At 42.8% G+C, this 121896-nt stretch overlaps 1 protein-coding gene across 1 annotated transcript; it reads right to left on the reverse strand.

Moving 5' to 3' along the window:
* Window positions 1-77064: 77064 nt before the first annotated feature.
* VAPA (VAMP associated protein A) lies at window positions 77065-121524 on the reverse strand. The gene is made up of 6 exons (XM_056138025.1): window positions 121214-121524; window positions 103759-103911; window positions 100366-100469; window positions 99942-100022; window positions 83671-83844; window positions 77065-80322 (listed from the first exon to the last, which is right to left on the reverse strand). The coding sequence occupies exons 1-6, from the start codon at window positions 121290-121292 to the stop codon at window positions 80164-80166; spliced, it is 750 nt and encodes a 249-aa protein (XP_055994000.1). The 5' UTR covers window positions 121293-121524; the 3' UTR covers window positions 77065-80163.
* Between the last annotated feature and the right edge of the window lie 372 nt (window positions 121525-121896).

Here is a 121896-nt window from a genome sequence, read left to right on the forward strand (position 1 = left end):
CATTGCACCAGACATTCTCCTCTTACAGCCTCTTCACAGTGGCTTGTTAATTGTTCCCTTGTCCTGGGAACTTACAGAGTACTAGGACCTTGCCTGCTTGTGCACATTCTACCCTGACACTTCACACAAACTTCACATGTTATTGCACACATTCAATGACCGTGGAAGAATAGTGGTAGGCCAGTATTCAATTATTGAGTAGTATTAACTTAAGACTTCTAAATATTCATCATGTCAAACATCAAGAAACAAAACATTATCTTTCTTTATAAAGGGATATTCTTACTTGTGTGCCTTTTTATTTTTTAATGTCTGAAATTTTATTCAAACACTTTGATTTACAAAGTTGTTCATAATACAGTCATTTCAGGTATTAAATACTCCAACACCAATCCCACCACTAGTGTGAGCTTCCCTCTACCAATGTCCCAGTTACCCACTCACAGCCTGCCCCCTTAGCGAGCACAAAATAATTTACTTTATACTGTTTGTTACAACATATATCTACAATGGTGTTTCTAAAGTCACTGTCTTAGGTTTTACTGAACCACTAGGTTCTAGTTGAGACTTCTGTGTTATTGTTTTCACTCATTGAGCTGATGCTATGCAACTTTCCCATCAGATTGCTGGGCTGGCAGTAGTGTGAAATTTAGGAATGTCATGTGGAAACATATAGGGACATGTGTTCCAGAAACTGTAGCTATGAAGCTGAGCCATTTATAAATCAGAGAATGTTGTGTGTGGGTGAGGTTCTTGGTCTCTTGGCAGGGTGAGGACTCAGCCTATCCCAAGAAGGCTCCAAAAATCTCCTAACAAAGAACAAGATTATGATTGGGCAATTCAGTGACAGCAAGATTGCCATATTTTTATTTTTTTAATATAAAAGCAAATTTGCCTTGTGATATATTACAATATATCACAGAATATAACAATCACAGAAATTCTGTAAAGAATGTAAGCAACACATTATTGTTTCCATTCTGTACAGAAGGATATTGAATGAAACCAAATGGAAGAAAAGATTAAGGGAAGGATTACTACAACTGTCACGGAGAGAAAAGGGCCAGTTGCTCCCAAAGCATGGAAGCCTTGGACCATAGCCCTTGCAGAAATTTAGGTGGACAGGGGACAACACCTTAAGTGGGGATAAGTATAGTTATAATGGGGTTAATAACTAGCACTTGTTGGGATGTTCTACATTATTCTTACCTTGATCACTGAGACTCGAGGCTGCTAGGAAGCCAGATGGCTGGAGAGCCACAGAATAATGCATTGTCCTTTGGAGTACTTATTTCTTAAAGTTCTATAAATTTAAATTTTAAGACTGATTTCCACTTGATTTTCCTGGAATCTAAGATTAAAGATCCTATTCTTCCTGTTGATTTGACTTTAATTTTGTTTGATATTTTTAACTAACTGCTACAACACAAACAGCTAAAGTAGCTAGCCCCTGGATTTTTTGGGGAGAGGAATGAGAACAGCCACAACCATGTTCACGAGAGGTCAACAGTAACCTCTGCTCAGGACAGGGGCCATAGCTGCTCCATTTCAGCAGCAACTCTTCCAGTAGTAACTTCAGCCCAGCAGTTCTCCACTATAGCTTCTTCCCCTTCAGGATTCCAGTCGTCAGTGGCACATGACCTGTGCAGATTTGCTTTATGTTTCCCCTACCCTGATGATTGATTGGTTATGCCCAATTTTAACAAGGGTGTGGAAAACAACTGGTCTGATTGATTACTTTGCCTAGAAAGACCAATCAGCTCATCTCTTCCACCACCGAGATGTTATCTACAGAAGCTCATACCTCCTTCACTTGGATAACTTAACATTGTCTCTATTTATTGTTGACTAAACAATGGTTATTTGATTTCAGCAATTGTTTAGTAAATGTATCTGACTCACTCTCAGTTCCAGTTCACTGATCACCTCCTCTTTGTCCCACAGAGAAAGTATGCTCCTTGCCCACCACACCACATCCCAGACACCCTGGGCGGGACACCTTCGAAATCAAAGAACATATTGATGTCTCTTAAAGCTCGTGAATGGAATCAAAGAATACAAACTTCTAGCAATAAAAAATTAGATAATGGGGATGTGAGGTATGGGATAGTAACTATCATTACTGAGTTGCATATTTGAAAGTTGCTAAGAAAGAAAATGTCTAAAGTTCTCATCAGAAGGAAAGGTAGAAACCCTTGGATGAATGTTAACTATTAATTTGTTGGTGATATTGCAATATGCACAAATATCAAATCATTGTGTTGGATCGGCTCTTCACACGCTACCTGTTTGAATGCAAGTTTCCATCCCAATGGAAAACCAGCAGGACTGTACTACTGTACAAGAAGGGAGACATCCACGACATTGACAACTTTCACCCTATCTGCCTGTTGTCTGTCGTCTACAAGCTGTTCACTTGAGTCATCCTGAATAGGATTGGCAGAACACTTGATGAAGGACAACCATGCGAGCAAGCTGGGTTCCAAAAAGGATCGACCTTATCCATATGATAACCAAGCTCATTGGGGTTTCTTCAAGTTCAAGATGCCGCTCTGTCTAATGTTCACTGATTCAAAGAAGGCCTCTGATTCTGTTGAGACTGAAGTAGACATCAAAGCCCCAGCCAAACAGGGCATTCAAACTCAATACATCAGGATCCTCCGTGAGGTATATTGCGGATTCACTGCCAGGATCTCACCATTCTACAAGGAAGTGATCATCGATGTCAAGAGAAGGGTTCGGCAGGGTGATACCATTTCACCGAAACTCTTCAGTGCCACCCTCGAGAGCATTATGCGACGACTGGAAAGGGAAGGAATGGGAGTGAAGATAGATGGTCGGCAACTACACCACCTCCATTTCACTGATGACATCGTTCTAATAACACCAAACATTAGTCAAGGGGCACAAATGCTGGCCAACTTCGACCGTGAGTGTGGAAAGGTCAGACTACAGCTGAATCTCACGAAGACAATGTTTACGAGAAACGGCCTCATTCCTGACATTCCATTTGCTCTCAAAAGAACAAACATCTTTGAATGCAACAGTTATGTGTACCTAGGTCGAGAACTCACAATGACAAATGACCTGGCACCTGAGTTGCATAGGAGGAAGAGAGCAGCTTGGAACGCCTTCAAGAGCATCAAAGAAATAGCTAAGAGGACAAAGAATCTCCAGCTCCAGGCACATCCCTTTGATTCCACTGTTCTTTCTGCATTAACATACACCTCAGAGACCTGGGCCCTACGAAAACAGGATGAGAATGCTATTCGGGTCTCCCAAAGAGGAATGGAAAGAGCGATGCTTGGAGTATCACACCTCACTCAAGTGAGAGAAAGAATCCGGGGTTCCAACCTCCGTCAATGATCAAGAACCAGGGATGCTGTCTCATTTGCCAAGGCATCGAAAATCAGATGTGCTGGACATGTAATGCAATGTGGAGATAAACACTGGACTAGAGCCATTACCAACTGGATTCCATGGAATATCAAAAGATCACGTGGCCACCCGCCTATGAGATGGTCAGACTTCTTCGTCAAGATCCTGAACAATCGGTTTGAGGCTCTTCATGTTCGTAGAACGAGCAGACGTCATTGGGCTACACTGGCATGCAACAGGGATGAACGGAGACGTTACTGGCACCCACTAGAGCAAATCAATGAGTAACGAGATGTCATATGATCAAGTGTGTTGGATCCATAAAACAAATAGAATGTCATATGCCAAGTACATCTCATCAGGTAAAAGCAAAAGCAAGTGGTTTGCCCTACTTTGTTTGGCTTATTTGTTTTTTTAGGCATAGCTTCAGTGCTCAGGCAATACTCAGGCAACCATATGTGTTGCTGGGGATCAAACCAGGATTCAACTGTATGCGAGGCAAGCGCTTTAACCCCTCTACTATCTCTCCAACCTTTAAATTGTTTTCGACAGGCATTTAATTCAGATATTTTGTCACCCCAAACTTGAAGGCATGAATCAAAAATGGCCAAGTTTTCCTCATCTCCCCACATGCTTAACAATCTCTCCAGGGACTCTAACAACACTGAGATCAGGCCTTCCACGCAGATAAAGCACTTGTCTACACTGAACGAGTGCTGGGGTGACCTGTCTCTTGCTACTGAGCAGGGGACGAGCAATACCAGTTCAGTTGCAAGAGCTCACAGCACAGCCTCCTGCCTTCAGAACCACTCACTAGTGGCACTGTGAGGTCGCAGAGGGGTCTGGAGACATCAGGAGCAGTGAATAACAAGAATATGCCACCATCCACAATCTTCACAAAGCATCATCAAAGATTCTGAACCTTTTCTCTAGCAACCACACTGGCTTAGAACTACATGTTTGCTGGTTGCTAAACAGTAGGCTTTTTTTGGGATAGAGGCTTTTGGGGCGACCTCTAATCACCCTTGTAGGTGTTACCATGTTTGAACCCTATCAAATATGGTACGACAATTCCGGAAGATGGGTATTTAGTGTTTAGTGTCTTAATGATGTGTCGCGATCGACTGGTTCAGCACCTCCATGAATGTGCGAGGAATGCCAAGAGAGAGATAGCCACAAAAAATCGCCTGTCTTCGAAAACTCTTGAGCTAATTCGCCAGTGTGGTTTGGCGCATGCCTCAGGCAACCGCAAGCTAACGTCCGAGCTCGCAAAGCAGTGCAGAGATGCGATCAAGGAAGACCTCAAAGAGAGAAGAGCAGAAGTACTGGTAGATGCGGCAGAAGCCGGGAAAAGTATTCGTAACGCCCGCCTGTCCTTCGCCAACTACAAGACCAAGATGACTGCCCTCTGACGTCCTGATGGATCCATCACATCCTCCAGAACGGCAATGGAGAAGATTATCCATGACTTCTACTCAAATCTCTTCGATAGCCATGTCCACTTGCCGACATACCAAATTCCACAGGATGGGTATGTCGTTCCCAACATTCTCCCTTCCGAAATCCGACACGCCATTTCGTCGGTAAAGAAACAAACAGCACCCGGCCCAGACAAGTTCAGACCTGAACACCTGAAGAACCTACCGTCAGTACTCAATACACTGGCTCGGCTCTTCACTCGCTACCTGTCTGAATGCAAGGTTCCATCCCAATGGAAAACCAGCAGGACCGTACTATTGTTCAAGAAGGGAGACATCCATGACATTGGCAACTATCGCCCGATCTGCCTATTGTCTGTCATCTACAAGTTGTTCACTCAAGTCATCCTAAATAGGATTGGCAGAAAACTAGATGAAGGACAACCATGCAAGCAAGCCGGGTTCCGCAAAGGATTCAGCACCATCGACCATATCCACACGATAACCAAGCTCATTGAGGTTTCTCGGGAGTTCAAGATGCCGCTCTGTTTAACGCTCATTGATTTAAAGAAGGCCTTTGATTCTGTTGAGACGGAAGCGGTCATTGAAGCCCTAGCCAATCAGGGCATTCAAGCCCAATACATCAGGATCCTCCGTGAGCTGTATCGCGGATTCACTACCAGGATCTCACCATTCTACAAAGAAGTGATCGTTGATGTCAAGAGAGGGGTGCGGCAGGGTGATACCATTTCACCGAAACTCTTCAGTGCCACCCTCGAGAACATCATGCAACGACTTGAATGGGAAGGAATGGGAGTGAAGATAGATGGTCGGCAACTACACCACCTCCGCTTTGCTGATGACATTGTTTTAATAACACCAAACATCAGCCAAGCAGCACAAATGCTGGCCGACTTTGACCGTGAGTGTGGAAAGGTAGGACTACAGCTGAATCTTATGAAGACAATGTTTATGAGAAACAGCCTCGTTCCTGACGCCCCATTTGCTCTCAATGGAACGACCATCTCTGAATGCAACAGCTATGTGTACCTAGGTCGAGAGGTCAACATGACAAATGACCTGGCACCCGAGCTGCGCAAGAGGAAGAGAGCGGCTTGGAATGCCTTCAAGAACGTAGAAGAAATAGCTAAGAGGACAAAGAACCTCTGGCTCCAGGCACATCTCTTTGATTCCACTGTTCTTCCTGCATTAACATATGCCTCAGAGACCTGGGCCCTACGCAAACAAGATGAGAATGCTATTCAGGTCTCCCAAAGAAGAATAGAAAGAGCTATGCTTGGAATATCACGTTTCACTCAAATGAGTGAAAGAATCCGGAGTTCTGACATCCGTCGACGATCAAGAATCAGGGACGCTGTCTCATTTGCCAAGGTATCGAAAATCAGATGGGCTGGTCACGTAATGAGATTTAAAGATAACCACTGGACTAGAGCTGTTACCGACTGGATTCCACAGGATGTCAAAAGACCGCATGGCCGCCCACCTACCAGATGGTCAGACTTCTTCGTCAAGATCATGAACGATCGGTTTGAGGCTCTTCATGTTCCCGGAGTGAACAGAGGCCATTGGGCTACACTAGCACGCAACAGGGACAAATGGAGACATTACTGGCGCCCGCTCGAGCAAATCGACGACTAACGGGAAGTTAAGTGATTAAGTGAAACAGTAGGCAGGCATTCGAATAGGGCCTTGTACCCATATTTAACCCCCTTTGCTGTCAATAATTGAAGTAACTGCCTGGTGTCTTTTTCCCAGGTTTCAAGCTTTTATTTTCACACTGGATTCATAGTAGAATTTCCTTCACTTCACACCATGCTGAAAGTCAAACATTAAAAGAGAATTTTTAAAAATTCATTTAGGATGAAGTAAAGATAGCAATGTCAAGAGGTAGGGCTCTGGGGAGGTTTGCCTGAGCAATCCAAGAGGAAAATCAAGTCTCAGTGCACTAAATCAAACCTCGGCAGGACATTTGGGCCTGGACAGTTGGTGATTCAAGAAAAAGAAATCATTGTCAAGCCATTTAGATTCTGGGACATCCAGTGAGCTGGATCCCTAAAGACCAGGGAATAATCAACCCTTCTTCACATGCTTTTGTTAGCTGACCAAGTGTCTTTGGAAAAGGACTCCAATTCCTCTAGGAGAGAGAAGCACATCCTAAAAAGCTAGGGTTAGGGAGAGAACAAGTTTCTGAGAGGCCGTGTTAATTTTGGAGCAGTTGAAAAACTCCGCCCTTGACAGAGTTCTGAAAGCCCAGAAGCCTGAGCCTGGTGAAAAACAGAAGAGCGGAGAGAGCCTTCTCAAGAGAGCTGCCCACAAGGCAGAAGCTGCACACAGGCGCCCTGTTGCACGGGGCCCCTCCTCCATGGGGGGTGCCCTGGGTGCTGACCCACCCTCCAACTCTGCCCTTCTGCGGTTGTTCAACCCTGTCCAGCCTGTTCAACAATTTCTTTTCTGAAATAGTCTCTTTGATGCAGCCTCATTTTGTGCTCAGTGACATGAAAGAGATACTGAGGCTGATTATCAAAGGCATGCGCTCCAAACAGTCAGGCAGCTCCTGCCCGGGGGATGTAACTTTATCTCTTCCTCTGACTCAACCTCGGGCCTCTGTGCTGGGTTGTGGTGAAGTAGCACATCTTTTTTCCCCTCCTAATTTCACATCAGATATTCCTGGGAGTGGGGAGCATGAACTAATAATACCTTAAGCTTGTAGGTCACACTCAGGAAAACTGCTCTTCTGAACTCCATGAAAGTCAAGAGGCAACCAACACCGTAAGGGGAGCTTGGTTGACCTCAGAATCTGCTCTGCACTGGCCCTCAAGCATCCTCAAGCATCCTCAAGCTGCCCCACACTACCACCCCCACAAAAAGCCTTGGTCCCATGGCAGGTCAGTGACACTTAAAGTCTCTCAGGTTAATAACAATTTCATTATTGATTATTTTGTCATGATTGTGTTATTATTGTTTATTCTATTTACTTAAAATAGTGATTTTTTTATCCTGTGTACTAGAGCAATAACACAGCAGATAGGCTACTTTCCTTCACACAGTCTAGTCAGGTTTGATCCACAGCACCCCATTTGGTCTCCCCTTACTCTGCCAGGAGTAATACCTGAGCACAAAGCCAAGAGTAAATCCTGAACACCACCAGGTGTGGTCCAAAACCAAAATTTAAAAAAAAAATGGACATTCCTCACAAAACTAGGAATTGAATTTCCATATGATCCAGCAATTCCCATCCTGGGAATATACCCCAAGGGTCAGAAAAGCCATCTGCACTCCTATTTTAATTGTGTTTATTGCAGCATTATGTACAATAGCCAAAAGATGGAAACAACACAAATGCCCACAAACAGACGACTGGATGAAGACACTATAGTACAGATACACCATAGAATACTACTTAGTCTTAAGGAAAGATAGTCATGCAATTAGTTGCAATATTGATGATCTGGAAAGTAACATGTTCTGTGAAATCTGTCACAGGGAGAGAATCAGACTCAGAATGATCTCTCTCAAATGTGGGATACAAAGAAACCTCGTAGGGGAACATCAAATGCCCAATGACAATAGAAGTGAAGAGCAAAAGAACTGGTCTTTAGTAGGAACCTTGGCATAGGGGCAAGGGTGAGGGGGGTAAATTAGGGAAGGAAACACTAGGCAATGGGGGAGAGGATATGTACCTGCCACAGAGGCAGACTGGGGAGTGGGAGGGAAACTGGGTCTATTGGTGGAGGTTAATGGACACTGGAAACAGGATTGGTATCAGAACAATATATGACTGAAACTCAATCATAAATATTTTTGTAACTAACGGTGATTCAACAAAAATAAATTAATTAAAACACAAAAATAAATGAGTGCTGTCCTCAGGATGAAAGATTGAGCACAATTCTGCACTCCGGCTCTAGATATTCAAACCATGAACTAACTGACAAGGATGGGAAATGGATCTCCCCGTAAACTTCGGGGTCCTATGCAGCCACTTTCCATCACACTTAGCGGACTACCTCATGGAGGGAAAAATTCTCACCTTACATCATGAAAGGAGACAAGTGGAGTACAAAATAGTATGTGCACATTGCCATTCGTTTTGTGCACATGAAAGGCTTTGGGTTGAATCTGCACATCTATGTAGCACAGGAATTTTGAATAGAGACTGAAAGGAGTTTTGTGAAATCCAAAACAGTGGGGACAGCCGAGAAGCATGATCAAATAGGCCCCTCAGACTTTCTCTCTGCTTATAGTTGTTCCCTAATTTTTCCTCCAAGTATATATACTTCCATAAGTTTTAAACGTTTCAAGAGAGAAGATAGTTCAGCTGCTGAAGCACTTGCCTTGCAGGAGGCCTAACCTAGTTCAATCCCTTACACCACATATGGTCCCCCCAGCACAGCCAGGAGTGATCCATGAGCACTGGACCAGGGGTAAGCCACAGCAGTGTGTGTGGTCCCAAAACCAAATAAAAAGAGAAAGGAAAAAGCATTTCAGACTAGACGGATTGATGTACAGAAAGGAAAAGAATATCATCCTTTTAAAGATGTTGATCTCATGCACAGATAGAACATAGCCAGCCACAAAGGGATCATTTTCTAATTACTTTTTAATCTATCTTTTTTAAAGAGTCAATAACATAACAAACCTCCCTACACCTACTAATTAGACCGGTTGATTCACCCATCTTTGGCACCTGAAGCCAGGCAGAGAAATTTTGAGCTGTAAAAGTGAGGTGTCCAAATTCCTCTCACTATCTGCTTCAAAGTTCTTTAGATGGGAATCTTTCTAGAGGACTCTGTTGAGACCACACACCTTTGTTGTTTAGGTTCTGAAATGACATGAGGCAATGGAGAGAAAGCAGTGTATAGCTTAACTCCACGCACAAACATTGGTTTGTGCTTCATCAATTGTGCAGTATAAGGTGTGGACCTCACACCTCCCTGTCTAGCTTTTATGTGTGTGAGTTCCAAGTCTGAAGAGGTTTCCCCTTCTACCTGGTCTCACTGAAGGCAGTTGGACTGTGGAAGCATCTGAGAGGACTAAAATGTCACAACAGAAGGACCCCACATAGGAATCTTTGAGAAGGCATAAAGACTGCAGAGAGATGAGGGCCTCAGTATCTCAGAAGACCCACTGAAGTCATTATTATGCAGGACATGATCAAAAAGATGTTGGCTGAAACAGTAGGAAAGTCAAGTTTCAACCGGCATTTCTTGCCATCCAGAAACTCGTATGCTTTCTGTGATGACATAGCTACCTCCCAGACGCCATGTCTTCCCCATTGAAAGCTGCGGGGGAAGGCTGAGGGGAGAAAAGTGAGCTGGGAGCCTCCCTGATTTCCCAGGACAGAAACACATTAGAAGTCTCATAATCAGGCCCGGTACTAAAGGCCTAGTTAGCAGCGCACCTCGGTGTCAGCCTCAGTTCACGTGTGCACCGAAAGATTTACTGCAGTGGGAAGTTTCTCCCCCATGCTAAACTAATATTTGGTCTCAGGCTCTTGGAACAAAACCCAGTCTCGGTGTCTGTGGAGCATAAAAGAATAATCAAGTATAGAACTGGAGCTGAACAGAAAAGGAAGAAAACCACATTCATTCCTCCTTCTGTTGAGTTTGAGAATAACGCTTGGTTTTCTGATGCTCCTAAACAGGACCCAAACCCATGGTCTCTGCTCAGGTCCCTCAGAGTCCCACCCACACGGATCTGCACACAGACCAAGATTGAGGGTTTTCTCTGGTCTTAGAGGTGCATGTGGCTCTTCCTAGCCTCCCCCCCACTCCATCACAGTGTCCTTGGCTCCTTTCCTTGGAAGGGGATGAGTGACAAACTGGAAGGTGATCCCCCTCCCCACCTACCCTGTGATTTCAAGAGCTTTCCCTCCCTTCGCTGAATTCCAGCTCGGGGTCTCTGAGCCTCACAGAACTCAAGTCAGACCCTCTGACCATACCAGCATGTGGGTTCCCAGGAGCCCGCGAGGCTTTGTGTTCCCCAGCTCCTTCTGCCCAAGGCCTCCACGTGGGTGAGTGCTGCCTTCTGCTGCCCCCATGTGGCTGCCATCAGAAGCCCTGGGCGGGGGTGGGGGTGGGGGAGCAGACCTTCCCAGTGAGGTGGCATTGCTTGCTTCTCCACCCGTCTCCTCTGTGATGTGCTAACTAGGATTCCAAATCCTGAAGAGGCCTTAAGAGAGTAACTCACCTGCAGTGACATTCAGCCCAGCTCCCAGTCTTGTCCAAAGTACCAGAGACACGAGAAGAGTTCGCTAACAATCCGGGAGGGATGCCAGCTCCAGAAATCTTGAGTGACACAGAGAGCCAAGTGTGATGTGAGACTTGTGGCCTGATTTTTGGGGAACCGCTTGAACAAAACAAATCCCTCCTCACATACGGTTGCCCAGTGAAATTCACACTGCCCACCTAACGCGGAAGGTACACAGTGACTGATTTCTTCAGTGGATGGATATATCAATATCCTTCAGTGACATGCCCAGCCACTAAAAACGTTTCCATCTACATGAAACACATCACATACTTCAGTGTTTTATTCAACATTACATTTAAATTATAATGAGGTTTGGGAGTAGTTTTGCTTGTTTTCCTTCCTTTTCCTTTTTCAGGGTGGTTCCTTCATATTTTCCTGAAGCCAACAGATGGCAGGTGGCCCTGGCTGAGAAGAACAGCAGTTGTGAGGGTGCTTTGGGCACACTGCCCCCGGGAGTCACAGGGACGGGACCCTTGACCACATTTGCTGGCCTTTCTAGCGAGCCCAAGAGTCTGTGCATGGGCGGTCTTGCCCGACCCTCCTGCTTGTGACTGGCACCTTCAGCCCAGGGCACCAGCCGGCTTGAGAGCTGCTTCTTATCTGATTCCAGCTATTTTCTTTCCCAAATTCAGAGATGAAAAACACTTTGAAGGCCCAACATGTCCCCGACATCTGTTGCTCATTTGCTCTGGTCTTGGTTTGGTCTTAATCTTGCAGTAGGCATGCCTCTGACTATCTGATTTGGGTTCTAAACCTATGGTGTTCTGGAGTTGGTATTTCTCTCTTGATAGGAAAGATAACACCTCAATCATTTCCAGCTTAGTCTGACACCATTGCCTACTTTTTCTTCCTGCAGTAGAAGAAAGGAAGGTGCTGAGTGGTAGAACTCAAAACTCAACACTGGTTGTGCACAGGAAATTCAGGGGAAGATTTTAAACCCTTGGTGCCAATGAATACCCCTGAGCAACCGCCAGTGGCTCTGGAAAAAGGGACTCTACCTTCACTGCTTTCTCCAGATGCACACAAAATCCTCAGCAACGGTTAGAACTAGAGTCCATGAAGACATGGTCAGTGGGCCAGTAGCACGCACATCCTTGGGAGCTCATGGGAAATGTATGCCTTTGGGCTCCATCCCTAACCTACTGAATCAGACATTTGGGGCTTCGGGGGGAGGGAGCTCCCCAGGTGATACAGGTGCATGCTGACATCCGAGGACCAGGGGTGCAGAGGAAAGCGGGGACTTTGGCAGTTGAACTGACCTGGCCCCAGTGCAACCCCAGGGCAACCTCCCCATAGCCTCTCTCAAAGCTCAAATTTTGTATCTGAGATGGAGGAACAATGCTATTTATCTCACACCAAGTGCAGGCACAGAATCACGGGAAATGAGTGGATTTCAGTAAATGCTGGGTCCAGCCACCAGCTTGCTCAGATGAGCAAGTCCCTGAGACAGGATTTCAGTGCTGACACTGGATAACAGAACCAAGGATGTGAGCTACTAACACTACTAACCTATGTCAGTGCTCTCTCCCTCGGTCCCTCATAAGAACTTGGTAAAGGATGTCAGGCAGCAGCATGACCTCCACTTCACCAGTGAAAACATTTGAGGCTCAAAGAGGTTTGCCTGAAAGCCCACAAACTCATGACTAGACTCAAAAATGAGGTTTTTTGACCCTAATAAAGAGCCATTACTTTCATTTTTATTATTTCATTTTTACTTTTGGGGTCACACCCAGCTATGCTCAGGGGTTGTTCCTAGCTCTGCACTCAGGAATTATTATTGGCAGTACTCAAGGGACCATATGGGATGCAAGAGATCAAACCTGTGTCGCTGCATGCATGGCAAAGGCCCTAACCACTGTACTATCGCTCCAGCCCCCAATTACTTTTAACCTATGCATCAAACCCTTGATTAATATTGGCACTCTCTCTACACTCTTGTGTAATACTAATGCCTCCAGCTCACAACCTGGGAGGCATTAGCATCAGTCCCCTAACCTGAAAGAACTCCTGGCTCTGTGTAGCTGTGTGATCCAGGTGTTCATTTAGGCCTTCCCTGAGTTCAGTGCTCTCAACAATTTCTGGAAAAGGGCGCTGCATTTTAATTTTGTCTGGAGGTTGAAGAGTGTGTAGCTGATGCTGTTTAAGGTGGAGAGCAGTAATTCACACAATGCCACCCTAATGGGAAGCTGGCAGAGCCAGGTACCAAATCTGAGGTGTTGGCTCCAAGCCTGGGCTCCTGTGGAGAACATCAGCTCTCTGAGTGAACACTTCACCTAAAAACACTATACAGAAAAAGAATTTCACACATTGTTGCGAAGATTGGAAGAGCTTAAAGTAAGTCTTCATCTCAGAGGTGAAGAATATGGCTCATTCACATTTCTGACGTCTCTTGTAACTTTTCCTAAAATGCAAGTTTTAGAGCTCAGGAGATAACTTGTGGGGGTGGGGCACATGCTTGGCATGCCAGACAGAGTTTGGTCTCTGGCACTGCCTGGTACCCCTCGCACCATCAGCATGGCCTTGGTGGCCCCAGCACAGCACAGCCTGAGCCAGATTCCATGACCTGCCCAAGTACGAAACCATGAGGTCTGCACTGCGGGCCCAAATACTACAAAAAGTAATCCTTAGACCTCCAAGCACCACTGGGGAGAAGCCCCCCCAAAAAGAAGTGCTGACTTCAAAATGCTGGAGATATAAATCATTTCTATTTATCAGTAACATAAACTCAAAACCCCGCCATTTTTCTCCTCCTACTTCAACTCACTTCAAAACTACTCAGAATGGTCCCCAAACTTGAGGACTCCTGACACATTGGAGCACCTCTATTACAGTTAATTCTGTAAAATGTCATAGACTGGGTGACCTAATCCACACAAAGTTGTATATTATGATTCTAGAGTTTGTACAGTCAACATCAGGGTGTACGCAGAATGAGGCTCTCATGAGGTCTCTTCCAAGTTGTGGATTTTTCATGGGGTCCTTGCTTGAACGAAGCATGAGAGCCCTGGAGTCCAGGACAGGAGGGGAACTTACTGCTCCAAAGGACTCCACCCTCATGACCCAATCACTTCCAAAAGACACCTCAGTTACCACCCGACTAGGAACTAGGTACCAACATAGGAATTGAGGACGCACACGAAGGATTGCCATGTCATGACTTATCTTCCTTCTCCAGGCAACCTTCCCTAAACATTCATGCATTGAGTGTGAGCCCAAAGCCTGCGCCTATGTGTTCCCTCATCATACAGGGCGGCAAAACATACAAAATAAGCATGACCCAGATTCCCTGTCCCCTACCCATTCCTCCTCCATGACTGCACCCTAGAATTTCTGGCCCTACCAACCATAGCCAGTAGGACTGATTCAAGTATGTTCATACTCAACATGGTTCCAGTCAATGCATAATTCTGCAGCATTTTTCAACCAATGAAATGAACGTTTTTAATACCCACTAAAATGATTTCAGGTATTAGAAGCAAAACAGGGAATGTCCTATGCAGCTATCATTGATTTGAGTGAGATCCTGCCTTAAATCTGTGAATAAAATTCATGGATGCAAATGAGCCACTTTGTTCTTTTTTACTTATTTCTCAACTCTTCCTCATCCAATGCCTTTGTCATCTCTCTCATGGAAGATGTGGCTTCATGGTCATAAAGGCTCAATTAGGTTTTAGTGACCAGCAAATCGAATAGGAAAGAAAAGAAAGAGGCATAGAATCTTCTGAGATGAGACCATAAGTGACTCCACAGGAGTGTCCAAAAAGATTCAGAACTCAGAATGTAAGTCAACTCTATACAAGTGGAGGGATGAGTATCTCTACATATAAATTCCAGAGTCTCAGCTTATTCTGGCAGCATTGTTGGGAATCTACAAAACTACATTTAAAAAGACAATAGAGGGGTTAGTGTGATAGCACAGTGGGTAGGGCATTTGCCTTGCACAAGGCCAACCCAGGTTCGATTCCCAGCATCCCATTATGGTCTCCTGAGCACCGCCAGGAGTAATTCTTGAGTGCATGAGCCAGGAGTAACTCCTGTTCATCGCAGGGTATGATCCAAAAAGAAAACAAAAATAGAAGAGACACTACAGTTAGAGGTAAGAAATCATAGAAAAGTGGTTAGAAATTTAAATAAAAGAAGAAAATATATTAAGAAAAATCTCAGCAAGTACCTGTATTAATAATAAAAACACTCTCTCCACCATCACTTGATCACTTGATATCCCGTTACACATCAATCTGCTCGAGCAGGTGCCAGTAATATCTCCATTTGTCCCTGTCACGTGTTAGTGTAGTCCAATGGTGTCTGCTTCCTACAGGAACATTCACAATCAATCACAATCACAACCATCCTGTTATTCGTCGATTGCCTCAAGCAGGCCCCAGTAACGTCTCCTTCATCCTAGCCCTGAGACTTTTTTAAAAAATGCCATATTCAAGGCTCTTTCAGAGTTAGGAGAATGAGCCCCTTCACTGTTACTGGTATTTGGCATGTTGGGTACGCCATGGGGAGTTTGCCAGACTCTGTCATGTGGGCAGGTTACATTCGGTAGCCTGCCAGTTTGTCCAAAGTAGGAATGAGATGATAAGAGTCTCCTGCCCCCGCGCCTGGCTGTCCTCGCCAGGGTCCCTTGGAGGGGAGCGGGTTGAGTTTTCCTCCCCGCCCCGACCAGGGCTCCGGCAGCCAAAGACCTCCAGAACCAGCCACCACCATGCTGAGACCACTTTCCGCACACATGAAGGTACCAGCAGAGGAACAAAGGCACGCGGGTCCCGGGGCTGAGATCTCCAAGACTACTCAGATCGGGGCTGAGCATCCTTCACCCAGATCCTCCAAATTCCAGTAGGCGGGGCTCATACCCACCAACTGGCCCCCTGGTGCCGTGTAATCCCATCAACGGCCAAGACTCAGAGACTATAAAACCCAGCTCCCGGAAGCGCGTGGCCACGAATGCGGTTAAAATGAGGATTTGAACTTATTCTCTACAGGACAAAATTAATTTGCATTGTCTGCAGAGTAATCATTGGCATAGCATAGCAAATATAAGTATTGTGTTACTGCCCATTTTCCATAAACTTCTACCTCTATCAAATTGTAAATAGCCGATTTAAAAAAATGAAATCTCTAGGCTTTCTCGGAGTCAGAATGGGCTACCTTCCCTGATTTTCCTAGACCCCTGGAAGCACCATCAATAACTCCCATGAAACAACTCTAGCACCACTGTGTAAGCTCTTTTACTGGCCTCACTTCAGAGACCCATAAATATATCTCAAAAGAGATCAAAAGCTGCAGTTAATTTCAAACCTGTATTAAGGCTGAACAGACTGGGGCAGATTGTAGAGGAGCAGGTTTGCTGGGGCCCACACAAAGAGAGCTCCCAGCAGCCCCTTACTCCCACAATCCCAAATCACTGCTGTTCCCCTGCAGACTTCACTGTCTTGGGATAGACCTCACTGAGCTATTAATCTGCTGAAAATTTGGGTAAGCAGGTTTTGTGACTGAAATCTGCAGGCTTTTGGGGTTGGGATGGGCTACCTCTCCCACCTCCCGGTACTTCCAGAAGCCTTGGCAGTCACTTCGATACCCCAAAACCGCAGCCTAGTTTTGAAAAAAGCAACTCAACAAAACCACTACAGAGCACATTGCTCTGACTGCTCTGGCCTCTTGCTTTTGACACTGTGACTGGCTTTAGTAGTGACTTTTGTGCAGTCTTGCATGCACAGGACAGGACCTGATGACTGAAGATAGAAAGATTAAGCTAGACCCCAGCTCAGCTACTCAGGAATGCAAAAATTTTCTGCCCCACCCCAAGATTGGAACAAGAATCTGTATCTTAACAAGACCTCTAGGCAATTGCTGTTTCTATTAAAGGAGCACTGTTGTTTGCAGATAAAAACATAAGACTTCACATTCTTCTCCTAGCACTTCGCACAATGAGGGCAATGAAGAAAACAGGCAAATAGGTGAGAAGAAAAGAAACCTGAGTCTGGTCTCAGACTTCTAGCTTAACTGTTCATTCTGTTTCCCATGCATTTTATATTTTTCAGGCCTGTCTCTTCTCACGACTGCTGTGAAGAGAAAATGGGACCCTTTCTAACAGAACTCTAACATTAAGAACTTCAAACCATTTGTTCAGGGTCTTGACAAAAAAAGTCTGACCATCTCGTAGGTGGGCGGCCTTTTGACGTTTAGACGTCACATGAAATCTAGTCAGTAACAGCTTTAATCCAGTGGTTGTTTTCAAATCACATTACGTGTCCAGCCCATCTGATTTTCAATGCCTTGGCAAATGAGACAGTGTTCCTGATTCTTGATCGTCTACAGAGGATTCCTTCTCTCACTTGAGTGAAGCGTGATACTCCAAGCATAGCTCTTTTGATTCCTCTTTGGATGACCCAAATAGCATTCTCATTCTGTTTTCCTAGGGCCCAGGTCTCTGAGGCGTATGTTAGTGCAGGGAGAATGGTGGAGTCAAAGAGATGTGCCTGGAGCCATAAGTTCTTCATCCTCTTAGCTACTTCTTTAATGCTCTTGAAGGTGTTCCATGCTGTTCTCTTCCTCATGCACAGCTCAGGTGCCAGGTCTTTCATCATGTTGAGTTCTCGACCTAGGTACACATAACAGCTGTATTTGGAGATTTCATTCCATTGAGAGCAAATGGAAGATCAGGAACTAATGTGTTTTTCATAACATTGTCTTCGTGAGATTCAGCTGCAGTCCAATCTTTCCACACTCACGGTCGAAGTCAGCCAGCATTTGTGCCACTTGGCTGATATTTGATGTTATTAGAACGATGTCATCAGTGAAGCGGAGGTAGTGTAGTTGCTGACCATCTATCTTCACTCCCATTCCTTCCCTTTCCAGTCGTCACATGACATTCTCGAGGGTGGCACTGAAGAGTTTCGGTGAAATGGTATCGCTCTGCCAAACCCCTCTCTTTATGTCAATGATCACTTCCTCATAGAATGGTGAGATCTTGGTGGTGAATTTGTAATTTGTAATACAGCTCATGGAGGATCCTGATGTACTGAGTTTGAACACCCTGTTTGTCTAGGGCTTCGATGACTGCTTCAGTATCAACAGAATCAAAGGCCTTCTTTAAATCAATGAACATTAGACAAAGCGGCATCTTGAACTCCCGAGAAACCGCAATGAGCTTGGTTATCATGCAGATATGGTCGATCGTGCTGAATCCTTTTGGGAACCCAGCTTGCTCATATGGTTGTTCCTCATCAAGTGTTCTGCCAATCCTATCCAGGATGATTCGAGTGAACAGCTTGTAGATGACAGACAACAGGCAGATCAGGCGATAGTTGCCAATGTTGTGGATGGCTCCCTTCTTGTACAACACAATGGTCCTGCTGATTTTCCATTGGGACGGAACCACTGGTTGTTCAGTATACAGTTGTTTAATTTCCAAGTTCAATTTGGTTCTCTGTTTCTGTGTGTGATTAACTTCTATCTTCAGTGCATCATTGTCTAAAAAGATAGTTGATACAATTTCTATATTTCTTGATTCTATTGAGATATGTTTCATGGTCTATCTTGAAAAATTCTCCATGTGCATGGGAAAATGGGTGTATTTGGCTTTGGGGGATGAAATATTCTGTATAGATATATATGGATATATACATAGCTCTCTCTCTTCCATTTCTTCCTTTAGAACCAGTAGTTCCTTGCTGAGTTTTAGTCTTATTGATCTATCAAGAGATGACAAGGCGGTGTTGAAGTGTCCAGCTACTATTGTGTTGCTACCAATGTCCTCCTTGAAGTCTATTAGCAGTTGTTTTAAGTATTTTGCTGGCCCCCGATTGGGTGTGTAATGTTTAGGAGTGTAATTTCTTCCTGATATTCAAATCCCTTGATTATTAAGAAATGGCCTTGCTGCCCTTCTAATCCTTTTCAGCCTGAAATCTATGTTGTCAGATACTAGTATGGCCACCTGGCATTTTTTTGAGGAAGTTGTTTGCCTGAAGGATTGTTTTCCATACTTCGACTTTGAGTCTGTGTTTGCTCTAACTGTTCAAATGAGTTTCTTGTAGACAGAAAAATGTTGGATTCAGTTTTTTAATCCATTTTGCCACTTATTTCTCTTGATTGGTGCCTTTAGATCATTGACATTGAGAAATATTACTGTCGTGGGGTTTTGTGTTGACTTTCTGTAGAAGTTTATTGTGTTTGTGGGGTTTGTCTCATCAAACTACTACTTGACTACTTCCCTTCAGTCCTTCTTTTTTTTCCCCTTTATTTTATTTTTTTTTTACAGTTGTAGATTTACAATTCTTTGTGCTTGGGTTTCAATTATACAATGATCAGATGCCCATCCCTCCACCAGTGCCCATTTTTCACCACCATGGATAATATCCCTCCCACCCCCATCCCCCCATCCCCCCCATCTCTGTGGCAGGGCCATCCCCTGTGTTCTCTCTCTCCGTTTGGGTGTTGTGGTCTGCAAAAGAGGCATTGAGTGGCAAACATGTTCAGTCCATAGTCTACTTTCGACATGCATCTCCCCTCCTGGGAGGATCCTCCAAACATCCTTTATTTGGTGCTCCCTTCTCTATCTGAACTGCCCTTTCCTCTAGGATACCCGGCTGGCCTCTAAGTTATGGAGTAATCCTCCTGGTGCTGATCTCAGCTATTCTTGGGTATTAATCTCATACTTTGTTACTTTATATCCCCCAGATGAATGCAATCTTTCTATGTCTATCCCTCTCTTTCTGACTCATTTCGCTTAGCATGATACTTTCCATATTGTACCACTTGTATGTAAATTTCATGACTTCATCTTTTCTAACAGTTACATAGTACTCCATTGTGTAGATATACCAAAGTTTCTTTAACCAGTCAGTCCTTCTTTTAAGGTTGGTTTTGAGTCTATGAAGTTCCCGAACTGTTGTTTATCCATGAAGTAGTATATCAATCTTTTGAGTCTGAATGAGAGTCTAGCCAGATAAAGTATTTTTGGTGAGGCATTTATTTCATTGAGTATTTTTCACTAAATCCCACCACTGTCTTCAGGGCCCAATAACTTCATCTGATAATCTGCTGTAAATCTAAGATATGCTCCTTTATATGTGATTTCCTTCTTTAACCTTGCCACTTGCAGTATTGTGTCTTTATCTACGGTATATGTTGTTCTGATAATGATATGTCTTGGAGTCTTTTTATTAGGGTCTCTTTTAGCTGGTACCCTTTGGGCTTCTTGAATCTGGATGCCTGCATTCTCCAGCTCTGGAAACTTCTCTGCAATGATGTCTTAACTCTTACTACTTCATTGCACTTACCTCCCTGTCCTTCTGGTACTCCCATGATTCTTACGTTGTTCCTCTTGAATTCATTCTCTTACTCGCCCTTGAGCTATTTTGAGGTCTTTTCCCATATTCTGTTGTTGCCTCTATGCTTTCTGCAGCATATCTACAAGCTCACTAAGTCTGTCTTCAGCTGTTGTCATTCTACTATTGAAAGCACCTACTGAGTTTTTTATTTCATCTACTGAATTTTTTAATTAGTGACTCTTATGTTCATAGCTTTCTTATCTGCTCTCAATTCTGTATTTTATTGGCTATCTCTTCCACTGTTTCTTTCATATCCTCCTATTATGTGTGTTATTGAATGTCCGTTCCACTGTTTCTTTGGGCTCTAAACATCCTCACCATTTCATCTCTGAATTCTTTATCAGAGATATTGTATACGTGAGTATTCCCTGTTGAGGCTTCAGGGCCATCTGTACTATGCTTCTAGAAATGAAAAAAATAGCTTTGTTCTTTTAAAGCACATTTCTACATCAGCTGACCTCTATAAAAGTTGAAGATGATGTGACATTAAATCAAGTCTTTAGATACTTTCTTTGGAGAGCTAAGCTAATGAGGTCCAGGTACATAACTTTTGAATGATCTAACCCAGAGCTAAGGTGTCCATGCTCTTGCACAGTTTTCTGTCTCTTAGCCACTAATTCCCACAGACAGGAAGAACTCTCAATGCATAGGCAACTGACACCCCATAAACATCCCGGCTGAGAAGCTGCAGATGTACCAAGTCAGCCAGAAGTGAAGAAGCCAACAGAAAAGAAAAAGTGAAAATGAAGGGAGAAAATAACAAGATCTGTAAATAGAAGATTCCAGATAAGATTATTTCTTTAAAGTCTGTGTGAATGAATACAAACATATTCCTAGAGCCAATTACATCAGCTTCTTGAAGGTGCTGATTCTTGTATTCATTTGGAAGTTTCTACACTAATAGTAAGTTTAAGCGTCTGTTTATTTGTTTAGTTGGTTTATCTCCAATGTTGGAGTCAGAGAGATAGCACAGTAAGTAAGGTGTTTGCCTTGTATGAATCTTTGGCACTGCATCTGGTTACCTAAGTACCACAGAGAATGATCCCTGAATACTGTCAGGTAGGCCCCCCTACCAAATGTTTTTTAAAAGTCTCCAGTGATCGTTGTTTGGTGTGAGCCTCTTGAACCCATTTCAAGAACCAACTGCACCTTTCCTCCTCACTCTGGCTCTTTTATTCAGTAGAAATAAATTTCCTCTTCAACTGCAGCTGCTATCCATATCAACAGATATAATCTCTGAAAGAAAAAATAGGAAAGGAGATATGATGTGACTTCTGCTGAATGAATGTACAGTTAGTCCAACACAGTGATTGATCTGATTGAACCCAACACATTTACTGATTTGTTTAAAACTGGGCATTAATCCTTCGAAGATTAATAAAGCATGTCCTTACCACTCAGCAACCTCACAAATGAAAACAGAAGAGTATATTCATGGTGAATGAACTTTCACTCTTCAATTAATCCCTTAAGCATACATGTTATCACTTGAGGCTATTAGTGTTTTGATTAAAAAAGAATGGGGTGCAGGGACTAGAGAGTACCCTAATGATTAGACAAATGAGTACATTTTCAGAGGTACCATGACTTCCTTATGAAAAAAACTAGTCTACAACCTCAGCTCCTTGCTAATGGAACTCTATTTTGTTTAGGTCTCCATCCATCCAGAGTCTAAACTAGTCAAGGTAACTTCATTCCTTTTGCCAGACTTTTTTTAGGTGGGGACTTGGATTCAGGAGAAACAAGAAAAAGCCATCTCCTTTTGATAGCACAGCGGGTAGGGTGTTTGCCTTGCATGCAGCCAAAATGGCCGACCCGAGGTCAATTCCTCTGCCCCTTTCAGAGAGCCCGGCAAGCTACCGAGAATATCTCGCCCGCATGGCAAAGCCTGGCAAGCTACCTGTGACGTATGCGATATGCCAAACACAGTAACAATGTTACTGGGCCTGCTCGAGCAAATCGATGAACAACGGGAGGACACTGACAGTGACAGGTTTTGTTGTTGAGTTGCATAAGGTTTTGGATTTTCCCACACTCCTTATTAACTGTATGATATACAAATTCCTTTTCCATTCAGCACACTGTCTTTTCAGTGATCTTCCTTCATTATATATAAACCTCATGATATGATGTAGTTCCAATTGTTTCTTTTGGCTTTCATTTCCCTTGCTATCAGCATTCAGCCCCCAAAGACATCCCTGATGCAAATACCATGAAACAAATCACCTATATCTTCCACTCTGTGTATTTTATGGTTTCAGATCTTATATCCAGATCTTTAATCCAGTTGGAATTGTCTTTCTATATGGAGTTGATGAACATGTTTGGTATATCCAGTTTCATTCTTTCATAGGAGGCTGTCCATTATCTCAGCATCAGAAAGAAATGCCCAATTCCTCTACTCCTGCTGCCTGGCTCTGATGATGGGAACTGTCCACATGTGACAGTAAGGCATGCTGGCCTGATGGCACAGGCAGTTGGAGACCTGATATCTGGCTTGTGTGTGTGAAGGGGGTTGGGGGTTAAGAATGCACCTGGGTAGCCTTGGACACTTACGTGCAACATAGACTAGGTCTTACACATCATTTCTGTCTTTACATAGAAAGTAGCACCCCTGAATAAATAATATTACTAGAATTTTTAAAAACATCACCAGGCTAAAACACTCAATTTTATAGCTTTTTAAAAACTTACCAAAAAAAGAAAGAAAAAAAACTTAATTTAGATCTATATTATTCAATATGGTAGCTCCTGAACAAATGTGGCTATCTAAGTTAACTAAGTGTATTTCAAATACAGTTCCTCTGTCACACTAGCCATTTAAAACAAGTGACTACCACCATAAAGGAGAGTATAGAGAGCATTTCCATCATTCTAGAAAGCTCCACTGGACAGGCACTGTGTACCTTTGTACCGGATGCTTGTCTCTTCACAGGGTCTTGATATTTTCCTTGTTGCTGAGTGACTTAGCAAGTGCACTCTCCTCATCACTTCAGACACTTTCATAAGGGCAAGATAAAGTCTAGGGTCCAGAGATGTGATGAGGAATGAGTTGTGACTTACACATGTGAAGTCACTAGTTTGAGTCCTGACATGTCTCAATGCCACCACAGAGTGTGTGACCCGTGTGCACTGCAGCAACAATCTCAACAAAGGGAAGGGGAAAGTGATGCAAAACAATGAAATGGAAATCCTAGAACTAAATAAGACAGTGGACAAAACCAGTGCCCCATGTGCCATCAGAGATGCCGGAAGTACAGAAAGCCCATCACCCACAGTCTTGCCTTGCTGAAGGATTTCCACGAGTCCACCAACACTTGCAGTTGGAGCAAAAGCACAGCTGGTAGGGCATTTGCCTTGCACGCAGCTGACCTGGGTTCAATTATCAACATCTCATATTGTCCCCTGAGCACCGCCACGGGTAATTCCTGAGTGCAGAGTCAAGAGTAACCCCTGTGCAATGCCAGGTGTGACCCAAAAAGCAAAAAAAAAAAAAAAAAAAAAAGAGTCCACCAACCAAAAATTAAACCCAGGCTGAATTGAGGAGCTTGAACTGGACAAATTAGGGCCTCTGCTGGACAAAGTTTTGGCTCCTATGAAATTCTTTAATGGCTCTTGATGGGCTTGACTTCCAAAAAGGTAACTAGACCAGTGGAAAACTTATGCCTAATTTCATTTTCTCAGATTACATCAAGAAGTTTCACTAGAAATGAGGGAGCTGAGGGTTTCTCCACACTTCAATGGGTTTAATGTCGCTTCTGACTATAGAAGGCGGCTATTAGCACACGGATATGTAGGCAGAGAAACCAGCTTTGTCTCTAGCTCTGTGACCATGAGCAAGTGCTTTGGCGGCTCTTAGGCTGGTTTTTCCATCTAAACCCTGAATATTTTTTTAAGTTCTATCTAACAAGATTGTTCCAGAATGTGTCAGGCCCACGTGTGTGAGTTCCCGTGAGCTCTTTTCTCCATGCTATGTGGCCTGGACAGACAGTTGGTCAGCAGACCATCTCCCAAGAAGCACGCAACAAACCTGGGGGCTTCCACTTCCTCCCCTGATACAGAATTTACTGCCTGAAGTCCATAAATATGCACTCTTTCCCTGGGTTTGCTTTGTTTGTTTGTTATTCATTTTGGGGTCACAAACAGCAGTTCTTGGGGCTTACTCCTGGCTCTACACTTAGGGATCACTCCTGGTGCCCAGAATATCATATGGGATGCCCAGGATCAAACCCAGCTTGGTCACATGCAAGGCAAGCACCTTACATGCTGAACTATTGCTCTAGTCCTGCTTTTTGGAATTTGTGATTTTTTTTTTAGTGTCATAAACTTCAAACCACCAATCATAAGGAAAAAATATAACAACCTGATCTAAAGAGAAATCAGTCCCTGAAAACCAACAATCTGCCCTCAAAACCAACAACCTGGGGATAACTGCGTGAGCAGTAGTGAGGGGCCACCACCCCAAATCTGCAACTTTCTTTCAGACCAATTACCTTGATACAAAGACCCCACTCCTTGCTCGGGTGTGCCCCGAATTCAAGGCCATGGAAAGGTGCTCACAACCACTAGCATCTGGATGATACTAAAAGACACATGTCCCTCAGGGTCAGGGGCTTCTGCACCCTGGCTCAGGTACTGGGGTCTTGCCATGTCCCCTGATACTGTCAGTATTTTTCTGGCCTTGAGACGCTCTTCTCTGCTGGCTGATTTTACTCCTCGTGACTGTGTTGAGAATGTGCCTCTGATCCTTCCACTTCCACCACCTCACTTCTGTTCTCTCTGGCCAACTTCAGCCCTTTGCACATTACTCCATGGGATTCCTGAATCCCTTCCCTGAAAAGGTCACGTGCACTTGGGAGGATTTTTTGTATCTGAGAGGGAGGAACTTAAGTGGGTAGGGCCCAGAAGATAGGCCTGGACGAAGGGTAAGGTGCTTGGACGAGACCCTGGTTCAATTCCCAGCTCCATATTAAGTGAGCACAGAGCCAAGAATAGCCCCTGAGCATGACCATGTGTAACTCAAACCCACCACCCCAAAGGAGAGTGTGACATTGGAGCATTCCTCCTTAATTCCATGTTTCTTATCTCCAAGAGAGACAGGATCGAATCTGAGTTCGATTCCTCTGCCTTCGATTCCTCCGCCCCTCTCGGAGAGCCGAGCAAGCTGTCGAGAATATCTCGCCTGCATAGCAAAGCCTGGCAAGCTCCCAGTGATGTATTCGATATGCCAAACACAGTAACAAGTCTCAGAATGTTACTGGGCCCGCTCAAGCAAATCGATTTACAATGGGCAGACAGTGACATTGACAGTGACTTATAAAAATGACCATTAATAAGGAGGCTTAATTTTTAATCTTCTAGCAACAAATTTTAATATGTATCTCTCTCTAAAGTGATAGGAAGCTGAATGAATGTATTCACTCTTTATTTTTATAAGGGCTTTTGTCAGAGGTGTTCAAGGGCCCCAGGGCCCCTCCTACACGATGCTGACACCCAGTGGGGTGAGTGTTGACAGCTGGAGGTCACCAGGGCCATAGCCTAAAGTGCTCAGAGGGAGGATCATGAAGTGCCAGGGATCAAACTCAGGGTTTCATATATATCAGGCATATGTTCCTCACTTTTAACTGTTTCCGTTGCCCCTAACTCTTTTTTATATATTTAACAATTTGTAAGTCTTTTCAGAGATTAAACTTTTTTAATTTGGGGATAGATTGGGGTGCTGATGACCAGACCCAGTGTCCTTATGCATGAGTCATATGCTCTGTCACAAGCCACATGTCTAGTGTGTTTGCACTTGGAAACATCACACTGTTATAGAACTAGCGGTTCACCCTCACATTATTCTTTCACGTTCACGAAATTCATGAATGTTGCCCAGATGTAGATTAACATCCCTTCTTTCACCTTCTTGTTTTTATTCATAGAAATATGCTCTATAAAATACTATTTGGATGCTGGAGTTATAATACAGCAGGTCCGTCACTTACCTTATATGTAGCCAACCAGGGTTTAATCCCCAGCACCCCGTATGATCCCCCAAGCATTGCCAGGAATAATCCCTCAGCACAGAACCAGGACTAAGGGCCCAAAGCATTTGCCTTGCACACAACTAAGCCAGGTTCAATCCCTGGTATCCCAAATGTGTTGCTTGAGCACTACCAGGATTAATTCTTGAGTGCAGAGCCAGGAGTAACTCCCAAACATTGCTGGGTGTGACCTCCAAAACAAAACAAAGCAAAAGAACCAGGAGTAAACTCTGAGTACAGCCTAATATGACCCAAAACACACACACACACACACACACACACACCTACTCAGAGCTGATGGGATAGCATTGCAGGTAGGGTGCTTACATGCTGCACCACTGGGTGCAGCCCCTAAACAAAACCAAACAGAAAATTTAAATGCTGTTGAGTACATTTAAACATTTTATTAACCCTGAAATTGTCTTTGGCCTCCTAACTGAACATTTTCACAATTACAACTTCTTGTGATTTTGTAGATAATAGCCCCTACTTTTGTCATACTACATTTAATAATATAAACAATTTTATTTTACCCACCAAAATACAACACAGCTATTTTAAGATCTTTTCAAATATTTCAAGATGAATTCATCTTTGGACATTTATCTATCAAAATATATTCCACATATTTTTAGCTTGATATGAAAATTTTTAAACATTTTATTTTTATATCATGAAATTAAAGCCATTGGAAAAATACATGGAAAAGTACTGTGTAACATCTATCCAGTTAACCTCAACATGAGCATGTAATACCTTATGCAATACCACAGCCAGGTAATCGCATGAATATAGTGGAACTATTTTAGTCAGCTTTCTTGGGTTCCATTCATGTGTGTCACACATACTTTAAGGCCTCCTTAAAATTTTCAAGATGAATCAGATTTTCATTATTTTCATAAGATTTGTTCCATTTTAGAGCTGAACCATTTACTTCCCCCCAGTTTAGCAATACTGAACTACAGAGTACTTATTTGCATCATTTGGAGCACACCTTAAGAAAACAGACTTATTCACATAAAGTTCTAGTTTTTTTTTCTTTACATACTTAACTTATCTATTGATAGAGAACTTCACTGAGCCCTAGTGTTTCCCAGACTTAAGAAGATTTTTATTTGAGTAATCTCCCAGAACACAGCCAAGTTCAAATGCTCTGGGATCTTTTAGAAGTGAAGACAGCAGTGCATTCAATCAGCCATAGGCAAACTTTTTATCACCGTTAGGGGAATGATTGTGACCACTAAGGTTGGGAACACAACATCAGTTTTTTGCAATTCTTCCTGAGAGCAGAAACAGATAAAATACCATGCCTTGTCTTTTGCTGCTATCACCGCTGATGAAGACTGGATTTTTGCCAGCCTTGCAGCCCACCCTGTCTCACCAGGGTGGGAAGTTAACTTTCTTGTTTGTTATTGATCTATCCAGATCACTATTTCCTCCTGATCCAGGCATCAGAGGCTGTCTGATTCTAAGTATTCTTGTAGGCTCTCTTAACTTACTAGCATAAATTTGTTCATAGTAACTTCTTGTGATTCTCCGTATGTCTGTAGTATCTTATGACTTTTCTTTCATTTCTGATTCTATTTATTAGAAATTCCTCTTTGTGTGAAGCTGTCTAAGAGTTTGCAATCTTGTTATTCTTCCACATAACTGGCTCTTTAAAAAGGTGAACTAACTCTTATTTTCATTCATCTTTTAATTGTCTTTTTTGTTTATATTTCATTTATTTCTGCTCAAATTTTATTTACTTCTTTCTATTTACATTTGGTTCTGTTTATTATTCTTTTTTTAGTTCCTTAATAAGTGAAGGTAGATTATTTATGTAGGCCTGTTCTCCTTTCTTGGGCATGCATAGCTTCCTCTTAGTATTCCTTTGCTATAGGATATATATATCCTATATATAGATAGATAGATAGGATATATATATATATCTTTCATTTCACTTTTATTTCATCTTTATTTCCTCATTGACCCAAATGTTACTCAAGAGCATGCTGTTGAGTTTACAAATGTTTGAATTTTTTCCAGCTTTCTTCTTATGGCAATTATTTACCTATACAGATTGTGATCTGAAAATATAGTTGATGTGATTTCAATGTCCATGATTTTGATGCTTGTCTTGTGTTCCTCAGCATGCAGTCGGTATTGAAAAAAAACAATGTGTTCTAAGAATAATGTACATTCAACTTTTAGGGGGTGTAAAGACCTGCAAATATCTATTAAACTTAGCCCTTTCTACTCATCATTTGAGGCTATTGTTTCCTTGTTAATTTCCATCTGACTGATCTGTGCAATGGTAAGAGTGGAGTCTCCCCCAGTTCCACTACTGTGATGCTGTCAGTATCTGCCTAGTCTGTTAGTAGCTGCTTAATATATTTTAATGTCCCTCCATTTGGCAAAAGCATATTAATGAGTGTTACACTTGATTCATTGCTTTTTAAGTGATATAATGTCCATTTCTGTCTTCTAGAAGAACTTTTGTTTCATTTCTGTTTGGGGGCCATCTTGACTCTGAGCTCAGGGATCACCCCTGGTGGTGGTCAGAAGACTATATAGGGTGCTAGGGACCGAACCCAGACGAGTGCTCTGCCCACTGTACTGTCTCTTGGGTGCCCATGAGGAATTTTATATCATGAGCAAAAGAATGTCTCTTTCTTTATGAATTTCCACCAATACAACTGACAAAGGCCCACTAACCCCAGACAACATTGCCTTCTTTTCTTAGGAGTCTGATCTTTGCACAGTAGAATCACAAATCTGAATCATTCACCAGTCTAAAGACCTCAGTGGAAAAGATATGGGGGATTAATAGCATATGAAAAAGAAAAAATCTGTCAGGAAACAGCAGATAGAGTCCTGTGTCACTTCACAATGGGGTATGGTCTAAGATACGCATTATTAGGCGATTTTACTGACATGAAAATATCATAGGGTATAATTACACAAAACTAGATGAACTAGCAAACTACTCACCTAGACTATATAATAGAGCCTGTTGGGGCCACTGTCATGTATATGGTCTGCCACTGACAAAATCGTCAGTACCAGTGCCTGTGAGCATATGAATAGGATAAAGGGTGATTCTCCTCACAGTGTTCTTTGCTCTGATATTTGTTGTTCTCATAATAAAATCAGAAGCTGGGGTAAGAAAAGCTTATTAAACTTCCAGTTCCAGAACTTAAATCATCACCCTGGCTTTAGTTCTTAGCTCTCCAAATAAATAACTGAATTTCTTGGTGCCTCTATTTCTTTGTGGGTGAAATGGGGAGGGTGGAACAACACTTGTATTTAACCCATGCACCTCGCTAACCCTTCACAGCTAAGAGTATCACACATTCAACTGGGGGAATAACTTTTCTCTGCTTCTGGCCCTACTGCAACTCTGCGTTGGTTGTCTTGGTAGAATCATCCGTGACAGGCCCAGCCTATGCATGGGGGAGGTGGATTGTGGATATACTCTGGGCCATTAGTCTTTCCCAGACCTCCAACTCTTGACCACAGTGTCCCAAGGATGGACATTCTGAGTCATTTCATCTCAATCTAGTTCTTCAACAATTTCTTCATTTATATGAGTCCTCTCACACCTCCCAATAAATTCCTTTTGTTTCTGAATCCAGCCAAGATTGGTTCCTTTTCTTGCCAACAACCAAAGAATTCTAATTATACCGCATTTGATAATGGCTCCATCCCAAATTGTCAGAATCAAACAGACTATGAGTGCGGAAGCATCTTACTCACCATAAAGCTCTGTGTGGATTTAGGCAGTTTTGCTCCATAATTGGAGTGGGCATGCTGGCCAATGAAAACCCTGTGAAATTTCCATCACGTTGGTCTCATGGAATTCTTAGATGACATGTGCCAAGAATCTCCTGCCCCCACCACACCATGGATGAGAACATGCACTATGCGCTCCATGACATACTGCCCTGGCCCAGAGTCCCTGACCAGGCAGAGACAGCACAGTGCCCACTCCCTGCAGCCAGGCTGCAGACAACATGAGCCAGATTTACGGCACATGGCTTAGTCAGGATAAATCCTCCCTGTCCTGGGAGGCCAACTAAATAAACATGGGGAAATATCATGTCACAGAGAGTTTTACAGTTTGAAGAACTGGGAATGGGCAAAATGATGCTGCAGCTATAATTACCTTCACCGAGACACTTGTTTTAAGTGCTCAGCAGTTTTGATGCTGATAATTGAGCCTACTATTTGTCTGGGTTTCCCCTGCGGTTCTTTCCAGCCATGATATATGTGACCAGAATGGTAGGTTTGTTCTTTTAAAATATAAGAACGTATGGTGAGCGTTCCGGGTGGGCTCAGCCTGCCAATCCAGCTGCATGATCCTAAATCTCATTGCCAAAGTTAAGCACTTGAACCAGTGGCTTCTCTGTGTTGTAATAGGAAGAATTTTATTTTGTATTTCTTTTCTCATTTTTTTAAAATAAGGACGACTCCCAGCTGTGCTTAGCTCAGTGTTCTCTAGTTCTGCTGTACTTACGGGGTATCAGAGTCACACTAGTCACTCAGCCGGGGTGAGAGGAGTGGGGGTAGGCTCTGCCAGGGATCAAACTCAAGACTTCATACATGCAAGCTACGTATACCACTTGAGGAATTTTAGATCTCGGACTTAAATTTAAATGTTGGGATTTAAAATTTCAAGGGAAATTTTAAATTTTGAGTGAAACACAACCTTGAAGTGAGTAGAAATTAGCTCTCCCACTCTCCAGTTTTAGTTGTCCTTGCCTAGAGTTTTAAGGAATCAGCATCGCACCTTCCATTTAGTGACAAGAAGGGGTGAGGTGAGTCTTTTCATCATGGTCCCTGCTGGCCAGGCGAACAAAAACTTCAGAAAGCACTTTCATCACAGGTGGTAAAGCCAAAAGTGCCTATTCTGATCAGGGCCCTCATGGGTCATTGAACTGGAAATGCTGATGGTGGCGCAGCAGAGGCATTTAGACTGGAAGGACAGTGTAGGAATGGGAGCCCAAAATGTGAGCCAAAAATAAGTGGGGGATAAACAAAGCCACTAAAAATAAATGATTAAAGCCAAGTTTTGAGGCAGATCAGTATCACAGTGCCACGAACTAGATCGAAATTTCTCTGTTTCGCTTTGGAGTGTGACATGTCTATGCAACATTGCAAAGTCTTCAAAGGCCCAGGGCACTGCAGAGATGACTCCTGACATCTCACCCATACAACTTAGCAGATCATGCAGTGCAGTCAGGGGGATACAAGTAGCTGTACTTCCCTGCCAGCACCTCCAAAGGTCCATTTGTAAGAGAACGTAGAGTGTAGAACGTAGAATGTCAAGCCTCCAAGACTCCAGACATATCCAAATGAGGTGTTCCATGTGACAGTCTCCCTTCCTTACAGTTAATAATTTCAAAAAGCATGGCACTGTCACTGTCCTCCCGTTGTTCATCGATTTGCTCAAGTGGGCCCAGTAACATTGTGATTCTTGTTGTTACTGTGTTTGACATATCGAATATGTCACAGGTAGCTTTCCAGGCTTTGCTGTGCGGGCGAGATACTCTCAGTAGCTTGCCGGGCTCTCTGAGAGGGGTGAAGGAATCGAACTTGGGTCAGCCTGGTCGGCCGCATGCAAGGCAAATGCCCTACCCACTGTGCTATCGCTCGAGCCCACCAAAACATATGAAATTATATTTTGAGATATTCTATTGATTTTTTTCTAGAGTTTTATAAATTTATATATTATAAAAATTAATTAACTAATTAATTAAAATAGTCAAGATTTTGTACTAAAGGGACATTGAAGTTTACCTAGTGCAAACTTTGTCATTCTAAAAATGTAGCAACTGGTACTAAATAAGTAGCATGATGTATTAAAATTCACGGTCTGTCAGCCCTGGGGATTTCAAAGCAGACATTGCAATTTGGCAATAGAGAGCCGAGAATGAGCATGAAATTCTCATTTATTAATTCTTTTTGAGGTCACAGATGGGAAGAAAAGGCAAGTGTGCTGCTATATCAAGTGTTACTGCCCATGGCAACACACTAGTCTCTGTGGACTAATGAGTGCTCTGGAGGAAGTTACCCATTGAACACATCGTGCAGGTCATGTCTGCCTTTAGTCTTCAGGCAAAATTCTCTTTTGATTTTTGCCACAAAGCCAAATGGAAGGATATGGCTGCTGAGACATTAAGATTCATGTCTCACTCAAGGATAAAGAAATTGTGAGCATCTCGAGCAGTTCTCTTTAAGCAGTTCTCCCTACTCTGACCTTCACTGTAAATTATTGCAGAGATTTTCCCAATATATTCAATAAAAACTTCCTCAAAGAGCCAACAAGACCTTGTGATGACTCTTTTCTTTTTTGAGTGTACTGCTATTTATTCAGCCACTGATTAAGCTGACTGAAGCAGGCATGAACATTACTTTTTAAATATATATATATATATCTTATTTTCATGAAGTTGTTCATAATAATTGTTTACATTTCAACACCAAACCCACCACCATTACACCTTCCCACCACCTTATTTTAAATTTTCCCACCATTACTCAAATCTGCCCCATAGGCAGATGCTAAATAATTTATATTATATTGTTTGTTATGAATAGTATGAGATGTTGTGCAGCCACAAAAGCAGCCGTGCACTCCTGGAATTCTAAACTTTTTAAAATATTTGGGATCTTGAGGCATCTCTGCAACAAGCTGTTCTCTTGTGAGATTTATTTGTGAGTCTCTGGATCGTGGCCATTAATGAGCTTAAATGGCGCCCAGAGGCAGCTCTAGGCATGCCTGCCAGAAAACCAGAAGGGTGGCAAGATGGGGGGAGGTAACCCATCCACAATTCCATGAAGCCTGGAGTTTTCTGTCACTAGTCCCACATACCTGAGTTTTTTTCAGCAGATTCATTCTCATGTGGGGTGGGGAGGGGGGCTCAGGATAAGCCTATGAAGGTCTGCTGTGAGTGTGGCAGCAATTCGATTCTGGAGGTTTCCGGCTGCCAGAGATGATTTGGGGCAGGTGGAGGGACACACTTGCCCCCTCCGAGGTTCCCCTGTGAAATCAGCCTGGCATGAGTTGGGGAGACATGTCTGTAGCATGCTGCTCTCTTCTGAGATTCATTTGTTAGTCTGTGAATCATGGTCATTAATGCACTTAAATGGCCTGATTTGGATCTCTTTCGAGATTTATTTATGGGTCTCTGAAGCAAGGCCAATATATGAGCTTCTACAGCTGAGCCAGAGGTGGTTTATTGGCATGGCTCCCACATATCTAACTTTTGACCATTTAATTTCTTGGGAAACTTGGTCCCAAGTTATTGGGGTCCAGCCAGAGGCACAGTGGCAATTTTTGGGTATCAGGAAGCCTGAAGGCACCATCAGGCTGCTGATGCAAATGGAGGTTGACTGGCTCGGTAGCACCATACCCCCCGTCCCCCATGATGACTCTTAAGAGTCTAACTCCTGACCTTGTGTTAGTAAGGTAGAAATCAGCCCAATATAGTGTTGTCATATACACAACCACCCTCCACCAGGAGGTTTCTAAACATAAACTCCAGGGGAGCACAAAAGTCCTGATATTCTCCCATGTCAGGGCTACGGAATGGCTTCCATGATCCTGGAATACACAACCAGGTGGAATTGGGAGTGACCAGCTACATATGAATCCAAGGGTCACTAGAGCATTTCAGGAGATTGTGAAGAAATAGAACAGCAAAAGTTTCCACTTGCCTAAACTAAGGGTTCAGGTGTGACATATGGAAGCCTAACTGCCTGCAGTATTTGGTTTTTCCTCTGCTCACCAGCATCTTCAAAGTATCATTTCCAGCATCATTACCAGCACTTGATTACTTTGCCCCACAACAGTGTTTCAAATAACAAATTAAAAGAGTTGAGAACAGTATGCAAAATAGTTAAAATAAATTCTGGACAATGGATCACTCAATTAAAAAAAAAGTTGAGAACATAGATCAAATTGAATTGAAGCCAGTGCGCAAGTATACTTCTTACTATGTGTCTCACATTATGCTGCGTTGGGTGTGCAAAGATAAATATGATAGCTGTATAGTCTTGAGCAATATCTTTGCTGTCTCAATAACAAGTTTTATAGTGTCTGAAAAGTAGCCAATAGAAATGAAGGCATAGTTTAAAAGGACATGAGGTGATGAAGATGAAAAACTTGGTTATCCATGCTAGGAGTTGAGCACTGTTGCTTTTGAGCTCATCACAAACTGGACCCATCACTCTCTAGATCTTTTCACAGCCTCTTCCCTTCCCTCTTTCCTTGGAAAAAAGCACTGCACCAAGTTCCATGAAGAGTGAGGCTTCTCACAGCTCCTAAAGGACAATTGCAGATGCCCAAGACCTGAATGGTGGAACTGACCAGACCCGTTCTGATGTTATGGGGAAGAGGAAAGGCCTGGTTTCCCAGGTATTTAGGCATGGCATGCCAGGAGGTAAGTGGATCCTCTGATGAGTGAATGGCACAAAGGAGACCTGCTGTGGTCTACAGATCTTATGTCTCCATCAAGGTTAGAAGCCCCATTCTCAATAGAGAGCTGGGCCTTGTCTAACTAGCCCCAGCATTAACACTTCTGGTTGATAAGTCAGATGCAACACTCTGGAGTATCAAACAGGCAAGGGTTTCAGACCCTCATCTTGTATGTGTCTGGTCAAGGAAATGTCCCTCGATAATAAACAGGCTCTTCTGTAGAAGTCACTCAGCACTGACCTAGACCTGACACATACCAAGTACTGGGCTGCAGCTCTCCGCAGCAATCAAACCCGATGGAAAGCTCCACAGAGCATGATTCAGCTATACTACCAGAGAAGTGTCATAAAACAATGCAAGGCATTGTGCAAGATTTTGTTCAGGTGGGGCATGTCATGTCAGCTGGGAGGAACCCGTGCGCTTTAAATTGCATCAGGTTTGTAGTTGGAAATGATCACTCTGGATAAGAACTTCATGCTGAAAGTAGGTAAAGGAACAAACATGACAACCTCTCTGTATCTGTATTGCAAACCATAATTCCCAAAAATAAAGAAAGAAGGAAAGTGTCTGCCATAGAGACAGGCTAGATGAGGACGTGGGGAATGGGAGGGAAACTGGGGACATTGGTGGTGGAAAATGTACACTGGTTAAGGGATGGATGTTGGATGGGTGTGTGACTGAAACCCAATCATGAACAGCCTTGTATCTGTATATCTCATGGTAATTCAATAAAATATATAAATAAAATAAAAAATGAATAAATTGTATCAGGTTTGGTACTATTAAAGCCCCCATGAATCCAGACTGCCTAGTGTGCACCCACCTGCATGGACACTTGCAGCCATGAGTAAAGAATCTGGGTCATGTGGATGCCCCTTTCTAGAAAACACTCACTTAAACTAAGACCTGCTATTAATACTCCAACCCTCACTCATCCCCAGATTCAAAATTTCTTTGACTGCAGCCCACACATCAAGGCCATCTGACCTCCACAAAACATTCTCTTAGTTCTGCTTCTTAAAGATGCTCTTGGGACGGACTGGAAGTGAACACCCCGGCCATGCTAGCTCCCTGCACAAAGAGCCTTGGTCCTGCAGAACCCCTGGAACTGACAGAATCACCAGTTGTGGTTTTAAACCACATTTGTACAAACCATAATTTTCCCTTCTCAGATTTCGAGGCTCTGTTCTCATACACATGCCAGGCTTATGAAGTTTTGCAAAGCTCAGGAAGTAAATTCCTGTGTAAGAAAGTGATTTATAACATTACAGTTGTAAGCCCGGATGCTGTCAGAATAAATCTAGTTCAATTTTTCTCCAAGTTCTTCTTCATCATTTATCTTTTCCTTATTCCCCTTCCCACCTTGTCTAATCCACTCCAATCCACCACACACATGCGTGCACGCGCTCACACACACATACACAGGCACACACAGGCACACGTGAACATGCATGCACACACAGAGACACATGTGTGCGGGCACATACACAGGCACATGCGTGCACACACAGGCACATGCATGTGCACACACACAGGCACACGCATGCACACATGCACTCCACATGTGCATGAAGTCCACAGCAACTTGGGATTTTTTCCATGCCAGGGGCTGAGGAAAATCCCTCCCTGGGGACTGCATTCCCAGTGCTGATGTCCCACTCACTAGCCAGGCATGTGGCTCAGCTGGAAAGCCTGGCCTGAAATGCCAACCGTGAAGTCTCCTCAGACAGATGTGGTCCGTGCATTAGTAGCTTGGCTAAGCAGCCTGAAGCGAGCACAGTCTTTCTGGAAGTCTTTGAAAAGACCCGACAGGTTTGTTAATTACTTGCCTTAAATCATGAAAAGCAACTAATAAACAACCATGATATATCACTCCTACAGGAGAAGCATAGCCAGATATCACGTAGGCAGTGCAACAGCAACCAAGTGCTCAGCACTATATCCATGTACACAATACTGATGGGTTCTGATGGGTCCATACTTGGATGGGCTTCACCATGAGGATAAGCAAAGAGGTCAGGGGAATAACACATATCTGATATATTTTCACATATCTGATATATTAAGTTTATGGCAAAGGAGCCAAGAGCATACACCGGTGCAATGAAAGTTTTTCAGTAAAAGATGTTGAAAAAACAGGACCACCACAGGCAAAAGAAAGAAACTAGACCACCATTTAACCCATACACAAAGTGATGATTCAACTTCCTTGCATGTAAAATCCAAAACCATAAAATTTCCAGAAGACAGCCGCAATCTCTTCTGGGCTTTAGTTTGTTTTTTTTTTTAATTCCTTTTAGCTTTCTATTTCAATATTACTTTGCATGCAGTTCAGGCCCCAGTTCAGTTAAGTTCACCCAGGTTCAGTTCCAGCAGTGTGGACCCTCCAGTACCACCAGGTGGTCTTTGAGTCTTGAATCAAGTCTAGCCCCCAAAACTAAAACCAAAAAAAAAAAATTAAAAGGAACTATCATCCAAAAGAATCTATCTTATGGAGTGGGTAAAAAAATACATGCAAATACATATCAAACAAAAGAGTAATTTCCAAAATATATAAAGATTTCATAAACTTCAGCAAAATAAAATAACAAATCTATTGAGAAAATATCTGAATAGATACCTCTAAAGAAGACATATACATGGCAAATTTTAATGGCATGAAAACAACATTCATCATTCCTTATTTCCAGGGAAATGCAAAAAGAAAATCGTGATAAACATGTCACACCTGTAGCTTATTTTGAAAGGCAAGAAATAGTGAGATGGGAACGAGCCTTTGTACACTGTTGGTGGAATGTAAAATTAGGACATCCATTATGGAAAATAGAAAAAAATTCTTCAAAATAATTGAAAACAGAAATTCCATTTTAAATTGTAGGGGATAAGTATAAAATTGTTTTTCTAGGTCAGAAAGTGAATATTACGGGGACTAATGCACTTGCCTGGTGTTCAGTCAACCCTAATTCAATTCCTGGCACTGCAGGAATTGAGCACCTGAGCATCCCCGGGAGTGATTCCTGAGCATGTGGTTAAGAGATAACACTGAGCATCACTGTGTGTAACTCAAAAATGAAGTAATAATTTTTTAAAAGTCATCAATTATTCCTAAGGCAACGTTTCTCCTAGCTTTTTTAGGCATAAAATAAAACTGTGTTGCCTTGAGAGAGGTCCCTTAAAAACTAGAACTGACTTTCATTGAACTTGCTTGCATTTGCCTTCAGAGTTCAAATGAACTGACCTCTCACCTTGTATCAGAAACCTGGGCTGTCTGGGTTTTCAATTCTGTGTCGTTGGTTGGGTTTCTTAAAGACTATGTATGAGGATTAAATTGCCAGTGTGTCAACCAGGAGAGAAGCGCTGGCAGAATCTGTTGCAGAAACATTTTTCCCTTTCAATGGTAAAATCAAAGGAAAAGAATTCCCTAGCTTCTGTTATGTGTTTCCCCACAATTGCTCTTGCTATCCAGTGAACATTGTGCATAATGAGTCCTCTGCTCCAGTGAGTTTAGTCCTTCTCAGGAATGAACAGGACCTATTAAAGAGGACACTCGCAACAGTGGGGTGTTCCACAGCTGATTGTCCTACTCATCAAAAGACCACAAGAGTCAGGCTGGGAAGGAATCTCTGAGGCACGGGAGGAGTTAAAATTCTATGGCATGTTGTCCAGGGAACATTTAAGAATTGCTCAAGAGTTTGGTTCCTTACAATTTATCAAACTGACTGCTTCAGGGGGCAAAGAGACAATGCAGGGATGAAGGCATTTGCTTTGCATCAGCCCTGGTTCAGTCCCTGGCACACCATATGGGTTCTGCGCACAGAGCCAGCAATAGCCCCTGAGCACTTGCAGGTGTGGCCCCAGGAACAAATCAATTCCTTCATACTTTCAAAAGTCACTTAAATCTATTTTAAAAATAAAGACTTGGAGCAAGGATACAGCCCAAAGCGTTGTACATGCCCTTCATGGACAAGACCCCTGAGTTCAGTTCCTGGTAACTCATGGCACCCCAAGTACCACTGATGTGAACTTGACGGCTCACACACTGCAGTACCAGCCCAGATCATCAAGATCACAGCCTGCAGAGCGGTTCCCAGCCTGCCAGCATCACAGGGGGCGGCCGCAATTAAAATCTATATAAAATATCCTCGTTCACTTGAAAATCATAACCTCTCACTGTTGGATAATACCTGTATTAAACTCCTGTCTGATGCTCACAGATAAAGTGGCCATGCATTATTCTGGGAATAGGATGTTCTTGGAATGGGCACTACTACCCAGAACTACCCTCAGAGCGCTGCTTCGGGCCAACCGCCCTCTGGGGAAGCACTTCTAGTCACATGGGACCGGCCCCAAATAGTCCAGGCACCATTTTCAAGTCTCGTAGCCCATCCTTTCTTAGTCGGCATGTGTGTCTTCAACCCCCTCCCGTTCCCTGTGCGTGTCCCCGCCCCCCCGTTCCCTGTGCTTGCCCCCAATCCCCCCTCCCCTGTCCTTGTGTGTCCCCAGCTCCCTCTCCCCTGCCCTGTTTATCCTGCTCAGGACTCGTGGTACTCGCAAGGTTCTGAGTGTTCTCCTTTCAGAGTGCTCCCACTTGGTTACGCTCCTCCCCCGCCCGTGAAAAACAGGTGCCTCTCACAGAACCTAAGATGAGGGCTCCACGTAACCTGAGCAGCAGAGGCTCACCCCTCCCCGCTGCTAAATACTGTTCTTTGATTTACACCCCGGGCCCCCACTCTTGGTGGCAATAGCAAGTGAGCACTGTGAACTTTCTCAACCAAGCTTCAGCCACTCTTTTGCAGGTTCTCCTCTAATCTCCTCACCCCACCTGGATATCTGCCATATTTTTTCCTGGACCCAAGTGCCCAGTCTTTTGTTTTCCAGGTATTTCAATTTAAAAGCAGACAGCTCAATCACAAATCAAACGTAGGCACCGCCCGCCGTATCCTTTTTAAATTACTTCAGAACCAACAACTATAAAGAAATCTCCAACAGACAAACAGGAACTGTCAAGTTGAAATGAAGCCTGGACCACATTTCACTTAGACAATTACTGGCCTATTAATTTTAGTCGATTATTAACCTAAGGCCCTGGGTATCCCAGCAGCCTGAAAGAACAAAGGCGACTAGCAATGCCGCTGCCTGGTGACAACAGTGAAGACCTCAGTCTGGGCACAGACTCAGGGCAGAGAGCGCAGGGGGGTGAGTAACCAGGGGAGGCCAGCATGCCCCAGACAGCCTTCGATAACCTGGGGGCTTGAAGAGAGTTGGCAGGGAGCCAAGTACCTCAGCGCTGCCCCACACAGCCCAACTCACCCCAGGCTCACACACAGAAGTGGGCACCTCTGCCAGTTCCCACTAATACGATAGGGCTTTCCTGCTACAAGTGTTTAGAAGCACATTCCCTTGACTTTTAGTGTGAGAAGTAATATACAGAAACCCTATTTCTTCTCCATTTTAAACTTTTGTGTTGAATCGCCGTGAATCACAAAGTTATTCATGATTGTGTAGGCATACAATGTCTCAATCCCAAGTCTTCACCAGCGTCCATTTCCCTCACCAGTTGTTTCTCTTCCTTACCGCCTCCCAGCCTGCTTCTATGGCAGGCACTTTATTCCTTTTCTCTTTTCCTTTCAGGCACTGTGGTTTACAATACTGTTGCTGATAGGGGATCGTGCACATCTCTTTACCTTCTTTCAGCACCCAGAAACCCTGTTTAAAGGAGGTCAGGAGACTAGAAGACAGAGTCCACGTACATGCCATCAGAAAGCTACAAGACCCAGCAGGCCTTGCATTTCTAAAGGGAAGTGGCAGTACCTTCCCACCCAGCCCCCCCAATCCCCCACTTCCTTGAAGAGAGACAGAGGTGTCTCTGCCCAGTAGGTTCTCCAAGGAGGTGATGAGTGGCACTGGTTGTAGCTGTAGCACACACGTGTGTCTGGCCTTGAGACTGCACTTTTTTTGTTTTAATTTTTATTAGTGAAACACCATGAGGTACAGTTGTAGATTTACAAATTTTTGTGCTTGGGTTTCAATTGTACAGTGATCAAATACCTATCCCTCCACTAGTGCCCATTTTCCACCACCATGGGTCCCAGTATCCCTCCCACCCCCCACCCCCCCATCCCACCCTGCCTCTGTGGCAGGGCATTCCCTTTTGTTCTCTCTCTCCTTTTGGGTGCTGTGGTTTACAAAAGAAACATTGAGTGGCAATCATGTTTGGTCTATAGTCTACTTTCAGCATGCTTCTCCCATCCTGGGAGGATCCTCCCAACACCCTTTATTTGGTGCTCCCTTCTCTATCTGAGCTCCCTTTTGCCCTAGCATGTGTGGCTGGCCTCCAAGCCATGGAGCAAAATTCCTGGTACTAATCTCGGCCATTCTTGGGTGTTCGTCTCCTATTTTGTTACTTTATGTTCCCCAGATGAATGCAATCTTTCTATGTCTATCCCTCTCTTTCTGACTCATTTTGCTTAGCATGATACTTTCCATGTAGTACCACATGTATGTAAATTTCATGACTTCATCTTTTCTAACAGCTACATAGTACTCCATTGTGTAGATATACCAAAGTTTCTTTAACCAGTCATCTGTTCTCAGGCACTCAGGTTTTTTCCAGATTCTGGCTATTGTAAACAGTGCTGCAATGAACAAACAAGTGCAGATGTCACTTCAACTATACTTTTTTGCCTCTCTGGAATATATTCCCAAGAGTGGTATTCGTGGGTCAAATGGGAGCTCAATTTCTAATTTTTTGAGAATCGTCAATACTGTTTTCCAGAAGGGCTGAACCAGTCAGCATTCCCATCAGCAGTGAAGGAGGGTCCCTTTCTCGCCACATCCGCACCAGCATCGGTTGCTTTTGTTCTTTTGGATGTGGGCCAGTCTCTGTGATGTGAAATGATATCTCATTGTTGTTTTGATCTGCATCTCCCTGATGATTAATGATGTAGAGCATTTTCTCATGTGCCTTTTAGCCATTCAGATTTCTTCTTTGAGAAAGTTTCTGTTCATTTTGTCGCCCCATTTTTTATGGGGTTGGATGTTTTCTTCTTGTGGAGTTCAACCAGTACCTTGTATATCCTTGATATCAACCCCTTGTCAGATGTGTATTCGGCGAATATCCTTTCCCATTCTGTAGACTGTCTTGACTGTCTTTGTATTTTGGTCATTGTTTCTTTGGAGGTGCAGAAGCTTCTTAGTTTAAGATAGTCCCATTTATCTATCTCTTTTCTCACTTGCTTGGCCAATGGCGTGACATCTTTGAAGATATCATTAGCTTCAATATCATGGAGGGTTTTGCCAACTTTTTCTTCAATGTACCTTATGGATTCCAGTCTGATGTTGAGGTCTTTAATCCATTTTGATCTTACTTTTGTACATGGTGTTAGGCAGAGATCTGGGCCCATTTTTTGCATGTTGCCACCCAGTTTTGTCAGCACAATTTGTTAAAGAGTCTTTCCTTACTCCACTTCACATTTCTTGCTCCTTTATAAAAGATTAGATGATCATATGTTTGAGGGGAGATGTCAGTATATTCAACCCTGTTCCATTGGTCTACAGCTCTGCCTTTGTTCCAGTACCATGCTTTTTTAATTAATACTGCTTTGTAGTAGAGTTTGAAGTTAAGGAGTTTGATTCCTCCCATTTTCTTTTTCCCAAGGATTACTTTAGCTATTCGTGGGGCTTATTGTTCCATATAAATTTCAGGAGTGTTTGCTCCATTTCTTTGAAGAATGTCATGGGTATCATAATAGGGATCACATTGAATTTGTACAGTGCTTTGGAAAATATTGCCATTTTGACAATGTTAATTCTCCCCATTCATGAACAGAGGATATTTTTCCATTTCCTCGTGTCCTCTTTTATTTTCTGAAGTAGCATTTTGTAGTTTTCTTTGTACAGGTCCTTTACTTCCTTAGTTAAGTTGATTCCTAGGTACTTGATTTTCTGGAGCACAATTGTGAATGGGATTTTTGTTTTCCAAATCAACCCACTTTGTTGACTTGGTTTTTGAGGTCAGCTTGGCTTTAAATTGGAGTGACAGGAAAAGGAAAAAGGAGACAAGGAAACGAAGGGTTAAGAGAGAAGCTAGTTAAAAATCTGTGTCCTGGGTGACAGACAGATCCCAGCACGTGCTCTGCCTGAGGGTTTGATTGCTGCATGGTCATGAGCACCCAACGGTGTGGGACTCCCAAACGGTTCTTGTAATAAGATGATGTGAGTCTCGTTCTCCTTTAAAACAAGGACAGAAAACCTCCACCTCTGCTGTTTCCTGGGAAAGCAAATGTGCAAAGGGAATAATACAGCAACCTCCAAACCTGGAAAAAGGAACCCCTTTGACCCCTCTGGCTTGCACTATCAGGACAGGGCTATGCCCACAACACCCACACCATGACCAACTCTGAGTCCTAAAGGATAATCACCGAGAATGTCCCGGCTGGTGTAAATTTGAGCCACCCCCTTTCTTGGAGCACACACACAGGTTCTCATTCACTGTCAGGGTGAGCCAGAGTTCCAGCCAACTCCCCAGGGCTTATAAATTGATCACGAAAAAGATTCTCCTTCCTGGGGATTCCTTTTGCTCGTCCCTGGTCCATAAATCACTTAATTACCAGCCCAGGAGTTTGCCTTTGGGTTCCCTTCTCTGACATGACTTCTGGTTACAAGGGAAGGCGAGCAGTGAGCAGCATCGTTAGAGCTTTATGCCTTGCACATTTCCATGACTTTGTTGTTACTCTGATGTGGGGCCTTGTTGGCCGGAGGCACCAACTCCACTTACACACAGCTGGCAAATGAAAACAATATCAGAGCATCTCCGTTCCACAGCAAGCTTTTATACGGTGATGGTTCATATTTTACTGCAGTTTCCTTTGGAAATGCTCAAAGCAATGACATCTGTTTCCTTTCATTGGGATTTTTATGTTCCTCCAGCCAAAAAAAAGGAGAGGATAAAGTTCATTAATTCAGTGTAGTAATAATTACAATGTCCACATAAATTTTGTTGGGCTTGGTGCTTTTAAATATTGAATCATCTGCTGCCCCCTCTTCCTCCAGCTTTCTTAGTTATGAAGTGAAGATGACAGGAAACCTGCTCAACCACTGCAGGAGACCCCAACACCATAAAGAACTGGCCGAGGACTTTGCAGGGTAGGGTGACATTCTCATCCTGCCATTGGGGCTCACTCTCTCCCTCTCTGTCTCTCTCTCTCTCTTTCTCTTCTCCTTTTCTCTCTTCTTCTCTTCCTCCCTCTCCTTCCTTCCCTCTCTCTCCCTCTCTCCCTTCCCTCCCTCTCTCTCCCTCTCTCTCCCTCTCTCTCCCTCTTTCTCTCTCTCCTCTCTCCCTCTCTCCCTCTCTTCTTCCCTCCCTCTGCCTCTGTATTTTGCTCTCTCCTCTCTCTCTCTCTCTATCTCTATCTCTATCTCTCTCTCTTCCTCTCCCTCCCTCCTTTACCCCCGTCTGTCAAAGCACCACAGGCAGAACATTGACTGTTCCACACTTTATTTCTTTATTTCTTTAAAAGGGTCAAAATCTGCCACCAATATGAGAGTAGAATGAGGCAGGAGTAGAATGAGGCAGGACACAAAAACTCTCAGAAATGAAAGAAAGATTTATTTCTTCCTAAAAGCACAAAATCTACTGAAAGTTTTATCAGAGGGGCCCCAGCCATGAGCCCGCAGGCCTGCACAGCTAGGCTGAGTATCACCCACAATGGTATCCCGGACACCCTCAGAAATGGTTGGGATCCCCTGAAGATCAGTACTGGAATTCTGAAATCAAGGCAGCTCCCCGAGGTGAGAACATCCAGTCCCTCGGGGAAGACCCTCAGCATCCCCTTTTACACCCGGCAGTGAGGTGGGCTGTGCCTGCCTCTTTCCAAAGAAGCGGGCAAAGTCTCCCACCTCTCCACAGCTCACCCCACTACTCTCCAGCTTCAAAGGGCTGTAAATTAGTTCAGGGTGTGATAAAATAGCAAACTTCCATTTACGAGTCACGTTAAAGAAAACCAGAGCAACCTCCCAGCAAGTCCTCAGCCAGAGAAGGATCCAGACAGATTTCCAGAGATGAGTGCCCCCTGTTCTCCCTCAGGGCCCCAATCCCGAACTGCAATTTATTTTCCAAACTGGAGGAAAGAGGGCAGAGTGTTTCGCTGCCTTGGCCAGTCTCTCCAGGGTGTCAGGGTGCTGTGTGGAGCCGTGCTCCCTGCTTCCTCCATTCTACATTTCCAGCTCATCAGTTCCTGCGTGGCTCCGTGCAATAGCAGGATCCCGCAGGCATCCATGTTTTGTTCTTACACATAGCATGGGTTTGGACAGAAGCAGGCATGCTGGGCTCTCATCGAACTCACTCAGCAGCCAGGAGTGGGGGTAGAAATCAGGGAGGGACACGGGCCACTTGGGGCTCCCCAGGGGGTCCTAGGCCACTCGGCAGCCAAGCCAGGGTCTGAAGAGGGAAAGTCGGAGTGACCACCAGAGGAATTACAAGGCGTCTCAGAGAGCTAAGGAGTCACTTCTGCCTGAGTCGATGGGTCCATTTGTCACATATATCAGGATGGGGGCGGTCATGGGACCTATGACCTCTGAGCACTGCCAGGAGTGATCCCTGAGTTCAGAATCAGGAGTAAGCCCTGAGCACTGCCGGGTGCCACCCCCACCCAAAACAAAACAAGACCAAGCGCCTTCAAAGCCAAGCAGTGGACGCCTGGTGCATAAAGGTGGTGAGCTGGGGCTGAAATGTGGGGCTGCTTCTTCTCCCTAGGTTAAATGAAGTGATGGCAGTAAGAAATGGCAGTAAGAAGGCTGGCAGCACAAAAAGTGAGCCGGCAGACAAAGAACTGGGCGGTTCCAGACGGGATCCGGGGAAGGGCCCTAGGTTATTGGTCCACGAACAGAAAACATGCTTGGCCAACACGGGGTGGGGGTTGCGCTGCCCCCACAGCCCCTCTTGGGAACTGTTAGCAGCTAGCGTGGCACCTGATAGGGACTTGGAGGCATAGAGGCCAGGTGCAGCCAGCCTCAGCCCCCAGCCCATGCGAAATTTAGCCCTGGTCTGTGGTCCGGAGGAGAGAGTCTCATCCATTTGCTCTTCCCAATTCAAAGCTGCATTCAAAAAGAGGAACAGAGACAAGCTGTGAGCTCAGGGATCATTCTAAATGCATTTTATAATTTTTAAAAGTATATGATATGTATATGTCAGCATAATATATGAATTTCCTTCTAACTGAATGATGCTAATAAGTTATATAAGTTTAATTATAAATTACATAATATGAGAATCACATATGCTATATTACAAGGTATACATCATCAATGTACTTTATATATTGCTAATATATGCCTTTATGCTATCTTTTATAAAGCTATATTCTATAAACTACCATCACATACATTACATACAGATGCACATGTACATGTATATGCAAACCCTTGTGTTAGCAGTATACTAAGCCCAGCAACCTCCCATTATTTTCCATTGACTAGAGAAATGAAGCCCTAATCACAGTAACTTCACTGGGCAAGGGCAGAGAGAATCGCAGAGACACTCAATGTCCACTTGGCCTCTCCTAGAGACTGGCTGCCCACCCAGAGTGGTTGGAAAGTACAGGAGCGACCCTGTCCCCACCCCAAGGCTCTAGACTTGCTGGGCGTACTCTCATCCTCCTGCTCCTCCCCACTCTACGGCCCCAGGGGCAGGCTCTTGCCCCTTTATGGAGCACTGGAGACTAACCTCATTCTTCATCCTCTGCACAGAGCACATCCTGTGCTGACCTCTGGCCTTGGCCCCCAACTTAGCATTGTGAAATCCCTCTCCTTGCCGCTTCCCTCGTGAAACACCCTTTTATGTCCTTCCCTCTTCTTTCCATCTGTCCAGATCCTACGAGTCCCTGTAGACCAGGATCTTCTGAAGTCTTCCCCACCCTGCCCCAGCCCACATAGATCTCTCTTTCCAAAACCCTCTTGTCCCACATAGGCCCTACATGCTTGATTTGCCAAACTGCACAGAACTTTTGCTCCTCCTGCTGATTTCAGTTCTGTGTGCTGGCAACTGAGTCACCCCAGAGGGCACCTGGGCAAAACTCCCCAAGGCTGATGGCACTGATTGATATATTTGGGTTAAGCAGCTGGTTGGGCATGGGGAGGGATGGATGAATGGATACTCGAAAGCCTGGTAGGTGTTCCACATGGGCTTCCTCTGAACCAAACAGCAATACTAATTTTCTCCTGAAAGCATCAGTGTATACATTCTGCTGCTTAGCACAGAAGCAATCACAGATCAAAAAAGAGATGAGTTTCCTGACTCCGTGGGTCAATGAGTTCCCATTTGCTGGTCCGGGATTCCTGGCTGCTGCCACATCAGCAGTTATCACCCACACCACCGCCAGTCCTCAGGCAACACATGCCCTCCCTGAAAGTCACCCCTTGCACTAATTTCCTGAGAAGTCAACAGGTGAGAAGACAACAATTTTCTCTCTGTGAAACTATTCCATGTAACTCAACTGACACGTCCCTACAAAGTTAGCGATTCTGTAAGTGGACTCGAATAACAGAGCCTCTTCCTTTACCTTTTGTAGATATCTTAGTGCAGGTATGTCCTTCCAGATGCTCCAAGCGGAACCTTGCCTTGTTTCACTGTTCAAAACCTGGGTCCAGAGCCTGTTAAGGCTCTTGTCTTGTATGTGGCTAAAACCAGTTCAATTCCCACACTACATGTGGTGCCTGAAGCATTACCAGGAGTAAGACCAGACCACGGCTGGGTGTAACCCAAAAAAAAACAAAACAAAAAAATAATAAAATCTCCTGGTCTAGAAGGATAGTCAGTTTGACAACATCCTCACACAAAAGGGCTTCCCAGGAAAGCCCAGAATATTAGCTGGAAGTTTTTGCCTTCGGTGTGTGAAGTGATGGTAAGGCATGCTTGCCATGACTGTGGTATCTTTGTTTCTTCTGTTATTTTCCTGGGAAACGGTTATTAATTATAACCTCAGAAGATTTGTGGTTTCTTCTCATTAGATGTAATAATCATCAGCTTTGTTACATTCAGAACACAAGGTTAAAAGGAAAGGCTTGAGAATGGGAGTGTGGCTCAATGGTAGAGCCCCTGTCTTGCATAGCTGAGGTAAGAACAATCTCTGACACACCCCCTGCAAGTCCACCTGAAAGTCCACTCTCCTGAGGTTAACACCACTATTCAACTGGCAACCATCCCTGTACACAATCCTCTATGTACACACATACACACCCATAACTATACACACACATCATGTCAACAAATCACATCATATTATACATTGCAACATATAAAGGAAACCCTCTTTAATATCCCTCTGTCCTTTGTTTATCATTTGTTTTTTTGCTTTCTTCCTTCTTTATCAACTACCTCCCTTCCTGAGTCAATACCACAATTTTGTTGGTGGCGTTTTTATAATATATTCTGATATTTGGCTAATGAAGTCACACAAACACCCCAATTCTGTCTTTTAACAATTTCTTACAATTCTCATGTTGTTTCCTTAATATAATTTTTGAAACTGATATTTTTTTAAATTTATTTATTGAATCACTGTGAGAACAGTTACAAAGCTTTTGTGTTTTTGACTCTCAGTTGTACAATGATCAAACACCCACCCCTTCACCAGTGCACATTTTCCACCACCAAAAACCCCAGTATATTCCCCCATCCCACCCCTACCCCTGCCTGTGTGGCAGATCATTTCCACATTACTCTCTCTACTTTGATCACATTCAATATTTCAACACCAATACCACCATTGTTATTTGGAATTATCCCCCAACACTAAGACCTGCCGAAAAGGCGACATTAGGCAAATTGTTTTCTATTGCTGGTTATGAATAGCATATTATATCGCGTGACCACAAGAGCGCTCACCCAATCTTGGAATTCTAAAATCTTAACAATTAGGTCTGGAGAGATTTCTACCCAGAACTGCTCAGTTCCAAGATTCATTTGTGTGTCTCTGGGATCATGGCCACTAAGGAGCTTAATAAGGAGCCAGGGGCCATTCGTGGGCAGCATCTCAGGTCCCATGAATGTGGTATTTTTGTCGGGGCAGGGGAGGAGAAGGACTGGCTCCTCCCCTATCCCATGAGGCCCATGGGTGTCATCACTACTGGTTCATACCTGGATTTTCCAATGAATTCTGGAAGATGAAGGCTGCCGGGGTTCCTAGGGAACAGGCAGAGGGACAGCACCTGCTCCCATCTGGGGTGTCCCAGCAAAGGTGGCCAATGCAAAGTCCAGAGGCAATTCTGCCAAGAGCCGCTTTGTTCCAAGATTTGTTTGTGTGTCTCTGGGATAATTGACTGTTAAGTGAAACTGATATTTTACTTATGCACTCTTTTCATCTTGGGATGTCTTTCCATTTGTTCAGATCTTGTTATTCCTTACATAAATACATTGTCTTTCTAATTAATTCCAATCCAAATCATTTCACAGCATAATTTTTTACTGCTATTTTGAACACTCCCAAGTTTTACAATCATGTAGGATTTTGCTTTCTGAAGGAAGCAGGAGAAAGAGAAAATAATTGACTTTACCTATCTGTCTTAGTCAATCACTTGTTTATTCAATCATTTTCATCAAGTTGACCTTTAAATCCCTTCATTTTTTCTAATGTTTCTTGAATTTTCTGCATACATGACTGTTTCTCTTATTTTTTCTCTTATTTTCCCCTTATTTGACTAAATATTTTGTTTTCCAACAGTTACACCAACTAGTTCAATTTCATGTCATATTGCACCAACTCACCTTTTAAAATAGCGTTACTAAGTGGCAAGAGTGACACTGAAACAAAACCTTTCTATTACTATTTGTAATAGAAATAGTTTAGGATTTTATTGCTTAGTATTGCATTTTACTGTTTAGAATAATCTATGAATAGGAAAAATATTAGTGAAAAATCGAGATATGTAAACTATGTTCTATGAGTCAAATCTGCCACACATTTTTGTAAATAAAAGTTTCCTGGAGAGACTGGAGCGATAGAACAGAAGGTAGGGCGTTTGCCTTGCACATGGCTGACCCAGGTTCAATCCCTGGCATCCCATATGGTCCCTCAAGCATCACCAGGAGTAACTCCTCACTGCAGAGCCAGGGGTAATCCCTGAGCATCTCAGGGTGTGACCCAAAAAGAAGAAGCAAAAAAAAGTTTCCTGCAACATAGTAATAGTTACTGACCGACCCATTACCTGAAAGTACATTTTTTTCTACAATGGGAATGTTAAGTAGTTGTGATGAACATCATCTGACCGAAAAGTTTAAAATATCCATTATTTGAACATTTGCAGTAAGTTTTCCAACAATTCCAGTGAAGAAAGATTTAATTGTAGTAGTAAATATCTCCAAGATGGTAGTTTTTGTTTTTGTTTTTTGTTGTTGTGGTTGGGTTTGTTTGTTTGTTTGTTTGTTTTGGTTTTTTTCCTTTCTTTTTTTTTTTTTTTTTTTTTTTGCTTTTTGGGTCACACCCTATGATGCTCAGGGATTACTCTGGGGGACCATATGGGATGCCAGGCATTGAACCTGGACCGACCATGTGCAAGGCAAACACCCTACCCTCTGTACTATCACTCTGGCCCCTGTAAATGACTCCAAAATCTCAGTGGCTTAGCTCATTTATTCCTCAGTCCTACAAAGACAGCTGTGAATCTGGACAACCTCCAGATGTGCAGTTCTCCATAAAGTGACCCATGTGGCTGTTTATGTCCTGTGACTCTGCTGTGACAGCATAAGACTATCCTGGATCACCACAAGAAAGCTCATCCCCTCACACCCTCTCTTCCATGCTTGGGAGCAGAGGTGGCACCACACTCCACACTCAGCCTATTAACCCCAACTATTCACATGCAGCCTGGATAGGCACCAGGAAATGGAAAGCGTAATCATCTCTGTGCTTGGAAAGAGTAAGAAAGCAAATTATCAGTAAGCAAACAGACTATTACATCTTAGTAATTATTTTCCACACCTAATAAAAAAATTATTTTGTTATTAAAATGTCAACATCAATTGATATGATCCTATGAGTTTCCTCCAAAGAAATGAGTAAATCAAACTCATAAAATTTCTGTGGGGGGATCAATTATTTGTTGCTGCAGTAAAGTCTATTTAGTCAAAGCTGATCATTCTTTATTATAGATGAAGTCTATAGGATAATATTTTGCAGCTTATATTTGTATTTGGTTAAGTGATTAAATTATTATTTCCCCCTTTTTACTATCTTCATCATATTTTATATTAGGATAGTTGTCAATCAAGGCATTTATTAGAATAACTCGGGAAGCTTTTGCAAAATAATGAAGCCCAGACCAAACTCCAGACTAACTGAACAATAATCTTTGAATTTGAATCCCAACCAGCAATCATTTAAGATTCCAGTGATTCTAATTATGTAGAATATACTATGGTTATATTGGTTGACTCATAATCTCATTACAAGATGATAAGTCATTCTAGGGATAAGTTTCTTGGCTGTTTTTTTCTTATACAATACCTGACAGTAAGTCTAAATCAAGGCATACTAGAAGACGAGAAAAATTAGAAAAACGACAAAATAGACATTTATCCTTGGAATTGTAGATACTTGAAGTATAAAGCACATGGTGTAAATCACTATCCTTAATATGTTCAAGAACACAAAAGATAAAATTCTCAAATCTTTCAGAGAATGAGAAAGTATTTTTTTTAATTTTTATAATTTACTTATTTATTGAATCACTGTGGGAAAAGTTACAAAGCTTTCAGGTTTAGGTCTCAGTCATGCAAATATCAAACACCTTTCCCTTTACCATTATTTATTTTTTCCCACGAAGAACCCCAATAAAACCCCACCCCCACCCCTCTCAATGCCTGTGAGGCAGATGAATTCTAGTTGACACTCTATCTGCTTTGATTACATTCATTGTTGCAATAAAAGATGCACCACTATTATTTAGAGTTTACCCCCTCCCCCCAAATCAGACATGCTGAGAAAGCATTGTGAAGTGATTCGCTTTCTACAGCTGGGTTCAAGAATTAAATGTTGATTTTGGATTTCCGCTATTTTGCTAATTAACCCTGGAAGTATTTCTACTGAGAGTCAGATAATTAAGAGATTGGTTTCTGTGCTCTGGAGTCATGGCCGTGCTGGAGAGCCGCTCGTGGGGGGCAACTGGTGGCCTCAGTAGGGTGTGAAGGACGGACCGGAACGCCCCCCTTCCCATGAGGTTTTAGTCGCCCCCGCACCCCCGGCTCACACCTGTTCTCCACAAGGCTCCCATGCGGCCACCATCTTTCTTTCCAGAGAGGAGAGGGCGAATGGGGCAACACCCTTTCCCCTCCAGGCAGACATAATGGCCTGGATTAACGCACAGTCCATTCACTTTTCTGCTCCAAGCTGCTGGTTTCTGCATTAAGTCCTTGTGCTTCTGGGGCTGTGGCCGTGCTCCAAACTTAACTCTGATTTTCAGGGAGAAACGTTGGGTGATTTACTTCCCATTGATCACTTTGGAGGAAAAGTCCTAGTTCCCACATACTCAAGCTATGCTTGTGGAGGCTTCTGGTCACCGGGGTTCCATCTGGGGGAGGCAGGATGCGGCACCTACCCCATCTGGGACTTCTCGGTGATCTCGGCTCTTTTTAGAAGCTGGTGCCTTCTCCGGGAGCTGTGGAGCCAGCCCTCCATGTGGCCCTTCTCTGCGGCTGTATCGAGAAAGTATTTTTTAAAAGAAAATTCTAGACTTAAAAACACAACAATCAAAAAAAAACACAACAATCAAGACAGAGAGACAGACCAGTAGGCCAGTGTCCAGCTTTGCATGCTGGAGGGCCAGGTGCAGGCTCTGCACAACTCCAGATCTCAAGCACCACCAAAAGGACCAGAGAGCACAGGGTCAGAAGTAACCCCTGAGTAACACCAGGTGTGACCCCAAAACAAAACATTTTAATTTATTATTTTTTATTAATTTTTAATGAAGGCACCATGATTCACAAAGTTATTCATAGCTGAATGTCAGACATAAAATTTTCCAACACCAATCCCACCACCAGTGTCAACTTCCCTTCACTGGTGTCCTCAAATTCCCTCCCATCCCCACTCTGCAATATATATATATAAAGAGAGAGTTATATATATATATATATATATATATACATATATATACACACACACACATATATATATATATATATATATCATGATTCTACACCATTGATGTACCCAAGGCCCCAGACCCCTGACATTGTTACCTCATATCCACTCTACTTACTTTCCCCAGGCAATTTCCCTCCTTCACTGTCCTTCTCATTTCAAGTGTCAAGGGTAATCTAGGTTTCCCCCTTTGACACCGTGCAATCCATCCTAATAAAAAAACTTTTTTAAATGCAAAATTCAAAAAATTATAGAAGCTCAGCATAGAAGCTCAACCCCAATCAGATACAGCTAAAGAGAGACATTTTAAAGTGGAAATTGGAGCTCAAGAAAATACCCAGGAATAAAGCAAGAAAGACAAAGAAAGTGAACAGAAAAGGCAAATAAGATACACAAGAAAAACAAGAAATCTAACATATAAATAATTGGAAAGCATTAGAAGAGAAAAGGAAGTTTGTAAAAAGAAATATAGAAGGGATGAGCTTGGAATTTGTTTCCCTAAATGCTTAGAAATGTCAAGTCATAAAATTAAGACATCTTCTAAACCCCTAACAAAATAAACCAATAACATAGTAACACTGGCGGCAAGAGGCATGTACAGAGGGAACAGCGAACTGGAAGGTCCCTAATAGCCCAAGGTGCTCAAATGAGCGCCTAGGCAAGACGGGACACCTGCGGTTTTAGAAGTGCACCGGAAGTCACACTGTAACCCAGGATCTACGTAACTGCGGGGCCACTCCCCCACAGATATAAGGAGGCGTGGGGCCTGCCTCAGGGGCAGTGGCATCACACAGCCGCCAATTAATTTCCCTTTTCCTAGTGCATTGGACCCATATCTCAACCTTCCATACCAAACTCTTACGGAGGCAGCCTGGCTATCCCAACCACATTAGGCCAACAGTCCACTAGCCTATTCCAATCAAAATACCCCCAATCTCACCCATATAACGGTGAACACAAGAACCTGCACAAATTCAATCTAAAAGAACACATCCCCTCAATCAGTGCCAGGAAAGATACACAGGAAAAACAAGAAATCTCACATGTAAATAATTATAAAGCATTAGAAGAGAAAAGGAAGTTTGTAAAAAGGAATATAGAAGGAATGAGCTTAGAATTTCTTTCCCTAAATGCTTAGAAATGTCAAGTCATAAAATTATGACACACAAGTCACACAGGAGCATCAAAGAGGAAGGTAATATCCTCAAAGGGGAAAGAGGAGAGCAGCATCCACTGAGCTCACCCAGAGGCCTCCCTAGCAGTGAGAGAGGGGGACACTGAAAGTGAACTGGAAAGGACCCACCTCCAGACCACCACAGCCTCATGGGGAAACAGTGCAGTTCCCCGCCACAAGGAGTGTATGAGAAAAAGAGCCCTGAAGCTTCCATGGGGAATAAACATACATACACAACCTCTCTGGTAAAGAATTCAGAATTCAGAGATGAAATGGTGAGGATGTTTAATGAGCTCAAAGAAACAATGGCTCAAACAGACAGCCAATAACATACAGGAGGATATGAAAGAAACAGTGGAACGGATAGCCAATAAAATACAGGAAGAACTGAGAGCAGAAATAAGAGAGCTACAAACAGAAGTGTCACTAATAAAGGATTTGGTAGATGAGATTAAAAACTCAGTGGGTGCCCTCAACAGTAGAATGACAACGGGCAAAGACAGACTCAGTGAGCTTGAAGATGTGCTGCAGAAAGCATACAGGCAACAACAGAAGATCGAAAAAGACTCAAAATAGCTCCAGGGCAAGTAAGATGTGTATGGGATGAGTTCAAGAAGAACCACATTAAGAGTCACTGGGGTACCAGAAGGACAGGACAGCACCCCAAGGAGGTAATAACCGTTGCGCCTGGCTTTGACAGCAGAATGGACTGGATGCCTTCAGCCAGTTGTGAGGGCTGGAGAGGGTCACAGATCTGGAGGCCTGAAGAGGAAAAAATTGCATGTGGGGGACAAGTAAGGACACATGGCGGTTGAAGCGTTTTAATAATGACACAGCAGAAGCTGAGGTGTGGAGTTCCAGGTCACTTTAAATCTCCGCCCATGGAACAGGCAGCAGGAAAGCCAAGGTGACAGGAACTGCTGGGTGACAGCGGGGAGACTGAGCAAGAGTCCAGAGCACAGGGATCACGCCCACCACAGGTGCTATGGCCAGAGACTGGGGGAAGGGATACAGGATAGAGAAAGCGGCACAGGGACAGGACCTGGCCATCGCTCGCCAGAGGCGAGGTGTCAGGGAAGGCGTTCAAGGGTGAAGGAGAAGCCTGGACATCTGGGGAGGGACCCGGCCCCATCTTCTTTGTATAATAAACTAATTTTCAACCTTCTGAGTTTTGTATGCAGATTTTTCATACAATTCTCAAGAACCCAATAGCCCAGGGAAAATCTGTTCTTGCGCTAACAATAGGAAAAAACAAAAGTAGCATAATTATATTTATACTGGTGAAATAAGAGATAAATTAGAATGCAAAAATATGACCATGAGTCACTTTAAATAAATTAGGGCTTCCCTTTTTCTCAACAAGCATGAAATCCAGGAGAAGTCCTATTGGTCAGTCCTATTCAACAGCTCAAGTGTGTCAGGGCTAGAGGTCTCCTTATCTCTTGACCTTTAAACGGCTGCTAGTGGAAAAGACAACCAAATTCACATTTCAATGCAGAAAAAAAAAGAAAAGGAAAAAGAACCCCCCAAAAAAGATAGTGGGAGTAAAAACAAAAGAGAAGCTTCTAGAAATTCCTAGGAGTCTTCTGTTTGTTCATCTGTTTTTTCAGAACAAGATCACATGATCGTCCTCCCAAACACAACGAAAGAACTATAACTCATGTCAGGGCCGTGCTGGGGATCGAACCCCAGCCCTCTCCAGCCCCTTGAGCTATCTATCTCCCTTGCCCCAAGAAATACAATATTTTTCTTTGTACTACTCTGAACAAAAGCAGAAAAGGGGGAATGGAAATGGGGTGAGCCGTGGCCAGCTCTCCCCTCACACCTGAAATTCATTAAGCTAACCTCTTAAAGCCTTGGATTTGCAAAATACTTCCCTTCCGATCAGTCAACATCTTCATAAGACTCACATTTTCTTGTCTAAACGTCTGTAGGGTGTTTCGGGTTTGTGGGGGGAGGAGAGTGTTTGTTTCTTCCAGAGACTTCCAGGCTGACACGGTGGGGAAATAGCTTGAAAGCCACAGAGATTGTTTGATTCTTTGTGCTCCATGCAAAACATTCTCTTAGATGTCAAAAAACATGGTTAGAAATGCCCTGTAAAGGAGTAAACATAAAATAACTTCCCCAAATGCCACAATCAGATTTTTTTTTAATTGAAAATGTCCTACGGCTTTGTTGGCCTCCACTGAGGTGAAGGAAATGCATTTATTCATCCTGGGGATAAACGAGCTAGGGAGGCTAATGAACTCCACCTCGCCCGATCCCACCGCCTAACAAGAAGCAGCCCATCCTGGGCCAGTCTCCCTGCTCCTGCCCTCAGCACCAGGGAAGCAGCCAGCCCTGATAGCAGGAGGAGGTACCTGGAGCTGCTGACCAGCCCCACCCCAAGCCCCACACCTGGGCTGTTCCACCCGGAGGATTCCCTTCCAGCAAACCTGGGGAACTGCACTGCTCCAGGCTGACTCCTTGACGCCGGCTCCGCTGTCTTTGTCCTTTATTTTTTAGGTGGTGGAGTGGGGTCATACCTCATGGGGTTACTCCTGGTTCTGTGCTCAGGAATCACTCCTTGGTGGTTCTCCGGGGACCATATGGGATTCTGGGGATCGAACCCTGGTCTGGAGCCCACCCCAACTCTATTATCTTAAGTCAATCATCTAGAGAGCCCCAGGTTGGTCGGCAGCCCCCACCCTTCAGCCCCGCTGCATGGCTCCCGCCTGCAGAGCCCCCTCCAGGACGAGTGACACGAGGTGACCATGTCCCGATGTGTCTGCAGAAGGCAGGCCTAGGGGACAGGCTGAGACCAACACAGACCTCTGCCCTGGAGACATGAGGGCCAGTCATCAGCGGGCATTGCAATGGTCCCTGTTGAAGCACAGAGATAGGACAGTGGGAAGGTGCTTTCCTGGCAACTGGCCCACCGGGGTCCAAATCCCTGACACCAGGCCCAAGAGGTAGTAACAGGAGTTAAGGCACTTGCCTTGCCCACAGCTGACCCAGGTTCAATCCCCAGCAGCATCCAGGGTCCCCTAGCCCCCAGGAGTAGGCCCCAAGCACTGCCAGGATACAGCACAAAAAATAAAAACCGAAATGAATAAATAAGTAAATAAATAAATAAAGCATGGTCTTCTGGGGACAAGAGCCTGGGTGCAGGTTTACCTATTAATTCTATAATTCTACAACTATACGATTCTTCTACAATTCTATAGTTCTTCTACAATTCTCTACAATACCCACTGCTTCTACAGTTTATCTGGAAAGGGTCGGAATGGGGGGACTAAATCCATTTCACTCCCTATGCATCAGCAGGACTAGACCAAGTGTTGAGGGAGGGAAGATGTGAAAAAGAGGCCGGAGGCTCTGCAGGCCCTTGGACCCTGAACAAGTCCCCAGGAAGTCGCTGTCTATAACTTCAGACAGCAAGGCAGAGGGCAGGGCCCTCCTGAGGGTGCATGGGGGTCCTGGGGAGCAGCTGGAGTAGCACAGCTGGGAGAGACCAAGTGCAAGTGTGCGGGCTGGGCTGGGCAGCCCCTCTTCTGGCTGCCGGGACGGGGAAACCAGACCTCTGAGTCCTCACTGCCCTGCACCAGGTCAACTCACAGACCTCAAACCCATGCAGGAAGCCATGGAGAGAGAGAATGAGCCAATCCCCAAAGCCAGAAGCACCACCTGGCCTGATTTCCCAAAATGATTGTCTGGACTCAGGGTCAGACGCAGCAGAACTGAAAGGGTTATTCGGCCAAGAGTTAAGCTCGAGATTCCCACAGACTGGGAGCCATCCTGGATCCCTGGAAGAGAGCTGGCGGCTTTGCCTTTCCCAGAGCTGAGTCTCCAGCACCTTCCTCTGACCACAGCCCCCTTCCCAGTTCCAGAATCATTGACCTCGGTCGGGGCCAGCCACGTTGCCCGCTGGTTGTTCTTTCATCTCCCTCTGTGAAGACCCTGGGAGCTGCTTCAGGCCCACCAGGATGATCCACACAACCTCCCTGCATCACATTAGCTGACACAGGCAGGTGGGGAGGGCTGAGCGGGCTGCACACTCCGCTGGCTGGAACCCCAGCTTCAGTCCCTGCCACCACCTAATCCCCTGAGCACTGTTGGAAGCAATCTCAAAGCACTGAGCCAGGAGTAGCTCCTGAGCACCACCAGACATGGCACAAACCAGAAACAGCATAAAAATTTTTAAAAAGCAGCTGATTAACAGATTTAATTAATCTGGAGCGATAGCACAGCGGGTAGGGCATTTGCCTTGCACGCGGTCGACCCGGGATCGATTCCTCTGTCCCTCTCAGAGAGTCCGGCAAACTACCGAGATTATCCTGCCCGCATGGCAGAGCCTGGCAAGCTCCCCTTGGCGAATTTGATATGCCAAATACAGTAACAACAAGTCTCACAATGGAGATGTTACTGGTGCCTGCTCAAGCAAATCAATGAACAATGGGAGGACAGTGCTACAGTGCTACAGATTAACAACCTTAATCCCATCAGCCACTTTGAGGCACCCTTGCCACGCCCCATCACACAGCCCATTTCCAGGGAATTCAGCCTAGCTTGGAGCTTGGGGGTCATTATTCTGTTTAGCACACCAAGCAAATCTTCAGCTCCCTACGAAAGGGGAGGAGGGCTGTAGGAAGGGTCACATGGGCTGATGCCAACTCAGTGACAGTCCCGGCGGGAGGTTCTCTCAGTCAAGGCAACTAGACCCCAGCAGCTGAAGCCCGTGCTCTAGCCCTGCCCACCCTGATTCTGGCCAGGCAGGGGTAGAGTGGTCTTGCTTCCAGGAGCAATCCAGATGCTATGGGATGATCCTTCTCAGCAAAAGGAAGCTATCACCTCATTCTTAGTTTGGTGTTGGTGGAGGGGAGTCATATAGAAGTAAGATCCACTTCCAGCAAGACTGAATCCAGACAGATGGAGACACTGCCTGCCCAAATGCAGCAAAAGCAAAAGCTATTGGAGACCCAGAACAGTGTAACTAATGAGTGTTCTCATAAGATTTTCAAAACACAAGAATAATTACATTGGGGGGAAAAAAAAAGCAGGAGTCGGGGCTAGAGCGATAGCACAGCGGGTAGGGCATTTGCCTTTCACATGGCCGACCTGGGATCGATTTCCAGCATCCCATATGGTCCCCCAAACATCGCCAGGAGTAATTCCTGAGTGCATCAACCAGGAGTAACTCCTGTGCAATGCCGGGTATGACCCAAAAGGCAAAAAAATATATATATCAGGAGTGTTTCTTTTTAATAATGTTATTTTTAAGTCCTCATTGGGAGGATGGGGAGGATAAACCTAAAACCCAGAATTTACCTATTTTGATCACTGTATCACTGCATCACTGTCATCCTGTTGTTCATTGATTTCCTCGAGCAGGCACCAATAATGTCTCCTTCGTCCTAGCACTGAGATTTTAGAAAGTGCCACATTCGAGGCTCTTTCAGGGTGAGGAGAATGAGACCCATCATTGTTACTGGTTTTTGGCATACTGAATACACCACGGGGAGTTTGTCAGACTCTTCCATGTGGGCAGGATACTTTTGGTAGTCTGCCAGGTTCTCCAGAGTAAGAACTAGATAATAAGACGTCGCTTCCAGGAGCTGGGTTTTATAGTCTCTGGGTCTTGGCCGTTGATGGGATTACATGGCGCCGGGGGTAGTTGGTGGATGTAACGCCAACATGCCAGAAGATGGAGGATCTGGGTGGAGGAGGCCCAGTTCCAGTCCAAGCAAGCTTGGAGATCTACGCCCCGGGTCCCCACCCTTGGGTTCCTCTCCCAGTTCCTTCATGCGTGAGGCTCCTCCAAACATGTGGAGAGTGGTCTTAAGCATAGCTGTGGCTGGAACCGGAGGTCTTCAGCTGCCGGGACTCTGCTCGAGGTGGGGAGGGAAATTCAACCCACACTCCTTCAAGGGGCCCCGGTGTGAATAGCCAGGCGTGGAGGCAGGAGACTCTGCTCTGCTCTCTTCTGGGAGCTGCTCTCTTCGTAGACGACCTGCTGGAGGCATGGCCGGAAAGGTGGCCACCCCCTCACCCGTCACGCAACGCACATTCGTGGGGCACCTGATGATAAACCCATTTTGATCATTACATGGAAATGTTATTTAACTTTCAAGTGAAGGATCCTTATGCAACTCTAAGACATTACTAAATAGATTCATGCTTTCAGCAGAAGTCACACAAATAAAGCTTGTAAAGAAAGTAAAGGAATAATTCATTTTTCCTTTTCACCAAAGAGAAATGATTACTGCAATAAAGGTAAAGGTAAAGGTAAAGGCCCTCCCGTTGATCGTCGATTTGCTCGAGCGGGCCCAGTAACGTCTCCATTGGAGACTTTTGTTGTTACTGTGTCTGGCATATCCAATACTCTCGGCAGCTTGCCGGGCTCTCCGAGAGGGGCGGAGGAATTGAACTCGGGTCGGCCATGTTGGCTGCGTGCAAGGCAGACGCCCTACCCGCTGTGCTATCGCTGCAATGATTACTTCAAATTTATAGTGGAAAAGCAAACTTTATATCAAATTATTTCATATCTTCTAGGAAGAGGGAAGTTTTCTCATATATACTTAGAATGAAGATAAACGCTTCCTTTAAGTGATAATTAAAATTTTAATAAGAAAACGTAGTTGTGTGACTTTGAGACCTGTGTTTTTAAAAGAATTCACCTGTCAGCACAGAGGACTAGAACTCAACCCCGGTTCGCGAAAGCCTCAGAAAGTAAGACAACATTGCCACCTGGTGGCCACATCAGATTTTACAACAATTTATTTAGCGAACTTGGATATATTGAAAAAGAAATTGCTCACATTGGTGGTGGTGATATAGTATTAGCTTCAAGAAAAATGAACGTGTGTGAGAAACAGGGATCAAGGGGTCAAATTAAAACAAATATTTGGGCGCCCAAGCTCCTGAGGAAAAAGTCATTAGCCTAACTCCTCTCGTTCACAAAGCCGCCTTCCTAAGCACCTAGGGCCTGGTGCGTTTATTCAGTTACCCAGAGCCGCACTCCAGGGGGCCTCCTTTGCTTCCCACCAAAATCAGCTCAACATTCAGCCAAAATAAAATCATCAAGGCTTTGAACAGCACAAAACCAAATAGGCCTAATACATTTATCACTCGAATAAACGCTTCTGATTTCCACTGCAAGCACATAGCAAGTGTTGGGGAATTGGAGCTGAAATAGTAAGAAGAATCTCAGACAAACAAGTGAGTCAGGGCGCTGTGACCAACATTTTGTGGCAACGAGAAGATGCCAAGTGAATCTTTTAGTGAAGCTTCCGGATAGGCCTCTGAAAGGCGTCTGGGGAATGTTTTCTGAGAGGTTAGCCAGGAACTAGGTCCTTCTCAGTTATATGGAAGCCCTGTAAGTCTGAAACCTCAACTATATGATTCCTAAATTCTATTCAAACTACATAGCCGCATAACTATATGAACATGAACCCAAATTTTTGTTTTGGGTCACACCCAGTGATGCTCAGCAGTTACTCCTGGCTCTGTACTCAGGAATTACTGCAGGTGGTACTCAGGGGACCATATGGAATACCTGGGATCGAACCCAGAACACCTGCGTGCAAGGCAAGTTCCCTATCCATGGTACTCTCACTCTGGCCACAAGACCAAACAACTTGGTCATCGACTTAGGAAGTCAAGTGTGGCAAGACTTACCTGGGCTCACTCGTCCCCCTCTCCCTAGAAGACTCTGGGTGGTTCCATACACTCCACATCTCCTATATCCACCTCCTGAGGGAGTTTGGAGTCACTTCTGCTCATCCAGGTGAAGCACTTCCATGCTTGCAGGACTCAGTGTCCCTTCGACAGCAGAGTCTGAGGCTTATCTACCCATGATTTCTCCGGTCGTGAGGGCAAGTGGGGGTTTCCCTCAGTACAACTCCTCAGGCCTCACACTGGCAACCATGTTGTCCTCGCGGGCCGTGTGCTCTGGTGGCCTTGCAGCAGATCTCAGCAGTAACATGCCCTGTGGGGAGGGGTGAGACCTGCTCTTCCCGGTTCTTCTCACTCCCTAATAGTGTTGTGGGGTCACAGCACCCCACTAGGTTAGAGTACCCACCAGAGATCTGCCCCCACCGTCTTCCCTGGTGGTGAAAAGCCAAGTTCCACACCGTGCAGACGAATCCCCTCCAGCTGGCCAGGCCTGCCTCCCTGTTCTTGGGTCTAAACCCAGAGAGCAGCGGAAGTTCCCCTTACCCAGGGCCCGACACTTGCTCACACCCAAATAACCACTCCCCTGAATGACAGTGCACACAAAATTCTTTGCAGAAAAGTTTCACCCACCCAGGTCCCTTACTACCAAAAGTCACTTAGAGGTCATATGGGACTAATTTTCTAATGTCTATGCTTACATGTAGATGTTCATTATCAATTCGATACTGGAAAGGACTCAATTAAAATGCCAGCACCCCATAGAATCCCCTAAGCCCCACCATGAGTGATCTTTAAGTGTCTGCAGCCAGGAGTAAGTCCTGGGTATAGCTCAAACGCAAAAAAAAAAAAAAACCTTGTCACTTGTCACTTGTCATCCTGTTGCTCTTCGACTTGCTCGAGCGGGCACCAGTAATGTCTCCATTCATCCCTGTCACGTGCTAGTGTAGCCCAATAGCATCTGCTCGCCCCAGGAGCATGAAGAGCCTCAAAGCATTCGTTCAGGGTCTTGACAAAGAAGTCTGACCATCTCGTAGGTGGGCGGCCACACGTTCTTTTGACGTCTTGTGGAGTCCAGTCGGTAACCGCTCTAGTCCAGCGGTCGTCTCTGAATCTCATTACATGTCTGGCCCATCTGATTTTCAACGCCTTGACAAATGAGTCAGCATCCCTAATTCTCAATCATCGACGGAGGTCGGAACTATGGATTCCTTCTCACTTGGGCTAAACGTGATGTTCCAAGAATAGTTTTTTGGGTTTCCACTTTGGGAAAAGTGGAACAGGATAGCGTTCTTATCCTGTTTTCATAGGGCCCAGGTCTCTGAGGCATGTTAATGCAGAAAGAATGGTGGAGTCGAAAAGATGTGCCCGGAGTCAAAGGTTATTCGTCCTCTTAACAACTTCTTCAATGCTCTTGAAGGCGTTCCATACCGCTCTCTTCCTCCTGCACAGCTCAGGTGTCAGGTCGTTCATCATGTTGAGTTCTCAACCTAGGTACACATAACTGCTGCATTCAGAAATGTTTGTTCCGTTGAGAGCAAAGGAATGTCAGGGACTAGTTCATTTCTCATGTACATTGTCTTCGTGAGATTCAGCTACAGTCTGACCTTTCCACACTCATGGTCGAAGTCAGTCAGCATTTGTGTCACTTGGCTAATGTTTGGTGTTATTAGAATGATGTCATCAGCGAAGCAGAAGTGGTGTAGTTGCTGACCATCTATCTTTACTCCCATCCCTTCCCATTCCAGTTGTCAGATGACGTTTTCAAGGGTGGCACTGAAGAATTTCAGTGAAATGGTATCACCCTGACGAACCCCTCTCTTTACATCAATGATCACTTCCTTGGAGAATGGTGAGATCCTGGTGGTAAATCCATAATACAGCTCGCAGAGATTCCTGATGTACTGAGTTTGAATACCCTGTTCATCTAGGGCTTTGATGACTGCTTCAGTCTCAACAGAATCAAAGGCCTTCTTTAAATCAATGAACGTTAGAGTGGCTTCTTGAACTCTCATGAAACCTCAATGAGCTTGGTCACCATGTGAATATGGTCAATTTTGCTGAATCCTTTTCGGAACCCGGCTTGCTCGCATGGTTGTCCTTTGTCTAGTGTTTTGCAAATCCTATTCAGGATGACTCGAGTGAATACCTTGTAGGTGACAGACAACAGGAAGATCAGGAGATAGTTGCCAATGTCGTGGATGTCTCCCTTCTTGTACAACAGAACAGTCCTACTGGTTTTCCATTGGGACGGAACCTTGCATTCAGACAGGTAGCATGTAAAGAGCCAAGCCAGTGTATTGATGAGTACTGACGGCAGATTCTTCAGGTGTTCGGGTCTGACCTTATCTGGGCCGGGTGCTGTACGCTTCTTTACCGATGAAATGGCATGTTGGATTTTGGAAGGGAGAATGCTGGGAACGACATATCCATCCTGTGGAATTTGGTATGTGGGCAGGTACACGTGGCTATTGAAGAGTAGAAGTCACGGATAACCTTTTCCATTGCCCTTCTGGAAGATGTGATAAATCCATCAGGATGTCAGAGGGAAGTTATCTTGGTTTTATAGTTGGCAAAGGACAGGTGGGCATTGCGAATACTTTTCCCGCTTCTGCTGCATCTGCCAACACTGCTGATCTTCTCTCTCTCTCTTTTTTTCATTAGTGAGACACCATGAGACTTACAAATTTTTGTGCTTGGGTTTCAATTATACAATGATCAAATACCCATCCCTCCACCAGTGCCCATTTCCCATCACCACAGATCCCAGAGGTCTTCCTTTATTGTTTCTCTGCCCATCTTTGCCAGCTCGAACGTTAGCTTGTGATTGCCTGAGGCTCGTGTCAAACCACACTGTTGAATGAGCTCGAGAGTTTCCGAAGACAGGCATCTTTTTATGGCTCTCTCTCTCTCGGTATTCCTTGCACAACCATGGAGATGCTGAACCAGTCGATTGTATTCCTCGTCAATGTCATCAACGACAGCATCTTCCCATCACAATCATGATCACGATCATCCTGTTGTTCGTCGATTGCCTCGAGCAGGCACCAGTAATGTCTCCTTCATCTCAGCCCTGAGATTTTAAAAAGTGCCATATTCAAGGCTATTTCAGGGTTAGGAGAATGAGACCCATCATTGTTACTGGTATTTGGCATATTGGGTATGCCACGGGGAGTTTGCCAGACTCTACCATGTGGGCAGGTTACATTCGGTAGCCTGCCAGGTTGTCCAAAGTAAGAACTAGATAACAAGATGTCGCTTCCGGGAGCTGGGTTTTATAGTCTCTGGGTCTTGGCCGTTGATGGGATTACACGGCACCAGGGGGCCAGTTGATGGGTGTGATACCTGCCTACTGGAAGATGGAGGATCTGGGTGGAGGATGCTCAGCCTCGATCCGAGCAGGCTTGGAGATCTCAGCCCCGGGACCCGCATGCCTTTGTTCCTCTGCCGGTACCTTCATGCGTGTGGAGAGTGGTCTCAGCATGGTGGTTTCTGGTTCTGGAGGTCTTCAGCTGCTGGAGCTCTGCTCACGGTGGGGAGGGAAATTCAACCCACCTCCCAAGGGGCCTCGGCGAGGACAGCCATATCATCTTCCCATATTGCCACTATAATGCCAAAGAGCTCCCAGTTGGTGATCACTCTAGGAGTTCTCTTCTTAAACTTTACAGCCTTTTCTCCCTGCTCCATAAAAAGTAGAATTTTGCATGAAGGAGATGATGGTCTGATCCTGTTTGGAATTTTGGTACAACAGCAACATTGGTCAGACAAAACCATTGATTAAATATGATGTGGTCAATTTTGTTGTGGAACTGTCCACCAGGAGACTCTCACATCCAATGTTTAGATTCAAACTTCTGGAACTGCAAGTTACCATGGATGGTCTTAGTCAACATGATTGAACTCAGACAGTCTCTCACCCTGTTGGTTTCATTCTAGGCCGTGGGTCCCAATGTGGAGTTCTTATGGCGACCTTCTCGATCCTATCTTGGCATTAAAATCACTGACAAAAACCTTGTAAAAGGTGTGGTCAGAAGAACTGTGGTTATAGAACTTCTCCAGCTCCATGTAGAACTTCCCAGTTTCTTCTTCATCATAGTTGGATGTTGGTGCGTAGACGACAAAGACAGAAACTGCCAGCAATGAGCCATATCTATTCAAACATAAGCATCCGATTTGGATTGTTAAGCATTGGAACGAATCAATGCTCATGGCCAAGTTTGTGTTGAGGAGGACATGGACACCACCAACACCTCTCCTGTCGCATGTTCTGAGGAAAAGTTTTTCTCCAGTGTCGAAAATGGTGTGATGTGATGGATGCCTTCTCGTCTCGGTCAGTCCAATTGCATCGTACTTGATCTTCTATGCATGCACCATCAGGTCCTTGATGGGTGCTTCCGATGCCAGAGTACGTGCATTAAAAGTGCAGACAGTCATTTTTAGTCCTTCTTCATTTTGGCAGCCTAGTTCGGCCCTGAAATTTTAGCAGCCTCTCCTTGCTCATTCTTTTCAATGCTGCCATATTGGGGGCTCTTCCAGGGTCAGGGGAATGAGGCCCATTTTTGTTACTTTTTTTGGCACATCGAATACACCACAGGTAGTTTGCCAGGCTCTGCCACGCGGGTGGCATGTTGGTTTGCTTTTCACAGGTTGGCACCAGTGCCCCCCCCCACTCCATCACAATGAGGCAGTCAACCATCGAGGGGGTGGGGGTAGAAGATGGAACCAGAATGGAGAAAAGTACATGCTCACGGCCAGATTTCACTGCTCAGGCTGAGCCTCATGCAGAAAGTGATCTGTTGAAAAACTCAGGTATGCATGTTCTGTGACTGAAATTTCCAAGCACTAACAGAGTCAGGGATGGGCAACCTCCCCCTATCTCCCTGTTCTTCTGGAAGCCTGGCAGCCACACTCATAAGCAGCCTCTGGAGCCATAAAAGCTCATGAACTGGCCATGATCCAGAGACACATAAACAGATCTCAAGAGATCAACAAGTTGCAGAGATGCTTCTGAACATCACAACAGTGCTCTGTCATCCTGGGCACCCAAAGTCACCATCTAGTTAAAAATTTAACTCCAGCTGTATCACCCCACTCAAAATTTTAGAATTCCTGGAGTGCCTGGCTGCATTCACAGACATGTGACATTTCAAACTCTACACCACTGATACTGCAGGAGCACCACAGCACACTGGATGGGATGTAAAGTAGAAGGCAACCAATCCCGATTAAGAAAATATTAGCACACAAGGCGTAACCTGTAACAGCATGTTAGTAATCTCTTATACAAGGGCTTAATGGCTCCAGCGTGAATACAATATTTATATTCACAAATATTCACACACTTTCTTCTAAGGAAATACTTTTTATCATTTTTGGCGAATTATAATAAGCAATATAAATAAATTATTCAGGGCCTGCTATGGGGCAGGTTTGAGGAGTGGTTGGGGAAATTTAAAATAATGGTAGTGGGGAGGTGCAGTGGTGGTGGGATTGGTGTTGGGATACTGAATAAATAAATCATAAAAACTTTATAAGAATAAATAAATTTAAAATTAATGCATTAAAATAAAATTTAGGAATCAAAACATTTTTTAAAAAGTAATGGCAGGGCTGCCAGTTTGTCCAAATGTAACCTGCCCACACGGCAGAGTCTGGCAAACTCCCCGTGGCATACCCAATATGCCAAATACCAGTAACAATGATGGGTCTCATTCTCCTAAAGAGCCTTGAATATAGCACTTTCTTAAAAATCTCAGGGCTAGGAGGAAGGAGACGTTACTGGGGCCTGCTCGAGGCAATCGACCAATAACAGGATGGTCCTGATTCGTGAATGGCAGGGCTGGAGTGATAGTACAGCGGGTAGGGCGTTTGCCTTGCACGCGGCTGACCTGGGTTCGATTTCCAACATCCCATATGGTCCCCTGAGCACCGCCAGAAGTAATTCCTGTGTGCATAAGCCAGGAGTAACCCCTGAGCATCACTGGGTGTGACCCAAAAAGCAAAAAAAAAAGGGGGGGAGTAAAAAGTAATGGCAGTAACAGATTATATTTTACAGTGCACTGCTCAGAAAATGGCCCGCTCGAGCAAATCGATGAACAACGGGAGGGCCTTTACCTTTACCTTTAGGCTGGAGCGATAGCACAGCGGGTAGGGCTTTTGCCTTGCACGCGGCCAACATGGCCGACCGGAGTTCGATTCCTCCACCCCTCTCGGAGAGCCCGGCAAGCAACCGAGAGTATTCGATATGCCAGACACAGTAACAACAAAGTCTCCAATGGAGACGTTACTGGGCCCGCTCGAGCAAATCGATGATCAACGGGAGGGCCTTTACTTTACTTTTATTAATATTAAAACGTTTTGGTTTTATTTGGGGGCCACACCCACTGTTGTCCGGGGCTTAATTCTGGCTCAGGGATCACTCCTGGTGAACTCAAAGGACAATTTGGGGTGCAGAGAATTGAACCTAGGTTGGTGAGTGCAAGGCAAATGCCCCCTACCTGCTGTACTGCAGCTCCAAAACAGGAATTCTTTTCTTTAATTGTGTCAAGAGTGAATGTTTCTGCTATTATGATGAAAGGCTAGAAAGCTGTGGCTGGCAATTGACCTGTCTTCAGGCAGACTTTGTTGAGGTGGTGGCAGACTCCACGGACGCCTGGGGAGGGTGTCAGAGCTGGGGGCGGGACGGGGGGCCGGGTGGCCATGAAGGAAAAGCCCCTACTCAGGCACTCAGGCCAGACCATGGGGGCGAGGCACGGGGCGGGGGGCGGGGCCTGGAGGGGCGCAGGGCGGGACTAGGAGCGGAGGAGCAGGGAGGGGCACGGGGAGGCGGGGCTTGGCTTGGAGGGGCGGGGCTCCGCTTGGAGGGGCGGGGCGCGGCTAGTAGTGGAGGGACCGGGGCTCATTGGAGGGGCAATGAGTGGAGGGGCGGGGCACAGGACGAGGCGGGGGCGCAGCGAGGGGCGGGGCGGGGCACGGTGCAGGCGCCCTGGCGGGCAGCATTCTGAGCCCACCAGGGCTAGCTTGAGCGGCCTTGAGACCTCCTCCGTCCTGAGAGCAGGCAGCAGGTCCAGCGCAGGGCCCGATGGAAGGCGCGAGGCCGGGCGGGCAGCGAACGGAGTCCCTAGCCGCTCCTATGTCCGGCCCGAGCACCCCGCTGGGTGTGAGCCAACAACAGAGCAGAGGGTGGACAAGTCTTGGTGATGTTCTTTATAGTTCAACCGACGTGTTCGCAATAGTGCTGACGTGGTGCAGGGATCCGGTCACATCGGCGTCCCCGAGACCCTCCCCGCTGCCTGCTGGTCAGTGCTGTGACCCGAGGTCAAGGGTCTGTCGGTGGACCGGTACTGTGCAGGAGCAGGACACTGAAGCAAGAATGCCCCGCCGAGCCGCTGGGCCCCTCAGCAGAGCTGCAGCACGACCCCAGTGTGGAGCTTGAGCTGGAGAGGGAATGCCTATAAACTGTGTCTCTAGCCAATGTGAGTTAAGAACTTCGGGGGCTGTATCACACATCGGTGTTCAATTTGCTGATTTATTATTGTACTATCTTTATGTAAAGGAATAGTCTTCAGGAATTACACACTTAAGTTATGGATAATGTATGCATGAAATATAAACCTTAGTCTTGATTTAAAGCAAAAAAGATGGCTACACATGTGTAAAGGTATATAGGCACACATGTGGATGTGTCCACATGTACATCTGTACACGTGTAAACATAAGGACGTGTGTACATATTTATGTGCATAATGAGTGTGTGGAGATATGTCTCTGGAGGTCAGAAAGATAGTACAGTGGGTACGATGGCTGCCTTGCATGCAGTCAACCCAGGTTTCATTTCTGGCACCCCACTTATTCCCCCAAGCCCTCTAGAAATGATTCCTTTGCACAGAGCCAGGAGTAAGCTCTGAGCACCAGAATAAGTTTCTGGGAAATGGGATAGTGGGCTTTTTCCCTACTACATAATTTTCAATAATTTCCAAGCCTCAGTAACATCAGTGTAGTTGCCTCATACTCAGACAAATCTGACTACGGAACACTTAACATTCACAGACCATTTACCTGCAAGAACCTCCATCTTTAAAGAATCTTTACTTTTTTGTTTTGTTTTGGGGTCACACCTGGTGATGCTCAGAGGTTACTCCTGGTTCTATCTCTCAGGAATTACTCCTGGCAAGGTTCAGGGGACATATGGAATGCAAGGGAACAAACCAAATTAGGCCGCATGTATTGGGATAGTACTACCCACTGTACTATCACACCAGCCCCATATTTACATTTCTAACTCAATTGATACAAGGAACTATTAAAACCTACACTTTGTCCTTATTTTGATGCACAATTAAAGGAGAGAATGAAAAGAGGCAAATGCTTACTGAGAACCAGAATCATGCCTGGCTTTTAAAAATGTCTTACATTTCTCACCTGAATTCATACAAAGTTACAAGACTGTAAAATTAGATGCTATCGTGGAAGAGAAAGATGCACATTCCAAGAAGCTCCATCATTTGCTCAAGGATGTGGTCTCGTCAAAGGCACAGCTAGGAGTATGTGTGCCCTTGTCTATCATCTGAAACCACCGCTTGGCTTTCTGCCTCTTGCAGGTTAGGTAAAAGGTTATCGCACAGGACCAGCTAATCCGAGTCGTCAGCCTTCAGAGGAACAACTGGCCAAAGACTTCAAATATTAAACTCCCAGCTAAATACCATGGCCAGGATTTCTCATCTTCACCCAAATGTGCATTTTTTTCCCTCACGGGTACATGTACAATCATTGCTAACAAGCTCTGCCCATGAGACGTACCTTTTGGGTGTAAGTAGGTGTGACCCTCTCCTACCTTACAGAGAAAGCTGGGCCAGAGAAATAAAACGCCCAAGGAAGGTCCTAAAGTGACTAAGCTAGAATTACAAGCTCCAGTGTCAATCCAGAGGCTTATAATGACTTTGATAAACTTCCTTCACAAGCTATTCATGCTTAATATTTGCAATTAAATGCATATGGTGCCATCTATATGACCATTATGGTGCCATCCATATGACTAGCTAGGTAAGCTGGTTAGCCAGCTATACAAGCAGCTAAATAACAAATGCCATCAACTCTGCAAACACATCATAGCAACACCCCAGCATCTTAACCGCTGCAGCAGTGGGAAAGAACCTTCAGAGTCTTCTCGAGGCCAAGACCTGCCAAAGTAATTCAGAGACCAGGACTCAGTGACCACCAAGAGCTGAGTAAGCTCACATTTTTATTGGATCAGATGTCATGAAATCAACTTCACAGTATCATTCTTTTTTCAAAGACACAGTGAAGGACAATCGATGGAACCAGGATGAGTTCATAAACTTGGGTAAATTCATTCCGCCAAGTTCTCTGAAGAGGTGAAATGGTGGTTCTAAAAAGGAGAATGTACAAGAAAGTCCCTGGGATCCAACAGATACTACTTTCAAGTCATTTTTATTCTTGCTCCTCAGACCAGCAATGCTTTGGCATTTCTGGAGCATATTCCCTGCTGACAGCCAAAGGAACTTTTTGTTCCCTAACAACAGGGTCCCTGAGGGCCACTGCTCAGATCCATGACGTGTTGTGATCTTTCCAGTTTCCACCCAGCCGCATCTGCACCCAGCACAGGGACAACATTCGGCATGACTAAAGGTAACTGACCGGGGGCCACAAATACAAATGAACACTGGGACTGAGCAGGCTACTGATAGGCGAGCCCTAGAGAGGCATGATGGCAATGTGGGTCTAGCTAGTGCCCACACCCTCATGCACCCTACATAGACACCACATACAGTCTGTAGCATATAAGCCAAGAATGTGCACAATATGGAGATCCAGCACATGTGCACACCTCTTTTCCAGCTTTTTCCTATTATAAGGATATACATGCATGGCCAGAGTGATAGTACAGTGGGTAGGGCATTTGCCTTGCACACGGCCGACCCGTGTTTGATCCTCGGCACCCCATATGCCCCCCCAAGCACTGCCAGGAGTAATTCCTGAGTGCAGAGCTAGAAGGAACCCCTAAGTATCGCTGGGTCTGACCCAAAAAGAAAAAAATAAAGATGTACATGCATAACTACATCTAGAGACACATAGTAGGTGCTTTTAGCGCAACAGTCACCAGACTGTCTGCACTCTGGCCTGGCTTCATATTTCAGTCCTAAATCCAATCACAACAGAAATGCCGCTGAGATCGAAGAATTAATTGAAACTTGTTAATTTAAAGTTTGACTGTGTATTGGAAACATGAATGCCATTTACTACATCATATCTACTGTAACTCAGTAAAAATCGCTGTACCCCTAAGACAATGAAAACATACACAAATTTTTAGCACTTTAACATTTTGAATTTCCTCCACTACCTCCACTACCCAGCTGCCGCCACGCTCCAGGACGCTTTCCGGACACATTATAAGACACTTAATACCCATCTTTCAGAATTGCCGCAACATATTTGATAGGGTTCAAATATGGTTTGAACCATGGGAACACCTACAAGGGCGATTAGAGGCCACCCCAAAAGTCTCTATCCCTCTCGGAGAGCCTGGCAAGCTACTGAGAGTATTCCGCCACACGGCAGAGCCTGGCAAGCTATCCATTGTGTATTTGATATGCCAAAACCAGTAATTACAATGGGTCTCATTCCCCTGACCCTGAAGGCGTCACCAATATGGCAGCGTTGAGAAGGATGAGGAAGGAAAGGCTGATAAAATCTCAAGGCTGAACTAGGCTGCCAATCCTGAACAATCGGTTTGAGGCTCTTGGTGGTCCTAGAACAAACAGACGCCATTGGGCTACACTAGCACGTGACAGGGACAAATGGAGACGTTACTGGGGCCCACTCGTGCAAATCACCGATTAACGGGAAGTCAAGTGATCAAGTGATCAATTTTGAAAAACCTTTCATTTTATATTCCAATACACCCACCTCCGTGAAATTCCTATTCCACCCATCTTACAAAGGAATGTTAGCTTAGAAATGCAAATGCTGGAGTTGGGGTAAGGCACTTTCTTAGCATCCCTCCAACTCTAGTTCAAGTCCCTAGCACCACCTTGGTCCTGGCTGGGTAGAGCCAGGAAGTGCCCCTGAGAACTGGTGACTGGATGTGAACCCAACCCCCACCCCACCAAACCACCACCACACACACAGAAATTTTTGTCACATTTCCTAATGCAGGAAGGTTTTCTATGATTTCCAAAACATAAACATATGTGTTACGTATCTAAAGCTCAGATAAGGTAATTCTCAACTGACAGATCCAATGGGTCAGTGGATGTGAAGCACAAAGCATAAAGTAGAAAATTATTTTCCCTGGAACCAGAGCAATAGTGCAGTGGGTAAAGTGCTTGCCTTGCACACAACTGACCTGGGTTCAATCCCCAGCATCATTGCATATGGTCCCCAGTCCACCAGGAGTGATTCCTGCATGCAGAGGCAGGAGAATCCCCTGAGCACCACTGTGTGTGCCCACCACCCACCTCCACCCAAAGGGGGGGGGGAAGTCTCTTGGGGAAGTGAATTAAACAAATCTTAAAAGAAAATCTGAATTTTAGGGCTGGGGAGAGCACAGCAAGTAGGGCACTTGACTTGTCTGCAGCTGACTCAGGTTTGATCCTGAGCAACTCACCTGCTCCTGAGTCCTGCCAGCAGTGATTCCTGAGCACAAGGTGTGCCCCAAAACAAAAGCCTGGCAAGCTACCTGTGATCTATTCGATATGCCAAACACAGTAACAAAAAAATAAAAAAATCTGGATTTTAATTCAACTATTTCTTAAAACTTACATGGCAAAATATACAAAAACCATCCAAAAATATTTGCAACAAAACTGTTTCAAGTCCACCTATTGTTTTTCATGTGAAATACTTCCCTATTTTTAATCCTAAGTAGCTTGGTACTTACTGCATACTGAAAAATGTTGATTGCCTATTGGGAAATGTACATATTGTATTAACACAGCGAGGTTAGGACAAGCCTGCACTCAAATCAGTTTCCTAAGCAACCTCTACGTACTGAAGGGCAATGGGAGTTTATTGCTCAAGAATCTAAGACTTCAATTACTTGCAATTTCATTTCTCTGTAATGTAATTTCAGAACCTAGGTTTCAGTAGTATCTTGCCAATTTGCACTCAAGGATCTTAAGTGTCTACATAACAGTCTTTGTTCTCATAGAAGCATAACAATATCAAGAATTTAAGCCATAAAGTCAGGTTTCAGACATGAGTAATCAATCTTAAAGTACCCTAATACAAGAGTAATATCTCACTTCCTTCTCCAGCCATTCAAATAACATAAATCATCTAAAGAAATCTACTTGATCACTTGAAAGCCAAAGAAATCTACGCATTTAAAAAATACATCAGTTCATGTTTGGTTCAAGAACTAAAATGGGCAGTTGTTTTTGTTTCTTCAGGAAATAAAGATGAGAATAAGTCTAAAAGTTTTCACAAATAAGTATCAATACAACTTTGAAAGTAGAAATCAGCGGCATCACAAGATCCACTGTTTCGTGAAGGCACTATTAGCCTTTGACCAGGGTACAAGCAAGTGGATCTGATTTTGTCACTGAAGCTCTAAGCCAAAGGATGTCAGAATAGCAGCTATTTCACAGGACCTGGATAAGGAGTTGACAGAAATAAAACTTGACACAGTGGTAAGCATCCTGAAATCAATCTCATACTTTGAGAAACACAATTTCTTGGATGGGTAAAAATAGTTTATACATGAGTGTTGATTAGAAATGATTCCTGTAACAATTGTTTGCCAGGGGCTGGAGAGAGAGCACAGCAGATAAGGCATTTGCCTTGCACGTGGCCGTCCGGGGCTCAATTCCCAGCATCCCATATGGTCCCCTGAGCAATGCCAGGAGTAACTGAGTGCAGAGGCAGGAGTAACCCCAGTGCACCGTCAGGTGTGACCCAAAAAGGAAAAAAAGGCAATAAAAAATTATTTGCCAATAGTTCACCCCTATTTATAAGTTAAGTTTTTTACTGATAGAGGACAGCTCAGTAAGTACATCAGCATACATGAAGCTGAGGTTCTACTTAAATTGAAAAAAAAAATTAGGGCCTAGATATAAGTTGAGTGCATTTGGGCGCAGGTTCAATTCCCAGTACTGCACAATCCACCAGAGTACCACCAAAAGTTGCCCCCAAACCAATGTTACCTTTATTGGTCTTTTGATGATCGACCCCAACTTTAAGAAATGGCCTTTGCACTAATAACCTAAAGACAGCTGACATTATTTCAAGAATATGCACAGAATTCTGAAAATGCAGTTTTTCTATACTGCAGAACTTAGTTAAACCCAACTTTATTTTGGGTTTTGGCACTTTAGCCTCTAAAGAAGCTGTCTCAGCTGGGGGTTAAAGTGACTGGAGCAAGACTCACAAATAAATCTCAATAAAGCAACACACTGCAGAGACGTCACCACACCTTGCGCCAGGCCAACTTCACCCAGGGGACCTCAGAGGGAGCAGGTGAACCCACTAACGGCCACAACAGAGCCCTGGCAGCCAAAACCCTCCAGAAGTTAATCACCACCATGCTCACTGCGATCTTCACAGGCTCAGGACAAGCTCTTCGGTATGAGAATGAATCCACCAGAAAACCCAGGTATGCAGGACTTGGACTGAAAACTCCAGGCTCGCAGTCAGTCATGGGCCCCTCCCATCTCCCGGCGCTTCCTAACAGTCACCCCACGAACTGCCTCTGGGTGTCATTTAAACTCAGTAAGGGCCATGATCCAGAGACTCACAAATAAATCTCAGAAGAGAGCAACAAGCTACAGATGTCTATGAACCCCCAAATCATCATCCAGTTAAAAATTTAACCCGAGCTGTATCATCTAATTTAAAATTTTAGAGTCCCTGAACATATCTCATTCTTTAAGTCACTCATGTACCAGGAGTACCACCTCACATTTGATGGGGTGTAAGGTAGAAGGCAACCAATCTTGACTTACACACACACACACACACGCACGTGCGCGCAGCTCAACCTATATCAACATTTTAGTGATCTTTTATCAAGGGCTTAATGGCTCCAAGGTGATACAACAATCTTCACACTTTCCTCCAAGAAAACCTTTTTGGACCATTTTTAGTGGATTTATAACAATACAAAATTATTTAGAGTCTGCCCTTGGGGCAGGCATGGGTGGTGAAAAAATTCAAAAAAATGGGAGTGAGATGTAATTGGTGTTGGAATATTGAATGTAATAAATTACTGTGAACAACTTTATAAAATAAAGTGACTGGAGCTGTTCCAAAGCATGGCAGGCCTCCAACACATACCAGTATCATTGGCAGCATCATGCAATCGTTATCTTATATATTTTTTAAGTCCATAAGATGACTTCTTGTAGTTGAATAACCCTGCCAGAACAAAACCAGAGCTATCCTAACATCCTGTGCTTCTTTCAGGACGGTCACGCACGAATGAAAACAAGAAATTGAGCATGTCACCTTTGGTGTGAGATGCTGGGTAGGAAACCCAGGGCTTCATAGACAACTGAAGTGTCTCTGCTAGACTACATCGTAGTCCAAGAAACTAGATTTTTTTCCCCCATTTTGGGTCACACCCAGCGATGCACGGGGGTTACTCCTGCCTCATTCACCCCGGAATTACTCCTGGCGGTGCTTGGGGAACTGTATGGGATGCTGGGAATCGAACCTGGGTCAATCGTGTGCAAGACAAATGCCCTACCCGCTGTGCTATCGCTCCAGCCCCAAAACTGGGTTTTAAACGTGTAGTAAGAGGAGGGCATGCAGAGACAGCACTGCCTTGATGATCAAGCTTTATACTATACTCATAACCTATGGCCAAGAAGATTATTTAAAAATCAGATGGCTTATAAATCATGAACACACCCCCACTAGAGGGCATGATGCTGAGATGTTGTATAAATGAAGCCCTATCACTGAAATCCTCTAAGAGGATGAATGTCCATATACTTGCCCAATCTCCAACAGATTGTCCCTGCCCAGCACTCTCAAGCATGGCTGCACCTCCGCGAGCCCACCTACCACACAGAACTGAGGCAACAGCCACCCGCTTCCTACGAAAACACAAGGACTCACAGGCCATTAGCTGTCATTAGAACTTGCGTTCCTCTCAAGGCTGGCCTATGACATAAGTATCTAAACACCATCATCTGTTGAAATCAAGTGACCTTGTTTTGTTTCTTGGAAAGGAAAATGACACTTCACCACATGTTTTAACAGTTTATTTATTCACACAATAGTCTGTTGTCTTTGAAAGCTAGAAAATAAACATTATTTATTTAGCTTAATTTTTGTTTTTCCAAACGGTAAACACTTATCTTTCCTAACTTCCATAAAGGTTAACTTTTTAAAAGCTATGCACACACCAAAACCACTGAATAGGAATGTGCAACGCTCTAGGAAACTATTACTTGAATATTTTTTAAATGGTACATCACAATTTGGGGATACAACCTGAAAGAACTCTTCTTTACCGATAAATCTTGTTTAATTCCCACAGTAGATTGTATCAACTTAAAGGAAACTCCTCAGCTAAAATATTGGGAGAAATTATGAGTATTTTCTTTGACCCGAATTTAAGTTGATACATTTTCCTAACTGATTCACATTTTTCCAAGTATTACCTTTTTTTTGTTCCTATATACCACACATTCAGAATATGATTCTTAAATTTGTTTCTTGTAAATACAAGAATGGGTAAAGTTAAGGTACATTAGTTATAGAGAATGATGGTAGTGCATTTCGCATCACATATGAACTTAATTAAGGCCTTTAGTTACTGGACTGTGGTTTCAGTATTAGCAATATTCTATTTCCCTCATGCTTACAAACAAAAGTAAGCAGGCAGACAAAGCAAAACTTTCTAAACATATAAGGAATGAAGACAATTTAATCTATATATTATCAGCCAAAATACAACTGGCTTTGAAAGTAACCATTGGTAGTAAAATAATCTGATCACATTTCATACAGCAAGTAAAAAGAATAGAAATTAAGTCTCCTATACAATCAGTATCCTGATCCATCAGCAGCTAAGAAGTCCATGTATACTTTATTTTGCAGATGTTACCCAGAACTACATCCATCTCAAAATCATTGCATAATGAATTTTGTAAAATGCCTGTCAAGAAATACATTGCATTTCATTATGTTTATTTATAGGGTTTGGGGCAGTGATTTCTAATCTAAACACTGAAACCAAACATGTACATGAGACTACTCAACAGTGCCTGTAAAACCATCTTAGGATAGGACACTTCACATACACCTAATAACATCTTCTGTTCCTTTATTTCAGTGATTCAAATTAAGATTAAAAAATGTTTTTCTACAAAACTACCAGAAAAGAGAGTGAGCTAGAATCAGGAACAAGACTTCTAGTTCCAGTTCTGTTTCTACCTGTGAAACACGGGGAAAGTTCTCTCAACTCTAATAAAGGCCTCAGATTCCTCAACTCTACAACCAGGGGAATGAAAATGAATTCTAATGTTCCCATAAAACGGGATTTTGATAAATTTTCGAAAACTTGAAAATTATTGAAGGATGGTTATGAAAGTCAAGCTTGATACTTTTCACCAATATTAATTATATAGAGCTTTTAGCCAAGGAATTACTGATTCTGCATTTATAAGACAAATGCAAGACTTTTTTTAGCATGCTTTTCCATTTATCAGAAAGGGATGGAAATTTTACAATGACTATAAAGTGTACAATAATGGAAACATTATCCCAGAAGCATGCTAATAATGGACAGGTGTTACTTGTGCTTGTTTTTGATAACTTTCAGACACAAGCAAGAGGTTTTTAAAAATATACCAGAGTGCACAATGACAATCTGACAAATCCAAAACATTTGAAATGGAAGCACAACGAAACTTTTCTTTTTATAATGTACACACAGACCTGGGCCTAACATACTTCACTGCACCACATCTAGTCTCATAGACCAAATTCCCCTTCAGACACAAACAACTAATTTCAGAAATAAATTTATCTGTATTAAACTGTATTGAGAAGAAAAACGCAATGTATTTTCTCTGGGTACAAATTTTATACGCTAGTGCAAATGAAATAAGACGTAAGACTAAGTGCAGGAAAGTAGTAGACCCTAATAATGCTTTTAAAACTGAAAATGCATTTCACATAATTAAGAGATTTGAAAAGAATAAAGTCATTTTTCACAAAGAAAATTCCCAAGGCTAACTCAGTAAATACCAAATTTACATCATGGAAATTTACTTTGAGGGACAAAATGAGCAGATTAAAAAAAAACATCTATTTTAAATATTATGTAGTGCTATATAATGAAATTGTTATTCGGCTTATTAAAAAGCACTTAACTAAACCAGGGAGAATTTATCTTCCTTCAGAAGCTACTATAAGAACCTGTTAAGAATGTGGGAAGTTAAACACATAAAAGTCACAAGACATACACATAAAATGACTAAAAGTACTTCTTTTATTCTTGTGGTATTTGTTCAGATTACCCTGAAAGCACACTTACTATGATCTTCCAAAACACCAAAAATTACTTGAAGTTCTATGAATTCCTTTTAATAAGAGAATGAAACTTTTAACTAAAAAGACTGCAATATCTGAAGGGCTGCACTGGAAGTGAAAACGTGCATGAGAAGCTGCAAATCCCCATGCCATTCCTAGTTCCCTCTAATGACACGACAGACACAAACAAGCTATTGCGCGAGAATCTGTTAACAGTTTTATTTTCTTTCATGTTAAATATCATGGGACAGGATTGTAAGGATGAAAAACTCAGTCACAACTGCCTCACAAGGGGTAAGAAAAATTCTGCCATGATATTAGCAAAGGTAAAGGAGAAAATTTACACTTGTAAGAGGCACCATTTCCCCCAAAGACTACCTCTTGGCAATTCCTGAATGAGTGGGATTAGCAATCTAAATAAATCATATATCAAGAGGTAACAGCAACAGATAAAATTTAAAGGGATTATTAAAATAACATTTACAAGACTCTGAACAATTCTTGAACTCTTATTAAAACCACAAAGAACAATTCTTTATTTATGAATTTCATAAAGGACTGAATGTGCAACTGACATCTGCTAGTGATGATGTGATAATATACAATTTTTGTCCAGAAGCCGAACAGTTTTATTGTTTTGTCTAACCGTAAGAGATCATTAAAGGCAAAGCCTATATGACGCTGTACACACACACACAAAAAAAAATGGTCACGGTGGGCCATACTACCAATGAAATGGTAGGTAAACAAATCTTTTCTGGTCAAGAGGGAAAAAAAGAAAGAAATAGCACTCAGCATGCTTCACTCTACAAGATGAATTTCCCTAGAAAGAATCCAATGAAAATGGCTGCAATCACAACAAGGAGGGAAGGAAGAGGACTGCTGACATTATCTCTGAAGGATGCAGCTGAGGTGGATCCAGGTTTATCCGAATGCGCTACCTTTCTGAGCCGTAAGCCTTCATCCTAGGAAAAAGGTAGAAAATTAAGATTTTTAAAAACAAATAAGCATGTGAGACTACCAAATACGGGACAGGGACTAAAGAGCAGAAGAAACTTTCCAGGGTGAGAGAAACGATCTGCAGCTGGATTCTAGTGATGGATGCCCAACCCTAAACATCTACTAACAATCACAATTTTTTTGGTATGCTCAATTTCATGTTTCTGGAGTGTGAATCATACCTTAGTCTAAACACTGTGTTTTAAAACTGGTGCTGAAAAATCTATTCCTAGAAAACTGAGGGGAAAATATACGGCTGTTATTTCCACAGCAGGCAAAAAATGCTAATGAACATGATTGCCACCCATTGCCTCTTTTGCAAACCACAACACCCAATAGGAGAGAGAGAACAAAAGGGAATGCCCTGCCACAGACACAGGGTGGGATGGGGGGGATGGGGGGTGGGAGGGATACTGGGATCCGTGGTGGTGGGAAATGGGCACAGGTGGAGGGATGAGTGTTTGATCATTGTATAATTGAAACCCAAGCACAAAAATTTGTGTACCTCATGGTGTCTCACTAATAAAAATTTTGTAAAAAATGCTAATGAAATCAATATATTTATTTCCAAGAGAGTAACCTTGTTTTTAAAATACTTTTTATTTTTTCGAAATTCAGAAAAGGGACAGAGGGAAAGAGATGTGGAAAGGGCAAAAGGGAGGGGGACAGACAGTTATGTTCAAGAGAGGTTTCTCCAAAGGGTTTGAAAAAGCTCATAGTAATTTTGTCAGTAGTTATATCTGTCCTAGTCCCAACAACTGGACTTCAGAATCAAACCTGTATGGTTTTATCCTTACTGGATCAAGGCACAGGCACCACAGAGATCGAAAAAGGATTTTACTAAGGAAGGAAACAGAGCTGTGTAAGAAAGGCAACTGGGAATAAATACAAGTAACTAAATGCTTTGATAATGCTCACAGTAAAATAGAAGGGCTCCGTGTTAAAGGGCCAGTATCAAGTCTGCACTACAAGGTAAAAACAGTATCCAATTCATTTTTAAAAATTTTTATTGAGGTTCTGTGAGTAGGTGCTCAGGGATCACTCGGCAGTGGTTGGTGGAAACACACGCAGTGCCAGGGATAGATCCAAAGCCAGCAGTGTACAGGGCAAGCACCTGACCTGCTGTATTATCTCTCTAGCCTCCAGCAGAATGTTTTCTAAAACATGGTCCCATTAGCACCATTAGTCATTATGAGTAGGAAAAAAGTTTCAGTTGCCTCTCTTGTTCAACCTCCCTACTTTCCAGCACTGCCCCACACCTACTACCATTCTTAAAGAGTTTGGAGTTACCATTTCCTTTTCTGACAAGGAACAGTGATTTTTTTTCTATTCATCAAACAATTCATGAAACCATGGAAGTCATCCACAGTCTATCAAGTTGAACTACATTCCTTCAAACTCCAAGTATAGATGTAGGTGTGACGCAGAAAAATTCTCCCCATTACTCCAATAAATGTGCTGGGGCAATGAACCCCTAGAGGGGGTACTATCAGTATGAGGAGATATTTAGAAAGATTAGTATAACACCAATCAATTCAAGATACAATGCCTTTCACCCCACAAGGTCTGTGGGGTGTCTATGTCCCTGGTGGAGCTGAGGGATTCAACCAAGGCCTCTGCATGCACAGCTCCTGCAGGGGAGGATAGTCCTGGGCCTGGGAATGTGCCCTCCATGAGCAAGACATGGGGTTCAATCCCCAACACCACCAAATACGGAAAGGAAGAGCAGTTTCTCTCTACATTTTAACAGCGAGAATAATCATGTGTAGATTAAGCCCCATAATATGCCTTTTTCATATACATATGCAACTTTGTACCAATTCGTTTCATACAAAAAGGTTTGACTTGGACAAAGTTACAGCAGGTGGAGTGCTTGCCTTACACACAAAGTCGATCTGGCTTTGATTCCTGGCCCAATATATGCTGCTCTAGGTCCCTCCAAGAGTGATTCCTGAGTGCCACTGAGTACCCCCCCGCAACACATGAGAGAGAGAGAGAGAGAGAGAGAGAGAGAGAGAGAGAGAGAGAGAGAGAGAACAATTCAAATGAACGACCACTACGTATGCACTATGAAGACAAAGATCAACACACGTGATTCTTGCCTGCAAGGGAACAACTGGATAAAGATACCCAACAAATACAGCAGTAAGACATAGGAGTTATAATAAAAATCCAAAGAAGATAGAATTTCAAAACAATTTCTTTTAGGAGGACACGGTAAGAAAACAGAGAAGATGACAGGAAGAGTTCCCAGACAAGTGTGGGTGTGGAATCCATGGGCATACTAGCATGTTCAAGGGCAGGCTTTTATGACAGGATTTGTTCGCTGAGAGAGAAATGCTTAAGCTAAAGCAAAAGGGAAGTGCTAAAATAAATGCCTCCTTAGGAAAACTATCCACTGCTGGCCGCTGTAAATGAAAGCTTCAAACATGAACCATGTTTTAAATTTTTTGGTGGTACATTAAAGATGCAAAAAGATCTAGTCAAACCCAGTGACTTTTATTCCATCTAAAAGAATCCTTCAGGGGCTGGAGCAATAGCACAGCGGGCAGGGCATTTGCCTTGCACGCAGCCAACCCAGATTTGAGTCCCAGCATTGCATATGGTCCCCCCGAGCACTGCCAGGAGTAATTCCTGAGCACATGAGCCAGTAGCAACCCCTGTGCAACGCCAGATGTGACCCAAAAAGCATAAATAAATAAATATCAACAATACAAAGAGAAAGCTTTACATTAAGGAATCAGCAGAGTCCATCTCAATCCAGGTCTCTTCACTATGCCAAGTGAGCTCCTGTGACTTCCACTTCTTAAATTTCTACTGGTGACCCTTTTCTGCCCAGAAAACACGTAGGTGACCCCAGGTTCACAAATACAGATCAAACCCTTACTGACAGCAAATCACAATTACTTTACTAATCTTGTTTCACCCCCCAACTCCGACGTGACCCTGCCTGAGGTGGTCTCAGCTTCTCATGGAAACAGTTCTGCTCTAGGGGAGAGTGCTGTTTAGGGGTTCCCATGACTACACCACTGAATGGGGAAAAGGCACAAGAGAAGAAGCTAGTTATACCAGGACAGGTCACAGATAACAAAGGTCATCTGCTAAGAAAGAAATATGTGGGCAGTTTGAAACCATAGTATTACTGCAAAAAGAAAATGGGAGTGAGGAGCAAAGAATAGCAAATAATCAAAATGGGAAAAGATCAAGAATTGATCCAGAATAAATTTTAAATAGATAAAATGGCCTACCACTGTTCACAAACCCAATGCCTTCATTTTAGTCAGTTACATGTTTTAACCAATAAAAAGACTCACTCTCAGATGTCGATTTTCTTCCGATAGCTTCATCATTTCTCCCTGAAGTCTTTTACATTCTTCCATGAGTTTTCTTGTTTCAGTATCATTGAGTGAAACACTATGCGGTTTTGGCATGGGTCCATCTTGCTTAGATGCATTCAGTGGAACAGCTTTGCTAGGTTCCATGTCATTCTGTAGTACAAAAATACCAGCAATTTAATAGACCCCATCTCCTAATTTTTAAAGTCCACAACCTGCTTTTCAAAACTTATGTAAATGAAAAGATTTGAAAACATCCAATTTCACTAGGACTTTTTTTAAAATATAAAATTATAGTAATCTGTCAACAATTTTAGGACTAAATCGTAAATGTCATCAGTAAGAGAAGTCAAAATATGCAACCCACTCCCTCTAGTCCCGTAACCCATTTGCACTTACCTTGGGACTAAAGCACTTATCATATATCAGTGTATCTTTGATGTCCTTTCCTATAATACTTCAAAGGCTGGGAGGGCAAGAGACAGTTCTATATGCATTTACCCCCTAAACTCAGCACTTTAGTCAACAGTATTTATTCAGTGGCAATATGCTGAAAGATTGATGCCAACCAAACTCCAAATATGAAGGTCACTTTCAGAGCTCTGATTCTGCAATTCAAATGAGGTTTTTCAAGGCAGAGGATGTTACATGAATTGACCCAAGACATTAGGAAACTTTCTAAAGAATAACATTTGAAAGAAAACCTAACTTCCATTAATGGGGTGAAGTAGGGGAACCTGGAGAATATAAAGGGGAAGTAATGAACAAAAACCTATCACAAAAAAGGAGAGGGGAGACAAAAGTTAAGTTCATAAACTCAAACATAAATGATTCCTTCAGATCATTAAACTGCTGGCTTTGATCCCAGTGATTCAGTATGGGAATCACTGCAGTACTTTGTTTTAAAGTTACAATACTCACAATTCTTACTCAACATCAAATATAAACTAGTGACAAAAGCATCAAGATAAGCAGGGATGTGCGTAAGTATTCCTGAGCCTGTGGTTTAAAATGACTCAATACCCTTGATTCTAGTATCTTTACAGTATCACTCACTATAGTGGTATAGTACCATGCCCCATCTCACTACACCATCCCAACATCCCCAAATAAATGCAAGTATAAAGTATTCAAGGGGTAAAATGCTGTATTTCTTATAAACAGGATATATTTATGCATTTACCCCCTAAACTCAGCACAAAAAGTATCATTATTCCTAATTCACGTTAAAAAATTAATAAATTAATTTATATCACACACACATATGACATGTTAACATCTGAATTTTTCTCCAGAACCTTCACATTTATGAATGATTTTAAGTAAGACTTGTCATCTTCCTTCTCAAAATTTTCCTCTTGCTAGTTTTATAATTCTTAACTCTTTTCAATGCTGTTCCAAATTCAATCCCATTTCCATTAATAGTAACGTTTTAGCGGATCAGAGTGCACAGCGGGTTAAGGCACCTGCCCAGCATGAGACCCAATCCTGGTTCAATCACCAGCACCACATATAGTATCCCAAGTACCACCAGAGGTCACTGCTGTGCCCAGAACCAGGAGTAGCCTGAGCACAGTAGGTCCAAAATATTTTAGACATATTTTGCTCTCCGCCAATATTCTTCATCAGTTTGTCTCAAATAATACATCACTGTCACGGTCCTCCCGTTGTTCATCGATTTGCTCAAGCGGGCCCAGTAATGTCTCCATTGTGACAACTGTTACGACGTTTGGCATATTGAATACGTCACGGGGAGCTTGCCAGGTTTTGCAGTAAGATACTCTTGGTAGCTTGCTGGACTCTCCGAGAGGGGCGGAGGCATCGAACTCGGGTCAGCCATACTGGCCGCTTGCAAGGCAAACGCCCTACCCGCTGTGCTATTGCTTCAGCCCAAAATAATACACATATTACCCTAACACTTAGCACTCATGAACCACTGTTTTTCTACTGACTTATATGTCTTTTTATCACTCAAAGTGATGTCATTAAGTCCATTTCATTTTGTAAGACATTTGATGGGCACCTTCCCCATTCTCTGGAATTTGAAATCAAATGCATTTTTTTATGGAAGCAAATCAGGTTTCCTTTTTTATTAACATTTTTCTTAATGTCATATTGCTTATAAACCCCATAAATATTAAGTATTTCTCAGGAATGTTATAGAACAAGTTATGGAGAATACTTATTTCATATACTTAGGCCCCCTACAAAACAGTCACAACATACATAGCTGATAGAAAAAAAAACTAATTTATTTATATATTTAAAATATAAGCATATATAACCCAACTGTTGGAGATCTAAATGGGGAGGGGGAAACATCACTCAGGTAATAACAATCTGAAAGTCTGAAGGAAACACTAAGGAGCTGTGACTGTGAATTTGATTCCTTCAGGAGGGCATTAGTGAGGCCTGGCTCCAAGGACAGACCAAGTTCCTTCAGAGCTGCTTCAAACTCGTTCAGAAAGAGAAGACTGGCTGTTCTGAGAACCATGAAACAAGCAAACTGAAGGGATTCGACAGGCTGTGACTCGGGAAACTGAAGAATAGTTAACTTTCATTAACACAATACTGTGACATAAGAGATAAAAGCCATGAAACAACATAAAAAATTTCCCTTTGTAATATTTAACCTATTTGCAGTATCCCCTATTCATTAATTCATTTTTAGCTATCTACACCTTTTAATACAGAATTCTTTTTAACCCTTCATAATTTCAACTCCAGTAGTCTAAATTATTCCTACTGGTAATTAGTAAGAGAGCGAGCCAGGGATTGGAAATGGGGTGGGGACACCAGTATTTTCAATGCAGGCTTAGAAATATCAAAGGAGCTGAATGAGCTGTGGGGCAGCTCACTTTTGGGGGTCTGGTGGACATGGTAGGCACGGAGGCTCCCCACAGTGCTCAGGAGGCCCCAGAAGCCACTCTGTTACATTCAGCCTAGCTGTACTGGACAGAAGGGACAATGGGGCCTGATTGGGTGCTACCTGGGGAGAGCCTGGCAAGCTCCCCGTGACGTATTCAATATGTCAAACACAGTAACAACAAAGTCTCCAATGGAGATGTTACTGGGCCCGCTCGAGCAAATCGATGATCAACGGGAGGGCCTTTACTTTACCTTTTTACTGGGCCCAGTAGTAAGGTGGGCTTCAGGCTCACAAGCAGCAGTGCTCAGAAGAACAATCAAACTGGGGGATCTGCAGATCCTCTCAGCTACCTCCCCAGCAGCAGGGGCTGCTCACTCTTAGAATAAGGGACGTAGAGCATATAAAGGGAATCAAAAGGCTAAGGTCAAGGCTGAATCATCAAATCAGAAATATACTTAAAAAGTCTTAATCTGGTATTAAGAGACAAGATAGGAATAACAAAATTACAACATCTAATTTCATTTTTAAACAGCCAATTCTCGGGGCTGGAGCGATAGCACAGCGAGTAGGGCGTTTGCCTTGCATGTGGCTGACACAGGTTCAATTCCCAGCAGCAACCCATATGGTCCCCTGAGCAACACCAGGAGTAATTCCTGAATGCATGAGTCAGGAGTAACCCTCTGTGCATCACAGGGTGTAACCCAAAAGGAAGAAGAAAAAAAAAAGCCAATTCTCTAGGATCAGTGATACAAGGAAAATTTAAAAACCAAAAAGAAATAGGCATTTAAATAAATGGTTATATTATTCGAGGCATAGTACATGTATTTCCTGCAAAGCCAAGTACTATTACTCTTTTCAAAAAATATCATGGGGGAACAGTTCCTTACATTTCCAGTAAGCAAGAAATGGTAAATGAAAATAAAAAAAATCATTATCCCACTGAAGAGTTACTATTAGTTCATTAGTTTTACTGAGGAGCTGTCACTAAGTGAACACTGAGTAGGCACTGAGTGGGCGTGCACACGCATGGACATACACAGACACACGCAAACATGCAGGCAGACACAAACACACACCCTACGTTCATTTATACCCTAAGACCCTTTGAACTTTAATCACAAATTCTCCTATTCTAGGCTACTGTAAACAACAAAGAGGAGTTAGCTTTATTTGATAGTTTTGATAATACAGTATTTTCACTTATCTTTAAATTAAAAAAAATACATATACAAATATACTTGCCTGGAGAATCATATATCACAGCTCTGAACTTTACTCCCACTATGCCTGCTGGTCTAGTCAAATACATTTCCAACTACCTTCTGAAGATATGTTCCCAAAGTCTCAGTGACAGGAATAATCAGAGTCAACTTCATAATAATGTTCATACTTGTATTTGACCTGCTTATACTGATACTTAAAGGGTTGAATTTTTGTTATTCCAAACAGAAGTTTGTGAGCATGATTAAGTGATCTGTAGTTCTAGTATTATTTTAAACATTTTCTGTTCAACTTAAAAAATCCTTATGATCTAGGTAACTACAGTAATATAACTAGTTATACTATCAGACTCCTTATCTCTTAGCTCCCTGAAACAAACCTTCTGCTTCTCCTGTTTGAACATACTGAGTCCCCTGGGATCATTCTTCAAGATAAAACTGGAAGGTGTGGCAAATGTGTTGCAGATGCTGCTCACTGAAGTAACAGCTGGAACAGTCCCTGGTGAAGTTAGACCCTGAGGTAGCATGGGAAACACATTCTCAGATACCAAACTCGGACTTCTCCTGCATGGTACTGGTAATGACTAACACAGAAATCATTAGACTCTACATCATCCATATTTTACTAACAGATGTGTAATGAATACGAAATATTCATAACAGCTGTGCCCAAGTAAAAGTATAAGTTTCTAAACTAGTTTTCCATACTTCCAAAATAATTATGATCAAGTTGCATTAGTTCACTAAATAAACTACTAAATTTATGCTAGTTCCATAATGAATATCTTCTTTGTTGCTCATTGGACTTGTTACTAATCAGTACTCATCAATATATGAAAAAAAACACGTACTTTTATTTTCTTACCTTTGTTACACTGTCACTGTCACTGTCCTCCCGTGTTCATAAATTTGCTCGAGCGGGCACCAGTAACATCTCACAACAAATTGTGAGACTTGTTACTGTTTTGGGCATATTGAATACATCACACGTAGCTTGCCAGGCTTTGCCGTGTAGGCGAGATACTCTCGGTAGCTTGCCAGGCTCTCCGAGAGAGACGAAGGAATCGAACCCTGGTCAGCCGCGTGCAAGGCAGACGCCCTACCAGCTGTGCTATCGCTCCACTCATTCTAACAATTTTTAAATTATTTCTTCTTCAAAGTTCAAAAACCTCAATGGTCTTTAAAATTCTGTACTTGACGCCCCACTTCTCCCACTCTGAACACATACAGCCCTTCCCGGGATCAATACTAAATGACCTCCTTGGGTTATTCAGTGCTCATATATCTCTCCTGACAGTGCTCAACATGCAGTGCTAAAGACAGAACCCAGGGTCTCCACGTGCAAAGCATATACTCCAGTCCTTCACATTACAATTTCCCTGGCCCAACATATGACATTCTAATATACTCTTTCCATAGATCTTCTCAAATTCCTTCAACATAGATAAAAATGTTATCACGGAAGATAGATTAACACTCTGATATTGAGATGACTGCGAATAATTTAGAGAATTCCACCTTAATAATGCAACTTTCCCAATCTGCTGTCACAACAAAAAACTATGCATTTAATTTCATAAAATCTGTGACTGCCTTCAGTCTTCAATAAGGAAATATATCCTAGAATACATTCACTGAATGTTAAGAGAAAGGCATAGTAAGTAAAATGCAACACATTTTAAAAATTTTGGGAAATTCCAAGTAGTCAGAGATCTCAAAAGAAAACTTATAACTGAATACAAAAAAACTGAATATGGATAGGTAATAAAACATCATAAAACTATGGTCAATCCCGGAAAAAATAATCAGCAATTGGACTGCACACTTTATAATGTAGAGCTAATAATAATAATGAAAGAGAAAGAGCTAACATCTCAAAGAACATTAACTGGTACAGTCCAGGCTATGTTATCATCTGCCTCCAGCTATTAACATCCCTGCAAGAGAAATAAATGGCTCTAAGATTCCAACTCAAATGAAAACTCTTTAGGACATTTACTACAATATTTCCCATCACAGAACTGTTCCCTTCAACTAAGGTGGTGACTCCTTCCAGTCTGCTCAAGGACAGTAGTAATGTCTGTTGTCCAGAAATAATTATTAATAATATCACTTTTTATTCTAAACTATAAGTTTCCTGGATTCCTAGGTCATCCAATCTATGGTCCAAATGAGAATCATTTCCAACAAATGAGAATCATTTCCAAAAGACCACCCTCTAATGATAGGTCAAAATAGAACTGTTTGGCAAACAAAATCATGGCTCCTTTAAACTAAACACTAGCACCCGGACTCAATCACTCCATTTTCAAAGTGGGTGCCTTTCTCACCCTATAGAATGACCATAAAATCTTATTTACTTTCTTGTTATATAATGAGTACCGAGGTGTCGCATACTGATATAATCATGTTCTTTTTTCTGAGGACCGACTCTTTGGGGGGCTGGGGGGAGGCACATACAGCAGAACTAATGGGCTATTCCTGGCCCTGTACTCAAGAGTAGCCCCTAACAACGTCAGGGATCTACACAGGGTGGGTACACTGCAAGGTAAACCCCTAAATCCCCATACCGACTCTCCAGACCAGGATCAACTCCTTAAGGGACCATTAATGAAATACAAGCATTGTTCTGAATCCTAAGTAAAGCTGAATTCAAAGCACAAACTGGGTCCCAGATGTAGATCAGAACTGAGAGCACTTGGCTGCATCAACCCTGGTGCATTCATGTGTGCACAAACACTTATACAGGCCTTCCAAGAAAAATGGGCATTAAACCTGAAGCTATTAGAAGCCGTTTAACTGAAAAATAAAATGAGGAATAAAATTAGAAGGGCTGGAAAGTGTCTCAGTTTCTATCCTCGACACGTCATGATACCCCAAGCAGCACTAAATGAGCCCTGATAAAGAAGTCAGCAAGCACACCTGGTACTGAACTCAAAGCAAACAAAATTAAGCTGAGCTTTGTTTAAATTAGCAGTTTTTCTTATAAAGGATCAAACAATGCCAAGGAATTCACTATATAACTATTCTAGCGATAGCACAGTGGTAGGGCATTCGCCTTACACGCGGCCAACATGGCCGACCCGAGTTCGATTCCTCTGCCCCTCTCGGAGAGCCTGGCAAGCTACCGAGAGTATTCAATATGCCAAACACAGTAACAACAAAGTCTCCAATGGAGACGTTACTGGGCCCGCTCGAGTGCGAGCAAATATAAACGAAAATATCTTATTTGTAATCTATACTTTTGAAACTACACACTGGGGCTGGAAAACTAGCTCAGAAAATCCTTTCAGAGAAAGCCCCAAGATCTAATCCCCTAGAACCAAGTGTGGCCCTGGTAGTTCCTAGGTTGTTGGGAAAGACCCACTCAATTTAAGAATGCAATTCTCATAAGATTATTAATAAGGGAGTGCCAGGAATCTTCATCATAATTAATTCAAGCCAGGATTCAGTTTTACATTTTTTTAATATATACAAGCAAATTAACAAACTACCTACGCATACCACTTTAGCGCTCTAATTTCCTGACATATTAAGTCTCGTACTAAAATAAAAAGAAAAAGAAAAATAATTTGCAATTCTATTTATGTATATTTTGCAATTTTATGTATAGATGCTAGGGGAAAACATCAAAGATACAATGTTTTTCATATTTGTTTTTACTCTGAGCCACACCCAGTCAGGCTTAGCTCTTACTCCGGACTCTATACTCAGGGATCACTCCTAGTAGAGCTCGGGAGGACCCCATAGGGTACCAGAGACTGATCCCAGCTCAGCCACAAACAAGACGAGCACCTTACCTGCTCTACAATGGATTGCTCTGGCAAAATACTACAGCTTTTAAAAGCATTTTTCTCAACCCTATTAGGCAATACTGAACTAGAAATGGCAAAATATAATTATCGATAGAGGCTTATTGCTACACAAATGACATATTGCAAAATGGGTGTTCTTGGATATGTAAGATGTGATACTGGGGCAACTGTAGAACAGGAAGAAACTCCTATCTTTGTCTTTCAGAAGTCTATAATGATCTCAATGTAAGTACATTTGTGAAAGTATTCGTATTTTTTGATTTTTGTCTTTCAAAAAAGGGTCTTGGAATTATGGGGAGAGAAAATGGTTTTTGTTGTATGTGCTACAAACTGGTATCTCCCCTACTCTCATTTACCTTTCATTCTATTTCTAATAAAATAGAAAACATTACTTTTGTGACTTTATTGAAATATTAAAAAATTAAAAAGCAGTTCTAACGCCACAAAGCTAGCTCAAAGGGCTTGTGCATGTGCAGTGGCCAGGAACTCATGTCGGGCAACACACAATTTCCTGAGCTTCACCATCACCAGAACAACCCCCAAGCACTGTTGCAGAAGTAGCCAGGCCCCAGCACAGCCAGTTGTAACCTCAAAAACAAAACAGAGGGGTTCTCTATATACATACATACACAAACACACACAAAGGTTCATTTTTTGTTACAATAAAAAAAAGCAAGGCTTGTACTTTGTGCTGTAATATTCAGGTACTTTGGAGTTTTACATTTTCTATAAAAGTGTAAGATGCAACATTAAACTGATGCATTGAAGAAAGTCACACTAACTACCAAGATGGTACTGGGTTTCTGTCAAGCTGCATTCAATTTAAATTCTAGAAAAAAAATTGTAAAATTTACAGGCTAGTAATGCCGAAAGAATGAGTCAAAGTAGTACTAGTCAGTATTTCCAAAACTGTATTTTACAGAACACTAGTCTAAGAAAATTTATTAATTATTTTAAGTAAAGAGTTACTATGTTAAGCATTTTCCTTTATCATGGCCTGTATATGCCAATATGCATCATGCTTATTCACTGAGAAACAGTATTACTTTTATGACTGTTCCAAGTTCATTTTAGCACAGAAGCCCTTCAACCCCAGTCACTTCTGCAAAGTCTTAAAGCAGCTTCTAGGGTGGGAAAGGGAGAGAGACAACAAGACTCCCAGGCAGTGTACAGAGGAATCAAAGCCCTTTTTCAAGGATACTCTGACCACCTGTTTGTTATTGCTTCACGGTTTCCCAGGAACAAATCCAGCAGTGTCAGGGAGGGGGGAGATCTTCAAGGCAATGGGGATCAAACTAGATTTTTCACATGTGAACTATCCTGAGTCACTTTCTGGAACCTTTAGTTCTCTATTTAACATGCTTATTACCAAACCTGGTTCTACCAAGATTATGTGAAATTTTTTATGCATTTTCATTCATCCATCTAACATTCTTAGAAATATACTATACTGAAATAGAAAATACTCAGTGATGTCCAAAACTTGAAATTTGAGTTTAAACAACTAAGTGCATCAATTAGAAACAATAGCAAGGCCATGCTTCCTGCCATTCTCCATGAGTCAATCTCCTGAAAAACCCAGGTATGCATGACTTGCCAGGCTCACAGGGTATTGTGTTGGGAATGGGCGCCCTCCTCCCATCTCCCTGTGCTTCTGGGTCTCTGGCAGTCACGATCACAAACTTCCTCTGGCACCACCTAAGCTCATTAATGGTTGCAATCCAGAAACTCTCAAATAAATCTCAGAAGAGAGCCACACAATAGCACCTCACTGCAGATGCCTCCAGACCCCAAAGTCACCATCGATTTTTAAAAAAATTAATTAACCTCAGCTGTATAACTCTATTAAAAATTTTAGAATTCCTGGAAAGCGTGGCCACAAAGGACATCCCATATTTTATACCCCTGATATACCAAGAGTAGCACAGCACATAGATGGGGTATAAAGTAGAAGGCAACCATCTCTGGGAGGAAAAAATTATATATATATAAGCACACGAGGCTCAACCTTTAACAACATGCTACCAATCTCTTATACATGGGCTTAATGCCTCCAGGGTAAAATAAAACAATATTCACACACTTTCCTCTAAGAAAACTTTTGTGTATCATTTTTAGTGTATTATTCATAACAATACTAAATAATTTAGGTCCTGCTTTGGGAGCAGGGTTCGGGGGTGAGGGTTGAAACATTCAAAATATGGAAGGTGTAATGTTGGTGTAATAATAATATTTCAATCGGTGTTGAAATATTAAATGTAATAATTTGAGCAACTTTATAAACTGTCACTGTCCTCCCGTTGTTCATCGATTTGCTCTAGCGGGCCCAGTAACGTCTCCATTGTGAGACTTCTTGTTACTGTGTTTGGCATACTGAATACTCTCGGTAGCTTGCCAGGCTCTCCGAGAGCTGAGCGATAGCACAGCGGTAGGGCATTTGCCTTACAAGCGGCCAACATGGCTGACCCGAGTTCGAGTCCTCCGCCCCTCTTGGAGAGCCCGGCAAGCTACCGAGAGTACTTCGCCCACACGGTAGAGCCTGGCAAGCTCCCCGTGACGTTATTTCGATATGCCAAACACAGTAACAACAAGTCTCATGATGGAAACGTTACTGGGCCCGCTTGAGCCCTTAGGACACTTCTACAGATTGCTAGCCATATTAAGCGGTTCGTGCTGAAGGCCTGTTGCCTGGGCTACAAACTTTATAAAAATAAAATTAAATTTAAAAAAAGAAGAAGAAACAATGGCACGAACCAGGGAAATCACTCAAAGGATTAGTAGACAGTCTTCACATGTAGGATCAACCTCAGTACTGCATGGTTCCCCCAGGGCCAGCAACAACAAGCCCTAAGCACTGTGTCAAGAATGAGCCCCCACCCCCAGCCCATACCCAACCTAAATAAAGCAACCTAAATGACACCCAACCTAGTAAGCTATGTAAGTCACTGGAATAGAAACAGTACTTTACCTGGCTCAAAGTAATTATCTATTCTTCTAAGGAAATTTGGGGATTTTTATGTATTTTTATCTTCAAGACCATCATAAAATGCAACCATCACCACAAAAACAAAATATTTGCTATTCTATTATGTGCTGCTGCCATTTTAGAATTAAAATTTCATCATTTGAAGAAGTACTTTCGAATAACTGCCAAGATCTATTCTAATCTTGGCTTACAGAATAATTTCACAGAAATTCTAACAAAACTGAAAATCACTGTTTTACCTCAATGACCAAATTGTGCTCCTTAATACCAACCACCACTGAAATGGTCACGTTTCTTGAAATGGTGATTCCAAGTCCGGGCCAAAAAAAGATTGTTACTATTAGGTATCAAGAAAATTAAGTAACTGAAGTCTCCTAAGGTAAAAGAACATAGGAACCAACCTGAAAAGGCCTACTGGCTAATTTAAATACTTAAGATGACTAGAAGGAATTAAAACACAAAACACATATGTTTAGGTCTGTGAGTTCATTAACAAAATGGAAAAATAAGGAAGATCAGCTATCTTTATCTGAGAGATGTGAGACCAAGTCAGTTTTTAAATCTGTAACAAGATACAGGCATTTGTCCTGTCCATAAACTTTAACACTGAATAAACACAAGCAAGATAGTAAGTTTTTCCCTACACATTATAACTAATGTAAAAAAGTAGGATAACAGAGGACCTAAAACTGTTATTGTCTAAATTTCAACCTTATGGACTTCTTGAGCTGGTTAGTTCTATCTATGCATTATAGGTAGTTGAACAACAAGCCTGACCTCTGCCCTGTTAGCTCAAGAACCAGAAAGATTTCAAGATGTTATAATCACACACACACACACCCCTACACCAGCTGAGATATACTCACGTAGATACTACACACACACACACACACACACACACACACACCCCTACACCAGCTGAGATACACTCACGTAGATACTGCGCACCAATAACTGTTGACATATGGCCTCCCTGAATAAAGAAACCATGGCCTACAAACCAGCTTGCTGGAGCTGGGGCAAGAGGATAGTGGGGAAAGTGGCTACCGTGCTTGTGGCCAACCTGGATTTGATCCCTGGCACCATATATGGCCCCCACCAAGCATGCCAAGAGTAAACCATAAGCACAGCTGGATGTGGTCCAAAAATCACACAAAAAAACCAACAATCCTGCCTGTTCCCCAACAAAGATAAGCCTAGATTTAACAAAGTCTTTAAAAGACAATTATAGGGGCTGGAGCGATAGCACAGCAGGTAGGGCGTTTGCCTTGCACGCAGCCAACATGGCCAACCGGGGGTTCGATTCCCAGCATCCCATATGGTCCCCCGAGCACCGCCAGGAGTAATTCCTGGGTGCATGAACCAGGAGTAACCCCTGAGCATCACCAGGTGTGACCCAAAAAGCAAAAAAAAAAAAAGACAATTATAATAAATCTCTAAGACAGAGAAACGTAAAACACATCTATTCAGTAAAGATTTCAAGACAAACCCGATATCCTTAATGATTTCTAAGAAAAAAATATTAAAGATCTAAAAAACATCTCTTCCATTAACAGGACAGAGAACCTAGAGAATCTATTTTGGTCTCAAACCAAAAAAAAAAAAAACCCTAATAACATTTGTTAATATACTTGGCTAATAATAATACCAGCTGCCTGGTGTAAAGCGCACACACACACACACACACACACGCACACCAAGCTTTAGCTTTTAAAGGCTTAATATTAGTAGTCATTCTAGTTTTTCTCCTTTTCTTAAAAGTCCTTACCCTTGACCAATGTTCTATTCTAAAATTCTCATAGGTGAATTACATTATGTTTTGAGACTTGCCTGAAAACACTATGTAAGATAGACAAATAGTCAGGAAAAAATAAAATGAACTACATTATTAGTAATTATTAAAGCAATCACAACTCTTTAAAGGGGATCCAGCAATTCAGATAGAAAGGGGAACACCAAGTGGAGGGTGTTTGGAGGATCCTCCCAGGAGGGGAGATGCAGGTTGAAAGTAGACTGGACTGAACATGTTCGCCACTCAATGCCTCTTTGGCTGATCACAACACCCAGGAGGAGAGAGAAAACAAAAGGGAATGCCCTGCCACAGTGGCAGGGGGGGATGGGGGGATGGGAGGAGGGGGGGGAGGGATATTATCCTGGTGGTGGAAAATGGGCACTGGTGGAGGGATGGGTATTTGATCGTGGTATGACCGAGATCCAAGCACAAAAATTTGTAAATCTACAACTGTACCTCATGGTGTTTCACTAATTAAAAAAAACAAAACAAAACAAAACAAAAAAAAAAAAGGGGGATCCAGGATGTAGCTCAGTGATAAAGCTCTTGCCTTGCATATGTAAGCCCCTGGATTTGACACCCAGTACTAAACTTTTTGGGGAGACAAACAAATGCTCAAAGGACTGGGGCACATGCTTGGCATGCAGGAGCTCAGGGTTTGATCGCTGGCACTACATGATCCCATCAAGCACCACAGAAACAACCCTCAAAAACACAGAAAGGAGCAGTCCCTGAGCACCACCACCAGGTTAGAAAAAAAAAAAAAAAAAGGAAATGAAGAAAAAAAAGACCTGATCATCAGAAAGAATATATCACAAGTCCAAGAAATTTAATTAGTGAAAACACATTCTGTGGCTGATTCAGTCAGGTTCAGAATATTCTCTGGAGTTCTAGGGCCTCAATAAGCAAAATGTGGTTCTACTGGAGTCATACTCCTATTCCTTCTCTGTAGCACTTTATGATTCAAAGGAGGCGAGGAAGATGGCTCACTGAGCTGAGCACATGTTCTGTATGAGGGAAGCCCTGGCACCTCATGAGCTGCTGAGCACCACCAAGAGCAACCACAAAGAACGACCCCTGAGTACCACACCCGGAGTAGCCCCTGAGGACTGCAGGTGTGGCCTACAAGCCAAAAATAAAAACGAAGTTACTCAACAGATCTGAATTCCTAATATCTGGTTCAAAAAAACTTCTAAAACCTAACTGGTGTTGCTCATTCTTCATAATTAAGGAATCTGAGATCCAGAACCACTTTCTTTAATTACTTTTAGCTGGACATATATGTAGGTAAGTCTGACTAGGCCGTCACAGCCATATCATTTGGGTCAACCTCAGGCTTAGTTTCCAAAATAGTGAGAGGTACTCTTAATCTGCAGTATCAAGTATCAAATACGTGGGTTACATACAGCACTTTTCCAATAAAATCTCAAACTCTGCCAGAGAACAAAAGCCCATAAGAAAATCAGGTCTGTTTATTAAATGGCTGTGAAAAAAATAGCATTAACACTCAAAGTAAGAAAATATTCAAATGTGTTTTTAGAGTGAATCATTCCTTATTCACATTGAATTCTGGAATGAATTCAAAGAAAATGAAAACATTCTATCAAGGAGATATGTTATCCCCACATTGAAAGCGTAGTCTACAATAGTCAAGATATGATTTAAATAGAAAAAACTGAGATATTATATTATATATATTATATATAAAAGGATATAATAGAATTACTCAATATGAACAAACTGTAAAGGTTTTATGCTAAGGAAAATAAGTGAGACAAAGATACTGCCTGATCTCACTTTTCTAAGGAGAAAAAAAGTAGTATCAGATTTCTGGCTGCAAAAGGCAGGAGTTGGCAGCAGAAACTTCCAGCTATAAAATAGCTAATTACTAGAATTAAAAGCATATTTGATAACTACAGAATATGGCACATCTAAAGGCGTTAAAAAGATACTAAAAGTTACCAGAGGAAAAAATGTTCTTTTGTTGTACATCTTTAGAATGGATGTTAACTTATTGTGATCATCAGATCAAAAGAAAGTGAGCCTAGAAAATGTGCTGTAAACATTTTCTTAATTCTAGTAACAGCTACACAGACTCTCAGCTTTTTGACAGCCTAGACAAAGAGACTCCAAATAGAAAGCATAAATATGCCATAGAGCTTTCCAAATAAAGATACTAGCATTTTTTGGTTTATGGCAAATATAGCCCCCAAACACTTTAAGACATTAAAAGTAAAAGTAAAGGCCCTCCCGTTGATCATCGATTTGCTCGAGCGGGCCCAGTAACGTCTCCATTGGAGACTTTATTGTTACTGTGTCTGGCATATCGAATACGTCACGGGGAGCTTGCCAGGCTCTGCCGTGCGGGCGAGATACTCTCAGTAGCTTGCCGGGCTCTCTGAGAGGGGCGGAGGAATCGAACTCGGGTCGGCCATGTTGGCTGCGTGCAAGGCAGACGCCCTACCCGCTGTGCTATCGCTCCAGCCCTTTTAAGACATTAAAATATATAATATACAATGTGGTCAACATCTAAGTGGCGTAAGATATATTTTCATTTTAACTTATCCTGAGTGAACAACTGAGCACATATATTTTAATCGGCAAGGTTCTTTTTTTTCCTTTTTTTTGGGGGGGAGGGAATTTTGGGATCACACCGGCAATGTTCGGGGGTTAGTTCTGGCTCTGCATCCAGGAATCACTCCTATGGGATGCGGGAGACCAAACCCAGGTCAGCTCTGTGCAAGACTCTGGCCCTGGCAAGGTTATTTTTTAATAAAGGCTAGATCAAGAAATTTATGACAGATTGTGACAAGTAATCTAATTTAGCCATACTATTTTATGTTGAGATAAAAAAAAATTAACCTATTGAGAAATCAGATTTAAATTTGCATTTCAGAAAGGAGAAAGGAAAAATGACCAGAACCCATTCTATACACTGAGTCAATTTCTCAAAAATAAGAGAGGTGCCTCTCAGTCCATTCCCAAATTATGGCTGCCTCCTGCTAATCAAAAAGCAACATGAAAATTACTTAGTTACTAATGAATATAATTAGGCAACATTTTAGCCCAAATCAAGAGACTACTAAGCAAAATACTTGGGAATATCTGCTTGTCTGCAGAAATGAAATCTTTTCCCTTTTTTTGTTTTTTTGTGGTGCCAGGGATTGAACCTAGGTCTCACACATGAGTGTCATGAACTTTACCAGTCACAGTCCCAATCCTATAAAATAAATCTTATCCCTAGACTACTCTTACTAGTGACTAAAAAAGCAGTTTCTGTGCTATTTGATTGATTTGATATACATATGTCTCAGTCTGAAAGCTAAAGTGATTTAAGTGGCAGAAATTTGGTAGAATCAAATTCTCCATCATGGTACTTGAATTAAACTTTTTTCTTCAATGAACAAAACGCTAAAAATTTTTAAAGCATGCTTTTAAAAATTGAACAGAAGTTTTAGAAAGTGATAGAAAACACCACACTCTCTACAAATGCCGATATTAAAAGTGAATTAATCTCACAGTAACTGGGAGCTGTAAGTTTCCAATTTCCTTAAAGTTTCCTACTTACCAATTTATCGTTTTCACTGGGCAGTTCAAAAACACATCTCAATTTAGAATCCATTAATTCATCAGGTTTTGCCTCTTTCCACTAAAACAAACAAAACCCAAACATGAGACACAAGAAGCATGATCCTGGAAACAGGTTATCTCAGCGGACAACTGAAGAATCACAGTAACTGCACTCAGATCAGGGGGGCACTACAGCCACAATCTACCAGCCATTAACAGAAACATGGAATATTTAGAATTCATAAAACTTTCCTCTTAATAGCAGTAGATCTAAATCATTTCTAAAGTAACATTTTTCAAAATCCTTTAAGATCTGTAATAGACACTTATTTTTTAATTTTAATAATTAGGTTTCTCAAATGAGAACTAAACAGCTTAAATCACATTCCCCAAAATATACTCTGTTCAACTTCTATACTTACCACAGCTTCCATATCTGTAATGTTTGGTGGAGCAAAAATTGTCTGTACCATAAACTTGTGTTTACTCTTTTCGTTGGGATCATAGTCAAAAGGCTGAAGCATTACTAAATAAGAAAAAACAAAAGATCACATTGTCTTCTGTGTTTATATGCTCTTATTCCTATTACCTCATTCACTAATTTGCAAAATAAAGAAAACCAGGAAGGGTTTAAGAAACAAAACATTGGAGAATTTACATCAAGGATCCAGTATCAACTTTATGGTTTCCCTTTTTTTCCCCTTCTGGTTTTCTGACTTTCTGATCTATCATTAACTTCTAATAACACAGAAAATAAAGACTATAAAATATAACTCTGGTTTGTCCCCTTAAGTGTGAGGAAATCTTCACAACTTTGTCAAATATTAGCTATTATAATGCCTATAAACCTGGATTATACTGTCTTTTCAAACTAATTATATAAAATGTTTCTATAGTTTTAGATAAACCTGTCACTGTCACTGTCCACCCGTTGTTCGTCGATTTACTCAAGCAGGCCCAGTAACGTCTCCACTGTGACACTTGTTGTTACTGTGTTTGGCATTTCGAATACGTCACGGGTAGCTTGCCAGGCTCTCCGAGAGGGGTGGAGGAATCGAACTCGGGTTGGCCATGTTGCCTGTGTGCAAGGCAAATGCCCTACATGCTGTGCTATCGCTCCAGCTCTAGTTACTAATAAAATTATAAAATGATATTGAGCTAATATTGTCATAACAGCTCTTAAAATTAGTTAACAAGTATTTAAAGGAGAAAAAGCTAAGCAACAGAGTTTTAATAGACATTTAACTTAGACATTAAACTCTGGATTTTCTAAGAGTTTCAGTAGCCATTTATTTAGGAAGAGTTTACTACTGAGGAGAGCGGACTTCAAGGATCTGATTGCGCGCTTTACATGCAGAAGGCCTAGGTCTCGTTGCCCCCTCTCCCCACCCCGTCAACCCCAAAGCACAGAAGCAGGAATAGTCTCTCCGTGCCACCAGGTGTGGTCCCAAAGCAACCTCTTCAAAAAGAGAAGCATTTGTCAATTTTTTAAAACTGATTCCAACAAAGTATACTAAGAAATCGCCTCACAATTTCCAAAATTCTGTTAATACCCTGATAGTTATATTCAATTTTTTTCTGACACTTATGATTTTCAATACCCTATAAAGGTTTTTAAGAGGTTACAAGTGGAAAGTCATGTTAAATTATATAAATCTAGTAAGAAGTCGTAAGAAATAAACTGGCAATTACACAAAATATATGTAAAAGAAATAATTTCCCTAATATTAGTATTATTCCTAAGATCTCTAAGATATACAGACACACTTAAGCATAAATACTTTTTTTTTTTTTTACTTTCTGGGTCACACCTGGCAATGTTCAGCAGGTACTCCTGGCTCTGCACTTAGGAATTACTCGGGGGAAGGAGGGGCGCGCATATTTGATACCAGGAATCTAACCTGGGTTTGGCAGCATGCAAGGTAAATACTCTCCCTGCTGTACTATCACCCTGGCCCCAACCATAAGCACTTTAAAAAAGACATGCAACTAAATAAATAGTTTTACATTATGTTCATTAACTTCACAGCTTTGAAAAAAATTCTCATGGTTTAATACACTAAAAACAACAACAACAAAAAAAGAATACGGAGGATAAATGTCAGGATTCACAAAGCATTAAAGATTTCCATTAGCCCCCGTCACTTAGTAATCACTAGGTACTAAAGCAAAACCTTAAAACATGGTAACAATTAACTGTGTGTGTATATAAATTAAAAAAGCAAATCCACAAACCTAAGTGGCAAAAATAAAGAGGAGGGTAATAATCGGCATGCTAGTCAATCACAAAAAAACTGATGACGTACACAGTAATTCTGAGTGACTGGTTATATGGAGAGGCACTACTTTAAAAATTAGAACAAGCAAGTTCTAATTAAAGTAGATGAATCTGGGGGTATGATGTATAAATAGTAACCAGTCAATCTAGAGTTTTTAAAGTCTGGTGCTCAATACAAATGTGGGATAGAGTGCTTATTAAAGTATACTTTAGACTTCAGCAGTCTACAATCCTTTAAAAAATTCTGATTAATTTTACAGATCCCTACAGATATGACAATAACTACATAAAAAACTATTTTAGCCATGTGGGTACAAATAATTCTAACATCTTCCTATTTAACAGGGCTTAAAGATTTATAAAGCAACTTTCAGAATGCATGGACTCACTACTTAATTATACTTCAACATCCAGAATGCATGTACTCAACTGGTTTATCATGTTTCACATGTCTTTCCCATGAACTGTCAACTTAAACAGAAAGCATTCTATCCGGGTCACCAAACTAGGAGTTTTCAGTTCAATCTTTTTCTTGAGGATTTGGTGTTGTGTATACTCCAACTTCTGGTCTGTCTGTCCTTGGCTGCCAGGTTCCACCCCCAATGGGACATTCTAGACTCACAGTCATTGTATAATTTGTTATTTTGTTGTGAGACTGAAAACCAAATGCCTGATCAAGATTATTTTTATAAAACAGACATTTTAGCTGTACTTCAGAATCACCCAGGCCTGATGGTGTTTTGTTTTTTTCCCCCTTAAACATATTTATCTCCAGGTACACCAAGAAACTACTGCTCCCACATTGCAAGCACACTCTGAGAGAAGACAATGACTGCTGGGTTACAAGTAAACGCAAATGCTCTTTAAAGGAAGTGTGAGAGTCTCCCTTTAGATCAATTATTTTACTTTCTTCCTAGTATTACTCACTAGATTACCTGATAACAGTTATGGAGTACTGTCTTGGGAAGCCTGAGAAGAAAAGGAATGGTTTACAGAGGAATTAACTATGGCTACAGCATGAATTCTATGGCAAGAGTAGGCAGTCCATACACTAAAGGAGGCAAACCTATTCTTTAGACTACAAAGAAATAAAAGTTTTCAAATATACTGTTGGTATTTACAAGAAAGGCTCAATTTTATACACCAGGAAAAAAGAGGCTTGTACATTTTTAAGCAAAAATTTTATAATGCAAACCATATAAATATGGTGGTAACAGACCTGAATGAAAACATGAATCACCACAATAATGTAATACTTCAAAAAGAAGGGCACAGAATATCGTTATAGAAGGACATAAAAACTGTAACAATCCCACCACTGCTTAAAAATTTAAAACATACACTTCACCATAGAAAGGACCGAGAACTTCTGAGTTTGCAGATAGTAAGATAATAGGACATCTTTAAAAATAAAACCAAAACTTAAGAAAATGATTACTTTCCTTCAAAATAAAGTTCTATTGATTTAAAACAAAACAATCACAAATAACACTTCAAATTATGTAAAAATGCACAGAACACAGAATATGATTGCTACCTGAAACGGTCACAGTTGACCCTGGTTCAATAATTCCACTGTTGGGCCTCACACAGTACCGACGAGGTGCTGTAGTCTTCACTTTGAAACATACTTTTCTATCCGATGGATTTCGCAATTTAAGATTTGTAGTGACTACATCTGTGAAGGGGCCTGTCAAGTTTAAAAGCCAAAACCAGAAAGAAGAAAAAGTCAGATTCACAGACACACAAGACAGCATAATTCAAAACTGCACATAACCTCCAATTTTATTTAAAGCATATAATGAGGTTTATATACTAAGTATGATAAATGAGTGAGCTCTTTCCCAGGTGTGAATTTCTATGAATTTCATTTTCTTCTTCATTCCGTACCCTATTTCACCAAGAATTTCCATGTATTATTTTCTATCAAAAGCATACTGAAAATTCCAATTTGTAAACTAGGCCATAATGTCTGTTTCTGAAGCAACACCTGGTGATGTTAAGGGAGACAGGACATGGGGTGCTGGGGACTGAATCCTGGTTGGCTGCAGGCAAGGCAAGCACCCAACCCAGCTATTCTATCTCTTCAGACCCCACAATGTAGTAACATTACTGTAAGATCCATGTTTTCCTATGGTCTACAAACCAGCACCAATCTTCAAATTTATTTTACAACTGTAAAAAAGTCGAATCCGAAGAAAATACACCCAATGAAAATCATGTTCTTGCCTCCCCTCATATTCATTCATTTCTTCACTAACAAAGTAGGTGTTTCTATTATGAAACTTGTCAAATAATCTCCTCAGTGGTTTTCAACCATCAGCTCACTCGCCAGAGACAGCTTTAAAACCCCTGCTCTAAATGCAAAATTGTTAAGGTCCAGTTATATTGTTCCAGAGAGGAAGAAAAGAAACAGATGACCCAAACTTGACTTACAGAAGTATACACTTTCTACAATAAGACTTCAGCAGTATACAATCCTTAAAAAAATTCAAGCCATAGGGGAGGGAAACTGGGACCATTGGTGGTAGGAAAAGTACACTGGTGAACAGACAGGTGTTGGAACATTGTATGACTGAAATCCAATCATGAACAACTTTGCAAATGTGTATGTCACTGTGATTCAATTAAAAATAATGGAAAAATTTTTTAAAAATTAAAAATTAAATTCAAGCCAGTATAAACTCAATTTTATTAAGGGATGAAAAATCGCATCCACTTTTGCTCTTGGCAAACCATAAGAGCATAACACAGATTAATCCAGGTCAAAAAGGGCTAGAGGGGCCAGAACAATAGTACAGCAGGTAGAACTTGCACAGAGCCAAAAACTGGTTTGATCTCTGGCATCCCATATGGCCCCCTGAGCACCGCCCGGAGTAATTCCTGAGTGCAGAGCCAGGAGTCACCCTGAGCATCACCAGGTGTGACCCAAAAAGGGCTAGAGATAGATGGTAAAGGCCGTAAGATGCCTGCCTGTCAGCCCCTCATGCATGGACCCTGGTACAAACCCATCACTGCATGATCCCATCATCCCTGCCAGCCTCTCCCTCCTCCACCACCACCACCACCATCACCACCACCACCACCACGTCACAGATATTAGCCTTATGTGACCTAAACCATAATGGCATTGTTTAAAGAAAACTAAAATGGTTACAATGATTTTCTTTTAAAAAAAAAAAAAGAATTGAAAGTAAACAACTAGGAATCCAAGACAAATTCTGCTGCCATACCCGATTGTGCTCAAGGGACCATATGTCGTGCCTGCCATGTACATAAGTCGGCCAAATGCAAGGATGACGTCTTAAACTTTGTGCCAACACTATGCCCAGATTTCACTTAGCTGTCTCAAAGTACAGGAATTACCACTGAGTATAAAAATGTCTAGTACTGTTTCAACTACACATTTAAACATTAGCAGCAAACATGGATTTCAAATAAATATATCTGGTGACTCCACCAAATAGAGTACATGTGTGAGGGCCCAAAGTACACATCTGATGCCCCCAAACAGCAAAATAAATTATAAAATGAAGATGCAGAGATAGAAATTTATCTGTGCTAGGGATAATTTAGCGATAATAGGACACATGTGCACGTGAGTCCTAGATTTAACATCAAAACCACAGAAAGTAACGAATTAGGAACACTTTAGGGGAACCTCCCAAGCAGTGCCCAGAAAATCCAAGAGCCTCCCAGACAAACGAGCCACGCAGCCAGTGCAATGCCCAAGAATGCAGAGATACTCAGGCCCTGTATTGTAATAGCCATCTGAGTCACCCTAGAGGGGCTGGGAGTCCAGGGCTCTATCTAGCCTGTATGCAAAGGCCCTGCAGAGCTGCACCTGGAAATGATATTTGGGAGACGTCTAGCCAGTAACCAGACTTGGGTTAGCTATACACCGTTTATCTCAGGAACACTATACACTGTCTCAGAAACATCAAGAGCAAAAGCAAAGATTTCATACACAAAATTTTTATGGGATTGAGGGTGAGTTTGGGAGATTAAATGGGGAAGTGGTCATGTTTATCACTGTTACAATTCTGCATCTTTGACCAATAAAAAAAATTGCTGCTTCTTCCCCATTTAACCACGAACTCCTGGTTTATGTAATTTTGACAAGCAGGTTGTCTTCAATTCAAGCAGGAATTTCTTCAAGCAGGAGAAATTCACATTTGGAATTAGGAAAAGACTAAACAGTTATCTTTCGGCAGGCTACTGGAAATTTCCAACTCTCTGGCTGATCAAAGACTGCATTTACATTTTGAAGTTCTGAGGTTGGAAGTGTTCTAGGCATGAGCAAAATGTAATCACTGAGGTAAGAATTTAGCGTTCATAAAACAGATTAAAACTGATGTCCGATTCAGGACCCGGTTAATAGCCATCTTGTTACCAGGATGGCGTCAACAAGAGGCTGGAATTTTATATCGGTGGGGTTATTGCACACCATTCCTATATTTAAAAAAAAGGACAAAGGGACTTTTTTAATTCCCTAAAAAGAAAGGTTTTGCAACTTTTCTGCCTTTAAAAAAAAATTGTCATTCCACATCACGACACCTGAGCCTGCTGGTTAAAAATACGATGAAATCTTACCTTTACAGCTATTATATGTATACTCAATAGAGACAATATATAACATTACATACACACACATACATATATACGAGAAGTTAATTTACTGAAAGCACTACAGCTCTATCACAAATCCAAGGAATACAGCACCTGACGTATCTGTGTTTTGCATTATGAATGCCATTGCGGGGGAAGGAGAACAATTCTACAATGGACCCATAGAATGGACCCATCTTACGAAGTTTTATCTTCTACTGCAAACAATTTTTTAAAAACTCTTCCTGAAACTCCTATCGATGAAACTCCAAAATTGATCTATTGTGTAAAACTAGAAAAATGTGTATTTTCTTCCATATTTTAAAAGATGAGTTTCTGGGGTTATGAAGATAACTGGAGTCGGGACACTAGCTGGAATACTGGGGTGGGTGGCTCTAGTGACTCCCATACCAAGTATCTCTGAGACTGGACCCAGGTCCCTTAATCACTTTTTGGGAGTCCCCCTCTCCAAACACACAAAGAAACATGAATTTACCAGTACATTACAGTGAATCATTCTGTAACATAGCAATACCACTCATAATACAGTCCATGAAATCTCCACTACAACCCATCTTTCAAAAGCTGATACTTGTAGGTAGATACCTACATGAACACTATACATGCAGTTTTTTTTACCCTCATTTCAAATATTTTAAGAAAACCAGCCAGCACTATTCAAAATCTAAACTCAATTGTCCTAAGTGTTAAAAGGATCTGGTATAGACCAAACATGATTGTCACCCATTGCCTCTTTTGCAAACCACAACACCCAATAGGAGAGAGAGAACAAAAGGGAATGCCCTGCCACAGAGGCAGGGTGGGATGGGGAATGGGAGGGTGGGAGGAATACTGGGATCCGTGGTGGTGGGAAATGGGCACTGGTGGAGGGATGGGTATTTGATCATTGTATAATTGAAACCCAAGCACAAAAATTTGTAAGTCTACAACTGTACCTCATGGTGTCTCACTAATAAAAATTAAAAATAAAAACAAAAACAAAAAATAATTCCCCCACCTCAAAAATCCATGCACTCTAAATTGTGGGATAGCATTGAAATCAGTGATATGCTTTTCCAAAATGCTAATGCTTTCCAAGATGGTAAAATTCTTGTAATTCTGGAAAACATAGTGAATATTGAAGAACTGAAAAGAGGGGGGGGGGGGAAGGACTTGGTATAAAAACTGCAAGCATAAAGCCAGGTATAAAGGATGCAAGCACCAAAACTGAGATATACTAACCGTGAACACTTATTTCAACTACAAAAAAGTCGTGCAAGCACTGTAGCCAGGAGCTGACCCCCTGCAGCAACCATGAGTGGAAGCACCACAACAAAAAAGCATTCAAACCAAGTGTATGAACCCCTGGTAATCACAACACAGGGAAGAAAAGGGACAGGGAGAGAGAGAATAAAGGGTAATCATGGAAAGATCAGAGTTCACTCTGGAGAGAACGGGAACAAGCAGAGCTTCTGGAATGCTGGCCAAGATCTATTTGTAGTGCTAAGCAATGATTACATGGTATTTACTTTCTGATAATGTCCTAAACTGTACATATTTTTTCTTTATGTAAAACAATGAAAGTTTTCATTTCAGAAAAATGAATCCTTGGTCAGGGAGGTAGCTCAACAATAGAGCATTTGCCTTGCAATAAGATCCTAGGTTCAATGTACTTATTAATACAACCTAAGCAAAAACTGCCGGGTCAGGGAATTGTTCTGAAGGCTGAATCATGTGCTTTAGTTTAATCACTGAGAGCAACCAAGAACCTCACCAGTAGTCCCAGTATTCCCCGCCAGCACTGCTGGGTAAGCCTTCTCCAACAGAGACCAAAGAGTAAAAAGTATTTTTGATGCGGAAAATGAACATTTAAAGTTTATGTAGGAAAAAAAAGAAAAAATATTTTTACATATTAGGGTTGAGTTTAACCTTTACAATTATTAAGGGCTGGAGCGATAGCACAGTGGTAGGGCGTTTGCCTTGCACGCAGCCAACACGGCCGACCCGAGTTTGATTCCTCCGACCCTCTCGGAGAGCCCGGCAAGCTACTGAGTAACTCCGCCACCTGGCAGAGCCTGGCAAGCAACCCGTGATGTACAACAAAGTCTCCAATGGAAACGTTACTGGGCCCGCTCGAGCAAATCAATGAACGGGAGGATAGTGACAGTGACAAGGTTCACTTTAAGATAATAATGAAGTCACAAGTCACAGGCTGCGCTCTCTCTCCTGCCCTGTACCTTACATTTTTTTAAGAGTGCTTCTGTAAACCTTTCATTGCTTTTTATTTAATTTTCCCCCTCCCCACTACTGTTGCTATTGTTGGTCAGTGATCAAATAATTGGTTGCGGTGTGTCCAGAGAGTCACTTGTTACATCACCTTGTTAAAGAAGCACAAAGGCAAGACCAATTATACTCAATACTGTAAGCTAGTGCCAGGATTTGACTAAGGACCTACATATCCAAGGCAAGAGCTCCACCACTTAGCTAACATCTCCCACCCAGTATACTCATCCTTAAATACCTCAGCATACACAGCAATTTGAGTTCAATGATTGCTTACTGAAAAGAGAATCTTATTTTTAATTCAAACAAGCAGTAAAATACAGCAGAGAGCATCTCAGAAATAGGTAAGGCAGGCCTCTGGGGTGCAACTTAAATGCAATGCAAGCCCAGGAGACACAGTAGTAGGCTACTTGATTTTCATGTATGAAGCTGGGATCGAGTTCCTGTACCACCAAAGAATAAAGAAACAAATCGAAGCAAGTAATACAAACCAGAACATGTTCATAGCTGAGCAGCCCGGAACACCTGTTGAATCAGGTTGTGAGTTCAATTCCCAATGCTGGCTGGCCATGATCCCCTGACCACACCACAGCCAGGTCTGTGTATGCACCACACAAAACGGTACTAGCCCCAAGTAGCACAGCAATAGGAAGATGTACAGCACCTCAATGAAAGAGTGCAACCAACAGCAAGCACACATTATGTACCACAAGGAAGGGAGCACAACTCTCACCAAGCAACAAAGTTCAGCAAGTGAAAGATCTCAACAACGCGGACAGTGGATGACAGTGGAGGTGTAAGGAAAGAACAAGGAACAGGCACTGTGCATGAACACTCTTGAAATGATACCCAAGACTTCCTAGAAGACAAGCATCCATGGGATCGCAAGCATTTTTGCATATATTCCAAGTCAAGCCACTGGAGACTCTTTAAGTCTTTTCCAGCATGAGTGAAGAGTCAGCAGATACTGAAGAAGACAATGTATGTCTCCCTGCTGCTGGGAAGGCTTTCCTACTGCAACAATAAAACACGGTCTTCCTTTTAATGCCTTAACAAGAACACATCTACCTACCCTATGGTGAGATAATTCAATCCTAAACTATTCATAGCCTTGACGATTTTTGTATAAAAATACCTGAATTATTTTTGGGGCTAGGGGCTTAGGGGCTACTCCTGGCTGTGTTCAGGGCACCTTATGTGGTGCCAGATTAAAACCAGGATCTGTCACACGCAAGGCAATTGCCATTCCTCCCATCCTCTCCAGCCCTGTATCTTAAATTTTTTTTAAAAGGAGTACTTTTTCAAACTACACCTGGCTGTAGTAGGGACTACTTCCACCTTGGTGCTTGGGCAACACTCCATGAGGTGCCGGGGATTGAACCCATAACTCCAGCATGCAAAGCATTCACTCCAGTCCATCTGAGTTCTCTTCAGCCCCACAAGCCTATTTTGGGGGATTTGGGGAAGGTTTATTCCTGGCAGGAGTCAAGGCACATGCTCAGTGTTCAGAACCACTTCTGGTGTTCGGGGGGCTACATACAGTTCCAGTGATCAAACCAGGGGTGCATTGCATGCAAGGCACCGAGGCACTGGCCTCAGCCCCTGTAGTATCTTTCCATCCCCTCTCCAAACTTTTGATGCAAAGGTTGCTACCCTAATGTACATGATCCTGGTTACTTAAAACAAGGAAGAATTGCCTTCATACAATTGTTACTGTTACATTTTCAGGTAGAAATTACCTGTCCTCCCACTGCATTACCTTCTAAAGATATGTATATAAGTTATTTGAAATACGTGCATTCAAGATTAAGTATTAAATGTGCATGCTATTTAATTGAATACCTTTATTAAAGTCAGCGCTCCATTATCCAGGCTAGAGGAAATGAGAAATTCTGGAAGAGAAGCTGGAATCAACAGTTTTGCACCATTCATAACTATAACTCTGCTAGATCAGAGGGACTTTTAACACCATGCATGTGCATGTATATTAGCTTGATTATTGAGGAATTCATAGTGGCACCAGTATACAATACCAAGCAATAAATCTTCCCTTAGGAAACTAAAGACTTGGGTTTTTAGAACAGAAAATAAACCCAAACTGAAAACACACTGTATAGAAAGGTACCCTATGCCTTTAAATTTGAGGGCATTAACTCCATGTCAGAGAATTCACATATTAAAGTTAAAAGTGTGGCGCCGGAGGTATAGTACAGTACTATAGTTCAGATATAGTACAGTCACAGCTATATTACACTTGCTTGCCTTGCAAGTGGCCAGTCTGGGTTCAATTTCCAGCATCCTTTACAGTACCCTGAGCATCACCAGGATTAAATCCTGACTTCACAGTCAAGAGTAATCCCTGGGCACTGCTGGGTATGGCCAAAAACAACAAAACAAAACAAAAAAGTAACAGTCCACCAGTATATATGTGTTGTATGAACATAAGTCAGAAAGGGTTGCTAAAACACAGTCAGAAACTTGTCAAATCATACTGCAAACTGAAACTCAAGTCCTCTCATGTCTAAAATTTTTTAACTAACATTTCATTTTTAAAAACAGCAACTAAACTTAGAGACTTAACCCTGGATTTTCCTTTGGGGGAAGCACTACTTGGCAGTGCTCAAGGACTCCCCCCAGCATGCTTAAGAAACACGCTGTGCTGGTGGTTCAATCTGGGTTTCCCATTTACAAAGCATGTATTCCACCCCTTTCTACTCAGCTTTATTAACCTGAAATTGTTTTTTCACTTTTACAAAACCTGACACATGCAAACAAGTGTTCTATTGCTGAGCTCTATCCCCAATCCCATAATCCTAAAATCTCAATACAGCACCAAACCTTCATGGTGACCAGTTACCCAAAAGAAATCACTAAGTAAAACAAATGCACCCAGCTTGCTAGAGTAAAGCAGTTAGGCAAACTACTTTATTAATACTTGAATAATCATATTTTCAGTTATTAACACAAGTTGCCATGGATATTTACGAAAATATCTACTGGTATTCTACGCAAGCTCCAGATACTGGTCAAATTTACTATCAAATATCAGAACTATAAAATATTTTCTCTCAAAAGTCCAATCTTACTTAAACAACGCATTTTTTTTATGGAAAAAAAAACCACAGCAAATGATCAGAGATATGAAGAGCCTTGCATAAGAGATCCAGGTTCAACAATGGGGAACAGCCACTGGCCTCACCACCAGCCCCCCCCCCAGCAAAAAAAAAAAAATACACACTCATTAGGAGTTTACTGTCAAGATTAAACAACCTCAAAGACATCGGAAGTAACTAATTCCTGGGATCACAAGAAAGGTCTTTTCAGGGTTGAAGAAACAGCTCAGCACCGCATATGGTCCCCAAACCTCATCTGGAGTGATCCCTAAGCAGAGTTAGGAGTGAGTTAGGTGAGTCGCCCTCCCCCCAAGAATGATCTTTCTCAACTAGTTGCTTCTGCTTATACATGATTATTTCTGAGCCTGTAAGGCCTTCAAAGTTTAAAGCAAGGTTGCCAATCTTACTTGGTCTACCACCCCCTTTACCAGGCAGAGAAAAAAGTTACTAAGCACTCCTTTCCCCTGCCAGAAGCCAGCCAGCTTTAAAGGAACAAAAGCCCAAGTTGCACCACAGGCTACTACTGCTACTGGCAGCCATTGCCACCCCCACCCCCCACCTTTGGAAGGATGAGCACCTGCCTTGCCAGCAATAAAGTGATTAAGTTCAGATTCCTCCCGACAACAGTGCTGGTTAATGAAAACATGATCCTATAAACTTACAAAGAGATACATATTAGTAACCATTAGTACCTAATAGTAATTAATAGTTATCTATTAGTTACTTAAAAATTACCTGTGATCCCTAACTTACCTATAGTTATCCATAAATTACCTGAGTTACAGTAGGATCGCTGCTACACCTGTGAGTCTTGGTGAGTTATCACTGAGTTACCTATAATTTACATGTGAGTTAAGTACACCTTTCAGGACTACCTGGCAACTCTTTTATGTATTCTAGGACGGTGAAAGATTGCAATAATTTATAATACAATAAATTGTAATAATAATTGTAATCAAATGCTTGATTGCATTGGATCATATCAATTATATCAAGAACTCTACTGGACAATGACCAAGTCTCTGTAAACAGTTCAATGCACACTAAATAAAAGAGGTATCCAGAGGTACTGTTTAAGATTGAGAAGACTCGAAAGCATAACAAATGTAAAGCATAGGCTAAACAAGCAGAAGTACAATTAGGTAAATTTTAACAGACTAAACGCAAGATATATTTTTCAAAATTATAAGTGGCAAAAAAAAGACATATAAGTGGCTTTACTAAGTAAAGTGATATCATGAGTATGTAAAAATGTCCTTTTATAAACTAGAACTACAAGCTCAATAGACTTAAAATGTTCTAATCACAATGTTTAAAAATAAAAAATAAACAAGTTTGTCAAACATGCTAATTGTCATTAAACTTAAGGACATAAAATTATTCAATATAAAACATACCACTTTATATTATGGTATACTACATAATATAGTCTTTTCTATACAAGTTTTTGTTTTAAACTGTATTATCATAAATCATATTCCAGATGTAATAAATCCAGTAAAGACACAGTATTTCACACCCTTACATTTCAACTTCAAAACAATTTTTTTTTCTCCTAGAAGAAAAGCAAGAGTCATATTATACTATCTCCTCCTAAAAGATTCACTACGGGGCTGGAACAATAGCACAGCAGGTAGGGAGCTTGCCCTGCACACAGCCAAACCAGATTTGATCCCAGGCAGCCCAAATGGTCCCCAGAGCCAGCCAAGAGTGATCTGGGTGCAGAGAAGAGTAAAGCCTTGGGGATAGGAGGGTGTGGCCCAAGAACAAAATAAATACATAAATAAAATTCACTTTTTCTCAGCCTGGTAAAGGGGGTGGTGATTCACTCACAGTCTAGGAAAGAGAGAGGGAAGGCACAGTGGGTAGAGCGTTTGCCTTGCATGAAGCCGACCCAGGTTCGATTCCCAGTATCCCATATGGTCCCCCTGAGCACCAACAGGAGTAATTCCTGAGTGCATTAACCAGGAGTAACCCCTGTGTGTCGCCAGGTGTGTCCCAAAAAGGAAAAAAAAGAAAAGAGAGGAAAGCATTAAAAAGAAAATCAGCATATCTCTGAAAAGGAAAATAGAAGTACACTTAATAATACTCTGTACAGACGAACTCTGCAAACAAAACTACTAACACTAACAATCACAAAACACTGAAAAACTGAAATCAAGTGCCCCACTAGTTTAATATATATTTTTTTCCATTTCACAGGAAAATCATTGAAAAAAAAAAAACTGTTACATATGTCCAAAACCTTTAGGGTTAGAGTAACACCAAATCACCTAGACTTAAGGGGCAGAAAGAGTTCAAGGGGTGAGCTCAGGTTTTATATGCAGAAAGCCTGAATTCAATTCCCAGCACCACATGGTCCCCTGAACACCTTGGGGAGCATGGTGTGGCCCCCAAAACAAGCAATCACCTCATTCCCTTCACAAATGGAAAAGGAAGAAGACAAATTTATCTGGTACTCAACAAATACTCTATTAACCCTTCTCTGGAACCACAATTACCTCCAAAGGCAGCTGAAAATTCCTACTGAAAGAGCCACCGATTTTATGGTAATTTAGAGAGAAGGTATCCAAGACTTTCTTATGAATGCAATTAACTCCTGACTCAGTGCTCATTCATGACTCAGTACTCAGAGATCATTCCTGGCAGGGCTCAGAGAATCTTATGGAAGTGCAGGAAACTGAACCCAGATCAGCTGCCTGCAAAGCAAGCACCTTACCCATTGTAAATCTCTCAGGTCCAAAGCAATCAATGTTTATGAGATGATCATTTCATGCCTTATCTTGCTACTATGGATATGAAAATAAAACCTGATGTATTCTCAATAATTGATAATATAGGTTGGAAGAGAAAATATATAAATACCACATAATACTAAGTACTGTTATTATAACTACAAACTTAATAATGGCACACAGAGGCAGTGACAAACTTGTAATATGAGAACCAAATACTACAAGAGAGTGATACTTTAACAGGAGCCTTCCTATCAAATAGAAAAGATATTTTCAATAGAAAATGTACAAAGTTTTGCAAAAGTTAAGACTTGAAATTTTTTCATACAGTCAAAGCTAAAGGTTGAAAAGAGATGAAGAAGCAGACGAGAGATTCACAAACTTATTTGGCCTCTTGCTCCCAGAGCTGTTTTGGAGGAAAGGAATTTACCTTCTTTAAACAGAAAATGCCCAAAATTGCACAGAAGGCTGCTGCCCCCACCCACTCCCTGCATTATTTCAAGGGCCCCCCGTGAGAGCAGTTATACTGAAAAGGGTGTGCAATGACGGAGCTGGAATCTTTCAAGTGCATACTGGGAAAACCCTCAAAGTCTTTTTCTCACTCTGATTTTTGGGCCACACCCTTCGGCAGATTGGAGCTGGGAGTACTTGGAGAGTTGGGGAGCCACCATGCAGTGACCAGGATCATACCCAGTACAGAGGACAGGGTGCTTGCTTTGCATGAAGCTGATCCAAGCTCGATCCAGGCACCGAGTAAGATCCCTGAACACCCTGAACAGCACCAGGAGTGAGCAGAGCCGGGAGTTAAGACTTGAGCACCCCTGAATGTGGCCCAAAACCAAACAACCCCCCCAAAAAAACAAAATAAATAAATAAATAGATCAGGCCTCCATATGGCATGCTAGCCCCGTGAGCTATCTCTCCTACTCTATTTTTTCCATTTTGGTTGTGCTTCTAAGATTCTTTAAATAAGGTAACTACAATAACACATTTGCATTTTTCTAAAAAAGGTTAGTACTGACAGCAATGTGGAAAACAGACTGAAAAGACAGGGACACCAGAGAACAGGAGACTAATCTGCTGACTAGAAATTACCTCTAGTAAAGAAATTATTCAAAGTCCACACCTCTTGCTGAGGAATGTCTAACCAAATGTCTATTTATCAACACCTCAGCAGTGTCCTAGGCGAGCCTGAAAACATCCAACAGATCAAAAGTCTACCACTGCTTTCCATACTGCCAAGTAAAATGCATTTTGGCCCTCACCTAGACATCCAAAATGTCTTCATTCAATGCATTTTAACACTACTGCTCCTTCATTAGGGAAGGCAGAAAATCTAAGTCATGTGAAATACTTCCACTTCTCCTTCAGTGGACACATCTAATAGACCCACCAAGTCTTTCCTTTTCATCTTCTCCAATACCATTCCCTCAGCCCAGACTGCAGCAACTGTGCGATTTCAATTTCCCTTCTAACCTTACTCTGCACTGCTACCAAAAAATCACATTTTTAAGAGGACACAAATATGGTATCACTCCATTTCCTCTACCTCTAACATTTCCCCTACTCATAATCCCTCAGTAGATTCAGATTTTTATTACAAAAAAAAAAAAACTCCTAACTTGATTTACTAAACCAGCTCCCACTATAACTCTTTCAGACTCTTAAATGTTTCATGTTCCCTCCTGCCTGGATGAGTGGCCCCTACTATGTTTTCTTTTTCACCTATTTAACTTCTACTCATTATTGGAAAATCGTAGTCCACTTGTGACAAAGGTATTTTCTTACCGAATCAAAGTACCCTATCTCTCTTCATATCTACCTTTCCCTCTTCAAATTATCAGATTAATGTCCATCCATGAAAATGAAAATTGTTTTACTCAAAAGTGATTAAGTGTAGAGGGGATAAAAAGATAGTACAGAGGGTAGAGCTTTTGCCTTGCACATGGGTCAACCATGTTAAAACCCCAGCCCCCCCCCCAGAAGGTATCACAAGCCCCACCAGGAGTAAGAGTCACATGTGGCAGGGAAGGAAGAAAGGATGGGTAATAATACTTTGTTTTCAGCAACAATTCAGATCTTTTAGTGTATAAATGAATTAAAACAAAATCTGATTCAGAAGCAGAGATGCATTAAAGGGAATAGATTTAAGAAGTATCTCTAGGATATAAAAATACAGATTTTTATTACTTGACATGAAAAGTATTTTTGATATGAATAAACACAATGCGACTAACCAACCTTAAATATGGGACTGGAGAATAATGGAGGCGTTTGATCCTTGGCACCACCTGGCCGCAAGCATTGCTAGTGTAACCCCCATATTCTTGGGTTCTAGCACTTAATTCTAGTCTGAGCAGGAAATGGCATGGCCCCTGGGGCAGAGGGGTGGGGTGGGGTCCCAAATTTCTTTTTTCTTTTTGGGTCACACCCAGTGATGCACAGGGGTTACTCCTGGCTTTGCACTCAGGAATTACTCCAGGAGGTGCTCAGGGGACCATATGAGATGCTGGGAATCGAACCTGGGTCAGCTGCATGCAAGGCAAACACCCTACCCGCTGTGCTATTGCTCCAGCCCCAAAATAATTTTTAATACAGAAAGAGTAGAAACAGGTCTGGGTAAGGAAAAAGTAGAACTGGGTAAGGAAAAAGTTTATCAAGTGTAATGACAACAAGGAATAATCAAATCCAGACACTGTCACTGTCCTCCCATTGTTCACTGATTTGCTCCAACCGCCCAGTACTGTCTCCATTTTGAGACATTGTTACTGTGTTTGGGACATTGTTACTGTGTTTGGCATATTGAGAACCAATAATAATCTGTGTATGTTGAGACTGCATGTGCAGAGGACAAAGAAAGTGTCAAAGGACAGAAAAATGACTCAATGGGCAGAGCACATGCTTTATATATGCAGGAGGCCCAGTGTTTGATCCCTGGCACCACCAGGTCTGACACCCAAAGCACAAGGGGAGGAACAGCACTGCCAGGTACAGCCCAAAACAGGAAGGAAAGGAGGGAGGAAGGGCAGGGGAGGACAAGAAAATAAAGGGAGCAAAAAAAGAAAATTTAAACACAAATGAGTGATGAAAAAAATTAAGTTTTTTTAAAAAGAGGCAGGAAAAAACTGGAAATGATCGATGCAACTGAAAAATCAGTAATTATCAGTAATAAGCCCAGAGAGGGAGGACTAGAGCTGACAAGCAAGGAGGCTAGCGATGGCTCCATGGCAGAGTACATGTCTTGCATATACAAGGCCCCAGGTTCAATCCCTGGCACAAACAAAAACTAAAAGCAAAGGGCTAGAGAGATAGTAGGGAGTAAGGCAACACCACCACGCGGAGCCAGCCCTGGTTAGATCCTGACACTGCAAAGGCTCCGTGGGCAAGGCCAAGAGTGTAGTTCTACACACAACCAGGTGTGGTCCAATCCCCCAACCCCACACACATGCCCCAAAAAAGTGGAAAAAGCAGGAACATGGAAATGAAGTTTTCATTTCCACAAAGAAAATGACAGGGAGTAGAGAGTCATAAACTTAAAGAACTTTGGTTATCTGTTTTTAGAATGATTTTGTCGTGTTTTTAAGTTAAAAGGAAGAAGCCATTGGTGAAAACTTGAGAGGAAAACTTATCTGATGGGAACTTAGTCTAAGAATGACTCATAAGTGATTCTACCTTAACCAGCGAAAGCAGTAGAATAAACAAGCCTGGCTATGAGAATGGCTTTTCTTCCTCAGAGAAGCATGGATATGTGAAGATGAACAGGTGTTACAAGAGAAACCACCACATCATAAAAGGGTTTGTATGTAATATTCAAAGCATAATAATTTTATCCAGTGGGCAACCAAAACCTACTTGAAAGCTTTTAAGAGATGGAATAATAAATGACATCTACATCCTGGAGGTATAGGGAAGCAATCACTCAAGAGTTTAATGGAGTTACAGTGAAAGAGGTCTAGATCTAAAACACCCAAAACTGAGCAAAATATCTCCAAGATTAGCAACAGGAATATTCTACAGCCTCAGTTGGGCTTGTAAGTGATATATCACAAGTCAGTTGGTCCCTCAAAAAGCTTAATTCAATTTACTGTTGACTATTATGAACCACTTTCAACACAAAGGTTTAAGTCTTCTAACTTTCCTCCAAAACCAGTAATCAGTGGAAAAGATTGTAATGGATCAAATAAAGGAAAAACTATTTATGGATAAAAATGCCTTTCACATATACACTAATACCAAATCTGAAATTTGATTGATAGGTTAGAATACTATCAGGATTTAAACAACAGAACTTGGAAATACATCTATCTTTTTCTAAACTAGTTCAACAAGAACTACTTCAGAGTAAAAACTGTTCTCCAAAACTGTATGAAATGCTGATAATTCACGTTGTACTCCAAGGACAGAGCTATACACCTGGTTGTATACACAGGGCTGGAGTACTCTGCACGGAGCAAGTCACCAAGAACTGCAGGGAGCAACCCCTAGGCACCACCAGGCTGGGCTGAACAAAAAAATTATAGGTGCTTCAGGGCAAATCAAACCTAATGAATTTTTAGAGAAGCAATGTGAGCATTGCAGAACTCAGGTTGCTAACTAACAGAGGTCTTGTTCAATCAAGGCACCACATGGTCCCCCCAAAATAACTAAACAAGAAGCAGGGGATGATTCTAACTGAGTACCCTAGGTGTTGAACTCTGCATATGAAGATTTCCATCAAACTAGCTTTGACTTAACATTCAAGAAGAAAAGATTCAAATGTGTGAGGGGGCAGAGTTCGGCAAGTACCTCACTGCAGATCTGCGTGAGCCCTGGCAGGAGCCGGTAAGAATCCAAATGACAGTAAATGCTGCCCCGAATTCACCCTAGTCCTCCCTCCAGTTCTTCCCGTTACTCGTCTTTAAGAATCACACAACAAAACCAGGATATTTAGACTTAAATCGTACATTTTCTCGTAACAATGTGTGTGTAAACAATCGATCCCTTGCCCAACCTCTCCTTCCCCTATTAAAAAAACAAGCTTCCTCCTAAAAGTTTGGGGGCTGGGAGGATATAATAGGGGCTTCTTTTTACAGTTGTTTGCTGTTCCATGATTTTTCTGTCTCACTCATTAGCCTTGGGGTTCAAGAAAAAAATGAAGACGTAACACATTTTATTGCTTGGTTACCTGCTTTTCCCAAAAAATATACACTCGATCTTTCTCCACCTTTCTTAGCACTGAATACCCAAATCTAAACTGACTGATACCTGTTGAGTGAATCACTCAGTTTTCCTTTAGTGAAAAACAGGAGTGGTATTTTATTTAGTGACTTTGCCAAATTTATGACTCAACTGAATGTAAGTGCCTATATACATCGCAAACATTTTTTCAAAATCAATGTTTAAAGATGGCATCGTATCAAAAAAACTGTAATGGGAATTTTCACTTCCATCAGTAACACAAGAACCTTATCTATAACTCATATCTGTAATTCTTCAATACCTAAGTAAAACGTATAGAAAAGACGCCGTGTGAGGTGCAATCGCTCTCCCACTACTACTAATCTCTTAACTATGGCAACATTACGATTTCCCTAGGGACTCTGGACACTTTGTTGTCGCCTAATCCTGTATTTAGAGGGTTCTGCCCTCACGGCAATGCCCACACGCTTATTCAGTAGCGAACATTTCCTTTGTAAACTGTCAAAAAACAAACAAAAATCAAACGAAATACTTTCTAAAAAAAAAAAAAACCACACATCACAAAGGTAGTGAATTGCCCTGAGTAATGGCTCCTGACTCGGAATTTTAGAACCCCTATTTTCCCTGTACAATCCTGGGAAATCACGCATCGTGAATCTGCTACAGTGACCCGCACTCCGCGACCGTCCGCGCCTCTCCGCGGTCACGTTAAACCCCAAGCGCCGCCTAACCGCGCCGGCTTACCCTCTGCTCCATCTCTCCCCGGAGCGGCGCGGGGCCCAGCCGCCGCAGAGCCAGGGGCGACCCTGCCCTCCGCGGGGCCCCGCACACGGCCGCGCCGCCCCGCGCCCCCCGGCCCCGGCCCCGGCCCCCGCGCCCCCCGCCCGCCGCGGAGACGCCTCGCTCGCGCCGCCCTCCCGCGCCGGCCGACACCGCCCGGCGGCCCCGGGGCCAAGGACAGGCGCGGGCGCGGCGGCCGGGCGCCGGGAGGAGCCGCAAGATGGCGGCGGGCGCGGGCGGGCGGGCGGCACCGCGGGGGCGCCGGGCGCCGACCCCCCACACCCCCCGGCCCTACCTTTGAACTTGAGGTCTGTGGGCGGGTCGAGGACCAGGATCTGCTCGTGCTTCGCCATGGCCCCGGAGGCGGACGCCATCGCAGGCAGCGCAGAGCGGGGGCGCGCCCGCGGCGGGTCCCGGCTGGAGGCGGCGCCGGCTCGGCCGACTCAGGGCTCGGTTCCCGCTCCCGCAGCCGCGCCTGTCGCTCTGCGCCGGGCCGCCGGCCGCCCGCTGGCTCCGCAGCTCCGGCCTCACAACTGCCTCAACCCCACGCCAGCCGCCGCGGCCACGCGCACTGCGATCCTCGGCGCCCACGTGACGGCCGCTGCGCGCCTGCGTGCGCGCCCCCGCGGGAGCCCGCGCTCAGACCGCCCCGCGCCCGCCGGGCCGTCCCTGCGCCTGCGCCTGCGCCTGCGCCTGCGCCTGTGCTTGCGCCTGCGCGCGACCGTGCGCTCGGCCCGCCCCGCACCCGTGGGCCCGCCTCTGCGCCTGCGCGCGACCCCACGCTAGCCCCGCCCTCTTCTCGGGAGCCCCGCCCTCCGACCGTCCGTCCCGCTCCGCCGCGGTCTGCGCCTGCGCGCGACCACTACGCCGCCTCCGCCTCTGGAGCCGGCTGTCAAGGGAGCGGGTGTGGACGGGGGCGGAGCTAAACTCCGTGGGCCCGACGCGGTGCGCAGGGGAGCGCGCGCCCGGGTCACGCTT

Source organism: Sorex fumeus, unplaced genomic scaffold, assembly GCF_029834395.1.
Source record: "Sorex fumeus unplaced genomic scaffold, SorFum_2.1 ptg000128l, whole genome shotgun sequence".
In the NCBI taxonomy this organism is placed as follows: Eukaryota; Metazoa; Chordata; class Mammalia; order Eulipotyphla; family Soricidae; genus Sorex; species Sorex fumeus.

What these genes read in the sequence shown, in the direction of transcription:
- VAPA (XM_056138025.1), bottom strand. Translation starts at nt 121,292, where the DNA reads ATGGCGTCCGCCTCCGGGGCCATGGCGAAGCACGAGCAGATCCTGGTC. An exon ending in CACAGACCTCAAGTTCAAAG is followed by an intron (nt 103,912 to 121,213) that starts GTAGGGCCGGGG and finishes TAAACTTGACAG; the next exon opens with GCCCCTTCACAGATGTAGTC. An exon ending in AAGAAAATCGACATCTGAGA is followed by an intron (nt 80,323 to 83,670) that starts GTGAGTCTTTTT and finishes CCTTTTTCCTAG; the next exon opens with GATGAAGGCTTACGGCTCAG.